General features: G+C 43.1%; 1 protein-coding gene and 1 pseudogene across 1 annotated transcript; one reads left to right on the forward strand and one right to left on the reverse strand.

Annotated features, from left to right (window-relative positions):
- Positions 1-16,208: 16,208 nt before the first annotated feature.
- Positions 16,209-16,313, reverse strand: LOC143986323 (U2 spliceosomal RNA; annotated as a pseudogene).
- A 25,174-nt stretch (positions 16,314-41,487) lies between these two features.
- Positions 41,488-98,278, forward strand: PDX1 (pancreatic and duodenal homeobox 1). The gene is made up of 2 exons (XM_077484071.1): positions 41,488-41,935; positions 96,218-98,278. Exons 1-2 carry the CDS (start codon positions 41,542-41,544, stop codon positions 96,628-96,630), a joined length of 807 nt encoding a protein of 268 aa, XP_077340197.1. The 5' UTR covers positions 41,488-41,541; the 3' UTR covers positions 96,631-98,278.
- The last annotated feature ends 45,901 nt before the right edge of the window (positions 98,279-144,179 follow it).

Raw genomic sequence — 144,179 nt, forward strand, 5'->3', positions numbered from 1 at the left:
TTTTTATCATTTTGTTCCCACAAATAGAGCTTTCTTTTGGTGGTACTTGATAACCTCTGGGATTTTTATTTTCTGCTAAACAAATAAAAAAAAGGCCTGAAAATGTTGAAAAAAAAATGTTTTTTTTTTGTTTCTTTTAATAAGAAAGATAGGTGGCAGTGACATGCAGCACTGATGGATACACATAAGTGGCACTGGTGGGCACTGAAAAGTGGCATGGATGGGCACTGATAGGGGGCATTGATGTTCACTGATAGGCGGCACAGATGGGCACTGATTGGTGCAATGGATGGGCACTGATAGGGGGCATGGATGTACACTAATTGATGGTATGGATGCCAAAACAATAATGCCTGCCAATCAGTGATGCCCATTGTGGGCACTGATTGGCATCCATTGTGGGCACTGATTGGCATCCTTGGTGGTCTAGGGTGGCATACCTGGTGGTGACATCCCTGGTGGTCCTAGTGGCGTCCCTGGTGGTCCAGTGTGGGCATCCTCTGTTAGAGACTATTTAGCTAGATCGGTGTTGCAGTGTGTCAGACTGATACAACGATCACCGCAAAGCGCGCAGTGGCTGGACTTCCTGACGACGTAATATGACGTTCGGTCAGGATATTGAAGCCACTTTGCTGACGTCATTTTGCTATATGGCGGGTGGCAAGTGGTTAAGGAGGCTTTAAGATTCCAATAATCCCTCCTCAACACCCACTGATCCAGAGATGTAGATGTGGGGATGAGGCCCTTGTCCTTATCAACATAGCATACGGTGCCTTGAAGAGGGGGAGCTAGGAACCCTTCTAATGTTGGGGGGATATGATCTGGTATGGTTTGGGTATTGGGTGGGCACACACTCACTACCCCCTTTCCTGGCCAGCCAGAATGCATGCTTGGCTAAGCATCTGGTATGGAATTTGGATGGGGGCTTACATTTTGTTTCTTTTTTTTTTTTTATAAACAATATATACTGTACCATAAAAATAAAAACTACATGGGGTCCCTCTCTTTATCCATATCAGATCCTTATCCAGTAGAGTATAGATATGAAAATAAAGGGGGGTGCCATGATTTTTTTTTAAAAACAGAAGCAGGAGGGACAGGAACTGTCATTTAGTGGCAATAGTTTTTTTTTCTTCTAAATGCCCCTTTTGCAGGAGTATATCATACAGGTGCTCCGCTTCACTTGCAGGTTTAAGGAATCCCTCAAGCATGTTATTTAAGAGAATTGTGTATTTGTAATATTACAGTTTACGCTGAACTGCATTTACATTTTTTTTTTAACGTGTTTTCAATGGCAAGTCCCATAGACTTCAGTGGGGTTGCGGACTTCGTTATTTCAAGCTGTGTATGTGCACCCTCCTGTGAACCGAACTCAGACCAGTTCACTCATAACTAATCTCTGTAAATGAACGGACCTCTGAGTCATATTGCAAGTAAGCACAACTTTGGAAATTAGCAAAAAAAAAAATAGTTAATTTCCAGACATTTTTATTTTTTCCAAGCATAACCAAGCCAAATGTCTAACTCTGAGAAAGAACAGGTTTTAAGGGCAGGAGTTGAGGAAGGAGGGTCAGTGAGCATAATCAGTAATTCTCACTAATAAAATACTTTTTCTGTATCCAGCCAGTAATTAGTTTACAGCCCCTTTCTGTTTATTTATCCCTAAGAGCTGCTGTTAAATGGCTTGGGAGGGCAATTGCTTAATGGAACAACACTACATATCCATTTCCCAGTGGAAACAAGTTGTGCAGCTAATGGAGTTAGAGATTTTATGACATCCCTTGTATACACATACTGCACATATTAGACGGGACGTCAATCTGAACAGTTTACAGGAAGGTTTAAAAAGTGGCTTCATTCTCCAGTCTATATTTTATTTGTTTATTACAGGAATATATATAGTGCCAACAATTTACAGTGTTTTACATATATTGTACATGTATAAAAAAATGTATGCTTACTCCTAGCAACCAACTAAAGAGAGTTCAGCTTTTTCCAGTGCACGTTTTAAAGTAAAATGTAAAATCTTGTTGGTCACTATACGCAACACAGAAGCAAAGATGGCTCTTATTTCAGATACCTTGATTATAGAGATTGTGCATCATTACAGGTAATTTCCCACTTTGATCTAGTACTTTGACTTTCAACATTTAAAGGATAACTGTACTTTAGTATGGTTATCCTTTAATATATGCACACACATACAGGGGTAGATTTACTAAAACTGGTACACTTAGAATCTGGTGCAGCTGTGCATGGTAGCCAATCGGCTACTAACTTCAGCTTGTTCAATTAAAGCGGAGGTCCACCCTAAAGTGGACCTTCCGCTCATTGGAACCCTTCCCCCCTCCGGCGCCACAATTGGCACCTTTCAGGGGGGAGGGGGGTGCAGGTACCTGTACAGTACAGGTATCTGCACCCACTTCCGGCGTAGATTCTGCAGAAGGTACGCCGCTTTCCGCAGAATCTACGCCCCTTTCCGAAGGTCCCCCGCTGCCTGCTGGGAAACACACGGATCCCAGCGACAGCGGGGACCATCCTTATTGCGCAGCGCGACTCGCGCATGCGCAGTAGAGAACTGGGAAATTAAGCCGAAAGGCTCCACTTCCTGATTCCCATACCCAAGATGGCGGCGGCAGCACCCGAGAGACGATCGAGAGATCGGCTTCGGGTGCCGACATCGCGGGCGCGCTGGGCGGGTAAGTGTCATTATTTTAAAAGTCAGCAGCTGCAGTATTTGTAGCTGCTGGCTTTAAAAAAAAAAAAAAGGCGGACTCCCGCTTTAAGCTTTGGCAATAAAACCTGGAAGCTGATTGGTTTCTCTGCAGAGCTGCACCAGATTTTGCATTCTCTAGAAAATCAACCCCGCAGTCTTGCTCATGTGTCCACACTCCTAACAGATCCCAAGACCAGTGGTGCCACATGGCCACCGCTGTAACCCTTGTGTGTGTGTGTGTGAAAATATCATGTTTTCTTTTGGAGAGGTCATCTATCATTGGGCCCCTCCTGAGGAATGAATGGAAATTTTCTGTGCATGTGAGGGACTGGCCAAGAGAGTTTGCAACTGCCACTTTATGACTCCCCAGGGGCAACACAGTGTGGACCGGTGAGGATATGAATTTGCGGATTCATGCTGGAGGAGAGCTATTGAAAGCATAGTCTTTCTTTAATTGATTTGATAAAAATGAGACACCCAGTTTCTACCTACCCTAATTTAGTTTGCAAGGCTTTGAAACAATCAGGCTAATGCCCTGTACACAAGATAGGATTTTCCGACAACAAAACCATGGATTTTTTTACGAAGGATGTTGGCTCAAACTTGTCTTGATACCGAGCATGCGTGGACTTTTGTGCGTCGGACTTATGTACACATACTCGGAATTTGAGAACCTGCTCTCAAACATTTTTTGGCGGAAATTCCGCCAACAAATGTTCTATGAAGCATATACACGGTTGGACTTTCCGACAACAAGCTCACATCCAACATTTGTTACCAGAAAATCCTATTGTGTGTACAGGGCATAATAGTGTACCATACAAAAACAGGCCAGAGCCATTAACTCCTGAAATCATACAGCTATCTGGTTAAAAAAAACAAAAAAAAAACGTAAATTTAAATTGAAAGCTGAACTCCAGGCAAGCAACTACATACACAAAATGTACACAGGAACTATAAACGGTTTGGCAATTCCGTTCACACAGTCTTGTGATATAGGCAACCCTGTTAGGTAACTATCTTAAGGCGGGAGTCCACGAACCTGGAAGGAAGACCGGGTGAAGATGGACGCCATCTCACGTGATGACACATAATGTTCTAGTATGCAATGCAGTTTGCAACCACTTTAAAGATGAACTCCAAACATGGTATATTTTTACATAATTGTATCGTTCCAGCTTGGACCATTGTAACTGTATATACCATACCCAGCCAATGCCCTGGAAACTGGAAATCACCGCTACGTCAGTGACCTTCACTTACTTCCACAGACCTGCTCCGAGCTGCTGACCTCCTGTGTTCTTTTCATTTAAAATTCTAAATTTTAACGTTTTAGTACCAAAGCAAAATGTTACAATCTAAAATGGTAAACAAAGATGTAGGTAGGTTTATACTCGTAATGATAAATAGGTTGGATAGCCAACAGCACATTACATGCAACAACCAAGAATAGACCAAAAACATAATTAAGACATTGAGGCACATAAGAGGGAGGGAGATGGGGAAATGAGAAAAAAAGGCAAAAAGGGTATGAAAGTGGACAATTCGAGAAATGTTTGAAGAACCAACAAGAGCTAAAAATCAGAACAGTTTATTGGGAGATTAGGGCTTAGATGGTGGCTGAATCATTGCATATTGGCATATTTGAGGCCAGTCTTTCCAAGAGAGAAATATTACAGGGAGAGGGGTTATCAAAAATAGATGTTATATGGCCTGGTCACAGGGATAACGTATTGGATATTTTAGATCTGTTCCAAAGGGTAAGAAATTATTGAACTGAAAAGGGGAGGGAGGATAGTGGCGGGCACAGGAAAAGAGCTTTCCAGGGCAAAGCCCACCGGTCTACAGGGGAGAGGGCTCCCTCTAATTGCACCACTCTCTTGTCTGATAAAACCAATATGATAGTCTAATCTAGTTAGTATGGCTGCTCTCTGGTAGAGAACAAAGTCAGGCAAGCCCAGGCCTCCAGCTGACTTGGGTTTAGTGAGAACTGCAAATTTCAATTCAGGGTGATTAGGTCCCCAAATAAATTCTATAGTTTGCGACCTTATGTGAAAAAATAAACTTTTTCGTGAGGAAATGAAGAAAGTGGGGGAGAATGTCCATTTTTAATGTGTTAATGTAACCAAACCATGAAATACAAGCGGATCTCTGCCACATCAAATCTTTGGACCTCCGATAACAGTCTATGATAGTTTAGATTGTGGTTTAGAGGGATTGTCTATAATGTGTGTTCTCAGCTAGGTAATAAAATCATTCTGGACCTTGAAGGAGAACTGCTTGAACCTTGAAGGATTCACCCGCCAAAGAAGAGGTGAGGGTGATATTTTGTATTTCGGATTTAGAAGCATTGATTTTAAAATTGCTTAAGGTACCAAAGCATTGGAATTCAGACATTAGGGAGGTTAATGGATGTCTGGGTTAGAAAAAGAAAAGTACCCACTTGAACCCCTTTTATAGCATCATTAGCTCTTAGCCCTTGTACTCACGGTCGGACATTCCGACAACAAAATCCGTCTGATTTTGTCTGACGAATTTTGTCCGAAACTGGTGTTGCATACACACGGTCAGACAAAGTTGGCAGAAAATCCGATCGTTCGTAATGTAATGACGTAATTTAGTTACGACGGGACTACGTTCAGGCTAGTAGCCAATAGCTTTGGTCTAGGAATTTGATCTGAGCATGCGTGGCACTTTGTCCGATCGGAATTCTCTACAAACGATCGGACAAAGTCAGATCGGATCATGTTGTCGGAAAATTTTATAGCTCAGCTCTAAAACTTTGTCGGTCAAATATTCCGACAGAAACAGTCCGATGGAGCCCACACACGGTCGGATTATCCGACAACGCGGTCCGATCGCACATTTTCCACAGGAATGTCCGACCGCGTGTACAAGGGCTTAGGGTGACTGCCAGGTATCTTAAGCACCCTGTTAGATCTCAACCTCAATTCCAATGACAGCACAGCTTCTAACCTACTGGTTGGAAAAATAGATATAAAACAGCAGTACCAAATGATGAGGCAACACCCTTCCATCATGTGCAATGCAGCCTCAGCTAGGTCTGATTGGATTCTAATGCTGGTGCTCTCCCAGTCTGAGTGCTGCTGTACAGCTGATTACAGAAGACTGATACCAAGACAATGCCAACAATAATTACCAATAGTTGCATTTAAAATACATTTCATGAATTATTTTATGAATACATAACTGCATTATTTTCATGATTTTCTGTATTAGGACATTGTATTAAAGTAATACTAATGGCTATATTTTATTTTTTGTTTAAAATAAAAAAGAAGTATTACTTACCCGCTCTGTGCAACTATATTGCACAGAAAGGTCTCCTACTTCTTAATTCCTCCACTAGCATTGTCAGCTTCTCACTTCTCCAGGTGCCAAAGTCTCCTGTGAAAGCTAGAAGTGAAAGGAGTGGTGCTGGAGCAGAGAGAGTGCTGAAGTGGTAAAAGGAGCCGCAGGGGTTAAGGTACGGGGGGGGGTAAGACAGGTAGTAGGACATTTTTTTACCTTAATGGAGAATATGCATTAAGGTAAAAAACTGTTATGCCACGTACACACGAGCGGAATTTCCGACAGAAAAAGTCAGACGGGAGCTTTTCAACGTATATTCTGACCGTGTGTATGCCCCATCTGACTTTTTACATCTAAAATTCTGATGGACCTAGAAATGGAACATGTTCTAAATATTTCCAACGGAACCAATTCCTATCAGGAAAACCGCTCGTCTGTATGCTGTTCAGACAGACCAAAAACGTTGCATGCTCTGAAGCAAGTACTACTGGCTATTGAACTTCCTTTTTCTAGTCCCATCGAACGTGCTGCACGTCACCGCATTCTTGACGATCAGACTTTTGTGTGATCGTGTGTACGCAAGACAGTTTCAGCGGAATTCTGTCGGAGCTCCATCGGAAAAACCTTCAGAGTTTATTCCGACGTGTGTACAGGGCATCAGACTTTAGTACCACTTTAATATTTATATAGTAGAACAGAAATCAACATACCACAAATAGAAAAGGGAGGTACAATGTAAAAAGGTTAGGTATTTACATATAATTGCTGATTTTCATATGTTCATGGAATTAAGTTTTAAAGCAGATCTAGCCTTGGGAATATTTTTTGTGTTAATTGCTTACTTAATTAAAAAGTAATGTGTAAAAGGTAAAGTTGTGCTGATGTCAATCACCCAATCAAGTACAGGCAGAATTCTTTTTCTTTTTTTTTTTCCTTTGCGCATAATTGCGTACAGTGGCGACTGGTGCTCCAAATTTTTGGAGGGCACAAACAAACTGAAAAACGGCCGTGCACCACCTATGGATGGGCCGCCACTGATTGGGTATTCACATCGCATAATAGCCCATTATATGACACTTACCTGCAAACGCTGTCCCCTCTGCAGGCCACATCCATCTTTGCCCCTCTTCATTCCGGGGCCACAGACTCCAGCTCTGTGACTGGCCGGAGTCGCGTGACGTCACTCCAGCGCATGCGTATGGGAGCCATCAGTCATGGCACACGCTGGGGGAAGAAACGGCACGGTGGTCTGTTTCTTCACAGTGCATGCGCCAATGACAACATTAACGCACTACAAGTGATATATCTCTTAACGGCGCATTTAGGAGATATTTCCACTACCTATAGGTAAGTCTTACACGTAGCCGACTATCCAGCGGACTTAGTCTGGCGGACTTCCCGCCGGACTATCCGTCCGACTTTCCGAACGCTATCTTCTTCTAGCTCTTTTACTATCGGAGGAGCCCGGCTTTCTTCCTCACCGCCGCCCTCTTCTTCCGACTTCGGGGGTCTTGTCCACCTCTTCGGTTCTTCTGCCGGGCCACTGCGCCTTCCTTATAGCTCTTTTACAGGCAGTGGCCCGGTCTTCTGTCGCCGATGTCATCGTCGCCGCCTTCTGTTCTGTTCTTCTCTTCTTCTCTTCAGATGTTGACTCGTCGCATCCTCCGCTCACAATGGCTCCGACACGACGCACGCCGACTTATATAGGGACATCACCGGATGATGTCCCCTCCCATTATGGTGTCACAGTCCCAGAGGATGCTGGGACTGTGACATCATGATAGGCGGGGACATCATCCGGTGATGTCCCTATATAAGTCACCGCGCGCCCGGTCCCCGTCATTGTGAGCGGAGGGAGCGACGAGTCAACATCTGAAGAGAAGAACAGAAGAACAGAAGGCGGCGACAGCGGCGACAGAAGAACGGGCCACCGCCTGTAAAAGAGCTATAAGAAGTCGCGGTGGCCCGGCAGAAGAACCGAAGAGGGGGACAAGACCCCTGAAGTCGGAAGAAGAGGGCGGCGGCAAGGAAGAAAGCCGGGCTCCTCCGCTAGTAAAAGAGCTAGAAGAAGATTGTGTTGTGTTTTTTTTTGTACTTTTTTTCACAGGTGAATGGGTAGGGGTACATTGTACCCCATACTCATTCACATAGGGTGGGGGGCCGGTATCCGCAACAAAGCACCCCCATGTTGATGGCACGTGGCCTGGTACGGCTCATGAGGGGGGGGCTCGCTCGTCCCCCCCCTTTCCTGGTCGGCCGGGTAGCGTGCTCGGACAAGGGTCTGATGTGGATCTGGGGGGACCCCCACGCCGATTTTTTTTCGGCGTTGGGGTTCCCCTTTAAGTCCATACCTGGTGGCGGGTCAGCGACGTCTCCTTAGCGGGCCCCGCCTACCTGGAGACCCACTCAAAATGAGCGGACTTTTCTCCGGACGGGAAAAGTCTGTTCATTTCAAAAGTACGGCGGACTGGCATACGCACGGCCGGATTGTCTGCCGAAATGCAAGTCCGGCGGGAAGATTGGAGTGCAAAACTACTTTCTAAGTCCGCCGTACTTTTGGGTCAAAAAAGTCTGCTGGAGGCTACACACGGGGGGATTGTCTGGCGGACTTGAGTTTGCCGGACTTTTCCACCCGATTGTTTGATCGTGTGTACGCGGCATTATTCCATGCTTCCCTATAGGTAAAAGTCACTTAAAAGGGTTTACAACCACTTTAAAAGAGAGTAATGGCAATGAGCCCATGAGGGCTCCCTCTAGCGGCTAATCTACATAGTTACATAGTAGGTGAGGTTGAAAAAAGACACAAGTCTATCAAGTCTAACCTATAAACTATCTACAACTATCTATTATCTATACATAAACAAAAATATGTTTATGTCCATGTAAAAAGTACTGAATATAATAAAATAAAATTACTTTAGGGTGAACATTGCAATATTAATATCTGCTCACTGAAAATACACTATACTCTCTCCTTTAAAAGAACAGTCAAAGACATCCATTAGACTTCTTATAAGAAAATGAGGGAGCCAGTGAGGATTCCCTGTAATTAGACTTGGGTAGCACATAATCTTCTAATGTAGACAAGTTCCTTATTGACTTAGTGGTTAGAACTTCTACCTTGCAACACTAGGGTTCAAGTCCCAGTCAGGACAGCAACTTTGAGCAGTTTGCATGTTCCCCCTGTGCTTGCGTGGGTTTCCTCTGGGTACTCTGGTTTTCTTCCACACTCCAAAGACATGCTGGTAGGTTAAGTGGCTCCTGTCTATAAAAATGGGCCTAGTATGATATTCTACTGATTGTACCCAATATAGCTGCCTCATCATCAACCCCAACAGCAGATAAAGTGCTTTGAGCCCCCAGAGAGAGAGAAGCACTATAGATGTGTAAATTACTAATAAATACATGACATCACACGTTACTGGTTGGTCTATTATACAGGACATTCCCCTATAGCAGGGTTTCTCCACCAGGGTTCCATGGAACACTATGGATCCTTCAGAGGTTGCTAGGGGTTCCTTGAGCAACAAGTAATCTCTGCCTCTCAGATAAGTTCCCACTAACATTGATCTTTTTAGATGTAAAGGGGTAATTCTTCCCAATGACCACAAGTGTAAGAAGCATTATTCTCACTGACCATCAGGCATGCAGAGCCCTCTCTGTGGGCATACAAGCTATACTACCTCAAAATCCTATATGAGGTGTATCTCGTCCACACTGCACCCCCCCCCCCCCCCTCCCAGAACTACATCTCCCACATGGCTCTGGGGCCAGTGGTGACATGTCCATTGTGAGCGTGGATGAGGCGTACTGGTGCTGCCGGGTTGGATGATGTTTGACAGGCAGAACACGGTGTGGATTGAGCCAATGGGAAGCTGTGATGAGGATTGTGGGCACAGATGGTGAGGCGAGGCAGAAGTAGGAAGAGGGTGGTCACAGTCACCAACAAAAAAGAGAATCTGCTGCCAGGCACACTGACACTGGACGCCGGAGCTGGGTGAGTGCTAAACTGACTGCAATCCCTCCTGGGGTGGGTGATCATCACCTGTATACCACGTGTATGGTGCCTGGGCCCATAAGTGTGTTTTTTAGGATAACAATGTTTTCTATGCTTTTTATATGGTGTTTTAAAGATTGTCATAAGGCTTATGACAAGCCATTCCACTGTCAAACATGCACAGCATAGCCAAAGATGGTTACAAAACAACATGGCATAAGCTTACCTCCAAACTTTTTGAGATGGGAATGAAGGACACCTATAAGCAAATATATAGTCATAGGACACACACCTTGCCATGCCCCCTTTAACCACTTGGGTACCGCGCTATTGCCGAATGACGGCATTAGCGCGGACCTAGATTTCCGGGACTACGTCTATTGACGCCGTCCCGGTTACGAGCGGCCTGCGCGCCCCCTGAGGGGCGCACGCGGCGCGCTCTGTGATCGGCGAGTCCGTGAGACTCGCCTGATCACCGATCCGTGTAAGGGGTCGATCCCGACCCCTTATCACGTGATCAGCTGTCAGCCAATGACAGCTGATCATGTGATAGAACGGAGCCGGTAATCGGCTATTATTCCTCCTCGCGCTGACAGCGCGAGGAGAAAAAAAAAAAGCCGATCACCGGCGGCCGTGATCGGGACATCAGTCCCGATCACGGCCAGCAATGCAAGGCACCACATGCCACCTGCCAGTGCCCACCTGCCTCCCGCAGTGCCATCCTGAAGTATAACTAAAAGTAAAAGTAAGTGCCCCCCGTCTGTGCCCATAGTGCCCACAGTGCCACCCACAGTGCCACCCACAGTGCCACCCCACAGTGCCACCCACAGTGCCACCCACAGTGCCACCCACAGTGCCACCCAATCTGCCTCAAAGGTGCTGCACCCCAGTGCCGCCCATCAGTGCCCAGCAGTGCCGCCCATCAGTGCCCAGCAGTGCCGCCCATCAGTGCCCAGCAGTGCCACCTATCAGAGCCACCTATCAGTGCCACCTATCAGTGCCCATCAGTCCCATCTATCTGTGGTACCTATCAGTGCCCATCCGTGCCACCCATCCGTGCCACTTATCCGTGCCACCCATCCGTGCCATCTTATCTGTGCCCATCTTTGCCCATCAGTGCCACCTTATCTGTGCCCATCGGTGCCGCCTTATCTGTGCCTATTAGTGCCGCCTTAACTATGCCTATCAGTGCCCACCAGTGCAGCCTATCAGTGCCCACCAATGCAGCCTATCAGTGCCCACCAATGCAGCCCATCAGTGCCCACCAATGCAGCCTATCAGTGCCGCCTTATCAGCGCACTTCAATGAAGGAGAAAAATGACCCGTTTGCAAAATTTTATAACAAACTATTAAAACATGATTTTTTTTTTTGCATCTTTTTTTGTTTGTTTAGCAAAAAATAAAACTCCGAGCTGTAACTAAATACCACCAAAAGAAAGCTCTATTTGTGGGAAAAAAATGATTTTCCCACAAATTTCATTTGGGTACAGTGTTGTATGCCCGCGCAATTGTCATTCAAAGTGCATCAGCGCTGAAAGCTGAAAATTGGTCTGGGACTGAGGGGGGTTTAAGTGCCCAGGAGGCAAGTGGTTAAAGGAGAATTATACAAAAAAAATGATTAGCTAAAGCCACGAGTGCATTTTTTTACCACTACTATTCCTTATATTGGCTTTTGATATTTACAAATGCAGCAATTTAGAAACTGGATGAAAGGTTTAGCACTGGGAAACACGTTTTAAAAGTGCTTTTTATATACAGCTATATAGATCAGACCAAAATTAGGGACAAAAGAGGAGGAAAGACGGACAGAGAGACATTGCTCCAAACCAGGGACAGTCCCTTGAAATCAGGGACAGTTGGGAACTATGCATAAGCTTGACAAAAAAATATATACCCAAAGAGCAAAGAATGGAGTTTTAAGGTGCAAGAAAATCAATCAAAATCAAATCTATAAAAAATAGAAAACATTTTTATTACATAGATAGTATAAAACTATTTGTAAAATTAGGGCCAAAACAGCCCAATGGTCAAAATACAAAAGAATGGTTGCTTCTACATCAGGGGACTCAAACTGGTGGCCCTCCAGCTGTTGCAAAACTACTAATCCGATCATGATGCCACCCCCATCAAATCATTCTCTGCAGCTATTACCTTTTGTACCACCACCCCCTCCCTTTAGAATGTAAGCTCTACGAGCAGGGCCCTCCTGTACCTTTTGTATTGTACTGTAATTGTGTTGTCCCCACTATACATTGTAAAGCACTGTGTAAACTGTTGGCGCTATATAATTTGTGAATAATAATAATAATAATAATAATAATAATAATGCCTCTGACTGTGGGAGTCATGCTTGTAACTGTCAGCCTTGCAATGCATCATGGGACTTGTAGTTTTGCCACAGCTGGAGGGCCACCAGTTTGAGACCCCTGCTCTACATGTTTCACCACAAACATGGCTTCTTCTGGAGCTTTTGTAGGACCTTTTTTAATACATTAACACCTTTCAAAATGATTACGGTTCCAAATTATCCCCACCAAGAGGTCCAATGGGGGACGTCTGTGCCACAAAGAGTGTGCGAAGAACAATTGCCCTACTGTCACACCTGTTATCTCAATAAGTTTAGCAAATTACTCAATAAATATTCACATCCTTTTCCCAAATGCAAACTTCCTCTAGTGACAGCACATTTTAAGGTACTTGTGTCATTTGAACACTCCCTGCTTTCAATTTGCCACTGTTCCTTATCTTAGTATCAATTTAACACATTTTAACCAGGGAATATCAAAACTTTTATTTAATCTATCCCAAGGGATTGACCCTTTTAAACAGGTTTTGGAGCCTCGCTAGTAACAGGGTGAATGGCATAAGCTTGCCATAAGTGTTGGCACTTTGAAAAAAAAAAGTTCGTTTTGTGTTGCGGTTTGGGCACTCAGGCTCAAAAGGTTCGCCATTACTGCCTTAGACTGACATTCATAAGAATTGCAGTAGGCACAGAGAAGCCATTCTATTTGTATTATCTTTACTGGTATGGTCCCACCACCTTGAAAGTACATCCTCCCTTGTGAAGTGACAGCCAGGTGCACAGCTTTGACCAACTGGACTATCTCCCTGGTTTATATTCACAGTTGTTCCTGCTGATATGTGCTTCTCAAGTGACATTTGTTAGCAATACAAATATTACCTTTGCTACAACACATTAGATATGTTTTTGACATCAGGAAACTTCAGGATACCAGCTCTGCACTTGTTGTGCTAAATAGGGCTAAATGAAGCATTAAAATGGATCCCGATTTAGAGAAATGTGCAATTAGTGGAGAAGTGCAGAGTAAATACGGAGCTTGTGTACTACTGTGAGAATGACAGACTCAAGCAGGCGCGCGGTGATCTTTGTCCTGTTTTGGAGCACTCCGCCTCCTCATATCCTTGTCACCAAGTCAACCAGCAGCACTTTATCTGCAAGGGTCAACACATTTCAGCCAAACCTGCAGAAGATACCCCTTCAATAATCAATAGGCTTGCTATCATGCCCTGTATTGATAGCATTGTCATCTCCTGCCAGCTAATATCAAACAATGCTCCAACTCAATGGTAAACAACTCATAGAAGGTCAGTTTGCTGCCTCTGGCTGGTGATTGCCAGAGAATCGCATGACAGCTGCTGTTTTTCCCAAAAGCCAGGAGACAAAGTAAATCCAAACTATTTTGGAAGTCAAGAGAAAGTTAGAAATGATTGGGGGAGGAAGACGTGATCCGACCATGTTTCTGGGGTTCTGCAAGCACAAAGTTAATGAGAAACTATTTTTTATTTAACATTATTACTGATCAAACACCCTGTTGTTGTATGTGTAATAGTTTCTCTGTGATGCATGATATCATCACTACCTCTTGTAGAGGAGGGGGAAGGGGTTGTGTGTGTGTGCGTGTGGGGGGGGGGGGTGATATGTTATATACCCAGTGGGCCAATCTTAAAGGCCAGCACTAAAAAGGTGGGAATGCAGAACACATTAACCGCTTAAGCCTTGGAAGGATTTACCCCCTTCCCGACCAGGCCATTTTTTGTGATACGGTACTGCATCGCTTTATCTGACAAAATGTGCGGTCGTGCGATACTGTACCCAAACAAAACTGACGTTCTTTTTTTTTTTGCACAAATAGAGCTTTCTTTAAATGGTATTTGATCACCTCTGCTGTTTTTATTTTTTGCACTATAAATACAGACAAAAGAGCGGCAAATTTGAAAAAAATAACTATATTTTTTACTTGTTGCTATAATAAATACCAAAAAAAAAGTAAAAAAAAAAACAAATGTCTTTCTCAGTTTAGGTCAATATGTATTCTGCTACATATTTTTGGTAAAAAAAATCCCAATAAGCGTATATTGATTGGTTTGCACAAAAGTTAACACGTCTATAAAATAGGGGATAGATTTATGGCATTTTAGTTTTTTTTTTTACTATTAATGACGGTGATCTGCGACATTGCGGCAGACAGATCAGACACATTTAACACTTTTGTGGGATCAGTGATATTTATACAGCGATCAGTCCGATAAAAATTCACTGATTACTGTATAAATAACACTGGCAGGGAAGGGGTTAACACTAGTGGTGATTAAGGGGTTAAATTTGTTCCCTGGGAGGTGTTTCTAACTGTATGGGGGCTGGGCTGACTGGAGGAGGAGAGAGATAACTGTTCCTAATTACTAAAAACCAACAATCTCACTGTACTCCCCTGACAGAATGGGGATCTACTTGTTTATACTGGCAGATCCCTGTTCTGCCTCCCTCTGGAGCGATTGTGGGTGGCCAGCGGACCCGCTGTATGGCTCCCCCGCAAGCAAATGGGCACGCGTTTACATACAATGATGGCGATTCACGCAGCCGAGCCAACCTGCCACAGTACAATTGTGGTGGCTGGTCGGCAAGCAGTTAAACATGCTCGTTCAGCATCTATAAACAAAACAAAGAGCTTATTGAAGACTATTCAATTATTATTTGCTCACATCTTATTTGAAAAGATGGAAACTTACATAGATAACTTATTTTGTTCATGAAGTTTAGCAGAGGTAGCAAATAACCATCATCTGGATTTAGATATACACAACTATGAATTAAAGTAGAATTTTTTTTTCTTTTTTTTTAAAGCCCGTGGCGTGTGAAACACACCCAAAAAACTCCACCCAGTGGCAAAAAAAAGTGCACACACACGAAGAATGACACAAAATATGCAACGGGTGTTACATTAGTCCTCCCAAGGAAGGACCTTACCCTGATCCCCCGGGGCATTAGGCTCCAGATGGGGACTTAGGTGCTTCACTTGGGTCCATCTGGCCGAAACCAGATAGACCCACTTTCTCTGGAAGGTCTGCCGAAACAGACCCACCTAAGTACTCGGTGGGACTCCCCTGAAGGGAGACCTCATGAGAAAGGGCAAACCAAGCCAAAAGGCCTATGTCCACCCCCATCCCAAGACATTCAGGGTAGGCACGAGGACCAATGCCCTACTAATCACACAGTGACATATGTGAACACCAAACAAAAAAGTGACAAACACGGGGTGAAATAATTAGGAAAGTGGGGAGAAGGAAGTGGGAGAAGTGAAAGAGTGACCTTTGTGCAATACAATGGCCAGGCCCTTCGGCCAGGAATAAAAATTTCCACTGGTCCTAGCCAAAAGGCTCGGCCCTAGAGGCAGGTGTGATAAAAGGTGTGTATGGTGAGGTACCATGGTGCCATAAATCAATGTGACCCTCACTCACAGTGATTGTCTGGCACCCTTGAACTGCCACTTCAAGGGCACATTCACCACAGGCTTTTTGTCACAACCCTGACCAACAACCCAGACTAGCGCAGCCCCCATCCCACACAGGAAGGCCTGAAGTCCTGGGAGCTTAGGGAGAGCCCTAGATGAAGACTCAACCCCTCCCATACCTCTTACCAAATTACATTCAGGAGATACTAACCACTCCCCCCCCTTAAAGGAGGAGCCGATGTTCTCTCCCGAATAACTGTCCAGAGCTAGGACTACACCAATCTAGGCCAGAAGGCTAGGGACCTGGCCCTCTGGCCAGACCCAATGTAGCACCCATCCTCATCAGGAGCACCCTTCCAGACGGCCCCCAGTAATCTGTCTAGCAGCTCGACATAATCCCTGCTGAATCTGCCCTTCTAGGTACAATTACACCATTGGATTTGCCAGCCCTCCCCTATGGGAGTAGCACAGCACCTCCTCTGGAAACTGATAAGAACAGATACTACACTTGATCTTAGCCAAAAGGCTGAGAAGCGATGACTTAAAGTAGAATTATAGGCAAAAAAAATGTTCATTTTGGACAGAGCAAGGGAGGGTTATAACCCCTGTAAGATTTTTTTTTTCCCACCATCTGTGTCCCATTGGGGAGGTTTACCTTCACTTCCTGTCACATAGTCAAACAGGAAGTGAGAAGTATTACCTGCAAATTAAGGAAATTCTTTGGAGACCCCCAGGTCACTGGAAGTAGTATACTCATTAGAAAAGTTCCCTTCTATTACTTTTCTGAGGACAACCCAGTGCTCCAGTTTTAGTTAATCTAACCCTAGTTGTGTGTGCATAATTTAAAGAATAACCATACTAAATTACAGTTAGCCTTTAACCTCCCTGGCGGTATGATTATGTCAAATTTTTGATGCTCAAATGGGTACATTGTTTTGCATGGAAATTTGGCGTTTTATATTGTAGGCCTGTAATTCTTAAGCCTCATACACACGGTCGGACTTTGTACAAACTTTTCCGTGGACTTTTGTACAAAGGGCGTGGTCCACAAGTTTGTATTGCATACACACGGTGAGACTTTTGACAACAAACACGAACGTAGTGACGTCACAACGTACTGACGCCACTTCAAAAGAGGACGTTCAATGACTCCAGCGCCACCTTTGGTCAACTTCTGTATTGTAGTCTGATCTTTTGCATTGGTTCTGAGCATGCGTGTTTGTACCTTGTACAAAAGTCCGATGCTTTTGCGTACACACGGTCGGACTTTGCTAAATCGGACTTTTGTTGCCAGAAAGTTTGTCCGTTCGCACAGCCAACAAAAGTCCGATAAAACAGAAAAAGTTTGTCCGATGGAGCGTACACACAGTCGGATGTTGCTCCAAAACAGCTAATTTGCATGTTTGTTGTCAAAAAGTCCGACCTTGTGTACGGGCCTTTAGGAATAACTCACTTAAATCTGTCCAAACAAGAGTCTAGTAGACATCCTGGGCATGATAAAGTTTGAAACACGAAATCATAAATTATAACAAATAAATAATAATATAATAATAATAAAATGTATTCAATGTTGTAATCAAATCAAAAACACTGAAATTTGCATAGTTGCAGAATTGTAGCTGTCATTACTTTCAGTGTTTGATGATGAATTCCCCCCCCCCCCCCCGAATCACTATCGCTCAATTCTACAAGTGTTCTAATTTATTATCGCTGCTTTCTAGCTGGTCTAAAACCACTTTTGATGTAAAGGAACACTTTTTGGTTGCCATGGACAATCTCAAGTTTCCAGGCAGAAAGAACTTTATATATAATATAAAACTGCATGCAGGGCACTGGACAAAGCACTAGGGTCAAAAGGGATGTGAAATAATTTGATACAGTAATGTAATCTGTAAGATTACAATGTACTCTATGAGTTTTGTGTTTTTCACTTTTTGAATTTGGCGCCGTGCTCCATCCCCATGCGTTGCGATGCTTGCAGGGAATGAAGCTCATCACTGTGATAGATCGAGCAGAGGACACAGCACGCAGACACAGCGGGGAGACATCACAGGATCCTGGGGACAAGGTAAGTAACTTTCCCAGGATACTGTGATGCAATTCCGAGTGTGGCTCGGGGTTACCACTTTTGGTAATGAAAATTCCCCCCGAGTCACAATTGTGAATACCGTTAGGGAGGTTCAATGTTAAATGCACCAGTTTTAGTAAATTGCCCCCTATTTGTACGTAAAATTGTGACATGTCTCTCTGTTCTCTCTTTTCCTAAAGTCAGCCTACTTGGTATAAATATATTAAAGTGCAGAGGATGCATTCACAATAATTTACCATACTTGTATACTGTTAGCCCCTGTACACACGGTCGGACATTCTGCCAACCAAATCCGTTGGATTTTGTCCGACGGATTGTGTTCGAAACTGTTGCATACACACGGTTGGACCAAGTTGTCGGAAAATCCGATCGTTCAGAACGTGATGACGTTATTTCGTTACGACGGGACTACGTTCAGGCTAGTAGCCAATAGCTTTGGTGTAGGAATTTGATCTGAGCATGCGTGGCACTTTGTCCGATCGGAATTCTCTACACATGATCGGAGCATGTCCGATCGGACCAGTTTGTCGGAAAATATTTCCAACAAGTTGGAAAATTGGGTCCGACGGCTATTCCGACGGAATCAGTCCGATGCATACCACACACAGTCGGATTATCCGACAACACGGTCTGATAGGACACATTCCAATGGATTCTCCGACCGTGTGTACAAGGGCTTATGCACACAAAGTATACCTAATGAAGACACCTGATACACACACACAATGAGTTATTTTCTGTTTGAAAAAAAAAACAAAAAACTGCCAGCTCCGGTTGGAGCTACTGTACTAACAATCCGACGTTAGGTAAAGCAAAATCTCATTCAATTACAAAACTACTTACAGTAAGTAAAGAGAAACTAAAAAAATCTGGAATCCCTGGCTTCTTGCTGACTAGATACTTTGAATAATTCGATTAGGTTACATTATCTTTTTTTTTCAGTTTATATCTTTGTTTTTGCATACCCATAAAGGAAATTCAGCAAATATATATATGCTTTACAAAAGGCCACATATCATAGCCACTTTATAATTTACAAAATGCAATAACTCTTTCTGTGAAATCATTTCATTTTTTATGTCATCTTGACTCCTCCAAAGCATGTCATCCAGTGCAATAGACTCTTCAGCACCTCACTAAATCAGGCCATAGAAGAGTCGAAAACCAAACAAAAATTCTTGTAGATAATTGAATCGTTCGCTTTTCACATCATTAGTGGGCCAATCAATCAAAAGTGCCTGATCCAATATGTTAAAGACAACAAATGATGGCACAATCATATGAGCTATATTCATTCTTCAATCGACAGCACATTTTTCAACTCATCTATGGCCGCCTTTAGTCAGTATACCAGGCTTTTCTGCAGGTTATTAGAATAGGACACCAGACTCCTGCATTTTACTGACTTAGGACCCCGGGGTCTCCTGCATTTCTTGGACCTATTCCCTCGGCCCTTTTACACCATACTGATCCAGGACATGAGCCCCCCCCAGGCTCTTTTCCACCATACTGATCTTGGACATAAGGCTCCTCTGCACCTCACTAACAAGGACACCACACTTTCCTGCTCTTTACTGGCCCAGGACATCAAGCTATCTTGATAGCTATGGATCCAGGGCACAAGGTTCTCCTACACCTCACTGACCCAATCAACCACCCTATTCTGTGCCTCATTGTGTCCACTAGGCTTTTCTGTATCTCACTAAGCCCAAGACACAAAGCTCTTCAGTGCCTTACTGACTGAGGACACCAGGTCCTTCAGTACCTTCATGACCCCAGACACCAGGCTCTTTAGAGCCTCACTAACCCAGGACACCAGGCTCATCTCCTCACTTACCCCAGATAGCAGGCTTTTCTGCCCCTTGCTGATTCAGGACACCAGAATTTTCTGTGCCTTACTGACCCTGAACATCAGGCTTCTGCCACTCATTGTTCCAGGATACCAGGTCCTTCTTCACTTTATTGGCCAAGAATACCAGACTCTTCTGCCCCACATTGTCTCCAGAATACCAGACTCTTCTGCCCCACATTGTCTCCAGAATACCAGGCTCTTCTGCCCCTCATAGTCTCCAGAATATCAGGTTCTTCTGCCCCTCATTGTTCCCAGGGATACCATGCCCTTCTGCCCCTCATTGTCCCCAGGGATACCAGCCTCCCCTACCCCTTATTGTCCCCAGGGATACCAGGCTCTTCTGCACGTCATTGTCCCCAAGGATACAAGGCTCTTCTGCACGTCATTGTACCCAGGATACCAGACTCTTATGCCCCTCATTATCCCCAGGGATACCAGGATCTTCTACACGTCATTGTCCCCAGGGATACCAGGCTCTTCTGCACGTCATTGTCCCCAGGGATACCAGGCACTTCTGCATGTCGTTGTCCCCAGAATACCAGACTCTTCTGCTCCTCATTGTCCCCGGGATACCACGATCATATGCCCCTCATTGTCCCCAGGGATACCAGGCACTTATACACGTCGTTGTTCCCAGGATACTAGACTCTTCTGCCCCTCATTGTCCCCAGGGATACTAGGCTCTTCTGCGCATAATTGTCCCCAGGGATACCAGGCTCTTCTGCCCCTCATTGTCCCCAGGATACCAGACTCTTCTGCCCCTCATTGTCCCCAGGGATACGAGACTCTTCTGCCCCTCATTGTCCCCAGGATACCAGACTCTTCTGCCCCTCATTGTCCCCAGGATACCAGACTCTTCTGCCCCTCATTGTCCCCAGGATACCAGACTCTTCTGCCCCTCATTGTCCCCAGGATACCAGACTCTTCTGCCCTCCTCATTAACCCAGGAAACCAGGCTCTACATTTCACTGTAAAGGAATGTTTATCTCTGTTTTCATTGTAAATAAATGTTTTGAATACGTTGAATAAATCCCTTTATTTATTTATTGTGTCAAATTATTATTTCCAAGTGATCTATCAATGATTGGTCAGTTGTTATTATTATATGTATGGTCAGATTCGGAAGGGCAAAGTTAACAACATATGTTTTTATGTGGCTTACAGATGCAGAATGAATTAATTTTTATAGAGATGCAATGTTGTTCTGGAGTGTGGGGTTTGGGGAGATTTTCATGCCCAACTTCCATGGTTTGTGGGAGTGAAAAGAGGATGAGATTTTTTTTTCGTAAAAATATAACCTTTCAACTTTTGGCCAAAGGATAGCCTGGAAATCCAGTATTTTGCATCCACTAATAAATAAAAAAAACACTTTTAAAAGTTTCACACAGTTCAATAATGTTACAAAAAAATATCCTATAATTGTGCATGTGGCACACGCAGGCACTATGGGGCCCGCAGCCAAGTAGGGCCCGGTGAGTGGGCAGCGGGTGAGCCACCGAGCTGCCCATCTGCCCAGCGCTTGTACAGTCACACTGACTGTACGAGTGAACACAACTGGGTGGCTTGGTGGGTGGACTGGCCATTAAGTGGGTGGTGGAGCAGAGAGATGACATCATCTCTCACTGCCCGGCGCCTGCCCTGCATCCTGGCAGTTCTGCCCTCACTCACTGTGCAGGCAGCAGAGAAATAACATCATCTCTCTGCTGCCTGACTCCGACTGAGACACAGGAAGTGCCAATCCCCATTCTCCGCCTTAGCAGGAAAGTGGCAATCTGCAACTTGTGGCAGGTGATGTGGCAAGTGGACAGTCCACAATGTGTGGCAGGTGACGTGGCAAGTGGACAATTTGTAACTTGTGGCAAGTGAGAATGTGCAACTTGTGGCAGGTGACGTGGCAAGTAGACAATCCGCAATGTGTGGCTGGTGACGTGGCAAGTGGACAATTTACAACTTGCGGCAAGTGACAATCCCCATCTTGTAGCAGGTGATGTGGCAAGTGGACAATTCGCATTGGTGGCAGGTGATAGTGGACAATTTGAAATGTGCAGCAGGTGACGTGACAAGTGACAATCCGCAATGTGTGGCATATGATGTGGCAAGTGATAATCCGCAACATTGGCAGGTGACGTGGCAAGTAGACAATCTGCAATGTGTGACAGGTGACGTGGCATGTGACAATCCGCAACTTGTGGCAGGTGACGTGGCAATTGGACAATTTGCAATGTGTGGCAGGTGATAGTGGACAATTTTCAACGTGTGGCAGGTGACGTGGCAAGTGAAAATCTGCAACGTGTGCCAGGTGACGTAGCAAGTGACAATTTGCATCTGGTGGCAGGTGACAGTGGCAAGTGACACACTGATTCTGCACTATGGTGAGCTGAACTATTTAATTTTCTATAACAATGTAATAATATAAATAATGTTTTTCAATCATCCTGACACCATAACAACCATGGTGCCGGGATGATTGAAGTGCCAACATCAGCCTTTGCACCGGTAAATTGCCTCCAAAAAAATGTATTTTCTGGCAGTGCCCCTCCCGAGACTAGACTCTGGATCTGCCCCTAGGTGAGGGTGGGGGGGGGGCCCATACAACATTTTGCTATGGGGCCCTGTGATTTCTAGTTACCTGCGTAGAATAATGTTATATTAGCAGACACTCGCTCGGACGCAGTAGGTAGAATGGTCTCTAACAAACCCAATAAACAAACAGACATTAAGTAAGGAACAGGGGTGATAGAGTTCAATAAATCCACCACTTCCTTCCAAAAAATAACTATATATGGACAATCTAAAGAGCACACAGGATTTATCTTTTTAAGTCTGTATGGCCTAATATATGCTCTATGTATAAATTTATATTGAACCATACAATCTCTCAAAGATATCAAAGATCGCAGAGGGAAATCCCACACACCCCTCCAGTCCTCCATGTCTAAATCTGGTATATCTCACACCCACCTAGCTCTAAGAGCCTCTAATGGCAAGATAGAGATTAATATAAGATGTGAATACAATCTCGAGGTAGGCCTATCCAGACACTCAGACCTAAGCGCTAGTTCTAAAGCAAATTGTTTAATCTTTTAACTGTCCTGTTGAAATTGTGTATAAAAGGTATGATGAAGCTGAAAATATCTAAATAGATGGGAATTTGGAACATTAAAAATCAAAGTTAGTATAGCAAAAGTGGATAATTTCTGTTCGGTAATCACCTGAGACAGTATTTTTATGTTATATTTAGTCCATGTAATAGGCTCTGGTGTCTTAAAAAATTGAGGAAGGGTAGGATTAAGCCATAAAGGTGCGTTTGGAGAAAAAGCCCCTTTAGGGTAATGCTCACATCTAAGACCAGCCTTCCAGGTTTGCATAGTAGTAAGCATTGAAGGAGTCAACAATTATGGTGCCCTATGCCCCCTAAATAGCAGAGCCTTAAGAGCATCCATGGAGCCTACTACTGCCGCTTCCAGCCGGGTAGAGGAGTTATATAAATTAGGATTTAGCCACTATGTGGCCGTAACCAGCTGGGTGGCCCAAAAAATATTTATACAAATCCAGAAAGGCTAAACCTCCCTGTTTACAAGGGCACATCAAAGTGGTTAATTTATACCTGGGGTTCTTTGTTCCCCATAGAAACAATGAAAAAAGTTGATTTCATTTTGTAAAAAAGGACATAGGGAGCCACTGGGGAGAGTGTCTAAATAAGTAATTGAATTTTGGTATAATTTTCATTTTTAAAAGATTAATATGTCCCGGTAAAGAAAATGGTAAAGACCAATATCGGAGTCAAAACTCAAAGAGGTAAATTCTGAAGCTTGGTGGGAAATTACAACTCCTACAACTCTTTCATTTTTATCTTACATTGAATGGGTTTTACAAAGTAAGGGTTCACATATACTTTCAAGTGGTTTTAAACCTTTACATATTTCCAGTAAAGTGACTGGTCTCAGGTAATATATGGAGATGATAAAAAACTTCCTACATACAATGAACCTGTGTATGTGCAGCCCATTCTCCTCTACAGTAATTCAAAGTGGAGAATTCATACATCTTGTCTGAAATTTCAGAAAGCAGGGGGTGGGGAGCTGAAATTACATACTGCAGAGCTCAGTGAGGAGAGCTCTGAGAGCTGATTGGAGGTAAGGCCCCCCTCCCCCCGCCCTTCACACAGCGCACAGGAACAAAGCTGAGGCTGTCAATCATTGGTTGTACGGTGGAGCTTCCTCCCTTTTTACCTTTTTATCTCTTGGTGTCAGATAAACTTATCAGAAGTGACTCATGTAGATTGCAGAGGAATCAGGCAAAAGAAAGCAATGACGTGCCCTGGATTGAGACAAGTATACAATATAGAGGGATATGCTTTGTTCATATTTAATGTCTGAGGTATACAACCACTTTTTCCTGCCACTTTTATTTTTAATTCTGTTTAGTCAGTCTTGTGATCCAGACACCCCTGTTAGGTGGCATAGTCAGGTCCTACTGGAACAGCAGCAAAACTTAGCCAAGAAAACACTCTCAGCTAGCTGAATGGACAATGGAGAAGCAGCAACATGCCCATAACGTCGCCCTATGTTCTTTCCTCCTTCCGGCATGTTTTCTGTCAGCATATGCACTGCGGCAGAGCTCCAAATGGCTCTTAGTGGCCATCTCCTCTGTCTCTGTCTGAGTATTGTTGAGCAGGGTCTTGCAGAACACTGCATTTTATAATACATTTAATGATATTTGATTAATAGACAAATGCATCTATTGGTAGGATTTTATATATATATATATCCACAGGTTACGGTAGGTTTAGAGTATATGTAAACAATAGGTGTTCCCACAGGGTGTGCCAGGTGTGCCTGGGCTCACTCTAATCACCCCATGAGGTGATGATTCTTCTTGCTTCCTGATGCTCCCTGCCTCCCTCATGCAGTACTGCCAGCTCTCCTCTCCCGCCGGCTGCTGCGGGCGATGTTTCATGATGGAGAGCGGGGGAAGGGACTGGTAAATATTTAATTATATAATTTTAATTTATCGACCCGTTCCTTTTCTGAATGAACACAGTGAGTGATCTGTACTGTAAGTTCATTCTTAACTGAAGCACAGTAAACCAGGGACTTCGGAATTTCTGTCCTCGCTGCCTTTGCTCTGTCTCAAAAATTAGATATTGGGGGTCTGTTTAGACTCTTGATATTTCACCAAAGCCCCCTCCCCACACCCCTAACAGGGCTGTTAAAAAAAAAATCTAAAAAAATGATAAAAAATTATATTGTAAAAGACAATAAAAATAAGAAATCTACTGACACCGTCCACTGCCCTACTGACACCAATCTCTGCTCTTCTGACACCATCCACTGCTCTGCTCATATACACGCATGTGTGTTTGTGTCCTGTGGTGTACACCCCAGTGGCGGCCCATCCATAGGGGGCCCCAGGCAGTCAAAAAAAAAGTAAAACAAAAAAAATCTTTATTTAAACATATTCCTTTAAAAAAAATGTTTTTTTAAATTTCCTTATGCGCACTGTGTCCCGGCGCCGGAGAGAGCATTGTGTCAAGATCGAAAGGAACAAGAAGAAGAGAAGAATGAAGAAGAAGAAGGTGGCAGCAGTAACAGGGACAACGCTAGTAGCCAACGCTAGTAAAAGAGTTGGAAGAAGATAGCGGAGGCCCGGCAGAAGAACCGCAGAGCGGGACAAAACCCCAGAAGTCAGAAGAAGACCCTCAGACAGCGGCGACGAAGGAGAAAGCCAGGCTCCTTTGCTAGAAAAAGAGCGGCAAAAGAGCAGAAGATAGCGGAGGAGCCCGGCGAGAAGACCCCTAAAGTTGGAAGAAGACCCCCAGAGCTGTCTAATAAACTACTTTAAAAACCTGTGTTGTGTTTTTTTTATTGACACTTTTTTTCCTCAGGTGAATGGGTAGGGGTACTACTCATTCACATAGGGTGGGGGGCCTGGATCTGGGGGCCCCTGGATTCTTATAAGCCCCCCGCCTGCAGACCCTGACAAACAATGGCCAGGGTTGTCAGAAAGAGGTCCTTGTCCTCATCAACATGGGAACAAGGTGCTTTGAGGTGGGGGTGCCGCAGGCCCCCCCTTCCCCAAAGCCCACCCATGTTGAGGGCACGCGGCCTGGTGCTGTTCAGGGGGGGCGCTCACTCGTCCCCACCCCCTTTCCATACCAGAGGACTGGGCTCGCGAGGTGTTACATACAGGAGAATCTCCTGTTTACTTGGCAGCCTCTTTAATACAAAGTCCCGCCTCCTATGATAGACAGAACAGTCATCCAATGCCAGCCCAGGAGACAGGACTAGTCCTAGACCTAGAGGCCACCAAGTAAACAGGAGATTCTCCTGTATGTAATCTGATGGCACTCATCCTGCCCCTCCCTGTCCCCTCTGAGGTTTCCAGAACTGAATGATAAATATGATATATATATATATATATATATATATATATATATATATATATATATATATATATATATATATTTTGTGGCCCCCCCAATGAATCACAGAGCACTGCGCGATGCTCGGAGATTTGTTGGGGGCCACAGAAGATATATATATCCAATTTACCAATAGGAAAGCATTAAACCGGAACACGGCCATAATTGGCCCATGGGCCCGGACTTTGGACATGCCTGCTTTAGTTGATTTAAAGTCTAAGTGTAGCTAAAATAAATAAAAAAAAACAAACAAAAAAAAAAACAAATCAAAACAAAAGAACTTGAATTATCAGCACAAGGGACTTACACTCAGTATTATCCCTTGTGCTGATTTATTTTCTTTTAGATCAAATCCTCCTCTATCAGGCATAGTCAGGCTCACTTCTCTCTTGATGAGCCTATGACAGCCTCTTATGCCGCGTACACATGATCAGACTATCCGGCGGACAATTCGCCCATGTGTGGGCTCCGGCTGACTTTTTCTTCCCAAAAGTCCGGCAGACTTAGAAAGAAGTTTTGACTCAAAATAGGTCCAGGTAGACGGGACTATAGAAGGAAGTCAATATCGCTGAGCACAGTATACACCTGTAGCTACCCTTTATTGCTGGTGTTCTATAATACAGGCATCTGCATGAGTTAAAATGGGTGTTGTGTGCCTCCAGCACAGTATACAGCTGTAGCTACCCTTTATTGCTGGTGTTCTCTAATACAGGCATCTGCAGGAGTTAAAGTGGGTGTTGTGTGCCTCCAGCACAATGTACACCTGTAGCTACCCTTTATTGCTGGTGTTCTATAACATAGGCATCTGCACAACTTAAAATGGGTGTTGTGTGCCTCCAGCACAGTATACACCTGTATCTACCCTTTATTGCTGGTGTTCTCTAATACAGGCATCTGCAGGAGTTAAAGTGGGTGTTGTGTGCCTCCAGCACAGTATACAGCTGTAGCTACCCTTTATTGCTGGTGTTCTATAATACAGGCATCTGCATAAGTTAAAATGGGTGTTGTGTGCCTCTAGCACAGTATACACCTGTAGCTACCCTTTATTGCTGGTGTTCTCTAATACAGGCATCTGCAGGAGTTAAAGTGGGTGTTGTGTGCCTCCAGCACAGTATACACCTGTAGCTACCCTTTATTGCTGGTGTTCTCTAACACAGGCATCTGCAGGAGTTAAAGTGGGTGTTGTGTGCCTCCAGCACAGTATACACCTGTATCTACCCTTTATTGCTGGTGTTCTCTAATACAGGCATCTGCAGGAGTTAAAGTGTGTGTTGTGTGCCTCCAGCACAGTATACACTACTCAATTGCTGGTGTTCCCATTTCCCTGCAGGCCATTACTATGTCTGGATGGCCAACAAGGAGAGGCAGACAGTCACGAGCCAATAAAAGAGGGCAAGCAGGCTCTGTGTCTAGAGACAACAGTGCTGGTCGTGGACGTGGTGCATCGTCATCAGCACATGGCCATGGGACACGCTTGTCCTTATTTTTGGCAGCTGGACGTGTTGAGCCAAATCATGACTTGGTAGACTTGGTAGAGTGGATGACCAAGCCCTCCTCATCCTCCTCATTCTCTCTATCCCAGGCTCAGGGTACTAGCAAAGCAGCTGCCAACGCGTCCTCTTCCCTCGTCTCAATGTCATCAGTCACTTCTTCCCTAGACCCACCATGTACTCTTGAGGAGTCCCCCGAACTGTTTGAGCACAGTGTTGGATACATGCTCCAGGAGGATGCCCAGCGTTTTGAAGGCTCTGATGATGATACCCAGCTAGAGGAAAGCAGTAGCGTGAGCACAGAGAGAGGGGATGCTCAAGAAGGACAGCAATCTGGCAGTCATGTTCCACCAGCTGCAGCATACTCCCAAGTTTGCTCCAGTGATGAAGAGGGAGGGGATGATGAGGTCACTGACTACACGTGGGGGCCTGATAGGAGAGAGGAGGAGGAGAAGGCACATCTCCAATGAGGCAGGATGCCCTCCAGGGGCCAGCTTAGGGGCAGCACACTGACTGAATCACACTGCAGAGCTCCGCCTGTGCAGGGCGCTGCCTCTGCGCGTTATTCCAAAAGTTCTTTGGTGTTGGCATTTTTTGAGACGAGTGCATCAGATCGCACTGCTGCTATTTGCAACATATGTCTCAAGCGCATCTCGCAGGGCCAAAACATCAGCCGCTTGGGCACCACATGCATGACCAGACATATGTTGACCTGCCATGCAGCTCGTTGGCAAGCGTACCTTAAAGACCCACACCAAAGAACAAAGCGGACCTCTCCTTGCTCCTCATCAGCTGGGATCTCCAAACCCACTAGACCTTCAGTCCTCTCTGAAACCTGCATTGAGAGGAATGAAGGTGTAGAATTAGGTGTGTCACAGCCAAGTACTTGCAGACACTCTGCTAGCAGTACACCCACGTCCGATTGTAGCAGGCAAATTTCCCTGCACCAGCTGCTGGACCGTCTAAAGAAGTTCACTCCCAGCCATCCACATGCCCAGCGGTTGAATGCTAGCTTGGCTAAATTGCTAGCACTTCAACTGCTGCCTTTTCAGTTGGTAGACTCGGCCCCCTCCGTGAGTTTGTGCAATGTGCGGTTCCTCAGTGGCAAGTCCCCAAACGCGACTTTTTCTCACGGAAGGCGATTCCGGCCCTCTACCGGCATGTGGAAGGCAATGTCCATGCCTCGCTGGACAGGGCGGTCAGCGGTAAGGTGCATATTACCGCTGACTCATGGTCCAGCAGGCATGGACAGGGACATTACCTATCCTTCACAGCCCATTGGTTCACTCTTCTGGCAGCTGGGAGGATGCAGGACAATGTGCAATAGTGTTTGAGGTTGTTCCGCCACCTCGCCTCCAAAATGCTACTACTGGTTGTGACACACCTCTCTCCTCCACCTCCTCCTCTTCTTCTTCCTCCATGGCCTCTTCCAGTGCTTTGTCCTCGGAACCAGCAGTGCTCCGTAGGCGTTCAAGGGGCTACGCAAGTACGCAGGCAAAAATATGCCATGCCGTGCTTGCGCTGGTTTGTTTGGGGGACAGGAGCCACACTGAGGCAGATATTTTGTCAGCTCTGCAGGGGAAGGCCAAGAGGTGGTTGATGCCATGCCAGCTTAAGCCAGAAATGGTGGTTTGCGACAATGACACCAACCTCCTCTCCGCCCTCCGACAGGGACAACTGACCTATGTGCCCTATGTGGCTCACGTCCTTAACCTGGTGGTGCAGCGGTTCTTAGGGCAGGTACCCGGGCTTACAGGATGTCCTGAAGCAGGCCAGGAAAGTCTGTGTGCATTTCCGACGATCATTTAATGCCAGTGCTCGGCTGGCTGAGCTCCAAAAGGAGTTGAACCTGCCAAAGAACCACCTTATATGTGACATGCCCACCAGGTGGAACTCAACATTGGCCATGCTGCAGCAGCTGCACACGCAGCAGAGGGCCATCAATAAGTACCTGTGTGACTACGGCACCAGGGCAGGGTCAGGCGAGTTTGTTTTTTTCACCACGCCAGTGGGGCATGATTAGGGATGCATGCACTGTCCTGTCACCATTTGAGGAGGCCACAAGGATGGTGAGCAGTGACAGTGCATACATCAGTGACACTGTACCTCTTGTCCACCTGTTGGAGCAACACGCTGCGTGGAATAATGGACAGGGCACTTGAGGCAGAACAGAGGCAGGAAGAGGAGGACTTCCTTGCCTCTCAAGGCCCCCTTTATCCAGAAAGTGTTCCTGCTGTCCCACCCATCACGCGGGAAGAGGAGGAGGAGGCTTGTGTCAGCATGGAGGTGGAGCCTGGCACACAGCATCAGCAGCAGTCTTTTAGGGATGATTTACAGTCCCAAGAAACCCATGGACTTGTACGTGGCTGGGAGGAGGTGGCTGCGGATCATGTTGTCCTTAGTGACCCAGAGGACTCCAGACCGAATGCCTCAGCTAACCTACGCTGCATGGCATCCCTGATCCTGCAAAGCCTGCGGAAGGATCCTCATATTCTTCGGATCAAGGAGAGGGACCATTACTGGCTGGCCACTCTCCTTGATCCACGGTACAAGGGTAAGGTTGCGGACCTTATCTTGCTGCCGCAGAGGGAGCAGAGGATGAGACATCTCTGGGAGGCCTTGCAGATAGGTCTGTGCAACGCGTTCCCAGAGACTAGGAGGTTACAAACTCCTGGTCCTGGACAACATGTTGCTGAGGCTTTCGGTCAGTCACAGAAGGAGCGGTGGAGAAGGTGGCCGTCTGAAGGATGCGTTCAGACAATTTTTTAGTCTGCAGCCCCAAGGTATGATCGGTTCCAGCAACCATCGCCAGCGTCTGATTTACATGGTGCAGGAATACCCAGGGGCAAGGTCAGACTTGGACACCTTTCCACCGAAAATCCTCTGGCTTACTGAGTCTTGAGGGTGGATCACTGGCTAGAGCTTGCACAGTATGCAATTGAGCTACTGGCCTGTCCTGCATCCAGTGTTCTTTCGGAACACACCTTCATTGCTGCTGGAGGCTTTGTAACCAATCACAGGGTGCGCCTGTCCACCGACTCAGTTGATCGACTGACCTTCATAAAGATGAATCAGTCTTGGATCATCTTCAGCTACCAAGCACCTGAAGGTGATGTAACCGAATATTTTTTTTTTTAAATGTCACATCCCTTCAAGACTGCCTATGCTGATGCTGAGTGACTGTTCTGTTATGTTGACTGACTATCCTCTTCCTCCTCAATGATCCTGCTGATAGCTTGGAAGAACATTTTTGGTTCTGGGTGACGCCACCAGCCCAATTTTTCTGCCCCTGTTTAACAGGGGCGTGCAATTACAATTTTGAATGCAATGCTTTGCAGCAGGGTCATTCCTGCACTCCAACTAGAGTATATAGGAGAGGTTGCAGTGTCGTGGCACCAGCACCAGTGCCTAAGGCCCAATTTTTCAGCCCCCGTTTAACAGGGGCATGTAATACAATTTTTGATGCAATGCTTTGCAGCAGGGCTCATTCCTGCACTCCAACTAGAGTATATGGGAGAGGTTGTAGTGTCAGGGCACCAGAACCAGTGCCTAAGGCCCAATTTTTCAGCCCCTGTTTAACAGGGGCATGTAATACAATTGTTGATGCAATGCTTTGCAGCAGGGCTCATTCCTGCACTCCAAATAGAGTATATGGGAGAGGTGGCAGTGTCATGGCATCAGCACCAGTGCCTAATTCCCAATTTTTCAGCCCCTGTTTAACAGGGGCGTGTAATTACAATTTTTGATGCAATGATTTGCAGCAGGGCTCATTCCTGCACTCCACCTAGAGTATATGGGAGAGGTTGCAGTGTCCTGGCACCAGCAAGCAGTGCCTAAGGCCCAATTTTTCAGCCCCTGTTTAACAGCGGCATGTAATTACAATTCTTGATATAATATTTCACAGCAGGGCCCGTTTCTTGGCCCACCGAGAGTAACTGTGAGGACTTATAGTGTTGTGGCACCAGCACCATCAACACAACCACCAAAGGTCCAATTTTTCTACCACTGTTCAACAATGACATGTAATTACAATTCTTGATATAATCGTTCACAGCAGGGCGCTCCAGCGCCCACCAAGAGTCACTTTGAGGGCTTACAGTGTTGTGGCAACACCAACACCTTAGGCCCCCATTTCTGCAGAGCATATAGGGCAGGCCCCTACTTTCAAACATCCAACTTACAAACATCTTCTACTTGCAAATGGAAGGAGACAACAGGAAGTGAGATGAAAAAAGACGGACGGCCAAAAAAATTATACAGGGGTGATAACCCTTCCCTATGTTTTACAAAAAGCTTAAAAATAGATTTTTTGACTGGAGCTACACTTTAAAAATGTACCAGTTCAAAATTACAAACAGATTCTACTTAACACACCCAACCTACACAGTCCCTGTCTTGTTTGCACCTCCTGTATACTGCTGTCCTGAGTATATAGGGCCTGGGGGCCCCACGCCTTTCCTTTTTTTAATTTAGGTACGGGGTTCCCCTTAATATCCGTACAAGACCCAAAGGGGCTGGTAATGGGCAGGGGGGCTACCCATGCCATTTTTTTTTCAATGATTTTCATCCATATTGTCGGAATCAGACATGACATTAAGACTGCAAGCAGTTTTAAATGACTTTTTTCCGTTAAATGCCATTTTGTGCAGGGACTGTTATAAACACGGGAAACACGTGCCACTTCACAGGCATACTATAGAAGCCCCCCAGGCACGATATTTAAAGGAATATTTCTCTTTTTTTTCACTTTAATCGTCATTAAAATCAGCGCTCCCGAAAAAACTTCAGTTTTTAAAAAAAAATTAGGCATTGACCCATGTCCCCTAGGGCAGGAGGCGGGTCCCCAAACCCTTTTTAGGACAATATCTTGCATATTAGCCATTAAAATTAGCACTTTTTATTTAGAACGTTCGAGTCCCATAGACTTCAATGGGGTTCTAAAGTTCGCACAAATTTGGGGTCCGTTCCAAAGTTCTGGTGCGAACCGAACCGGGGGGGTGTTCGGCTCGTCCCTACTGATAATCTTCCATCCTGGCAAAATTCCATCTTGATAATCTTCCATATGCCCAGTCTTCTAACCAGATAATCTTCCATCCTAATAAAATTCCAACCTCATAACCTTCCATCCTGACAATCTCCGATCCTGATAATTTTCCATCCTTATAATCTTCCTTCCTGACAATATTTAATTCTGATAATCTTTTAGTTCCATCCTGACATTCTTCCATGCTGACATCCTTCCTTCCTGACAATCTTCCATGCTGAAAATATATTATTTTGCCAATCTTCCATTCTGATATTTTTAATCCTAGCAACCTTGCTTCATGATTATTTTCCAGCCTGACAATTTTCAATCCTGAAGATTATCTGAGTGCAAGATTAATATTGCACTCAGATAATCTTCCATCCTGACAAACTTCCATATTGATAATATTCTATTTTGACAATCTTTCCTCTTGATAATCTTCCATCTGAACAGACTTCCATCCAGATAATCCTCCATCCTAATAATCTTCCAACCTGATAATCTTCCATCCTAACAATCTTCCAACACGATAATCTCCCATCCTAACAATCTTCCAACATGATAATCTTCCATCTTGACAAACTTCCATCCTTATAATCTTCCAATCGGAACACCTTCCATCCTCATAATCTTCCATCTTGACATTCTTCCATCCTGACAACCTTCCTTCCAGACAAACATCATTAGTTCTGATAATCTTCCAGGTCCATCCTGACATTCCTTCATGTTGACATCTGATCCTTCCTTCCTGACAATTGTCAGGATGGAAGAATGTGAGAATGGAAGACTATCAGGAAGGAAAATTGTCAGGATAGAACATTATCAGGTTGGAAGATTATTAGAATAGAAGATTATCAGGATGGAAGATTGTCAGGAAGGAAGGATCAAATGTCAACATGAAGGAATGTCAGGATGGACCTGGAAGATTATCAGAACTAATGATGTCTGTCTGGAAGGAAGGTTGTCAGGATGGAAGAATGTCAAAATGGAAGGTTACAAGGATTGAAGGTTTTCCGATTAGAAGATTATAAGGATGGAAGATTATCAGGTTGGTAAACTGTCAAGATGGAAGTTTGTCAAGATGGAAGATTATCATGTTGGAAGATTGTTAGAATGGAAGATTATCATGTTGGAAGATTGTTAGGATGGAAGATTATCAGGTTGGAAGATTATTAGGATGGAGGATTATCTGGATGGAAGTCTGTTCAGATGGAAGATTATCAAGAGGAAAGATTGTCAAAATAGAAGATTATCAATATGGAAGTTTGTCAGGATGGAAGATTAACTGAATGCAATATTATCAGGAAGTAAGATTTTCAGGATTGAAAATTGCCAGGCTGGAAAATAATCATGAAGGAAGATTGTTAGGATTAAAAATATCAGGATGGAAGGTTGTCAAAATAAAATATTTTCAGGATGCATATGTGTGTGTGTGTGTGTGTATATATATATATATATATATATATATATATATATATATAGCAGTAGGGCAATGGACAGTGTCAGTAGAGCAATGGATGATGTCAGTAGGGCAGAGATTGGTGTCAGTATTGTTATTATTTTTTATTATTACTTTTTTACAATTGTATTTTTTTTTTTTACAATAATTATTATTGTTTTTTTTTACATTTTTTTAGGAGCCCCATTGGAACTTTGGTAAAATATCAGGGGTCAAAACAACACTTTTGAGACAGAGAAAAGGACTGAGGACAGAGTCCCTTTCTCTGCAGCCAAGCAGTAGGGGAAATATGCACAGCACAGGGTGATTAGGGTGTGCCCAGGCACACCTGGCACACCCCGTGCACACGCCTATGATGCTGACAACTTTCCTTGCTGATAATCTTCCTTCTTGACATTCTTACATCCTGACAACCTTCCTTCCTAACAAGCTTTAATTCTGATACTCTTCTATTTACATCCTGGAAAACTTCCTTCCTCACAATCTTTATTCTAATAATCTTCCAGTTCAATCCTGACATTCCTTCATGCTGACTTCCTATCATTCTGATAATCTTTCATCTTGACAACCTTCCATCCTGATCATTTTTTAACCGGATAATTTTCCATCCTGATAATCTTCCATCCTGACAACATTCCTTCCTGACAAACATCATTAGGTGTGATAATCTTCCAGGTCCATCCTGACATTCCTTCATGTTGATATCCTTCCTTCCTGACAATCTTCCATCCTGATAATTAGTGATGGACGAACTTCCGACGGGACGTTTCGCGAACGCGGCCGATAGTTCGCGAACCGTAGCGTTCGCGGCGGGCCCCATTGACTTCAATGGAAGGCGAACTTTGCAAACCTACAGGTCAAATTTGCAGCCACAAAATAATTACTAGCTGTGCAAACATAGTCCCACCACATGGCCAATGACATAACACATGTATGAGGTGAATCTGGGATCGACAACTACAAGCATTCTTTTTTTATATGTGAAATTGTTGTGACAATTCAGGACTGTGGAGCGCATGAAGGCAATGGAGGAGAGGGAAGGTCAGGGTAGGCAAAGAAGAGGGTGCAGGAGATGATCACCAGCAGTGTGACATACAGCAATGACACCTGCACCGTGATAGAGTGATCTGACACCAGCACCGTGATAGAGAGCACTGACATCAGCAGCGTGACATACAGCAATGACACCTGCACCGTGGTAGAGTGATCTGACACCAGCACCGTGATAGAGAGCACTGACATCAGCAGCGTGACATACAGCAATGACACCTGCACTGTGATAGAGTGATCTGACACCAGCACTGTGATAGAGAGCACTGACATCAGCAGCGTGACATAAAGCACTCACACCAGCACCGTGATATACAGCACTGACACCAGCACCGTGATATACAGCACTGACACCTGCACCGTAAGAAGCCCCAGGAGGAAGTCAGCATAGCACAGGGATGGTGGGAGCCCCTCATAATTAACATAGCACAGGGATGGTGGGAGCCCCTCATAATATGCACAGCAGAGGTACAGACCCAGGAGGAAATCAGCACAACACAGGGATGGTGGGAGCCCCTCATAATAAGCAGCCCCAGGAGGAAGGCAGCACAGCACAGGGATGGTGGGAGCCCCTCATAATGAGCATAGCACAGGGATGGTGGGAGCCCCTCATAATATGCACAGCAGAGGTACAGACCCAGGAGGAAGTCAGCACAGCACAGGGATGGTGGGAGCCCCTCATAATAAGCAGCCCCAGGAGGAAGTCAGCATAGCACAGGGATGGTGAGAGCCCCTCATAATGAGCATAGCACAGGGATGGTGGGAGCCCCTCATAATATGCACAGTAGAGGTACAGCCCCAGGAGGAAGTCAGCACAGCACAGGGATGGTGGGAGCCCCTCATAATAAGCAGCCCCAGGAGGAAGGCAGCACAGCACAGGGATGGTGGGAGCCCATCATAATGAGCATAGCACAGGGATGGTGGGAGTCCCTCATAATATGCACAGCAGAGGTACAGACCCAGGAGGAAGTCAGCACAGCACAGGGATGGTGGGAGCCCCTCATAATAAGCAGCCCCAGTAGAAATATGACACCGCTCAACCTCTTCAAACAGGAGAGTACGGGCATATAGTACGGTGTGCTTTTTTTGGACAAGGAAGTGAGCCAAATGAAGAAAGAAGGTCTGTGTGCTCGATTAAAAAAATCGCTTATAGACACATACATGGTCTACTGGTCACATGTGTTGAATTCCTCCGAGATCCATGCCTCATTCATTTTTAGAAATGTGAGGTAGTTAACACTGTCATGAGCTAGGCAAGTACGCTTATCGGTCACGATCCCCCCTGCTGCGCTGAACGTCCTTTCTGACAGGACACTGAACGAGGGGCAAGCCAACAGTTCAATTGCAAATTGGGCAAGCTCTGGCCAGAGGTCAAGCCTGCCCACCCAGTAGTCCAGGGGTTCATCACTCCTCAGAGCGTCCACATTGGCCGTTAACCCGATGTAGTCGGACACCTGATGGTCTAGGCGTTCCCTGATGCTGGATCCGGATGACACCTGTCGATGGGTCGGCTGAAAGAATGACCTCATATCCGAAGTCACCAACACATCTTCAAACCGGCCTCTTCTTGCAGGCGCTGTTGGATTGGTACCCGCAACTCCTTCTCTGGGAGTGGGAATTGCTCCTCTGCCAGCGCACGCAAAAGCAGAATGCAGCATTTCTCGAAGCAAGGCCTGGAAGTGCTCCATTCCGACAGCCCTCTGTGACGGCGGTAACATTTTCACCATTTTGTGTTTGTACCGGGGGTCTAAGTACTGGTCCTTGACCCTTATGCTTTTTATACGGGGGTCCCTATTAAAACACTGGAGCATGAAGGCCCCCATTTGCACTAAACTGGAAGCGGTGTGGTGGCCTGGCTCCTGCTCATCATCCAGGATAATGTCATCCTCTTCATTCTCCTCTCCCCATCCACGCACAACAACAGGGATCCCAGAAAGGTTTAAAGCATGCTCTTCTTGCTCCTCCTCATCCGCCCCGGAACCATCCTCCTCTGACTCCTCTTCAGACTCCTGTTGTTCACTTGTCTCAGATAGAGTAGCCCCCCCCCTGGGAATTCATCCAGCATTGCGACTTTCTCATCTTCCTGCTCCTCCACAGCTTGATCAATGACATGACGCAATGCACGCTCCATAAAGAAGGCATAAGGTAAAATGTCACTGATGGCGCCATGGCTGCGACTGACCAGTTTGGTGATCTCCTCAAATGGCCACAGAAGTCTGCATGCATCGCGCATGAGCAGCCACTGGCGCAGTGAAAAAACCCCCAGCTCCCCAGACCCTGTTCTGCCGCAGAGTTCATACAGGTAGACGTTAACTGCACGTTTCTGCTGGAGCAGCCTATCAAGCATATAGAAGGTTGAGTTCCATCGCGTTGGGCAATCGCAAATAAGACGTCTGACCAGCAGATTGTGTCGCCGCTGAATGTCAGCAAGGCGAGCCATGGCCGTGTAAGATCTTCTGAAATGGGCCGAGATTTTCCTTGCCTGCCGCAAGATGTCCTGGACCCCAGGGTATTTGACAACGAATTGCTGCACGACCAAGTTTAAGACGTGTGCCATGTATGGCACGTGCGTCATTTTGCCCTGTTTCAATGTGCTAAGCAGATTGGCACCATCGTCACACACCACTTTACCAACTGTAAAATTGAGCGGTGTTAGCCACTGATCTGCCTGTGAACGCAAAGCTAAAAGGAGTGCCGGGCCAGTGTGGCTCTTGGCTTCCAGGCACAACAGACGCAGCACGGCATGACAACGTCTCACCTGGCATGTCGAATAGGTTCTGGGGAGCTTGGGCAGCGCAGCGAAAGAGACGCTAGCAGCGGAAAAGGAGGAGTCAGCCGAGGAGGAGAGGGAGGCGGATGGAGTAGGAGGAGGAGGAGAAGAAGAGCCAGGCCTGCATGCAATCCGTGGTGGTAAAACCAAATCTACACGGTGCCACGGGTTACATGCTTGACGGTCGTCAGAAGGTTCACCCAGTGGGCAGTAAAAGTGATATACCTTCCCTGCCCGTGTTTGCTAGACCATGTGTGTGTGGTCAGATGTATCTTGGCACCGACACTGTCACTGTGTGTACATTCACTTGCCGCTGAACATGGCCATATAGCTCTGGGATGCCCTTCTCTGAGAAATACTTCCTTCCTGGGACCTTCCATTGTGGTGTTCCAATGGCCACAAATTTGCGAAAGGCCTCAGAGTCCACCAGTTTATATGGCAGTAGTTGGCGGGCTATGAGTTCTGACAAGCCAGCCGTCAACCGTTGGGCAAGAGGGTTATCCGGTGTCATCATTTTTTTACGCTCGAACATTAGGCCCACGGAAGCCTGCCTTTTTGCAGAAAAACGTGAGCTTGGCGTGATGGAAGGTGGAGTGGAGGACAATTGTGAGGAGAGAGGAGAAGGAGAAGTAGAAGACGAGGCTGGACGGCGAGAGCCTGGAGTGTGGCTTTGTGTGTTCCGTTGCTCCTACTGGGCTCAGTGATGGCTGCTCATGTGCCTTCTTAAGGCGGTCGTCCCTAGGTGAGTGTTGGGCTTACCGCGACTAATGCGTTGACTGAAAAGATTGGAGATGGCAACGCTATTGTCAGCAGCGGACACGTTAAAAAAAGCCCACACTGCGGAGCCATGTGCCGGTGTCCTGGGAGCGCCAGATGTGACCGTACATGGTCGATGACTCGCTCCTGATACATTTGCAGTCTGCTTTGTCCCTCCTGTGCAATGTAAGTTATTCCTGCTTCTCCTCCCTATCTGCTGGTCCATATCTCCCTCTGAACTCCCCTCCTCTTCCTCTCTTATGGGCACCCAAGTGACATCACTAGACACGTCATCATCGATGTCACCTTCCCCACCGCTATAAGTAGAGATCTCGGAGTAGGCAGCAACAGCGGGGACCAGCCTCCTCCTTGGGCTGATCTGGGTACTGTCGTCAGACTGCTGAGTGGCGGTTGTTGCTACCTCCTCTTCCTGATCCAATACCAAGAGTGGCTGCGCATCAGAAATGTCTTGATATGGATCGGAAAATAATTCCTGTGACTCAAGCGGAAGGTATGTGGTGGTGGTGGTGTTGTTGGTGGTAGTGTCTATGGGGGTGCACATAGCAGAGAGTGAAGAAGAGGGTGCAGATCGAGAGGATGAGGAGGGTGCAGAAGAGTAAGGCTGAGTGAGCCACTCAACCAAGTCTGGAGCGTCCTTTAAAGTAATTGAACGCACCTTCTGCAACCTCCCACTTTGGCTCAAGCCTGTTGCTCCTGCCCTACCCCTACCACCCCTGCGGAAGGGCCTGCCTTTTCCTCTGCCTGTAATTTTTTAAATGACCCTGTGACAAAACTCTCAGTCCCTAGACTGATAAAGGACTGCTGCAGTATAGGGCAGCAGTCAGCAGTAGTGCACCTCAACCCTATGTATTGTGGACCTATACCAGTCCTTAAGGAATAGCAGACTGTACCTCACTCAACCCTATGTACTGTATTACCCTATACCTTACCAGTCCTTATAAGGACCTTTGTGGAACAAGTAGGTTGTGGATGATTAGCAGACTGTACCTCAGTCCCTATACTGATAAAGGACTACTGCAGCAGAAGGGCAGCAGTCAGCAGTAGTGCACCTCAACCCTATGTATTGTGGACCTATACCAGTCCTTAAGGAATAGCAGACTGTACCTCACTCAACCCTATGTACTGTAGTACCCTATACCTTACCAGTCCTTATAAGGACCTTTGTGGAACAAGTAGGTTGTGAATGATTAGCAGACTGTACCTCAGTCCCTATACTGATAAAGGACTACTGCAGCAGAAGGGCAGCAGTCAAGTATAATATTCTTTCTATATTTGGAAGAAAGAATATTATACGTGTACAAGCCTATTACCATACCAGTCCTGAAAAGAACCTTTGTGGACCTAATAGTAACAGCTACTGATTAAACTGACTGTCCCTCACTGCCTAACACATAGCTTCCTGCCTGTCCCTATTTAAACTGACAAAACAGAGGCTGCTGGAACAATAGCTAGAATAGCACTTTTGTGGACCTAATAGTAACAGCTGATGATTAAACTGACTGTCCCTGCAGCACACACCGTCCTGTCCCTCTCTCTACACTGACAAAAGACAGGCTGCTGCAACAATCAGTAGCACAGCAGTGCCTCAAACCTATATCCTGAACTACACCTAACACCTATACCAGTCCTGAAAATAACTTTTGTGGACCAAATAGCTAGCGATTTGGGTCACTGTAATCTCTCCCTTCTCCACACAGCAACCTCTCCCTATAGTGACAGAAGAAAGAATGTAAAATGGCCGTCGGATTGGGTCTATTTATAAGTTAGGGGGAATGTTCAAGTGTCCATGTGCTGTAATGTCTCAATTGGCTGTCCTGTACCCCATGATGGATGTGTCATCATAGGTCAAAGTTCTTTTACACAGTAAACACAGAAGTCCGCCGAGCGAACGGCGGCAATAGTCCGCCGATCGGGCGGACGGCGAACAGCCGAAATTCGCCGCGAAACGACCGCTGGGCGAACCGTTCGGCCATCCCTACTGATAATCTTCCATTCTAATAATCTCCCATCATTACAACTTTCCTCCCTGATAATCTTTAATTTTGCCAATCTGCTATTTCCCTGCTGACAACTTTCCTTCCTGACAACCTGTATTCTGATAATCTTCCAGTTCAATCCTGACATTCCTTCATGCTTGCTGACATCCTATCTTCCTGACAATCTTCCACCCTGATAATCTTCCATCCTAATAATCTTCCCTCCTAATAATCTTCCCTCCTGACAATCTTCCATCCTGATAATCTTCCATCCTGACAATCTTCCATTCATAATCTTCCATCCTGGCAATCTTCCATTCATAATCTTCCATCCTGGCAATCTTCCATCCTAATAATATTCCATCCTGGCAATCTTCCATCCTAATAATCTTCCATCCTGACAATCTTCCCTCCTAATAATCTTCCCTCCTGACAGTCTTCCGTGCTAATAATCTTCCCTTCTGACAGTCTTCCATCCTGATAATCTTCCATCCTAATAATCTTCCCTCCTGACAGTCTTCCCACCCACCTAATAATCTTCCCTGCTGACAGTCTTCCATCCTGATAGCTCTCCACAGAGTGCTGGGTGTCATGAAGAAGTCCCCTCTCCCTGGTACCCACCCCCCCCCCCCCCCCCGTGATCGGAACACAGTTCTGTTCCCTGCTCCCAGCAGAGAATCCTGTAGAATGGAGGGAGGAGGCGATGAGTGTGACTTCTCTCCACCTAGACACGCCTCCCTGATGCTCATCGCCAAATCACATGAGGCTGAGGGTGACCAATGTGACATGAGGGCCATTCCTTGCAGGTGAGCTTACCTGTCACCTAAGCAGTGCCGAGCTCATTATCGGAGCCATGAACGCCGAGGATCAGTACTACCCTCCAGCCCAGCTGTACAAGGACTCCTGTGCCTTCCAGAGGGCTCAGGACTACAGCCCCAGCCCCCCCGCCTGCCTCTACATGGGACGACAGCAAGCTGCCACCTACACCAACCCTATGATTGCCCTGGATCCAGGGAGCCCCCCAGACATCTCCCCCTATGAGGTGCCCTCGATACCAGAGGAACCGGGGGTGCCCCATCTTCATCACCACCATCATCACCACCCAGGAATGCATCACCCCCACCAACAAGCCATACCCTACCCTGAGGACACAGACCCTGGACTCCTAGATGAGCGGAGCCGGACCATCCTACCCTTTCCTTGGATGAAATCCACCAAATCACATGCATGGAAGGGCCAGTGGGCAGGTAAGTGCCAGCTTTAGTCTTGTCTGTGTGTCCTGGGCATGGGGTATTGAGTGTGGGGAATGGAGAGGGCAGCTAGTGCATAGGACAGCATTGGGGGGGGGGGGGCACTTTGGCAAGGATCATAGTCCAGAATATATCCCAGAAAACTCTTCAGCCGAACACTGAGATTGGCAACTAAACAGGACAGTGGCGTTGGCACCCCTTATATACAGAGCAATGAGAATGATCTGTCTTATATAGGAAGCAGTGAGATTGGCACCCCTTATATACAGAACAGTGAGAATAATAGGTCTTATATAGAGAGCAGTGAGATTGGCACCCCTTACAGAACAGTGAGAATAATAGGTCTTATATAGAGAGCAGTGAGATTGGCACCCCTTACAGAACAGTGAGAATAATTGGTTTTATATAGAGAGCAGTGAGATTGGCACCCCTTATAGAACAGTGAGAATAATAGTTCTTATATATGCATAGCAGTTAGAATGGCACCTCTTATATACAGAGCAGTGGGACTGGCACCTCTTATATACAAAACAGTTAGAATGGCGCCTCTTATATACAGAGAAGTGAGATTGGCTTCTCTTATATACAAACCAGTGAGAGTAGCACCCCTTATACACAGAACAGTGAGAATGAAACCCGTTATATAAAGAGTAGTGAGACTGGCAAATCTTATGTGCAGATTGGCAGCACCTCTTATATGCAGAGCAGTGAAATTAGCACCTCCTATATACCAAGCAGACACTGGCACTTATACAAAAAATTAGGAGAGTGGCACCCCTTGTCTACAGAGCAGTGAGAAGAGAATGGCACGTTTTATATACAGGACAGTTAGAATGACACCTCTTATATACAGAGAAGTGAGATTGGCTTCTATTATATACAGAGCAGTGAGGTTGGTACGTCTTATATACAGGACAGTGAGAATGTCACCTCTTATATACAGAGCAGCGAGACTGGCAAATTGTATGTGCGGGTTGGTACCTCTTATATGCAGATCAGGGGAAATCTACTCTTATACAGAGAATGGCACCTTTATACAGAGCAGTGAGATGGGCAAAGGTGTTGAACGTCGTGCCTCTCAAATAAATAGCAATGGACTGATACCCCTTATCTGCAGAGCAATCAGACTGGTATCTCCTATATACAGAGCTGTGACAATGGTACCTCTTTTATACAGGACAATGGACGTCAATGAGCCTAGTTATCCAAACTTACAAAACAAAATATTATATTATTGATAGTGTTGTTGTTCTTATTAAATAATAATATAATTGTATTATTAATAGTAGTAGTAGTAGTAGTATAGTATAAGTATGTGAAATAATAATACTAATATTAGTGTGATGTAATGATTCAGTTTTTCCAACATGTATCATGGGGTTCAGAATATTCCCATCTCTGTTAGTAAATCAGCAGTAGCACATAGATCTCTCAGCCCCATAAGTACAGAATAATTCATACATGTCCCCAGATGTCACCAATGATGTGAGATTCAGACAAACCCATTCTACAAACCATATATTGAAGTATATAGAGGGCTGTGATGTCATCTCGTTGTATAAATCAAGTGTGCTACATACAATATGTTATACAGTGACCCCCATCACAATCAGCTATACACCCCTAGTCTGCTAAACACTGTATAACACACACTGACGAACTGGATCTCTGATCATTGCTCATGGCAGCCTGGAGCTTCCAGGAAATGCCTGTGTGACTGGCACCCCAGGGCCATATTCTGTCCATAGAGAGGGCTCAGCTCCACAACAATATTTCTCTATCTGCTCGCACAATGTTATCGCTCAGCCCATTATGCACTTTTTGTCACACCTGTAAAGTAAATATTTTTTTAATCACATTGTTCAAACAGGACTGTTGAAATTGTATATTCTAGTAATATTCCTGGTAGATATATGAAATGTCCCCTGCCCTGCAGTATGGCCTGCTTTGTTCAGGGTGCAGGTCTACACTTCCTGATGGACGTGTGCAGTCAGAGTGTTATGGAGGATATATATATATATATATATATATATATATATATATATATATATATATATATATATATATATATATATACTGTAGATATAGGGGTATATAATTATAGAGGAGATATATAATTATATGGGATGTATATAGATCTAAAGATATAGGAAATATATATATAGATAGATAGATAGATCGATAGATAGATAGATAGATAGATAGATAGATAGATAGATAGATAGATAGATAGATAGATAGATAGATAGATAGATAGATAGATAGATACTGTAGATAGAGAGATAGAGGAGCTGCCTGCCACTACATCCCCTCTATTGCACACATATCAGCACATGTGAATGAAAAGAAATGAGCACAGAATTGCCAAAAGCAGCCATTCAGGTTTTTATGTAAAATTCTGATTGCACCGGTTTGGGATATTTATTACTCCATTGTTTTGTTATATTGATGAAAAATTTTCAATAAAAATATTGATTCAGAGTACAATGTACAATATTTATGCTAATTCAAAATTGTTCATATTTGGAAGGAAAATGCCTCCCCTTTTCAAGATTTCCTCTTTGAACCCTGTTGTCTATTTAGGGATATGGCTATTCTCCTTGCTTTGCTTTGTATTCTTTTATTTTAAGACTTTGTACTGTAAACAGTAAAAACTACAATAAAAATTGATTTAAAAAAAAAAAATATTGAACAAAAAAAAATTCTGATTGCACAGAATGGGCAACATCTCCATTTTTTGTGCTCATTTATTTTTTCGGTGAGCCAAAAATACCCTATCCATCTATCTGTCTATCTATCTATCTATCTATCTATCTATCTATCTATCTATCTATCTATCTATCTAGCTATCTAGCTATATATCTGAACTGAAGTAAAGTCAAGCAAAGTGAAATTAGTTATGCCCGACCTGGTTGGTAATTTTTTAGCAAACTTTAACATGTCACTTAATTAATGCGATTATAAAATTAACACACACACACATATACGTGACATATATATGTATATGTCAGCATTTGACGTCTGAGCCCATCCATACTTACAAAACTCAAACATTATAGGTATTAGTAATAGTGTTATTATTATTATCAGTAGTATTCATTGTGATTATTATTATCGTTATCAACAATAATAATAATTAATATTATTAGTATTGATATTACTATTATAATTAAATAATAATACTAACTATAATAATTATGATGCAATGTTTCGATTTTCCAGCATAGAGTTCAGGATATTGTTGGTGACTATTTAGAAGTCATGTCCCTGGAAATTGGGACATGGGTATTACCTGACATGACAAAATGTATCACTGCAGTGTGTACAAACACAAACCCTCCTGCATTTCACACACACACACATATATATATATATATATATATATATATATATATATATATATATATATATATATATATTTATATATATAAAATAAAAAAAATAAAAAAACGACATTATTGTAATCATTTTTTTTTTCATATATCATGAATGAAAAAATCCGGGTTCCGGTGGAATTCCAGAAAAATGCAGAAATTTATTTTATTCCCATTTTTTGTATGTAGCAGATAGTTCATTTTCTGTGGCTGTATTGTATTCCTGGTGCACACATCGGGACTGATTTACTGATTTACATTCTCCAGTTTTAGTAAATCAGCATTGCCTACTTGTTTTGACCCATATTTCTTATGTTGGGAGTGTAAATAATTTCTGAACTAGCCCGGTCATTGCAGTCACCCATCATCTGAACACATCTCGGTTTCAGCAATTAAAGCACACTATACATTTCTTGTATGAAGGAAGAATAATGATATATGACAGAAGAGGGATATTAGAGCTATATTACTTCCTAAAGAAAAACGTTTTTTTTTTCCTCTGAGGCCCCTGGAATAAGAGAGTGTTGGGTGGGTGTTGTGTTTTCAGGAGCAAAGTAAACATTTGTAGGAAGAAGAAATATATATATATATATATATATATATATATATATATATATATATATATTACCAACTAAATACCCACAAACATAAAACTACAAGCTGCATGTATGCAATGAACAAAGGTCACACAGGGTAGACAGGGCACGCAAGGTAGGCAAGGTACACAGGGCAGACAGGGTAGACAGGCCACACAGGGCACACAGGGTAGACAGGGCAGACAGGGCACACAGTGCAGACAGTACAGACAGGCACACAGGGTAGACAGGGCAGATAGGGTAGACAGGGCAGACAGTACAGACAGGGCAGACAAGGCACACAGGACAGTCACTGGCAAGGGGACACAAAGCAGGGCAGCCAGAACAATCTGCTGCCTGAGATTTGCATCTAAAGCATGAATAGATAGGTCATAATGAATACTGGATACCTTACCATACACCGGATCAAAGAAAAACAATGATACCTTGAGGTTGTTATTGCTTTGGTTACAATAAATTTGTATCATTTGTATATCATACACTAGTTAGTTACATTATTGCAGCTATAGTTCAAAACAAATTCCAGAATAGGTTCTTCCAGAGTATATAATCCTGGAGCTGCACAGTATTTCTCGTTTCTTTTGTCGAGATAATTAAATTAAAAAAACTTGAACGGGCACCTACACACACATACACACGTACTATGATGATGATGATTATTAATAATAATTAATACTAAAAATAATAATCATTGTAATTGTAATATAATAAATGCAATGCAATTTCAATATAATAAATGCAATATATTTTTAAATAATAATAATAAATAACATGTATGTGTTTGTCAGTGCATGCTCAAAAATGTTTAATTCAATTAAATAGAGCAGGAATGAAGCTCCAGGATAATTCCAGGATTATATTTTATAGACATACACTTTTAGCTCCATATGTAAGAAGGCCAATCGATCCCATAGGAAGCAATGTCACAGTACTATTATATACACTGAAACTATCAGGACATTGCTCTCACTTGCAATCACTAAAAAGAAAAAAAAAAAAGTTTTAAAGTCTCCTATTTAAATATCTGTCTGGTTCATATTTATCATTATTTGGGGAACTTTTACAATTGTGAGTTACCAGAGTCCACCTGTGTTTCATGTGTACCTTCCTCTGTATTTATGAAGTAGAGGACAGTTCCCAGTATTCTATTATTATCACGAACCGAAAATAACACATTCTCTGCAAATTTCGTTGGTCTAGTTGCTATTGCTCCATTGGGTCCATTAATTAATTGCATTTTTTAACATTTTAATTTACTATTCAGAGCTACGTTATTATTTACCGTATTTATGAATAAATTGCCCACCTCCAAATCAATGTATTACAATTTAATGCACGTCAATAGTCCCTTTATTTAGGAGGTTTCTTGCCTTTTTGCCTTTGTAATCATAATTTGTAGTTTTTTTTTTCTATTTTAACGAAAGTCCTTAAAGCAAAACCAATAGTATTTTAACTAAGAAAGGTTAAAGTCGCATTTGGGTTAAAGTATTCACTAAAATAAAATAATAATAATAATAAAAAAATAAAAACAATGGAGTTGATTTACTGAAACTGAAGAGTGCAAAATCTTATGCAGCTGTGGATGGTAGCCAATCAGCTTCTAACCTCAGTTTGTTAAAAACAAACAAACAAAAAAAACTGGAAGCTCATTGGTTTCTATACAGAGCTGCACCAGATTTTGCACTCTTCACGAAAACCCTGAAAGCAAAACCAATAGTATTTTAGCTAAGAAAGGTTAAAGTCGCATACTTGAGCATTTGGGTTAAAATATTCAGTAAAATAATAAAAAAAAATATAATAAAAACAATTAAAAACAATGGGGTTGATTTACTAAAACTGGAGAGTGCAAAATCTGGTGCAGCTGTCGATGGTAGCCAATCAGCTTCTAACCTCAGCTTGTTAAAAACAAAAAAAACAAAACAAAAAACTGGAAGCTCATTGGTTTCTCTACAGAGCTGCACCAGGTTTTGCACGCTCCAGTTTTAGTAAATCAACACAAATGTCTCCTTAGGACTCCATAGATTTTAGGTGGTTTACTAATAATGTAGGTAATACTGAATGAATAATAGCCGTTATTAACATTGATTACTTAATAATTATCACTCTCTTTTTCACCTGTAGCAGAAAACGTTTTAACTTTCTTGACCCTAGTAAAGTGTAGAGTGATATTTTTTTATTTTATTTTTTTATAAAATTGGTTTTACCATAAAATTACAGATTTTGCTAATAGCAAAATATCACCAGTGAAAACATATTATTCATGTGAAGTAATTTGTTAAAAAAACAAAACAAACAAACAAAAAAAGCATTTCTATTTTTTTCTTTATTGGGAATGTGTTTTTTTTTTATTTTTTTTTTGGAGGGGGATTTAGGGTAATTTATTTATTTGTGTTTTTTTTTGTGGGCTTTTTGTATATTTACTATCAATCTTATTTTTTTTTCTGTGAAAAACATGTATAATAAAGTAACTGAGGGGCCCGGATTGTTGAAAGGTGGGTCCATAACCCTCACAAGCTATTTAAAGCCCATTGCACCCTAATGGGCCATACACACGATACGAAAATTGGACGAAAAATACTGCTTTTTGAAGTACGATAATCGGATTGTTAGTACATAGCTTTCGAGAGCCGATCACGACAGTTCATCTGATATTATTCGATCAGACAAACACGAAAAAAAATCATACGATACCAGATCATGCGATTTTCGTTTAATCAGTACAGTTGTCATCTGAAAATACAACAGAAATACATTATAATGCAGGACCACACTTCCGATTTTTTATTCTGTTGTACAAGAATTTTCGTCACTTTAGTAACCTCTCCATTTTTGAAATGCGACTAGCATGCAAAAAAATAAAAAGATGATCTATCGTCTGATTTTTGGATCGTGTGTACATGCCATTAAAAACCACCTTCATTTAGCCTTCACCATTATATTCTGCCATTTTTTCAGGATCCTGCTGATTTTCACTGAAAGTTTGGAGAAATTTGAATCTTGCTTATCCCTTCTTGACACCATATGCATAAAATATACTTAGCTTTACAGCCTGTAATGGTGTGTACTTACTTACTTGTCCATTACTCTGCACTTTGAGGTTGATTGACGAAAGGCAAATAGCAGTGCAGGTGCAGTTGCTCCAGAGCTTAGTAAATGAGGTAAGACTTCACTTTGCAGAGTACCCAATCACTTGTAAAAAATTATAATTTTTGCTGACACATTATTGAATGATGGACATCAGCCAAGCTTCTCCTCATTTACTAAGTTCTAGAGTCAAATACATTTTTTCTCAAAAATATAGATGTGCGTCGAGTATATGTTTTTTCATGACTTATATCTTCATTTTTATCACATTTTGTTTTTACAATATTCCCTTTTTTGGAAGATGGACCACAGATCTGATAAAGTTGGTCAAATAGCCTACCACTGTGTTCTTGTCTATTATTCCTTTTCACCTATATGGAGTGTAAAGCTACATCTTAATGGTTCCTTCCATTATGTCTTTAAGGATTGGCTCTTTAACTCAAATATAAAGCTCTCTATCTCTCTAGTTGAAGGCGTGTTTCTATCCTTGCTTAAAGTGGTTCTTTAGTCTGTTTGAAAAAATTAAAAGTCAGCAGCTACAAATGCTGTAGCTGCTGAATTTTAAATCCACTTTTAAATCCAAGGAATAAATCCAAGGACTTTTATATCCAAGGATCCAGCACCATCCTCACCTGGACTGGTTCTTCGCCAGTCATTGGGTCCCCGGTGCTGGCATATTTAGTGTGGGAAGCTGGCTGTGACTCGTTGCGGCTTCACAATCACCTTGCTACTGCCCATACGCAAGACACGCTGCTCTGTGTGAATGGTCCTGCAGCCTTTTGGGACCTGTAAAGTGTCCCATAGGGCTGTGGACACGGAGGAGGGTGCCGAACTTACAGTGGAATCGCCTAGGTGATCCCACCGGAAGTGGGAGCGGGTACCTACCAAAACGAAGTACCTGTTGCCCCCTAAAAAAAGTTCCAAAAAAAGAAGAGGGAGGGGACGACATAAAGAGGAATTTCCCTTTAAGGGTGAAGTTCTGCTTTAAATACTCCAAAAGAGACTACCAATCACAATCTTTAAAAATTGCTAGTAATCCCCCTTTAAAAAAAATAGAGGCTTAAAAGCCAAAAAACAAAACAAAAGGATACCCTAACCCTCCAACATGTTTCACCATATCGTTCATGGCTTCATCAGGAAAGTTCAAAATAATGGTGCCCAAAACAGTTTAGTGCCCAATAAAGGAATTAAAATAGCCCTTCTTAAACAAAATTATAATTTTTGGACCACTGCTTGTGGAGCATTTGAGGAACAACAGATGCCATAGGTGCAATGGATTTGCAGAGAAGATTGTGGATGAAGCTGAGGAGCTGCAGAGGGTGTGGGTGCAAGTGAGACTAGGCTGAGGTTCAGTGGTGACACAGGCTGCAGGTGCAGTAAGTACAAGGGTGGGGTGCAACAGTGACCGGGCTGAGGTAGGAATGAGGACCAGGCTGGGGAAAAGTGGAGCTAGTTCGCACCAACAGCTGCATTAAAATGCAAAGGCTGGTGTGTGGTGAAGTGCAGTGCAGATGTGCTTGTACATGTGTTGTACTGTTCACTTTTTTTTTAAACCAACTTTCTTGACTGTGACATTTCATTAAGTTGTATCGCCCATTGCACTGGGAGAGGTGGATGTACTTTTTTCTTTCACTGCACAATGCCCACACATGACCACAACACCATGGTGTGACCTGGGCATATAGGAGACAAGTCATTTTGTCCTGTCTTGTGGTGTACTGGAATAGACACCTAGTGCAGTCCCAACACATTATTTTCGGATGCATTTCTGCATGCACGTTTTTAACGAGTTTTTGGCGCATTGTGGTGCACATTTGATACCTTTTGGATGCATTCCAGATGCTTTTATTCCTGTTTTTTTTTTCACTGTACCAGGGTTTCCGGTGCATTTTTGATGCGTTTCAGTGCATTCCGGTGCATTTTTGATGTGATTTACTGTGTTCCAGTACAGTCCAGTGCAGGAAAAAAGCAGCATGTTCTACTTTTTTTTTCTAGAGCTGGAAAGCCCTGGAACAGGCAGTTCCAGGGCTTTCCAGCTCTAGAAAAAAAAAGTTCTAATGTACTAAAGTACTAATGTGAATTATGCCATTGGAAAGCATATAACCTACTTTCCATGCATTTTTGATGCAGAAAAAGAAAAAAGCACTGGACTACATGTGGTAGAACTGGCCCTAAAATGCATCAAAATGTACCAGAATGCGCTGGAAACACGCTGGAAACACGCTGGAAACATACTGGACCCCAATACAGTGAAAAAAAACAAAAACGCATCAAAAATGCACCGGAATGCGGTGGTGGAAACACATCAAAAACATACCAGACCCCAATACAGTGAAAAAACAGAATAGTTTCTGAATGCGCATTTAACGTGTTTTTGGAGAATTCCGGGGTGTTTTTGAAGCATTTCCAGATGCATTCCAGACTCCTTTTTTCTTCTTTGTTTCTGTTTTTTTTTTTCACACCACATGCAGTCCAGTGCTTTTTTTCTGCATCAAAAATGCATAGAAAGTAGATTATATGGTTCCCAATGGAATAGTTCACACCAGTTCCAGACAAAAAAGTAGAACATGCTGCATTTTTCCTGCACTGGACTGTACTGTATAAAAACACAACGCAGTGCACTGGAAGGCATCAAAAACGCATCAGAAACATGTCCAGAATGGACCTGGAGTGCGCTTTTGTGGTTTGAACCACCCCTTACTGGGTCCAGTGAAGTCCAGTGCAGGAAATATGCAACACGTTCTACTTTTTTTTCTGTAACTGGAAAGCCCTGGAACTGCCTGCACTGGTGTGAACTATGCCATTGGAAACTTTTCATGCTGGACTGCATGTGGTGTGAACTGGCCCTTAAGCTGTGGATGCAACAATGACTGGGCTGTGAGTACAGACTCAGGGTTCAGGCTTTAAACAAACATTTCTGTAGCCCAGGGGCTGTTTGATGCTCTGCTCAATTGGTGACAGCAGTTCCCACTGGAGTTTAAATAGATGAAGCAGTCAGGTGATGCGTCACGTGATGCAGATACGTCAGTAAGGGTAAAACTTGAAAATGCCCATGGTTAGAAGGGATTGGGGAGGCACCGGTGCTGGAATGCAGCAGGCGTGTGTAGCGAGGGGTTTCTAAGTGATAACTGGTCTGGTCCCCACTATGGCAGAATGCTTTCCCCTCTGCGCTGGTTGGACACTATGGGAATTGATTTATTAAAGAACAAGAGAATGTTCACTTAGCAAAGTTAATGTTCACTGAGCTTAGTCAGTAAGATAAGATCAGCCAATCAAGCTAGAAAAAAAAATCAATTTTTTTGCACACGATTGGGTATTCAATAGGCACATCTGTTAATGTATGCAACATTTAAGCGGTATTAAACCCAAAAGCAAACATTTATTATATTGCAGCTTACCAATTCTTAGATGTGATGGCTGCATTCGTTTTATTTTTTAGGCTTTCTTTCTTTTATTTCTATTTCATTTATTTTCATTTAGTGATCTGGCCATAAGTCTGTTGTTTTTCAAAAGAACAAGCTGACTTGATGTAGCAGTTATAGGAATGAGACAAACCATTTAACACTGACACCCTCCAGCTGCTGCAGAACTACAAGTCCCATCATGCCTCTAGGAGTAATTGTAACTGCCAGCCTTGCAATGCCTCATGGGAAATGTAGTTCCACAACAGCTGGAGGGCCCTAGGTTGCCTACCCCTGATGTAAGGTGATGTTTGGCTTTAATTTTTTTAGTGTATCTAAATTTGCTAGTACATCTAATGCTAAATCTAATGCTCCCCTTCCCCCAGATTGAGAATGCTGCTGTCCAAATGTGCCCCCTGTGTTCCTTCATCCAGAGAGGCCAGTGTGTTACTGGCAGGATCACCAGGTGAAAAGAAAAAAAAGTCTAAAAATAGAAAACGAATTCAGCCACCACAGCTAATGATTAGTAAGCTGAAACATATTACATTTTTGGCTTTGGGTTTAATACCACCTTAAGACAACCAATTTCAATTGGCATAGGCTGCCAATGCACAAGAATAGACTAAAAACAATCATGTAGTATTTTCTCAGATGCCGAGCATAGAAACACATGGCAATACATTGCTGTGCATTGTGGTGTGCAGTAATGCATGTGTTGGAGCCTCTCTGTCTCAAGGAAGGACCCCAGAGGGAATTTATGCATTATGTCAATAGCAAGCCTGGAGTGTTAACTATTAATTGTCTCCACTGATTGCTTTAGGAAGATGCAGGAACCTGTGGACCTTTTCTAACCCTTGATATAGCATGGCTCTCCATAGCTTTATTAAGGATGTGAAAAGAAAGACCACAGCCATACAAGGCATGCCTTGAAAACACAATGCAGCCAGTGCACCTTCCACATCCGAGGATAATGGATTGCTAGGTATTGTCTGTCAAAGGGGTGCACCCACGTTCTTACATCATTAGCATGTAAAGTATGAGGCCCCTCCATCTGGTTAGCACAGATTTGCTTTTTTTTTTTGTTTTGTTAATATGTTCCATACAGTTTCTTAAAGTTCATTGTCATAGTCCAGACCAGTCAGGCCTTTTATATCTGACCAATGACCAGGTGGATAATAATGAGAAGAAAAGAAACCAATGACCATGTGGAGGTAGGGTGAGCCAAGGCCTGTCCTATCTGGCCACATCTCTCCATAGGTTTTCACTTGTGGAGCAACTTGGTCCTGGGCACAGATGTTATAAGGAGATTCTTCTTTGGTAGGTTGCACATACCCCCCTAAGTAACCCCTGTCTCTTTCTCCACCTGAAATCATACCTTTTTATATTTACAGGCCTGGTCATACGGGCCCTTCTCCAGATTGTAAGCTCTAATGACCAGGGTCCCTCTGATTCTTCCTGTGTATTGAATGTGGTGAGTTCTGGTAACCCTTTCCCTGAAGATTCCCAAGGAACCAATATTATACTCATAGCCAAAGAGGGCACAGACCCCCTCCAACTACAGACCAATATCATTATTAAACACAAACCTCAAACTATTCACCAAAATCCTGGTGCTCAAACTGATGACACTACACACACAGCTCTGGGATAATGTCATCAGAGTCCTACATGTTATCCATAATGTCCAGTCTTAATCTTTCCGCCTACTTCAATCCAGAGATGCTTATGTTTATGGAACGGACACTCAAACATTTAGGGCAAGGTGAGAGGATTCTGACCTGGATCAAAGCTATCTATTCAAGCCCTGCCTCCCAAGTCAAAGTAAATGGCCATCTCTCTCTCATCTTCTTTCAATAGTTCTAACAACACGTGCCAAAGATGCCCACTTATTTTCACAATCATGTTGAGACCAAACCTTAATGAAAAATCATAGGCTCTGAATGTCTCACTTGCAACCGGAACCCTCCAATACATATGAGCTATCTTCCCTTTCAAATGGTCTGAATCCCACATCATATATCTCAGCACCATAATCTCTCAAGGCGTATCCATCACTTTTTCTTTAAAGTGTTTGTTACCTTAAAAGAAAATAAGAAAAATGGATCCTGTTCCTTTAAAGCATGCGATACAGCACAGTGCTTGTGCTATGTAATTTGGTCCTCTCTATCACCTGAAATACTTTGCTGATCCTGCTTGGTTCTGCCCTCCTCCTGTAAACTGACCACAGTTTATTATGGCTGCTGAGCCTTGACAATGTGGTCCGTCATCTAAAACTCTCCTCTCTGCTCTCCTGTGTCTTCCTCCCCCTTCCTCCCTGCCTGCCAGCTTTATATGTGTGTATGTGAGCTGCCACTCCCCTCTCCTCCTGCCACTATTAGTAGGCATTTAAACTCAAACTTAAAAAATACTGCCAGACCCTCTCTTGTATCCAGATATAACAGACAGTGTATGTGTATTGGAAAACAGAGCTCATATATACCTTTTTTTGCAGATTTCTTCAGGCCGCTCTTGTGACTCCCGGCCACTCTCCCCCTATCTAAGAGCTACAGGGGGAGGAGCCGAGTGGCCAGCACAGTGGTCATGTGACCTCCCGACTGACATCAGCGGGAGACTTTGGCTCCTCCCGCTGTAGCCCTGGATCGGAGTAGAAGAGGGACCAGGAGTCACATGACTGGCCTAAAGATATCTGCACAAAAGGTAAATTGAAGCTTTGTTTTCTACATACACTTACACTTCCTGTTATATCTGGATACAAGAGAGGTTTTGGCAGAGTAATAAACATTAAGTTTACAAACACTTTAAACCACCACCCCATTTTACACAACATTTAAAAAGGCCTTGATCAGTGGCACTCGGGACTCTTCTCGTGGTTCAGGAGATGCAGTGTCCTTAAAATAAAAATATTTCCCCAACTTCCCTATCTATTACAGGCTCTCCCTGCCCTCATCCCAATGTCCTTTCTGAAAACAGTCAATAGCACATTTCCGCAATTAATATAGGCCCATAAATCCCCAAGACTTAAACACTTTGTTCTTCAATTAAACAAGACCCATGGTGGCATTGCGCTACCTGATATCTTCCAGTACCAAGCAGCCAGCCATCCGACCAAAGTGATAGAGTGTTGATGACTTGGTCTTGTGAAACAGTGGGTTGCTATAAAGCAGGCGACAACCAGCAATCCCACTGTCAACGCTACCCTGATGCTCTCACAATATTCCACCTGAGCCCCAAGCACACCTTACTATTGGTATAGAGTTGGACTGTGTGCAAATTACTCTTTCAAAGAAAAGATATATCCGCTTCTTCATCCTCCTGTCTCCCATCTTTAGAAACCCATCATTTGGTCCAGTTTTAGAAGACCTGAGATTTCAGGAACTAATGCCCTCCTGGATATTTGTAGCCATTCAGTTTTAAGCAATAATAGCCTTCCCTGGAACAAATTTCAACTGAATCCAGACTGGAAAGCCTTGGTTTCTGGCAGATGGTCCAACTTTCTCACTTTCTTAGAATGCTTTCTAAAGCATCAGAATTTACATGCCCCTCCAGGGTACTAAAAATGGATGCCTGCAACAAGAGTCACTTAGGCAAATAGTCTCCCTAAGGCACTCATTGGTGAACTTCCCACCACCTGATAATACACCTACATACTTTACCATGTGGGAAAGTGACTTATACACACAAACCCTCCCTGTGTACTAAGTACCAGGAGTCTGGCTTTATTATCCTTACGCCTAATCCTCACCCAGTAGTACAGAACACCATAACTTGTTCACCACCCCTCAGACTTGCTGGAGATGTGGTCTAACATAAAGTTACATACTCCACATCCTCTGGTCATAGAGCATTCTTAAACCATTCTGGACTGAAGTTCAGTGAATAACACAAAAATTCACTGACTTCACGGCCCCTTCAAACGCTGTCTTTTTTCTTATGAACTACATCCCTGCACCATGGAAAACATACTGTATAAAAACTCTGTCCTTCCTCACATGGTCAGTGCTGCCAAAAGCTGCATAGCAAATCATGGAAACAATTGGGTGTTCCCCTGATCTCAATGTGGTTGGCCACAATTAATGAAATACAGCCCATAGACAATCTCATTTCCTCACCAAGCCAAGGCTTGACTTTACATCCACCACCAAGTATGAAGATCTCATTTGCAATGACCCTCATGGCACTCATAGTGCTCTGTTGCTGGCCCAACAGCAATTGGCACACAATGGACCAGGGTTGGAGGAACCCTTGAATACTCACCTCCTCTTTCCCCCTACCCCTAAGATCCCCACTCACCTCCCCCACCCCTTTGCCACTAGCATCATATCTTCTTTTAAGCCCCTTCCTACTGCCTTTACCCCCCCCCCCCCCTCACCGCCTTGTCCACTTTGGACCCCTATATCTCTGAGTAGATGTCCTTACCCTTCTTTTACCTAGCTAACTCTTTTAGATCCATGCACTGGATTGTGTGCTCTTTCTATTCACCTCCTTAGCATTCACAACCACTGGTCTCTGTGCTACATATTAGAATTATTGGATTACCTATATCCAGTTTAAAACCTGTCTCTGTACTCATCCTGGTGACTTATTTGACTGCTGTGTTGCTTGGACATATTTGGGGTTGATTTACTAAAGGCAAATAGACTGTGCACTTTGCGAGTGTAGTTGCACTTTTGCAAGGGCATTTGCTCCAAAGCATAGCAAATTATGTAAAGCTTCACTTTGCAAACAATACCCAATCACATGCTAGGAAAATTGAAAAGAAAACTGCTTTTTTTTTTTTTTTGCACACGATTGGATGATGGAAGTCAGTAGAGCTTTCCCTCATTTACTAAGCTCTGGAACAGATGCCCTTGCGGAATGCAACTGAACTTGGGAAGTGAACATTCTATTTACCTTTAGTAAATCAACCCCATCGTTTGTGTTATTTCACATTCCCTGTGTATGCATTTCTATGGCAAAATAAAGAATATATTAAAAAAATTGAATGATGCCATAATGCCCCAAATGCCTGTACAGGCATGCCCCACTTTTAAGTACGCAATGGGGTTTATTTACTAAAGCTGGAAAGTGCAAAATCAGGCTCTCTTCTGCATAGAAACCAATGAGGTACCAGGTTTTATTATCAAAGCTTAATTGAACAATCTGGGGTTAGAAGCTGATTGGTTTCTGTGCAAAAGTGAGCCGGATTTAGCACTTTACAGCTTTAGTAAATAAACTCCATTGTGTACTTAAAAGTGGGGTATGTACCACGCTGGGGATAATACACACGTTAGCTAAACGAAATAAGATCACTACCTCGCCGAGCCCACTGACCCCACTGAAAGACAACCCTGCCTTTATCTCAGGCAAACATAACATAACACTCCAATCGACTGGACAGAATACCCCGCTATTGGCAGGTGACTGCTATATAGATGACAGAGAATGGTCATCTCTCAAATCTGAAAAGAACCTGCCACACTTGCAGCTCTGGACCTACTTTCAGATCCATAGCTACCTCTCTAAACTCGATAGCCCCCAAAATGTACACAGACCTCTGACTGAACTAGAGACGATATGCCATGACAAAACTTCTTTAGAAAAGGCCACGTCAGTCACTTATGCGTGGCTACAGCATTCTAGACCTGTGGAGACCGGTGAACTCAGGAGGAGGTGGTCGGCAGATCTGGGGGAGGAGATCTCGGAGAAGAACTGGAGGTATGCTTGTATTCTAGAACATAAAGGCTCGATTAGCGTGAACATGCAGGAAATAAATTACAAGCTGTTGACACACTGGTATAACACCCCTGATAAACTTCACAAATGGAATGTGCTTAAACCAGAGGTTTGCTGGAGATGCAAATCTGCACGGGGCACCCTGATCCACATTTGGTGGCACTGTCCCTTGATTACCCCCTTCTGGATAGCACTACAGAGATTAATACAAAAAATCACCGAAACCAACTTAGATTTAAATGCCGCCTGTTGCTTATTGCACGTAGCCAACTTCTCCTTTAAAAAATACAAGTATTCCTTGACAAAACATCTTTTTAATGCTGCCAAGTCACTGATCCCCCTGCACTGGATCTCATCCCGGGTCCCTTCCATCCCTGAGTGACTGAACAGAGTGGGGGACATTTACGAAATGGAAGACACCCTGGCACAAGACAAGACAAGGGCACTGTGGAGAGATTCCACAAAACTTGGCAGCCATGGCTGATCTTTAAATACTCTCAAGACTTTGAAGCCGCTAGACTCTCCCCTTGACTCCTTCCTCCAAGGGTCTCTTAGTTTGCAGATTCTTGTCATAACACTCTAGAAGCAAATTACCTGACCTCTTTACTTTAACCTTTCTTATACACCTCTACCTCACCCTCTTTCTTTCCTTCTAACTGATCGCAGCATTAACTGTGATAGTGGATGCCATTGATTATATGCTTATGTCAATAGTTATGTTTCAGACCAAATTGAATAATTTCGATCCAATCGCGCTTTCATGCGGAAAATTCTTTATTCAAATATACTAAGCTTGATTTACATGCATATGGATTGCAATGAACATAGCCAAAATACATGACTTAAATGTAATATGCATATACATGACGCAATAACAAAATACTTATGCAGTTGCATCTGCTTGTTGCAAGTTGTGCACCATGTTCTTTTTCTCTTTAACTCTGAATAAAATCTTGAATGGAAAAAAAAAAAAAGTTGGGTATGCCTGTAACGTGTGCTTTCATGGTTTCATCGTTTGTAAGGTTGAATAAAGACTCCAGTCCAACCAGAGAGAGTGTCTACAATTGTCCCTATCCCTGTATATTGCACACTCACATTAGCCCCTACCCTCAAGGAGCCCACATCCCAAGGTCCCCATTCATATACTAGGGTCAATTTTGGACAGAAGCCAATTAACCTACCTGCATGTCTTTGGAGTGTGGGAGGAAATCAGAGTACCCGGAGGAAACCCACACAGGCACAGGGAGAACATGCAAACTCCAGGCGGATAGTGTCGTGGTTGAGGATTTGAACCAGTGACCCTTCTTACTGCTAGGTGAGAGTGCTAACCACTACGCCACTGTGCTGCCGACACAGTTTTTTGGTTACATGTTATTTGATATGCATGTAAGCATAGAATACCAGGTTGTGTTGAAGCTGTGTTCACTGTGAATACCAAATTATGTGCAAGGAAAAGCAAAAAAATAAAATAAAAAAAATAAGATCTTGATTGGATGATCGAGATAAGCGCAGCTTTACATTTATATTATATTTATTAAGCTAAAGATGGCCATACATTAGTAGAGTTTTATTTACATGTCTTTGCTTTTGGTACGTGCCTTCTATTTTCTAATAGTTAGTGGGGTCAAATCGATGGTTGTTTTTTGACCGTAGTGAAGAGAAAATTCAAAGGAGCAGGATGGAACATATTACTTGAAGAGACAAATTTTTAACAATGTATGTGGTTTTAATTCAGGAAGAAATATTCATTACAATATTGAACATTAAAAGCAAATGACCTTAACTACTTTTGAACGACATTCATAAAGCTTTGTAGGCATTAATCACATATCGCCTGCCGCACACTGATTTATGTTGGCAGAATGGCACAGGCAGGCAAAATGGCATACCTGTGCTTCTCTTCTAAATTCCTGCCTAGCAGTTGCGCACGTGTCCGCCGTGTGCCGCAGGAGCGTGCCCGTGAGTCCCTCTAACTCGATTGCAGTGAGGAGAGGCAGAACGGGGAGATGGCTATGTAAACAAGGAAACAAGGCATTTCCCTGTTCTACCTAGCAACATGACAGGCTGTCATCAGGAGCAGTGATCTCTGTCATGTTGTAGTGAGCCCCCCCCCCGCACAGTTGGAACACACTGAGGGAACAAACTTAATGCCTTGATCGTCCCCTAGTGTTTAACCCCTTCCCTGCCAGTGACATTTTTACAGTAATCAGTGGCTATTTTTATCCTGTTCCCTTGCAAATGCTACGTTCACCCTCTGGCTCTATGCTACACTCTCTAACCCCCATCTTCAATCTCTCCCTCTCCTCTGGCATCTTCCCCAACTCTCTAAAACATGCACTTGTCAGACCCATACTTAAAAAGCCCTCATTGGACCCATCCAATCTTAACAACCTATGCCCCATCTCCTTGCTCCCCTTCTTATCCAAACTCCTTGAACGTCTGGTCTACAACCAACTGAGCACCCACCTCGCTGATAATATCCTTCTTGATCCCCTTCTGGATTTCATCCTCAACACTCCACAGAAACTGCTCTCCTAAAACTAACAAACAATCTACTAATGACCAAAAACAATCGACACTATTCTGTACTCCTACTTCTGGACCTCTCTGCTGCCTTTGATACAGTTGACCACCCCCTCCTCCTTAAAAAGCTCCACGCCTTTGGTATCCGTGACTGTACTCTTTGCTGGTTCTCTTCCTACTTATCCAACCGCACCTTTAGCGTTTCTTACAACTCTACTTCCTCCTCTACTCTTCCTTTCTCTGTTGGGGTCCTCCAAGGTTCTGTTCTTGGACCACTCCTATTTTCAATCTACACCTCCTCCCTGGGTCAGCTAATAGCCTCCCATGGCTTTCTAACACCACCTCGCTGACGACACCCAAATCTATATCTCTACCTCTCAGTTCACTCCCTCTGTTTCCTCACTTATCACTAATTTACTATCAGATATATCAGTCTGGATGTCACACCACTTCCTCAAACTCAGTCTATCCAAAACCAAATTTATAACTTTTCCCTGCCCATATGCCCCTTCCCCTTATCTGTTCTCTCTGCCAAAATGCATGCTAAGGTTCTAGGTGTAGTCCTGGACTCTGAACTCTCCTTTAAGCACCATGTCCAATCACTGTCCAAATCTTGCTGCCTCAACCTCCGCAACATCTACAAAATATGCCCCTTTCTAACCAATGACACAAGAAAGCTCCTAATTCACTCGCTAGTCATCTCTCGTCTCGACTACTGCAACTCCCTTCTTATTGGTTTACCTCTGCATAGTCTATCACCTCTTCAATCCATCATGAATGCCGCTGCCAGACTCATCCACCTTACCAATCACTCTGTGTCTGCTACTCCTCTCTGTCAATCCCTCCACTGGCTTTTGCACACCTAACAAATTAAATTCAAAATACTAACAACTACATACAAAACCATCCACAATTTCACCCCCAGCTACATCACTAGCCTAGTCTCTAAATACCAACCTATGCGTTCTCTACATTCCTCTCAAGACCTTCTGCTCTCTAGCTCCCTCGTCACCTCCTCCCATTCTCGCCTCCAGGACTTTTCCAAAGCCTCTTCAATCCTATGGAATGCCCTACCCCAATCTGTCCACTTATCTCCTACTGTATTCGTTTTTAGACAATCCCTGAAAACCCTTCTCTTCAGAGAAGCCTACCCCACCCACACCTAACAACTGTATTTTCATTTTCTCCATCAGCTCATCCCCACAGTTATTACCGTTTGCTCCAATTGACCGTCCCTTCTAGATTGTAAGCTCTAACGAACAAGGCCCTCTGATCCCTCCTGTATTGAACTGTAATGTAAGTGTACTGTCTGCCCTCATGTTGTAAAGCGCTGTGCAAACTGTTGGCACTATATAAATCCTGTATAATAATAATAATTTTTAGCTCTGATCGCAGTATAAATGTCACTGGTCCCAAAATAGTGTCAAAAGTGTCCGATCTGTCTGCCGCAATGTCGCAGTCACGATAAAAATCGCAGATCACCGCCATTACTAGAAATAAAAATGCCATAAATCTATGCCCTATTTTGTAGACATTATAACTTTTGAGCAAACCAATCAATATACACTTATTGCAATTTTTTCTTTTACCAAAAATATGTGGAAGAATACATATCGACCTAAACTGTGGAAGAAATTAATTTTTTTATATATTTTTGGGGGATATTTATTATAGCAAAAAGTAAAAAATATTGCTTTTTTTTTTCAAAATTTACTCTCTATTTTTGTTTATAGCGCAAAAAATAAAAACTGCAGAGGTGATCAAATACCACCAAAAGAAAGCTCTATTTGTGAGAAAAAAGGATGTAAATTTTGTTTGGGTACAACGTTGCACGACCACGCAATTGTCAGCTAAATTGACGCAGTGCCGAATTGCAAAAAATGCTCTGGTCAGGAAGGGGGTAAATCCTTCTGGGGCTGAAGTGGTTGATTAAAGCAGAGTCCCACCCAAAAATTTAACTTCCGCTTTAATTGAAGGCGACCCCCTCACATGCCACATTTGGCATGTCATTTTCTTGGGGGGGAGAGTGCAAACCCTCTTTTTAGGGGATTCCAACTCCCACTTCCTCCGAGGGCACCGTGGCGCCAGAAGCTCACCCCTCCCTCTCGGCAATCATCTGAGATACGTCACAGGTCCCAGATGATTGCCGGCCAGTCACAGCGCGCAGCACACACCGCACAGCGTGCAGCGCGGCTTGTGCATGTGCAGTGCGGGCCCGGCCGAGAAGCCACATCCAGGCGCACACAGTGACAATGCCGGCACCTCGTTTCCCTGCATTGCTGGAATATTTGTAGCTGCTGACATTTATTTATTTTTTATTTTTTCACAACTCGGCTTTAAGGAATGTACTAATGAGATCTTTTGTATGGACATTTGTATGAAAATCTACCAGTGTATTACTAGCTTAATTGTAAATGAAATCAGCCAAATTTGCCCACCCCTGGTATAACCTATTAGTAAAAGCTATGTAAACTTTGATGATGTGTGTGGCTGCTGTAATATTAGGGGACCTCTGCAGTTTTCATTTGTAGTAATGAGTTTTGAGTTTGAACTTGATTAATATTTTTTTAAACTTATCTGTGTGGCAATGTAACTAATGGTGTGACCTTCACGTTTCCTGCTTAATTCATGTCAAATCCATCTCTGTGACAAACAACACTGCTGATAAATGTTTCCCATTGTCGGAGTATACAAAGCGCTATTTATTTTCTAAGCTTATTTAAGAGATGTGGAGGTAATATGGTCACATATATAGGCCATATTCACATAGAGATGTTTTTCTGCAGCAGTGCATCACCTAAAAAACATACATTTGAGGAATGAGACATTTTATTCACATATATGCAGAGCATATAAAAATTGTAGCGGTACCCCCATAGGGGCTGCTGAGTGTTGTGGTCCGTCTCTCATCCTGCACAGCGAGGCACACAGTTCTCATATACCCTCAGGCAGAAAAACAGTCCTCAAACTTTGTTTTGTATTTTTTATTGGGGAAAATAAACTTGTATGGGGATGGGGGTGGATATGGGATGCCCACTTGATTGAAGATATAAAGAATTGGAACTTCAAACTATATGCTATCTCTGTGTATACACCTCTTTACTTCCAACACTGAAATGCAGGCCTGACACTGGCTTAGCCAGGCTCAGAGCAAATGCCCTTTGCAGGCAGGGAACACGGTAGGGTTGCCACATCCTCCCTTTAATCCAGGACACACATTAATTACACAGGTTCTATGGCTGATTAATGTGGTAATTCATCTCAATTGGTGCCTTATCTGCATTAAATCAGCCTCAGAACCTGTGTAATTCATATGTGTCCTGGATTAAAGGGATGATGTGGTCACCCTAGACCACGGGCCTCTTTGGTGTAGCAAAAAATGTAGGTAGTCCTAGTTCTAGATGTCCATGTGGCTACTGACTGGCTGAAGCTATCTCTCTCCACTGCCCGTGACACCACAGTCCACTCCACGGGCTCGGCACCCATCCCAGACTGCAGTCTCCCAGTCCTCTCAGGTGTGCCTCCCCAGTCCCCCTGACTGTGTCACTCACCAGCCCTCCTGGCTGCGACTTGTTGTTGCTCCCCGGAGACTTGCCTGGCAGTGCTCTCATGCTGTCCTCTCCTTGCTGCTTCCGTGCTACTTGTCCAGTACACCTCTGTGTGATGTAGAAGTTCCTGTTCACAAGCCCTGGCCCAATGTCAACCCCCCCCCCCCCCCCGGCCCTGACAGCCTACTAACACTCCATCTACAGCTTCCACCCGAACAACTCCTCCCCAGCTGGGCTGACCCTGAGTATTTGAGTAGGCCTTCCCCCCTGCCAATCCAGACTGGGATTGGTCAGGGCTCCTCAGAATACTGCAGGCAGCTCCACTTCTGCTCTCCTCCTTCCTTTCCTGAAGATTCCAGCATGTTCTGTAAAGAAGTGGGAGGTCACAGTGATGTGCCTGTGAGTCACCCAGCTCTGCCTGAGTCACTCCCAACCCAGCTCAAAACACACACTGCCTGCCAAGCCTGCTTAATTTTTCCTAACCATAAAAAAATATCTCTACACATCTAGCAACCTAAAGGGTGCTTCAAAATCATATAAAAGAGTTTAAACACGGAGGCAAAAAGTCTGCCGAAATTAATACTACTGCAGGTTAAAAAGTATTTTTTTTAAAAAAAAGCTCAATAGTATAATTTTAACAATTGTTTTTCAATAAAAAACATTTGAACAATATCTTTAAAAAAAAGGTTAATTTTATCACAACCACTGATAACTGGTAAAGTGAATAACATTGATTATCTCATTATAATGACTTCTGATAGTGGGTGGGATATATTAGGCAGCAAGTAAACATGTTGTCCTTGAAGTTGATGTGTTGAAAGCATAAAAAATGGGCAAGCATAAGGATTTTAGTGACATTTTCAAGGGCCAAATTGTAATGGATAGATGGGGTCAGAGGAACTTCAAAACTGCAGTTCTGGGATGTTCCTGGTCTTCAGTGGTCTGACAGAAAGGTGTCAGGATACACAGAGCCTTGTAGTTTGTTGAGTATGAGGCTGCATAGCCGCAAAACAGTCAGGGTGCCCAAGCTGACCAGTGTCCGCAGCCAAAAGGGCCTGCAATGGGCATGTGAACAACTGGACTACAGAGCAATGGCAAAAGGTGGCCTGGTCTGATGAATTCTAAAAATGGTTTGAGTAACACAACTGTGAGTTGGAGTTGTTGACTTACCCTCCAAATTCTCCAGATCTCAATCCATCGAACATATGTGGGAGGTACTGAAAAAACAAGTGTGATCCATGAAGGCCCTACCTCGCAACTTACAGAACTTAAAGGATCTACTGGAATCCATGCCTCAATGGGTAATGATGGGTGAGCATAATGATATGGCTGATCAGTGTAGCGAGGAGCAAAAAAGTTGAAAATGGTGAAAACAGAATTTAATGAAAAAAACATGGACATTTTTTTGATAGCTTTAATTAAACTTTTTAAGATTTAGACCTAGTTGAACCCAGCTATGTACAGTACACTCTGAATAGTATTATTATAATACTGGATTAATATGACACTAACAGTTTGTGCTACACTTTACAAAATGGTAGACAGTACAGTTATAATTCAATTCAAAACAAGAGGATAAGGAGGGGCTTGTCATGAGAGTTTACACTCAATGAAGGTCAAGTGATACAAAAGGTAGTAAATGTGTGGGAATATGTTTTTAAAATTGCAGTTGTTAGGTAGAAAACCCATACAAGAGAAATAAGAAAAAATGAATTTTTGGCTCCAAATCCAGTATTAGTGACCAAGCTCCACACTGAGCATTCTTTAGTCCCCGATATACATAAAAGTAGGTGTGTGTGTGTAGTGGAACAATAATGAAACTTTTTTTAGTTGGAAGAGCTGAGAACCTCTATTAGGTTTATAATAAAGCAGATCTATACTCACCTTCTACTGGCCGCTGTCATCTTTGGCCGGTTGACTTCAGGGTACCAATCTTCAGCCATTATCATTGGCCCAGCAGAGATGACATCACTCATTCATCCCAGTATTGCCAATATTGTACACTGAGCTGCACCTATGCAACTCAGTGTACAGTGTAGTGGTGACAAGCAGCTAAGTAACTTTAATGCAGAAGAGATGTAGGGGCGATTTACTAGAACTGGCACACAGAATCTGGTGCAGCTGTGCATAGTAATCAATCAGTAGGGATGAGCCAAACACCCCCCCGGTTCGGTTCGCACCAGAACTTTCAAATGGACCGGAAATTCATACAAACTTTAGAACCCCATTGAAGTCTATGGGACTCAAATGTTCAAAATAAAAAGTTCTAATTTTAATGGCTAATATTCAAGATATTGTCCTAAAAAGGGTTTGGGGACCTGACTCCTGCCCAGGGGACATGGATCAATGCCAATTTTTTTTTTAAAAACTGCTGTTTTTTCAGGAGCACTGATTTTAATGACGATTAAAGTGAAAAAAAGTGAAATATTCCTTTAAATATCGTGCCTGGGGGGTGTCTATAGTATGTCTGTGAAGTGCCATGTGTTTCCCGTGTTTAGAACAGTCCCTGCACAAAATTACATTTAACGGGGAAAAAAAAGTCACTGCTTGCTGTTTTAATATAATGTTTGGTTTCGGCAATACGCATCAAAATCATTGGCAACACCCACTTTAACTGCTGCAGATGCCTGTATTACAGAGCACCAGTAATAAAGGGTAGCTTCAGGTGTATACTGTGCTGGAGGCACACAACACCCACTTTAACTGCCGCAGATGCCTGTATTAGAGAACACCAGCAATAAGGGGTATCTTCAGTTGTATACTGTGCTGGAGGCACACAACACCCACTGCAACAACGCCAGGTTTTCAAGCCACAAAGACACTGTTCCTGCCTATCCTGCTCTTTACCTGACCACTGCAACACATTACACAAGGCCACCGTGCTGGTGGCCTTATATAGTGTGGGGCGTGTACTTAACCCCCCTGAGCTATAATTGGCCACAGGCATCCTGCCTGTGGCCAATTATGGCTCTCCTCGCTGCGGGCACTGTGATTGGCCAAGCATGCGGAGTCACAGTGCATGCTTGGCCAATCATGAGCCAGCAATGCACTGCGATGGCGTAGTGCATTGTGGGCTGTTCGCACCACACGAATATGGTGCGAACGGTCCACAAAGTTCTGAATTCGCCGAACAGGTGAATGACCAGTGTTCGAGTCAAACATGCACTCGACTCAAATACCAAGCTCATCCCTACCAATCAGCTTCTAGGTTTTATTGTAAAAGCTTCATTGAACAAACTGAAGTTATTTTTGCGTTGTCGTTATTTTGCTTATTTGTAATTTCGGAATTTTCGCATTTTGGGTTCTTTCATCAATTCGGGTGTTCAAATTGATCCGAATACTAACAAATTTGTACGGAAATCTATTCGTTACAAACTGAATTGCACATGTCTAGTCACAGCAGTGCAAAATGAACTGCATGCCTGTGATCCATGGGAGAAGTACAGCCAAACGAGCTTTGGTTGTACTTCTCCTTTAATACATAAGTCTCTAAGCTTTTTTCAATAATACAACCACCAATATCATCACTTTTTATTTTAGAGGACCCTCCGGGATTTTTAGGCCTTAGAAATAATGTGTTAAACTGGCTATACACAGTGGGATCAAAAAATAAAAATAAAAAATCGAACAGATTCCTCAATCCACACAGATTGGACTGGATGCAGGGCCAGATTTACATCTCAGGAGCCTATAGGCTGAGAATTCTGTTCTGAATTGCCTCCCCAAAAGAAAGTTCAGTAAGACCGACTTTTTTTTCTTGATAAATTACAGTAAAGGTAACATTTCAGTAAAAAAAAAAAAAAAACACAAAAAAACGAAAAAAAACTAAATAAAAAAAACAAATTCAATGTGAATTTTAAGACAAACAAATGTGATAAACTACCCAAATTTGTGTTTACATTTAAAAAATGAGTAAATAGAAACCCAACATGTCAAGCCTTAAATTTGTGTGCACATGTGAAATGGCGACATACTTCAGTACCCTATATTTTCTACAGATGATGCTTCAAAAGCCCCCTATAGGTCATCACTTTAGTGTTATGGAGGAGGTCTTGTGCTTGATTTATTGCTGTCTCTCTGGCGTGCGTGGTGATATATAATATATATGTAATATATGCAATCAACGTTTTCATGTGTAGGCTTTGGGGCTTGGGGGTTTTATGTGCTTCAGTGTAACGTTATTTTTTTGCTAAATATTTCTTTTTACTTACCTCTTTTTTTCATCACATAGGGGACAAAAAAATCCCCTATGTGATGATTTTTAGGTGACAGGTTTTCTTTAATGAGGCATGCAGGGTCTAAAAAAGACTCCTCTGAGCTCCACTGAATGTTTTGCAATGTGCATCGCATTGCAATACATCCCTTCCCGGCTATGCTGGCTGGGGAAAATGACAGGGTGACCCGGAAGTGACATCATACACGTCGATTTCCGGGTCACCGACAAGAAGGGGAGGAGAGTGGACATGTGTCCGCTGGTCTTCCTCCCCTCCACCCATTGGCACTTGCCATGTCAGTCCTAGGCTCACAGATGGGCAAGTGAAAACTGGAATACATGACGGGGGTGCAAGCGGAGAGGGGTAGTACCAGCAATTTGGGGAAGCAATCAGTCAGCATGCCCAAATGTGATCCTGGTGGCTGCAGTACAACATACAAATCTGGCAACGAAAGGGTTAAAAAAAGAAAGAAAACTCATACTGACAGGCACCCCATTAAGAAGGGCACCTGTAGGCACATGCCTACAGTTTCTAATGGAAAATCATCACCAGATGCAAAACATGTGAATACCTCCTAAATGGTGCACATTTAGGAGATATTCATGTTACCTACAGGTAAGCCTTATTATAATATATATCTGTAGGTAAAAGTGACAAAGCCGATTTTCCAACAACCTTATGATGGTCCGCACTGTATGACAATGGAAAGGATTTGATCCTATAAATTTCAGAACACTGTTCACCCTGGCAGCATTTGAAAAGTGAAGATCTCACAGAAGGGATTTAGAGTATACTAAAGGCAAAACTTTTTTTATTTTAGTTTTGGATGAGAGAGGGATTAGAATGCAAGTCAAGTTTTATTGCTGCCTGTGTCCCCATTAGCCCTTGTACACACAGTCAGACATTCCAACAACAAAATCCATCGGATTTTGTCTGACGAATTTTGTCTGAAACCGGTGTTGCATGCACACGCTCGGACGAAGTTATCGGAAAATCCGATCGTTCGTAACGTGATGATGTTATTTTGTTACGACGGGACTACGTTCAGGCTAGTAGCCAATAGCTTTGGTCTAGGAATTTGATCTGAGCATGTGTGGCACTTTGTCCAATTGGAACTCTCTACAAACGATCGGACAAAGTCCGATCGGATCATGTTGTCAGAAAATTTTATAGCCCAGCTCTAAAACTTTGTCAGCCGGATATTCCGACGGAAACAGTCTGATGGAGCCCACAAACGGTCGGATTATCCGACAACACGGTCCAATCAGACATTTTCCGTCAGAATGTCTGACCGTGTGTACAAGGGCTTAGGGAGATTCACCCTCTTTATTTGTCCTGTTACCATTATCATCAAAGGTAAACGTGAAAACCAATCCCAAATTTTGGGTTGTCCCCAGTACAGGATGAGAGAGGAAATCTTCCAATGCAGACACTAGTACTGGAGACACCCAGGGATTCCCTCATTTGGAATTTCCCCTCTCCTCCTGTTTTGTCTACGGGATAAGAAGTGAAGGGAAATCTCCCCAATGGGACACAGATGTAAAAAACAAAAAAAAAAAACTGTAGGGATTATAACCCTCCCTTACGCTATCTAAAATGAAAAAAAAAATGCCTTTACTTGTATTTTAACTTGCATCAAAGGAGGAAGACCGCACAGGCTGCAGGCACTGCTGTGATGTACAATCTGATCTTCATTTTTACGGCCATATTTGACAAGTGCGGTAAAGTCTTTCTGCAGCATGCACATGCCACAAACCACAATGTACACACAATGTAAAAGAGTCATTTTTTATACTAGCAGTTACAATCATCAAGTCATTTCAGGGTAAATAAAATCTTGACACAATTAACAAGTGGGTACCTGCTGTTTCATTTATCTAAAATCTTTTCCATCTTATACATAGATACCAACTGTGCCAGATACGCATATCCAGCAGGCAATCTACCCTTTCTCCCTCCACTACAGAAAAGTAATTTTTGGACACTTGCATACAGGTTATTTATAACTACATGTTATAAATTGAGTTGTAGTTTAGTGAGTAAAATAAATATTTGATCCCCTACCAACCAACAATAATTCTGGCTCCCACAGACTGGCTACAGTATGTGCTCATGTGGTGCACAGATTAGTCTTGTCATTTTAAGAAGGTACTCCTAATGACAATTCATTATGTGTATAAAAGATATCTGTTTACAGAATATTTCTTCAATTCAAACCTTGCTATTATGGGCAAGACCAAAGAACTGTCAAAGGACTTCAGGCACAGGTTGGAGACCTGCACAAGGCTGGAATGGGCTACAAGACCATCAGCAAGAAGCTTGGTGAGGAGTAGGGATGAGCTTCGTGTTCGAGTCGAACGTACGTTCGACTCGAACATTGGCTGTTCGGCCGTTCGGCGAATTCCGAACGTTTGGGCCGTTCGCGTCAAAATTCGAGTGACGCGCGCGCGGACCACAATGCACTGCGGTGGCGCAGTGCATTGCTGCCCCATGATTGGCCAAGCATGCACTGTGACCCCGCATGCTTGGCCAATCGCAGCGCCGGCAGCGAGGAGAGCCATGATTGGCCACAGGCATCCTGCCTGTGGCCAATCATAGCTCAGGCTGTGTAGTGCACGCCCCACACTATATAAGGCCGCCTTTGAGGCGGCTTCGTGTAGTGTGTTACTTAGCATCTGAAGCAGTGGGTGTTCTGTGTACCTTCAACACAGTACACACCAATCGTTTTTGGCTGATTTCCTATCTTGCTGCTATGTAGTGGTTGTTGTCTGTGCCCTGACTGCAGTATACACCACTATATTCACCTCACCTATATAGCTAGTGATCTAGCTTTAACCACTTAACAACTGCCCATTGCCGATTAACGGCTTCAGGGCGGTTGTTTAACTCTGAGAGGCCGTTAATTAACGGCCTCCCAGAATTCTGCTCTCGCGTGCCCCGAGGTGTGCGCACTCGAGAGCATCCGTGACCGCCGGGTCGCATCACGGATCACGGTAAACGGCCGCTCATAGCGGCCGTTTACCACGTGATTGCTCCGTCAAATGACGGAGTGATCACTTGGAAACAAACCGGCGTCATGTTATGACGCCTGTTCCTCCCTCCCCTCTCTGTACCGATCGGTACAGCGGAGGGGAAAGAGATCGGTGTCAGCAGCGATGTGGGCTGCATCTGCAGTGCCCACATCGCTGCTCACCGAATTTAACCCCTCAATTCCCTGCCAATACTCTGCAATACCAGTGCATACTCTGCAGTACCCTGCCATTACTCTGCAGTACCCCGCCATTACTCTGCAGTGCAGTACCCTGCCATTACTCTGCAGTGCAGTACCCTGCCATTACTCTGCAGTACCCCCCATTACTCTGCAGTAACCCCCATTACTCTGCAGTACCCGCCATTACTCTGCAGTACCCGCCATTACTCTGCAGTACCCGCCATTACTCTGCAATACCCTGCCATTACTCTGCAGTGCAGTACCCTGCCATTACTCTGCAGTACCCCCAATACTCTGCAGTACCCTGCCATTACTCTGTAGTACCCCCCAATACTCTGCAGTACCCTGCTATTACTCTGTAGTACCCCGCCAATACTCTGTAATACCCTGCCATAAATTGCCATACCCAGCCATACTCAGAGATACCCAGCCATACTCGGTGATACCCTGAAATACCCAGCCATAGACGCCCCCCACCCCTCACCGCCCTCTGGTGCTTCTACCAACTCGCCAGTACGATCAAAGCCAGAATCTTTTTTTAATTTTTTATTTCAGGCTTCCCAGCCTAGAGGTGAGATGTGGGGTCATATTGACCCCCCAGATTTCACTGTAAAGAGGACCTGTCACCCCATATTCCTATTACAAGGGATGTTTACATTTCTTGTAATAGGAATAAAAGTGATCAAAAATATATTTTTGGGGAAAAAAATGTCAAACTAACATAAATAAAGTAAAATGAACAATAAAAAAATAAAATTTAAATTAAAGCGCCCATGTCCCCATGTGCTCGCATGTGCCACACATGTGAGGTATCGCCGAGAATGTTAGAGCGAGAGCAATAATTCTAGTCCTCGACCTCCTCTGCAACTCAAAACATGAAACCAGTAAAAAAAAAATTAAAGCGTCGCCTATGGGGATTTTTTAAGTAGAGACGTTTGGCGCCATTCCACGGGCATGTGCAATTTTGAAGAGTGACATGTTTGATATCTATTTACTCAGCATAACTTCATCTTTCACTTTATGCAAACATTGGGCTAACAAGTGGTTAATAATAGAGCTTGCAGTCAGTAGTGTTAGGAGATAGTGCGTGCTGTCTGCGTGCTCTGTACCCAGTACATACCGCTATAATATAGGGCAGGCCCCTACTTTCAAACATCCAACTTACAAACATCTCCTACTTGCAAACGCAAGGAGACAGCAGCAAGTGAGATGAAAAAAGATGGACGACAAAACAAATTATACAGGGGTGATAACCCTTCCCTATGTTTTCCAAAAAGCTTAAAGATTTTTTGACTGGAGCTACACTTTAAAAATGTACCGGTTGAAAATGACAAACAGATTCAACTTAACACAACAAACCTACACAGTCCCTGTCTTGTTTGCACCGCCTGTATACTGCTGTTCTGAGTATATAGGGCCTGGGGGCCACACGCATTTCCTTTTTTTAATATGGGTACGGGGTTCCCCTTAATATGCGTGCAAGACCCAAATAGGCTGGTAATGGGCAGGGAGGGCTACCCATGCCATGTTTCTCAATGATTTTCAACCATATTGCAGGAACCAGATATAACATTAAAACCGCAAGCAGTTTTAAATGGTGTTATTTCCGTTTAATGTCATTTTGTGCAGGGACTGTTCTAAACACGGGAAACACGTGGCACTTCACAGGCATACTACAGACACCCCGCAGGCACCATATTTAAAGGAATATTTCACTTTTTTTTTTTCACTTTAATCGTCATTAAAATCAGTGCTCCGGCAGTTTTTAAAACTTTTTTTTGACCCATGTCCCCTGAGGCAGGAGGCAGGTCCCCAAACCCTTTTTAGGACACTATCTTGCATATTAGCCGTTAAAATTAGCACTTTCCAATTCGAACGTTCGAGTCCCATAGACTTCAATGGGGTTCTAACGTTCGTACCGAACGCGGGGGTCGTTCGCAAGTTCTGGTGCGAACCGAACCGGGGGGTGTTCGGCTCATCCCTAGTGAGGAGACAACTGTCGGAGTGATTTTTCGCAAATGGAAGAAATACAAAATAACAATCAATCACCCTCGGTCTCGAGCTGCATGCAAGATTTTGCCTTATGGGGTAAGGAAGATCATGAGAAAAGTGAGGGATCAGCCCAGAACTACACGGGAGGAGTTTGTGAATGATCTCATGGCAGTTGGGACCACCGTCACCAAGCAAACCATTGGTAACACAATACACCGCCATGGATTGAAATCCTGTAGTGCTCACAAGGTCCCCCTCCTTAAGAAGGCCCATGTACAGACCCGTCTGAAGTTTTCCAATCAATATCTAAATGATTCAGAGAAAAATTGGGAGAAAATGCTGTGGTCAGATGAGACCAAAATTGAGCTCATTGTTTGGAGGAAGAAAAATGCTGATATTGACCCTAAGAACACCATCCTTACAGTCAAGCACAGAGGTGGAAACATTATGCTTTAGGGCTGTTTCTCTGCTAAAGGTACATGCCAACTTAATTATTAGATTGAGGGGCCAATAAACGGGGCCATGTATTGTAATATCTTGGATGAAGAACCTTCTTCCCTCAGCCAGAAAACTGAAGATGGGTCGTGAATGGGTCTTCCAGCATGACAATGACCCAAAACATACCACCGGGGCAACAAAGGAGTGGCTCAACCAGAAGCACATTAAGGTCATAGAGTGGCCTTGCCAGTCCCCAGACCTTAATCCTATGGAAAATTTATGGAGGGAACTGAAACTTCAAGTTGCCAAGTGACATCCAAGAAACCTTAAAGATTTAGAGAAGATCTGTAAAGAAGAGTGGACCAAAACCCCTTCTGAGATGTGTGCAAACCTGGTAACCAACTACAAGAAACCTCTTACCACTATGCTTGCCAACAAGGGTCTCTCCACCAAGTACTAAGTCTTGTGTTGCTTGGGGATCAAATACTTATTTTACTCAGTGAATGGCAACTCAATTTATAACATTTGTATCGTGTTTTTTCTGGGTTTTTTGGTTGACATTCTGTCTGTATCGTTTAAAATACACCTATGATAAAAAATGATAGACCCTTCATTTTTGTTTGTAAGTGGGCAAACTTACAAAATCTGCAGGGGATCAAATAATTATTTTCCTCACTGTATAGAGACAGCAGTAAAAACTTGCCAGGAGTCCCAATCCTTGCCCACTTTGTCCACAAATAAGAAAGAAGATTGTAGCTGACAAACACTTGAAAGATATGTGTTATAAAGTGGCAATTTTCATGTGTTCATATTTCTGCCCATATTGGATCTAGAAGTAGTTAGTGCAGAGACTGGAAGAATTCAGCACTAAATATTTTTGATGCCTAAGGTAATTATGTAATTTTAGGGGGTTTTAGGGATTGAGGTTATGGTAGGACTGAATAAAGGGAACGAGTAGGTTAAGTGATAGGCCAGTGGCCTAAAGTATTTAAAGCGGAGGGCCACCCTGAAAAAAATAAATTAGAAAAAAATCAGAAAAAAAATGATTTTTTTTTATTTTAACTTACCAGAAATGCCTGTTGCTAGGCACATCATCCTAATCTGCCTCTTCCTCCTCCGTGGAGATCTTCTATCTTCTCTCCTCAGTGTGGCGTCTTCTGGGTAATGGGTCGTGCTGTGTTCTGGGAACTGTGTGTCCCAGAACACAGCGTGCCCCATTCACAAAGCGCTGAGCGACTCGCGCATGCGCAGTAGGAAACGTGCAGTGAAGCCGCAAGGCTCCACTGCCTGTTTCCCTTAGCCAAAATGGCGGCACCGGGACCCGAGAGCCGAGGGACGGGTCAGCCTCGGGCGGCCGACATCACGGGCACCCTGGACAGGTTAGTGTGCTTATTAAAAGTCAGCAGCTACAGTGTTTGCAGCTGCTGACTTTTTTTAAAACCGGCCCTCCTCTTTAACCACTTGCCGCCCGCCCTATTACAAATAGACGGCGGCAAAGTGGTTTCATAATCCTAACCGGACGTCATATGACGTGATCAGGATTATGAGCCGCTGCGCGCCCCCGGGGGCGCGCATCGCGGCGATCGTTGTTGCGGGGTGTCAGTCTGACACCCGGCAACTACGATCTCGGTAAAGAGTCTCCGACGGAGACTCTTTACCACGTGATCAGCCGTGTCCAATCACGGCTGATCACAGTGTAAATGGGAAGAGCCGGTGATCGGCTTTTCCTCACTCGCGTCTGTCAGACGCGAGTAGAGGAGAGCCGATCGGCTGCTCCTCTGACAGGGGGGGGTCTGTGCTGATCGATTATCAGCACAGCCCCCCCGAGGATGCCCACACTGGACCACCAGGGATGCCACCAGACCACCAGGGATGCCCAGCAGAGGTAATCCTCCCTAGACCACCAGGGATGCCAGTCAGGCACAATGGATGCCAATCAGTGCCCATAATGGATGGCAATCAGTGCCCACAATGGGCATCACTGATTGGCATGCATTATTGTTTGGCACTGATTGGCATCCATTAGTACAGTATAACACCTGTGTTGCTAATGAGTGCCCACCTGTGCTGCTAATGAGTGCCCACCTGTGCTGCTAATGAGTGCCCACCTGTGCCGCTAATGAGTGCCCACCTGTGCCACCTATCAGTGCCCACCTGTGCCGCCTATCAGTGCCCACCCATGCCCATCTGTGCCGCCTACCCATGCCCATCTGTGCCGCCCATCCATGCCAATCCGTGCCAGCTATCAGTGCCAATTTGTGCCACCTATCAGTGTCCATCCGTGTCGCCCATCCGTGTCGCCTATCCGTGTCGCCTATCCGTGTCGCCTATCCGTGTCGCCTATCCGTGTCGCCTATCAGTGCCGCCTATCAGTGCCGCCTATCAGTGTCCATCAATGCCACCTCATCAGTGCCACTTCATTGGTGCCCATCAGTGCCGCCTTATCAGTGCCCATCAGTGTAGCCCCATCAGTGCCCATCCGTGAAGGAGAAAACGTACTTATTTACAAAGTTTTGAAACTGAAACAAAAAAAAAACATTTTTTTTTTCAAAATTTTCGGTATTTTTTTATTTGTAGCACAAAAAATAAAAACCGCAGAGGTGATCAAATACCACCAAAAGAAAGCTCTATTTGTGGGAAAAAAATACAGTGTAGCATGACCGCGCAATTGTCATTCAAAGTGCGACAGCGCTGAAAGCTCAAAATTGGTCTGGGCAGGAAGGTGTTTAAGTGCCCTGTATTGAAGTGGTTAAACTAGGGAGGATGATTTTACAGTCGGCCAAGTAGCAGTAGACCTTAGCAAAGTCATTCTCTATGGATTTCTTGTGACAGGTTTGCGGTCCTATATGGTGAGCCCAGTTCACATAATATGAATAGACTTCCCACTAGACACAGAACAAGTGTCTATACTGTAAACATATTAATGTATAGGCAAACCCAATGACCATGTCACAAGGCTGTAACACAGCCGTAAAAAAATGTACTGGTCATTAAGGCAAGGGACAAACGTTCCTGTGTAATGATCAGTAAGTAGATCAGTTTTTGTAATGCATAAAGATTGTCCAGCTCTTTTTTGTCAATGGTATACGTGTATGAGCATGTCCTCAGATTTGCATTATGGTATTGAAAAAAAAAAAAAATAACAGGAGGGCAATTTTTCTTACAGAAAAATCTTGCCTTATGATCAGTAAAATGTTTAGGGCCATGTGAATGTAGCCTTAGAAACAATTTTATGAAAACGAGATTAGAAACCCATTAAGTAGGGGTATGGATTATCTTTGAAAAATAAGGATTTCATTTAGTGGCACTTTAAGGCCCTAAAGGCATTTACAGCAGTTTTTTTTATTTACAGATCTGAATGCAGCTGCATTGTTTTAAATGGGGACATTCACACAGGTGCGTAAAAATGCATTGTGTTCAGATCCATAACACAACATCCAAAAATATGTATCTGAGGACATATATATGTGTACATGTATACCATTGAAAAAAAGAACAGGACAATTATTACACATTAAAAAAAAAAAGATCTATTAACTGATCATTTCTGCAGAGACTTTTTCCTTCTATAATGATCTGTAACATTTTTTGGCCATGTTACAGCCTTGGGACTGAGGCCTTAATGGTTAGATAAATAGAAATGAACAAAAAACGTCAGCAGGAAATATAAAGTAGAATTTCTTTCCTACATTTAGTCTGGCCCAGTTATCCAGGGTCCACTCTTGTACTGAAATTGCTTACTCTGATCTTAGTGCACACTGTAAGCTTTTCACGGTGTGCATTAGAAGCTGCAGCAGGTCAGGCATAGCCTGCCTTATTTTCTAGCTGGAGGACCCCCATCATCATTTTACTGTCCCTCACCTGCCCCTTTCATTCACTGGATTTTAGTTCTTTCAATCATAGATGGATGCTCAATATCACATGTGGAAATTCTTACAGCTTCCTCTCAGGGCCGGTGCTACCACTAGGCAAACTAGGCAGCCACCTAGGGCGTACTGCTGTCTAGGGCGCCCGGCCATTGGTGTTCCTACTCTCTTCACTTTTCAGCAAGCAACTAAGTCTCAGCATCAGCAGGCAGCTGCTGCTCTATCCACCCATAGTGTCAAAGGCGTAGCGGACTGTGTCTGTGTCCCGACTATCGAATGAATGGAAGAAAGCAAACATTCATTGATTGGTACTGGTAGGCTGCGTTCATGGGCACTGGTAGGCTGTATTGATGGGCACTGGTGAGGCTGAATTTGATGGGTGCTGGTAAGCTGCGTTGATGGGCACTGGTAGGCAGCATTTGATGGGTGCTGGTGAGGCTGCATTTGATGGGCGCTTGTGAGGCTGCATTTGATGGGCGCTTCATTAAAAAGGTGGGGTATACATGGGAAGGGCAAAGGGGGTGGACTCAGGGGTGAAGCCGGGGGGGGCGGCAAAATAAGGTTTCACCTCAGGCCGCGTACACACGCGCGGACTGTTCGCCCAACTTTGTCCGTCAAACAGTTTCGGCAAACAGTCCGCTCAAAATTAGCATGGACGGACATGGCCACACACGACGGACGAACAGTTTGCTGAAACCGTGCGCGATGACGTGAACGGCACGTACGACGGGACGAAAAATACGACGTCCTATACACTGCATTATAACTTTCGGCGTGTAAATCCTTTCTGAGCATGCGCGGAACTTAGTTTGACGAACAAGCCTACACACGAGGGAACTTTGTTTCAGCGGACAGTTTTTCGGAATTTCCGAAAAACCTTGTTCAGCGGACTGTTCGCTGAAACTGTCCGCTGAAAGCCCACACACGAGCGGACTGTTTGCCGAAACACTGTTCAGCGGACAAAGTTGGGCGAACAGTCCCCGCGTGTGTACGCGGCCTAAGGTGTCAAAATTCCTTGCACCAGCCCTGCTTCCTCTACTCAGGACGTTATGTACAGCACACTCCTTGGCCCCTCCCACCAGTTGTGACCTGCCTGCATTGCACAGAGAAGTTCAGACACCCAGTAATGATGTCATTGGGTCTAAAATAAGGTATGCGACAAAAAACATGTTAAAGCAGAATTAAACCAAAAAGCTAACATTTATCATATTGTAGCTTATTCGTTTTTAGATATGATGGCTGCATTTGTTTTCTTTTTTTAGGCTTCCTTTTTAGTTGGTGATCCAGCCAGTAAGTCTGTTACCTTTCAACAGAACAAGTTTTCTTGAAGTTACAGAGACGAGACAAACCATTTACCACTTGGTTTGGGTTTCATCCCAAAAGAAAACAAAAACAGTTTGTTATAACTGAATATAAACTAGAGTTCAGCTTCGATTTGTTAGTATATTTAAATCTGCTAGTCCATCTAAGTCCTCATGTACACTACAGCTGCTAAACTGAAATTTGAAAGCAGTTGGGTGTTTCTTTCAGCTGCCCCTGAACTCTCCCCTATGTTATCTTATGTGTACACTGAGTCATTTATAGTAGTTTAGAGGCAGTTGAGGTTACAGACCTTTTTTTGAAAGCAGAAAAATCGAAATCAAGTCCAGTAGCAACAAACTCTGTCTGGTTCTCTCACACAACTTTCTGTCTTCGGAGCCTCAGCAACATCAGGATCATTTCCTCACACATGTTCATGATGCGATCCATAGTGAAAACACAAATAATAAGACAGCAGTGGCAGCCCGTCCATAGAGGGCGCACGGGCTCCACCTCCCCATACCAATACTTCAGCCCCCTGATCTATATATACCTATGGATTCCAATGCAGAGGAGGTGTTTTATTTGAAGTACCAGAGGCTCTAATAGGCTTCAAAAAAGGGTGGCCTCGGAGTGCAGAGCATTGTGCTCCGAGCCCACCCAGTTCTGTGTCCATAGCAAATGAATTTTTGTTATTATCACACTAAAGTTCCTCCCCGCCAATCAGGAGGCAGGTCATGAAACCTGGTTCCCAATTAGCCAAAGCGTCAGGTGATCCTACTGGATGCCTAGCACTTTGGCGGAAGAGGAGACACACGGCGGAGGTAGCTGGAGGAGCGTACACCTGAGCCGCGGCTGCCCACACCCCAGGAGAGGACACCACAGACCCGCTACACAAGAAGGTAAGTGGCGGACCACCCGCTGGGGTGGGGGGAGGGGTGCGTTCAGTGCTGCGCTGCCGGGCAGGGGGGCTTTCAGAGCCGAACCACGCTACGAGGGGTGCTGTCAGAGCCGAGCCGCACCACGCGGGGGACCAGATTAACATAGGGGCTATTGGAGTTGCAGCTGCAGGCCCCTTACCTTAAGGCCCATTTTAAAAAAAAATCACAAAAAAAAAGATTGACTTCAAGGGTCATGGCATGGCGACAAGGGGTCCCATAGAGCCCAAATTTAGGGGGTAGGAAGCTGAAGGTCTACCCCACTACTGGTCAATATCCTCCTATCACCTATGGTCCTGGAGATACGGGGCTCCTTGTGCAGCCTGTCAGAAGCTACAATGTGGAGCAGCCAGTTTAAATACAAGCTGGCACACTCTGTTTGCAGCAGACTGAGAGGATGAGTCTGCAGAGTATCAACTATCATACCCTCCACACTCCTCTCCTGTACGTACTGCCAACTATACCACCCTCATAATACCTTCCACACTCCTCTCCTGTACATACTGCCCCTATCATACCCTCCACACTCCTCTCCTGTACATACTGCCCACTGGCATACCCTCCACACTCCTCTCCTGTACATAGTGCCCACTGTTATACCCTCCGCATTCTTCTCCCTATCCTGCACATACTTCCCACTTTTATACCATCCATACTCCCTATGCCTCTTACACATAAAAACAGTTCTTTAAAATTATATTGAATATCCTCAATGTTACCAGCTCTAGAATGGGCACACTTTTGTTCCATCTTTACCTTGTCTTCCTTCTGGGTTCAGTCACTTGCCTTAGCTGGGCTGTGTTGCTGTCACTTCCACGCATGCTCATTCGCATCCTCTCACTCTCTTTCTAATCCCCCCCTCTATCTCTCATCCTTCCTCCCTTAACCCTCACCCCTCTCTCAGTAAAATTACAGGTCCCAACGATCATTTGCACACATATGTCTGTGATCACCTGCGCACATCTGTACATGATCATTTGCGTACATATGTCTGTGATCACGCGAACCAATTATTATACACTTAACTGGATTTTTTTTCCAAAAACATGTAGCAGAATACATTTTGGCTTAAATTTATGCAAAAATTAGATTTTATTGGATTTCTTTTCAAATAGAATAAAGAAAATATAGTTTTTTTTCCAAATTTCCTCTCTTTTTTTCGCTTATATCGCAAAAAATAAAAACCGGAGTCGTTAATAAATACCACCAATAGAAATCTCTATTTGTGTAAACAAAATGATAAAAATTTAATTTGGGTACAGCATTGCATGACCGCGCAATTCTTATTGAAAGTATGAGAGCTCTGAAAGCTGAAAATTGGTCTGGGAAGGAAGGGGGTGGTATTAAAGTGGTTTAACCCTTTCATGACTAAGCCTATTTTTGGAATTTGGTGTTTACAAGTTAAAATCCATATTTTTTGCTAGAAAATTACTTGGAACCCCCAAACATTATATATATATTTTTAGCAGAGACTCTAGAGAATAAAACGGCGATTGTTGCAATATTTTATGTCACACGGTATTTGTGCAGTGGTGTTTTAAACGCAACTTTTTGGGAAAAGGGACACTTTCATGAATAAAAAAAAAAAAAAAACAGTAAAATTAGCCCAATTTTTTTGCGTAATGTGAAAGATAATGTTACGCCGAGTAAATAGATACCAAACATGTCACACTTTATAATTGCGCGCACTTGTAGATTGATGACAAAGTACGGTACCTAAAAATCTCAATAGGCGACGCTTTAAATTTTTTTTACGGTTACCAGGTTAGCGTTACAGAGGAGGTCTAGTGCTAGAATTATTGCTCTCGCTCTGACGATCGTGGCGATACCTCACATGTGTAATTTGAACACCGTTTACATACGCGGGCGCGACTTCCGTATGCGTTTTCTTTGCTTCGCGAGCTCGCGGGGACGGCGGGCGCTTTAAAAAATTTAATTTTTTTTTTTATTTATTTTAAAATGACTAAATTGTTTAAAAAAAAAAAAAATTGATCACTTTTATTGCTGTCACAAGGAATGTAAACATCCCTTGTGACAGTAATAGGTGGTGACAGGTCCTTTTTATGGAGGGATCAGGGGTCTAAAAGACCCCCCACCCCTCCTTTAGACTTCAGTGTATTCAGATCGCCGAAAACGGCGATTCTGAATACCGGATATTTTTTTAAAACCGGCGCCATTGGCAGCCGAGTAAAAGGGAAGTGACGTCATGACGTCGCTTCCGTGTTTACGATGAGGAGACTGGAACGAAGCCGATTACACTGGAACGAAGCCGCAACAGCCGGAGGCATCGGATCTCTGATCGGTGCTCCCAATCGAGCGGGAGCACCGGTAACAGCGGCGAGAGGCGGCGGGAGGGGGGGACGTCCCCTCCCGCTCCTCCGGCATAACAGCCGAGCGGCTTTTAGCTTGGATAGCCAATCGCCTGCTGCAAAAAACGGTACCGGGATGATGCCTGCAGGTGCGGTATAACCCCCGGAAGCCGAGTACGCATATCTGCGTACGCTCTGCGGGAAAGGGTTAAGAATAAAAGTGAACTGATGGTGATTGATAGATGGCAGTATAGCCAATTGAAACATTTTATAGAAGCATTGCCCTAGCCCATTGGATCGGCAGAGAACCTACTTCCCCTGGAGAAACTATGTGTAGAGAAAGGAAGGAAGAGGGTGATCTCCAGGATCTATAAAATACTGATTGACATGAAAGGGCCGGAGAAGCCGCCATACATGGAGAAATGGGAAAAGGAACTGGGAACACAGGTGAAAGACTAGGAGATTAGGCAACTGTTGAGGAGGGTTCACTCCACGTCAGTAAACAGTAATATGATAGAATTAAACTATAAGTGTTTGGCCCAATGGTATATCACCCCCCGATAAGGCACACAAATGTCAAAGTAAAATATCGCATTTGTGCTGGTGGGGGGTGCAAATAAATAGGGACTATGGCCCATATATGGTGGTCATGCCCCAAAATTAAACAATATTGTGGGGAGATCAGGCAAACAATTAGATAACAAATATAGATGTCCCAGGCGACCCGTGGGGGTGTTTATTCCATGGGATTAGAATGTCAACTAAGCAATATGAGAGAACTTTCCTCCCACAGCTCAAAAACGCTGCTAAAAGCCTAATACCTAGACACTGGCAAGAACCGCATTGAAGAACTGGTGCAACAAAATAAACTAAATCCAATACCTAGAATATCTAAGGTTTAGTGATGAAGAGGGAATAGAGGCGTACGAAGAGAAATGGAGGGAATGGGTAGACTACAAGCATTCAACAACATTTGTGATGGGTGATGGGAGAAGTGATGGGAGCATAACTCAAAAATAGAATAGAATATAATAAACTAGATAAAAGGAAGGAGAAGAGGCAAAAAAACTAAAAAGGACAGAGGCAGGGCAAGAAAGGGAGATGGGGGGGTTGTAGGGATGACAGGGAAGGGGGGGCAGAGTTGGGCAGGGTTGGGTGGGGGGGAGGGGAGAGGTAGGGGGTGGGGTATTAGGAACGTATAATGAATTGTTATTCTCGTCCACTTTAACGTGTTTTAACCACTTGCCAACTGGGCACTTAAACACCCCTCCTGCCCAGACCAATTTTCAGCTTTTGGTGCTCACACACTTTGAATGACAATTACTCAGTCATGCAGCACTCTACCCAAATGAATTTTTTGTCCTTTTTTTCCCACAAATAGAGCTTTCTTTTGGTGGTATTTGATCACCTCTGGGGTTTTAATTTTTTGTGCTATAAATGAAAAAAGACGCATTTTCTTTGTTTCTGTGATAAAATTATGCAAATTATTAATTTTTCTTCAGAAATTTTGGCCACAATTTATACTGCTACATATCTTTGGTAAAAATAACCCAAATTAGTGGATATTATTTGGTCTTTGTGAAAGTTAGAGAGTCTACAAGCTGTGGTGCGAATCATACAAAATTGATCACATCTGATATACTGGTGGCCTATCTCATTTCTTGCGACCCGAACAAGCCAGGAAAGTACAAATACCCCCCAAATGACCCCTTTTTAGAAAGCAGACATTCCAAGGTATTTAGTAAGAGGCATAGTGAGGTTTTTGGTGTTGTCATTTTTTCCCACAATTCTTTGCAAAATGAAGATTTTTTGGTTTTTTATTTTTTTGCCCACAAAATTGTCATTGTAATAGGTTATTTCTCTCACATGGCATGTGTATACCACAAATGACACCCCAAATTAAATTCTGCTACACCTCCTGTGTATTACGATACCACATGTGTGGGACTTTTTCACAGCCTGGACACTTAGAGAGGCCCAACATGCAGGGAGCGCCATCACCTGTTCTAGGAGCATAAATTACACATCTAAATTGTTGACTACCTATTACACTTTTGAAGGCCCTGGAGCACCAGGACAATGACACGTGACACTGACGTGGCACTGATGGCAGATGGCATTGATACATGGCACTGATGGCACGTGACACTGATGTGACACTGACAACAGATGGCACTAATACATGGCACTGATGACACTTGACACCGATGACAGATGGAACTAATCTGTGCCACTGATGATACGTGACACTGATGTGGCACTGATGACAGATGTCACTAATATGTGGCACTGATGACAGATAGCACTAATACGTGGCACTGATGACAGAGGACACTAATACGTGGCACTGATGACACCTGACACTGATGACAGATTACACTGATACGTGGCACTGATGACATGTGACACTGACAGGTGGCATTGGGGATACATGGCACTAGGGACAGGTGACACTGGGGACATGTGACACTAGGGACGGGCGGCACTGGGGACACGTGGCACTGGAGACAGGTGGCACGTGGCACTGGGGACAGGTGGCATGGATAGGTGGCACTGGGGACAGGTGGTACTGGGAACAGATGACACTGTTAGGTGGCACTGGGGACAGGTGGCATTGATAGGTGGCACTGGGGACACATGGCACTGACAGGTGGCACTGGGGACAGATGGCACTGATAGGTGGCACAGGGGACAGATGGCACTGATAGGTGGCACTGGGGACAGGTGGGCATGTGTGTGTGTATTTCACTGTGTGTTTTACTGTGTGTGTGTGTTTTACTGTGTGTGTATGTACACTCACAGTCACAGGCGCTGCAACTGCAGCACGGAAGCTCTTCCTCCTCACACGCTGTCTCTGTGTGAGGAGGGGAGCCGGCGATGAGAGATGATCTCATATGTTTACATATGAGATCACCTCTCATTGGATAGCCGGATTGGATGGCCATTTAGCACGATCTGTGATTGGCTGTGTCTGAGGGACACGGCCAACACAGAACTTCCCCGATGCGCACCCACAGCGGCGCACATTAGGGAAGTAAACAGGAGGACGTCCAGGGACGGCCTCCCGGCAGTTAGCATCCGCACTGTAGCCGCCTTTTGCCTATAGGGCGGGCGCGAATCGGTTAATATACGGAAAAAGAAATAGTAAAGGAATTGAAAAAAAAACTGATATCATATGCAGATCGAAGCACATAACTTTGATCTGCAGATGAAAGAAACAGTGTTAATAGAAAAGTTACATTGTATCTCTCTCTTGTCTGAGCAGTGTTTACAAATGCTATGGGGGAGATTTACTAAACTGGGGAGTTCTGCAAAAAAAATCAGCTTCCAAGTTTAATTGTCAAAGCTTAATTGAACTCCCCCAGCTGGAAACCTTGGGAAGGGAGTATGAAAAAAAAATGGATAAAACATAGGCAACTTCAAGAGTACATCATGGCTCTCAAGAAAAAGGGCATACTAGATAGAGCGCCGACCATACTTGAAACATTGTTTTTGCAAGAACAGAAACCAACAGATAATCTATCCAATGTATATAAATATTTAATATCAAATAACAAGGCGTTAGAACCGAGTTGCATAGAATTAATTCAGAGAATGATGATGCCTGTTGGAGATGTCATAGAGAAATACTGCCAGAAAGTACAAGAGAGGGGGAGCAGCAGTGGGGCAGAAGGACAGGGTGTACTACATATGCTTTCAGTGTTTCCACAAATGTTTTGGGGATATGTGTAGCATTCCAAGTTTCTACAACAGTTAAACATCTACTGTAAAGCTGAAACCCAGCTTGGTCATATGCAGAAAGAATATAGCCTAAAAAACAGAAATGCAGCTCTGGTTGCTGTATTCACCTTTTCTCCAGTACTGTCTCCTGCGGGGCTCATCCATTCACCAATCCAGCAATGCTTGCCATCCCGGTTGATTGACACTTAGGGGTTGATTTACTAAAACTGAAGAGTGCAAAATCTGGTGAAGCTGTGCATAGAAACCAATCAACTTCCTTTTTTTTGTCAAAGCTTAATTGAACAAGCTGAAGTTAGAAGCTGATTGGCTACCATGCACAGCTGCACCAAATTTTGCGCTCTCCATTTTTAGTACATCAACCCCTTAGCATCACTTAACCCACTACCTGTGAGTTCCCCAGCCCTTGACTCACAGTCAAAGGCTGCAGAGAAGCCACAACATTATCCACTGCTGCTCTCTGCATATTTTAGGATATGTCCATCACCAAAGGAAGAAGAGAATGAAGAGGACCTGTGATGTCACCAGACTGGATTAAAGACACTTGGAAAAAAAGTAACTACCGTATATACTCGAGTATAGGCCGACCCGAATATAAGCCGAGGCCCCCAATTTACCCCCCAAAAAACTGGCAAACTTATTGACTCGTGTATAAGCCGAGGGTGAGACATGCCTGTCCATCCCTGTGTGTGTGTCCGTCCCTGTGTGTCCGTCCATCCCTGTGTGTCCGTCCATCCCTGTGTGTGTGTGTGTCCATCCATCCATCCATCCCTGTGTGTGTGTGTGTCCATCCATCCATCCATCCCTGTGTGTGTGTGTCTCCATCCATCCATCCATCCCTGTGTGTGTGTGTCTCCATCCATCCATCCATCCCTGTGTGTGTGTGTCTCCATCCATCCATCCATCCCTGTGTGTGTGTGTCTCCATCCATCCATCCCTGTGTGTGTGTGTCCATGTGTGTGTGTGTGTGTGTGTGTGTGTGTGTGTGTGTGTCCAGCCTACCTGTGTCCCGAGCCTGTGTCCCGAGCCTCCATCCCGTGCCTTGCCTCCTTGCCTCCGTCCCGTGCCGTGCCTTGCCTCCTTGCCTCCGTCCCGTGTCGTGCCTTGCCTCCGTCCCGTCCCGTGCCGTGCCTTGCCTTGCCTCCGTCCCGTGCCTTGCCAGGATCGCCGCTCTTCGTCGGCGCCTCGGCGGCCATTCTAAAATTCAAAAGCCGCGCCTCCGCCTTCGCCTGTGATAGGCGGAACACTGAATTTCCCAGCAGCCTGTGTTCCGCCTATCACGGACATCGTCTCATCCTCGTACTACGGACGAGGATGAGACGATGTCCGTGATAGGCGGAACACAGGCTGCTGGGAAATTCAGTGTTCCGCCTATCACAGGCGGAGGCGAAGGCGGAGGCGCGGCTTTCGAATTGTAGTATGTCCGCCGTCTGTCTGCTCGATACGCTGATCGAGCAGTCAGACGGCGATGACTCGAGTATAAACCGAGGGGGGCACTTTCAGCCTCAAAAAAGAGGCTGAAAATCTCGGCTTATACTCGAGTATATACGGTATGTGGATTTTGTTTTAATGTTGCATTGTGCTCCAAAGGTGGGTAGCATGGCCAGCCTGGATTTGGACTTTGAGGTTCATTGTTTAGTTATGGGTTAAGTTTAAATGTGAATGGTTAGATTTTGGAGTTAATGGCTATGGATTCAAAGTCCAGACATATTTTTTTCAACTATCAATAGAATGGGGAAGAGTTAGGAGCCTTTCTGGTTCTAGGACTCCAATAGGGGATTTCTCCACACTGTGTTCTGCTGACAATGGTTTCCCCAGAAAGGAAGTGAAGGAAACTCTTAAATGGCAGCACAGACATTAATAAAATTGAGGGGTCAGGCCCAGTTCAGACTGCAGCGAAATGGGATCCGATTTGTGATCCCATGACATGTCAAATTCAATGTTTCCCTATGAGATCCTTCTTAACCTCCCTGGCGGTATGATTATTTCAGATTTTTGGTGAAAGCGGTACAATTATTTTGCATGGAAATTTGGCATTTTATATTGTAGGCATGTAATTCTTAGGAATAACACACTAAAATCTGTCCAAACCAGAGTCTAGTAGACATCATGCGTATGATAAAGTTTGAAAAACAAAATCATAAATTATAATATAATAAATAACTATAAATAATTATATCAAATAATAATATAATAATAATAAACATTATTCAATAATGTAATCAAATCAAAAACACTGAAATTTGCTCAGTTGCAGAATTGTTGCTGTCATTACTTTTCAATATTTGATGACGGATCTCCCTACAAATCACTATCACTCAATTCTGCGAGTGATTCTAATTTATTATCAATGTTTTCTAGCTGGTCCAAAGCCACTTTTGATGTAAACGGACAGTTTTGGTTGCTATGGACAATCTCCATTTTCCAGGCAGAAAGAACAGTTTTTATAATATAAAACTGCATGCAGGGCACCGGAGAAACCACTAGGGACAAAGGGGATGTGAAACAATGACATACAGTGTACAGTGTACTGTATGTATAGTGTGTGTTTCACTTTTTGAATTTGGTGGCATTCTCCATCCCAGTGTGTCGCAACGCTCGCAGGGAACGGAGCTCGGCTCTGTGATGAATCAGCGTGAGGGGCCGCTCACACTGCGGGGAGGACATTGCAGGATCCAGGGGACAATGTAAGTAAGCTCTTCCTGGATCGTGCGATGCGATCCCGAGTCTGGCTCGGGGTTACCGCATTTAGTTCTGAAATTCCACCCCGAGTCAGACTTGGGAATACCGCTAAGGAGGTTAACTGATGCTACACAAGTCGCCCCGACTTTAAATAAGGCTCCTGCCAGTGGTGGTGCATCCATGAGTACTAGCCGCCACTGGTTCCTGCGCTACTTTGGTCCAACTTAGGTGTGATTTCAGCCTTTGTACAGGTTCCTAAATAGCATCCAAGTCGGCAGGAGGTCACAGGGCAACGTCACAGGCAAAGTCATATAACTTTGCCGTTGCAGCAGGGTGAACCGAGCCTAAAGCAGCGCAAACTCCTGCTTCTTGCAGAATCAGCTTAAATCTGTTCCTTGGGTGACCCTATTGACACCATCAGGTGGGGCTGAATGGGAGAGATCTTAAAGCAGAACTAAAGTTAAATGTCAAAAAATTGTAAATCGACAGGGTCTTTATTGCAGAAGAGAAGTACAATGCTCTTCTACAGTAAAGTATACTTACCTGCCTGTATCCAATCCTCCGAGGAATGTACACTGGGCTTCGCATGCACAGCTCAGTTTACATTCTGGCACACTGTCAGGAGTGATGTCATCCCATGCTGGCCAGTCAAAATGTTCAGCCCTCAGACAAACCTGGGAAGAAGATGCTGGCAAAAGAAACTCACAGACATCAGATTTGTCTAATCAAGGTGCCTTTAGTTTCCATTTATGGTCAGCTTAGGTTAAATTAAACCTGACACTTTACTGAATCCTGGCTTTTTTGGTAAGACATCTCCTTTGTCAACTGATAATGGACATATCCAGTACTGTCACATGGATGTGGCAGGGAGGTCATTAGACCTGTGTAAGCTCCAACACAGGCCAACACTGAGCGTACACAGGACTTCCTACTCATGGCTCCAACGGGCAATTAGGGGAAGAGGAAGTGTGTGGTGGAGGAGAATTAATGGAAAGGGGGGAATAAAGAGTTAGCAAGAGAACCTGTCTTTTTAGGCTGAATGGGCAAAAAGACAGATTTAAGAATTAGGTCATTATATGGTGAAGTTCAGGGTTTTTAGATTTTTTTTCCCTTACTACCTGTCTCAAGACACAAAAGAGCATAAAGGATCACTCCAAAGTAAAGAAAATTCTCTCTTAGACAGCTGTCATTTGAACAAGTACCTCCATTGAAAGCTTAACCCTTTATTCCAGTGACAGGGCATAAATTGTAGCGCACTTCCAGTCCTGGGGACAGAGGGGGTTAATCACTCCAGCGGGTGACACAATTAGTATTTGTCAGACAGAGGTTCTAAGGCCCCTTTCACACGGACGGCTATTCTGCCGCAGCTTAGCATGTTTATTTTTTTCTGTGAAATTCAAGACTCCAGGCACAGCGATCAGCTGCATTTGTACAGTGCAATTACCTGCGTTTATGCACGTTTCTGTGCAGTTGCATTCAGCTGCAGTTATCTAATATAGTCGTTCCCATAGCAACCCTTTTTTTAATTTATTTTTTTGGTCCCTTGAATCCCTTCTCACGCTGCTATCCGCAGTTGACACAAAAGACTGCGATTACATGCGGTTATGTGCATATAGCTGCTCTGCATTGCACCTGGATGCATTCAATTCTATCTTCTCTATTCTCACCGAACCGCGTGTAACGAAATCGCAGCTAAACGCTGTGTGTGAATGGGGCCATAGGAAAGCATTGTGTGCTTTTAGCTGAGGTAGAAAAATTGAAAATCCGCAGCTAAAAGCACCATTCTATCCGTCCGTGTGAAAGGGACCTAACTCTTCTATACTTTATCTAAAACAAAACAATAAGGTCATGTGAGATTCCAAAAGCAATTCATACAGTACAATAAAAACTATGAAATGGTGGATACACCCTACGCAGTTTTCAGCATTCAATAGCGGTCCTTTCACAACTTTACAAACAGAATCCAATACTGTTTTCACTTTATTTGTAAAAGTCATAGTGCGGGTGCTTTTTTCTGTAGAAATACAGGATAAAGTTTAAACACTTCCTTCTGTCATTGTTAATCTTATCCCTCAGCTTGTACTTTCACCTGAATCATGGACTTCCCACCAGATCAGACGGTCTAGATCGATTAGTGCAGGCTTGGCAAGGTTGTGATTGCTTAAAATCTGATGCCAGTGTATTTAATAAGAATAAGTTCACCTACAGGGGTTACTGTCCTCTAGTTGCCAAATGCCAATGCAGAATGTCAACCAGAGCCCAAAAACATCTCAATATAATACCTGATAGCAGTGCTACAACAGTAAGGTAGCAGAAGAAGCAACCACTACCACCCAAGGGGGCAACACCAAAGCAGTTTTATGCACCAAAAAAAAAGGAAAAAATAGGACTATAGCGTGGCAGCTTCTTTTTCTTCTCAGCATATCACAGATTCGAAAATCGAAATCAGGTAAAAAAAAAAACACAAACCAGTAGAATTCCTCATGTGGCAGTCACTGTAATGTCATTTTGGGGCCACAGACACAGCATGGCATCAACTGGCTTATTCTGAGTATCTGATTTATTTGATTCACACTTCTGTGTTCTTTAAACTAATAATAGGACAACTGAGCTAGAGCTAATTGTTAGAAATTGTGTCGTTTCCTAGTTTAGCCATGAGGTGCCACCGTAGTTAGCCTTGAGAGTAGAGTTAGAGACCCCTTGTAGTGAGCAGATTGTATAGCATTCCAAGAAACCTCTAGAGGCCATCAGAGTAGGACTGGGTTGTAACCATAGTGAGGTAGAGCCAATCCTCCCCATGCCACTGTGGGGCATCTTGGCAGGTAGAGCTCTGTTATAAATAGTTTGTTGGAAATCCACCATCATAGGTAGTGTCTGGAGGACCAAGCTACAGCAAAGATGGAGCTTTCCCCTAGGGGGGAAGCAGATGAAGAAGATGCAGGGCCAATTGGGGTAATTTGATCCCCTTTGCATAGGATGCAAGATATGGGCACTTTGACTTAGTTTACCTCTTGTTATTGCTTTCTCTTTATTGTTTGCAATCACATGTGCCAACACCACTGGGATGCCTGAAGTGTGTCAATATGTAAGTATATCAACTGCATTCAGTAAATAGTTATAAGGCTTTCTTTGTTTGGGTTTTTCCTTCTCTTGACTTTAAGATGGGGATGTCCTTTGGAAAAAGATGGTACTGGGTGAAACTGCTACTGGGGTCCTTTGCCTGAAAGGTCTAAGCAAGGTATGGGAGAGACTGCTTATGAGTACTAGTTGGGCCAAACAAGGAACCTCTCAAAATGTGTTTTTGTATTGATTCCTAGGGATTCCCTAAAGAGCATCCTATGTCCAAAGTGTCCCAATAGATCTAGGGACTAGGGCCGGGACAAGGGGTGGGCAGGAGGGGTGACTGCGCTGGGCACTATGGTATCATGTGAGGTGGGGGGGCACCTCGAGGAGATTAGGGGGAGGGGGTTGTGTTGAGAAGGGGAATTTGGGGAGTGGCAGAGGGTAAGAATTGTTCTAAGGGGGCAAATTTAGGGAGGTATGCTAGGATTGGTGATTGGGGGATTTATGTTGGGAAGGGGATGGGGAAAAGGATTTGTCAGCTAATCGAGGGGAAAAGTGGGGTTTGTGCTATAAAAGTAATATGGTAGAGGGGATTTTTGTTGGGCGGGGGTGTGTATTTGTGCAAGTGGGGGGGGCAAAGATTTGCGCTGGGAGGAGGGATTTCAGCAGGTTGCAGATTTGTAATGGGAGGAAGAGGAGTTTAGATTTAGCGAGTGAGCATGCAGATTAGTGCTCAATTATTTTGGGGAGGATTTTAGCTGACACACAATGCTCATACATCTTGGGGGGAGCGCAATTTGGCATGGTCTCTAGATGACCTTGACCCGGTGTTCTATCGAATAGTGCCCTCCGTCAAAAACTGACGGATTTACAGATTGTGCCCCACAACAGCGAGGCCCAATCTGACAACTACGGTCTCCCTCCGCTGTTTGCATAGCTTTCAATTGTGCCCATGAAATGGTATCTCCTGTGGAAAGTTGCCTCCTACGATGTGCACATGCACCATAGTGATGTAATGGCAGCTGATCGGGAAATCAGGTGGAGTGCCCTTCCATACTGCTCATGCCTGGGCACTTTTTGATAGAACATCGGCACTGCTAGAGGCTATCTTAAGTCTGGGCAGGAATGCGTTAAAGAGTGCACATGCACTTGGCTAGTTGTACACGTGGAGGACATTCAGCTCAGTACACAGCTCCTGTTACACAACACTATGTTATTTCAGCCTATTCATTTTGAATGAGTCACCAGCACAGCTAAAAATCATTCTTGTACATTTGCAGTGCAGCATGTCAATAGAGATGTGTTATAAAGATGCATTGAAGTGCCAATACCGTGCATTATGCACTGTGATGGTGTGAATGAGCTTTCAAAGTTTTTGTGCTTAAAACTGTAAAAGTAATTGTGGATTCTATGGGGTTGATTTACTAAAGGCAAATAGACTGCAGTTGTCCTCACCAAGTGCAGTTTCTCCAGAGCTTAGCAAATGAGGTAAGGCTTCGCTTTGCAAAGAGTACCCAATCACCTGCAAGGAAAATAAAAATAAAAACAGCATTTTGCTTGCATATGATTGGATGATGGAAGTCAGCAGAGTTTCTTCTCATTTACTAAACTTTGGAGCAACTGAACTTTGCAAAGTGTACAGCCTTTTTCCTATGTGTTTTTTTTCTTGACATCCACAGCAGCCAGTGACAGCTAAGGCACCAAGAGGCAATGTAAGAATGCCCCATCCTGCCTCATGGATGGAGCAACTTTGAACACTTGTATCCTTGTTATTTTGTACATGTTAGGTCTTACATCTTAGAGAGCCATTTGTTCCATCTCTTTGGTGATCAACTACTACTCCTATTGATTCATCTCTAGTAAAGTAACAGCACAATTGAGCCATCAAAACTCTCCTATGTAGCAATTAGCCCAATAAGGTGACTGCCAGCAAATGGTTAATTCTTAGTAGCAAGACATTATAATTGCTCCCATAGATTAGCCCTATGTGTAGTAGAATGGCACAGATGTGGGAATTATCATAGAGGATGGAGATAGTCAAGCGGTTGTGTAGTGCTGGTGCTATGGGGTCTCAGCTTCTAATTAAAAGCCCTATATCTCTTCATATTTGCAACAGAATATATTGAACTGTAATGCTAAATGCTTATTTGCATGCAGACAATGCAGCCAAGAATACTTTGTTATATCAAAGAATACCTTTCTCCACTTATCCCATTGGAGTGGAACTAAAAACATGACAGGCGGGGGCCTAAGAACCTCCAATTCTCCCCTTTATAACAGTTACTGGAGATCACTATATTTACAGTCTGTACCTGTATAACAACAGTGGGCATGGAAAGGTATTTAGTCATCATTCTGTACATTTTCATTAATGGGACCTATGGGGACAGATAGGGCTGCAAAACATTCCCTTTATTTCTTGGCCTGGTTTCACAGGGGAGTCACTAAACACATGGTGCTTTCAAATGTAACCAAAATAACCACATACAGCAATAAGACCCACTACAGGAACAAGCATTTACCCCACTTGTTAAAAGAAAAAAAAATCTTGTTTGAATTTTAAAATCGAATTATTACTAATTAGTCTTTTAACATACAGTATTTACTTGGCCTACTGCACCATCTACAGGTAATTGTTGGTACTACAGGCAGCCCCTCTGCCAAGCTCCAGCTAATTCACTAATCAATTGCAGATATTTACAGAGCATCAACAATGTGCACAGTGCTTTACACGCTGTATACTTACATCAGTCCCTGGCCTCAATGAGCTTAAAATCTAAGTTCCCTATCTCACATACATATATACTGTACATGCACACACATATTATAAAGGACAATTTAGACAGGATACAATTTACCTACAAGCATATCCTTGGAGTGTGGAAGGGAACCAGAACACCTGGAGAAAACCCATGCAAGCGCAAATAGTACATGCAAACTCCATGCAGAAAGTCGGCCGACTAGGATACTAGTATTCTATGTTTATCAGTTAAATTTCAGCCCTTAAAATGCACATGCCTTTTTAAGGATAGCCAGTGACTCCACATTGAAGCTGAACTCCAGGCTGCAGTAAAATGCACAGTTAAATAATATGTAAATATTTTAGATGCCAACAGACCCAGTATTCTGATCAGTCCATCAGTATTGTAATCTAGGCACCCTGATAGATGACACAGTCAAGTCCCAGACATTTCTATAGGCTGCACTACAGCTAAGCAAAAAATGTGGTCTGTGACCCAACCAGCCTGTCAGTGGACAATGAAGATTTAAAACATGATACACATTGGGGTTGATTTACTAAAGGCAAATAGACTGTACATAGTTCCCAACTGTCCCTGATTTTGAGGGACTGTCCCTGATTTGCAGCAATGTCCCTATGTCCCTCTTTCCTTCCTCATTTGTCTCTCATTTTGGTCTGATCTATACAGTTGTATATAAAATACACTTTTTAACTTTCAAAAAGTGTTTCCCAGTGCTAAACCTTTCATTCAATTTCTGAATGTCTGCATTTGTACATTTTAAAAGTCAATATAAAGGAATAGTAGTGGATTTAATTAATCTTTTTTTTGTTAATTTTCCTTTAAGGGGGTGTGACAGGGGGTGTGACCTATGCCTACATATATTTGTTAGTAGGTGTCCCTCATTCCCATCTCAAAATGCTGGAAGTTATGAACTGTGCACTTTGCAAAGTGCAGTTGCACTCTGCAAGTTCCGTTGCTCCAGAGCTTAGTAAATGAGGTAAAGCTTCACTTTGCAAAGAATATCCAATCACATGCAAGGAAAAAAAAACAGTATTTTGCTTTCACATGATTGGATGATGGAATCCAGCAGCGCTCTCCCTCATTTACTAAGCTCTAGGGCAACTGCACTTTGCAAAGGGCACAGTCTATTTGCCTTTCGTAAATGAACCCCATAGGATAACATGCTGGGGAGTTTACTGGCTGTAGAAAAAAAGGCCAGAAGCCAAAAACTGCTGCTATAAAACTGTCCAGTTTGCATGAGGCCTAAGTCTGGTCATGTAAATTTATGATCAGTTTGTAAAATTGGTCATTTTTGCATCTGTCTGTGAATGTTCGCTACGAACATGCAAACTGCATGTCTGTGATGGGCATTCCTGGACAGATGCAAAAATTTCAGATTTTAGAAACTGTTCGTACATTTGCTGACAGTTGGCCACTGACACAAAACGTTATGGCAACCATTAGGATGTCATGTCTCAATTATTCAGGTTATAAAACGTTCAGATTGCTGAGCCCTCTTGATTTATATAATGTTGATCTTGTTATTGCAGGAGGCTCTTATATGATGGAACAAGAGGAGAATAAGAGGACAAGGACAGCATACACAAGGGCTCAGCTCCTAGAGCTGGAAAAGGAGTTCCTTTTTAACAAGTACATCTCTAGACCTCGAAGAGTTGAGTTGGCCGTCATGCTAAACCTGACCGAAAGACACATAAAGATCTGGTTCCAGAATCGCAGAATGAAGTGGAAGAAGGAAGAAGACAAGAAGAAAGGACGAGGAAGTGACCCAGAACAAGACTCTGTGGTGTCTTCTGGAGATATTATAAAAGATGATTCTCAGTGCAGGGGCAACACACAGCCCTCCCGGGACTTGGTGCTTTCACCTCCTTTGCCAACCTCATCGTCCCCGCACGTTCATTCTATGTCTTCTACTGGATCCATCAGACAAGCTGAAAAACGATAGATGTAATGCATTTCAATGAAATGTAACTGAAGTATTATTGTTGGGTATGGAATGAACCCACTGGACTTGTCCACAAGATCTACACGTGAACTAAGCTAGTAGTTATTGAAAGGACATTGTATTTGATGTGTGTTTTGCAAATGCAATACGTGTGTCAGTATGCTTATGTAAGAAAAACTAGGTTATGTGTCACATGATCCATTATGAAAGTGTTCTACAGCAGGAAATAGAAAATAGATCTCTTGAATTTAGGAAAAGTGTACATATAAACTTACCATGATTTTCACCCCTCCTAGAAATCTTGGAACTGATTGATAAAATAGATTGATATATTTACACATAGGGGCACCAGCAGACTTCCCCTCTTTTTCAGTTGTACTGTACTGGTGGCTTATTTTATTGGTTGAATTTTTTTTCCTGGGATAAAGCCAGCACTGACAACATTTGCACATTTATAACCAATGCATAAACATGCACTGGCCAGTAATACAAGTGCACAAATAAATGCAATGATCATTTGCGGAAAGATTTGTTTGGTGGTTGGAAAATACTTAAACATCTGACTGCCATCAAATGTCAGCTAAAAAGCATTCTGAGGTTTAATAATCAATCAGCAATGCTATTTTAAGGTTCTGATAAACTCTGATTGGTTGATAAAGCTTTCTGTACACTGCACATCCTCATTGCTCTTTGATCTGCCTTGTGTATTAGACATTTCACATCAGGAAGCTTTGGCCAATCTATCTTGTTTGCAAGGTTTCTGATTTACTTGGGCCCTCACAGTAGGGCACCTGAGCCATATCAACCCCATTGCACCATAGAAAAGTCCTTTGAGTATTCTGGAATGTGTTTCTGTCCTCACAGTGTCATCTGAAGGCCTTATATACACAGCTATGATGTCATCACATTTTACCAACAAGGATGCTAGTGGTGCGTTAGCGAAGGTAAAAGTAGTAGTACTTTCTTGTATCTCCGTATGTGGGAACACATTTTTTTGCTGTATTTGTGTATTTATCTAATTATCCTGAATTTCACTACATGAAATGGTTGGTCCATCCAAAAGTGATGTTTTAGTCATAGGTGGGCTACCATAGCCCCTGGTTCCTATACTCAAACAGCAAAATCTTTTAGCCATAACTCTTTGTTCTTGCCCATCTGGAAAATCTCAGTGTTTCTGCCTACCATTATACGGTATGTTCCAGCTTCCCTCGTTGAGTTCTCCATAATATAAAATACATAAAAAACCCAACCGGGAGAGTAGAAACTCCACATAATGGCCACAGCAGCTGTGCTCCTGAATTAATACACAGAGACCTCACCAATATGTTTCATGTGATGTATAAGAAACTGTCAGGTGGTTTAAAGCTGAATTGTGGGCAAACAATACATGTAAAATACATATATTAGATTTCTTATGGGACAAATAGATTTGTATTTCTGTTCATCTGAGAAATACAAAGCTGTGGCAGACAGCACAGCTAAGATAAGCGACCTGACTTTCTTCTGCTGGTGTTAGACAATACTGCCTGGTCACCTTCCAGCCTGTGATTGGACGGTGGACGGTGTAATTGGAAGTTAAATTCAGTTATTTATACCAGTTGCATTTAAAATAAATGTAATTTGTTTTAAATAAATACATACATGCATTTATTGGTGTTTGAATATTCACCTGTAGTTCAGCCTTAAAGTGTTACTAAACCCACAGCAGTAAAATCAGTCTGTATATGCAGTAAAGCATGCTTGTTATACTCGCTGTGGAACCTAAGGAGTTAATCTTCCGCATTGTGTAAAATGACTGTTTGATCCAGGTTCTCCCCTTCTTCCACCGTCCCCAATCCATCTTCTGATAGTACAGAGCCTTGGAGGCACTATGCACATGCTCAGTTTAGTGTGTATTGCTAGAGAGTTTACTTGTTGTTTTGTTTTTTTTGTTGTTGTTTTTTTGGGAAGGGGGTGCATATGATCAGCATAGGCCCAATCAGCACTGTCCAGACAAAGAATCAGGGGTTCTGAAGACTCCTATACATTTTAACCAGACACTGACAGAATTTGCAAGACCGCTATATACTACTTACTAATGGGAAAAGGTATTTAGCAGTTTATTTTTACTAAAACTTGCATTTCCATGTTCCGTGTACTGTGGGAGACCGGATATATTGAATGCAGGGTCCTGGGTTTAGTAACACTTTAAGTCTCCAACATGAAATATCAGTTTTGGGTGGGCTGATTCTTTAAAGAAGCAATATATCGTTCACGTTCATAACTTCTCAGCTTTATTTTTCACCCAACACAGCCTGCCATTAAAAACTCTTTACTATATAGAGATAAAAAACCACGCTTGTGTGTTATCAAAAGGAAATATAGCAGCTGTGCGCTAAAACCTAAATACCAGATCAATCAAAAATGTATGTCCTAAAAGTGCAGAGCTAAATAAAATCACCATGTGCAAAACACCATATAGGACATAGGGCAAAACCTTTGAAGTGAACAGAAAATCCAATCAAAATATTATTCAATATAAAAATGTCCTTATGCAAAAGTGCAAAATATATTCATGAAGTGCAAAGTTCATAAATTGATCACTAAAGTGCTCCTGTGCATTCATGCATGCCAGTGTGCCACACTGGATAGATCGATCCTGACTGCGCAGTGCTCAGACATTCACAGTTGTGACACCTTCACCATAAATCAGATGGGGGCTTACCAGATCACCAGCGATCTTCCTTACTTGGGAAGATCATTCAGTGCTTATTGGGATCTCTGATCCTCAGATGGAAATCCAGAAATGTTCCGCCACCAACCTCACTGTAGTGACAAGATGATCCAGCTCACCGTCTCAGATGGGATGGATGGATGAATCCTCAGAGTTAAAATGGGTAAAAAAACAGGGAGATTCCTCATAGTATAATATGGTCTCAACCGTTTTATTTTAAAATCAGTGCACTTACATATAAAATAAAAAGTGCTATCCTTTAAACAGTCATAAATTCAAAAAAGCATCTGTGCGTGTGTGCATCGACCCTACGATCGGTTCGTTATATGTAAAGTCATCAGTTACATATAACGAAGCAATCGTAGAGACGATGCACACAGGAGCTGGATCATCTTGTCACCATAAGGGGAACACTGGCTGGGGGAACATTCCCGGATTTCCATCTGAGGATCAGAGATCCCAATAAGCGTTGAATGATCTTCCCGAGTAAGGAGGATCACTGGTGATCTGGTAAACCCCCATATGATTCATGGTGAAGGTGTCGCAACGGTGAACGTCTGAGCACTGCGCCGTCAATATCGATCTATCCAGTGTGGCACACTGGCATGCATGAATTGTTTGCACAGGAGCACTTTAGTGATCAATTTATGAACTTTGCACTTTATGAATATAATATACGTTGCACTTTTGCATAAGGACATTTTTGGACTGAATAATATTTTAATTGGATTTTCTGTTCACGTCAAAGATTTTGCACTATGTCCTATATGGTGATTTTCACATGGTCATTTTATTTAGAGCTGCACTTTTACAATATTAAAAACTCTGTAGTGGGTTTCCAAGTTTGTGTGCCATGCACCCATTTATGATGAGCTACAGACCTCCATAACCTATATGTTACTGAAGAATACCAAACAGTTCTCTGAACCCTCCATTAGAAAATGTTGCCTCTACTTCCCGGACAATCAAATACAACGTACAATGACAAAAACTTAGAAACAAAACTACATTTGATGAATAGCTGGGTGGCTCTGATGAATGTTGTGCCATATCTGTGCTTGCTCTTGGTTGTCCACATTAAAATTTCAAAGTACACATTCAAGAAGGTGAAAGAAGAACAGACAATACTGTGACTTTCAAATGGTACCAAAACCATCACAATGTAAAATATATTGTATGTTGCTAAGTAAAAAATGAAGTTGTGCTATGGTGTCAGATGAATTACATTGTTGATTTGTTAGTGTTATCTGCAGATTGGGATTCTCTAGTTAGCTCCTTCCCACATCACAAGTTGACTTTATTGGGACATGAGATGGTATAAAACTGGTTCTGGAGACATCCTATGGAAGTGTAATAAAAGTGATATGTCTTGCAACCTTCCGAAGCAGAGGAGGCAGATCTCCAGATAGTCAAAATCAGTGATATTCTTATGAGGCGCACACACGATTGGAATTCCGGCCAGAAAAAGACAGATGAGAGCTTTTCATAGGAAAATGCGACCGTATGTATGCTCCATCGGAATTTAGCTGTCCGAATTTCCGCCAGCAAAAATTGATAGCATGTTCTCAATTTTCCAGACGGAAAAACTTTCTATTGGAAATTCTGATCGTATGTATGCAATTCCGACACGCCAAAACTCACGCATGCTCACATTCAACTACGAGACGGAAGCTATTGGCTACTGGCTATTGAATTTCTTTTTTCTAGTGCCGTCGTACGTGTTGTACGTCACCGCGTTCTAAACGATCGGAATTTGGTGTGACCGCGTGTAGGCAAGACAGCTTGAGCAGAATTCCATCAGAATTCCATCAGGAAAACCATCAGAGCTTCTTCCGACGAGAAATCCGATCGTGTGTACGCGGCATTACACTACACTACTAGCAGTAAGGCCCCACTTACACGTGCTATGTTTATTCTGTGGGTTTTATGTGCGTTTTTATGCACAACTTGTAGTACAAGACCAGAATCAAACATTTTTGGCCCTATAGACTTTGAAATGAGAACGCCCAAATGCACACAAAACCACATGTTTTTTAGGTGCTTCAGATAAAGTTTATGGGGTCCAAAATGCGTGATTCCACCCCAAAAGGAGCTCACAAATTCTGAACTTCATGTGTCAGGCAATAAGCGGCTCTCGGGTATGAATAAACCCATTCAAGATAATGAACAACTTAGGAAGCCTGTAGATGATTCAATCTGATGATTCGATTTTCTTTCCTTTCACCATGTGTAAAAGGAAAGAAAATTGCTCAATTCCCCCATCAACACAGTCAGTGTTGCCATCTGCGGTGCTATTGGGTTCTGCAAGCGGGGGGGAGGGGGGTGTGGGGAGCCCAGACTACACACTCAGGTGTCCTTTTATGAAGGAGTGAAATCTATTCACTGCTTCATTCTCCGGCATTCACATAGGAGATCTTTCTCCTCTGTGTGCCAGTTTATAAAGCGGAGTAGATCGCTTCACCCTTGGAGGAGTGAAGTGATCTACAAACGCTTCTAACACTGGAGAACGGCTCCTAATACTGGATTATCATGAGACTTTACGAGATTACAGTACTAGAAATTCACTGATACACAGAGATGTCAATTTATTAAGCAGTGATAAATTATCACAGCTCAATACACTGACACATGGTGTGATTAATGTTAGTAAAATAAAGCGCTCCCTACATAATATATACATGTATACACACACAGACATTATATATACATGTATATACACACACATTATATATATATATATATATATATATATATATATATATATATATATATACATATACACATTATATATAATATATATATATATATATATATATATATATATATATATATATATATATGTATACACATAAATATGACAGGGGGACATGGTTACAGTGTTGGGGGGTCTGAACGAGGCATAAGGAAGTTAATTATCTTCCTCTTTCCTCCTCAGATCCCCCCACATTCTCTCTTCACTCCCCGATTCTCCACCTCTGAGCCGGTGAATCGGGGAGCGTGAATTCTGACACCGATCCCCAGTGAAGTGCTGAGATCCCAGCTTCATAAACTGGCCGTTACTGTGTCATTCAGGTGTCCGTTTATGAAGCAGTGATCAGTGGAGATCCAGAGGATCGCCGCTGATCACAGCCCATAAACAGTTTATAAACCAGAGATAATCAGGGTGAGAAGTGTTTGAACTTGTTCTCCCGCGATTATCTCCTCACATGGAGATCTCCTCATAGAATGACACAGTAACGGTCAGTTTATGAAGCTGCAATCTCAGCGCTTCACTGGCGATCTGTGTCAGAATTCACACTCCCTGATTCACAAGCTCAGAAGTGGAGAATCGGGGAGTGAAGAGGGAACATGGGGGGATCTGAGGAGGAAAGAGGAAGATAATTAACTTCCTTATGCCTCGTTCAGACCCCCCAACACTGTAACCATGTCCCCCTGTCATATTTATGTGTATAAAAAACAAAAGAAATAAAGTGCAGCGCTTGGCCAATAAATGTGAATGTGGCCTAATAAATATAAATGTAAAACAAAAAAAAAACTGTGAAATCAAATACACAAATATTGTGAAAAAACCTTGTTATAAGATGCTTCTGAAACTCAAGTGTCCAATAGAATCAAAAACAAACTGTGAATCCAAATAACCATAAATAAATTGATGCAGCAAAATAATGTAAATAATGTCCCATGTGAATATAAAGCAGAAGTAGTTAATCTTGTTTTGTTCAAAAATACTTGACCACGTGGACCCTTCACCTTTATACACCACTAATAGATGGAGGCTTACCAGATCCTCAGTGACCCCGTTAGGGGAGGTCAAACTGTGCAGATTCGATCATGAACCACATAGACGTCTCGATACAGGATGCCGGAGAACGTCCCAATCGTTGGGATGTCACGTGATCTTCAAATCCACTCGGATACTCTCAGCAGGCCTCCAAACGACGTATCACCATAAGAAAACAAAAATGCGCCAAATCGTGTAATAAAGTTTCAACAGGATTTATTTAAACCAAATAATCGAGCGCTTAAAATGACTCCACCGAGTCATAAGAGGATACAAGTAACGTTTAAAAACGAACAAAATGCTAGCAAGGTAAAAAACTCATCAACATGAGTTAAAAATGCGAACGCAGATGCACAATGGGTGTGAGCGTGGCTACCCGCCGATCGTTTCGTCAAAGGTCGATCGTTTCGTCAAAGGTCTGACGTCATCAGGGTTACCCCTGATGACATCAGACCTTTGACGAAACGATCGGCGGGTAGCCACGCTCACACCCATTGTGCATCTGCGTTCGCATTTTTAACTCATGTTGATGAGTTTTTTACCTTGCTAGCATTTTGTTCGTATTTAAACGTTACTTGTATCCTCTTATGACTCGGTGGAGTCATTTTAAGCGCTCGATTATTCGGTTTAAATAAATCCTGTTGAAACTTTATTACACGATTTGGCGCATTTTTGTTTTCTTATGGTGATACGTCATTTGGAGGCCTGCTGAGAATATCCGAGCAGATTTGAAGATCACGTGACATCCGAACGATTGGGACGTTCTCCGGCATCCGGTATCGAGACGTCTATGTGGTTCATGATCGAATTTGCGCAGTTTGACCTCCCCTAACAGGGGGTCACTGAGGATCTGGTAAGCCTCCATCTATTAGTGGTGTATAAAGGTGAAGGGTCCACGTGGTCAAGTATTTTTGAACAAACAAGATTAACTACTTCTGCTTTATATTCACATGGGACATTATTTACATTATTTTGCTGCATCAATTTATTTATGGTTATTTGGATTCACAGTTTGTTTTTGATTCTATTGGACACTTGAGTTTCAGAAGCATCTTATAACAAGGTTTTTTCACAATATTTGTGTATTTGATTTCAGTTTTTTTTTTGTTTTACATTTATATTTATTGGGCCACATTCACATTTATTGAACAAGCGCTGCACTTTATTTCTTTTGTTTTCTCTGTGCCCAATATCCTGGTTATGGTGTTTAGCTGCTGATTTATTTGTTTTTACTAAGCGCAGATTTTTTTTATTTTTCCCATATTTATGTGTATACATATATATACATATATATATGTATATATATATATATATATATATATATATATATATATATATATATATATATATATATATATATATATATATATATAATGTGTATATGTATATATAATTAAGGTGTGTGTATATACATGTATATATAATGTCTGTGTGTATACATGTATATATTATGTAGGGGGACGCTTTATTTTACTAACATTAATCGCACCATGTGTCAGCGTATTGAGCTGTGATAATTTATCACTGCTTAATAAATTGACATCTCTGTGTATTGGTGAATTTCTAGTACTGTAATCTCATAAAGTCTCACGAGATTCCAGTATTAGGGGCCGTTCTCCAGTGTTAGAAGCGTTTGTAGATCGCTTCACACCTCCAAGGTTGAAGCGATCTACTCCGCTTTATAAACTGGCATACAGAGGAGAAAGATCTCCTCTTTGAATGCCGGAGAATGAAGCAGTGAATAGATTTCACTGCTTCATAAAAGGACACCTCAATGAGTATTCTCAGTGTGTGGAGATAATCGGAGGGAGAACCAGTTCAAACACTTCTCCCCCTAATTATCTCTGGTTTATAAACTGTTTATGGGTTGTGATCAGCGGCGATCCTCTGGATCTCCACTGATCACTGCTTCATAAACAGACACCTCAGTGCTAAACAGGAAGAAAACATCTCTAACACAATCTGAACTTTATAAAGCATATATAAAGCTGAAGACAGCAGATATACAGGTAAAACTTATGTAGGGAGTTTTGTTTCATCTCTGTGTATCATCTGAGGCTGTTCACTTCACTGGGTATAGGAGAGGGTTTAACCTCCCTGGCGGTAATCCCGAGTCTGGCTCGGGTTGGGATTTTACTAACAGGAGCGGTAACCCCGAGCCAGACTCGGGATCGCATCGCTGGATGCAGGGAGGACACAGGGAGAGTTACCTTGTCCCCTGGATCCAGCGATGTCCTCCGCGCTGTGTGATCGAGCTGTCCTCCGCTCGATTCACAGTGCCGAATGCAGCCAAGCTCCGTTCCCTGCAACGTTACGGCGCACGGGAGCGGAGAACGGCGGCAAATTCAAAAAAGTAAAAAGACACAAAACACACACAGCACTGTAATCTTACAGATTACAGTGCTGTATTAAAAAATACACACCCCCTTTGTCCCTAGTGGTCTGTGCAATGCCCTGTATGCACTTTTATATTATAAATACTGTTTTTTCTGCCTGAAATTTGTAGATTGTCCATAGCAACCAGAAAGTGTCCCTTTTTCAGTGTTTTAGGATTTGATTACATTATTGAATAATTTTTATTATTATTTATTATATTATAAACTTTATGATACCCGGGATGTCTGCTAGACTCTGGTTTGAACAGATTTAAGAGAGTTATTCCTAAGAATTACAGGACTACAATATAAAATGCCAGATTTCCATGCAAAATAATTGTACCGCTTTCAGCACCTAAAACCAAACTGAATCATACCGCCAGGGAGGTTAAATCCACTTTATCAACTTTTTTAAATAATGTGCTGCCACCCACAGTGACAAATCCTGGTTCAGCTTTCTTTAGAGATTTTGGCTCAGATTCAGCTGGAGTCCAGGAAAAGGATAATAAATGGAGCAAACAGTAATAATTCTGTGAATGAAAAGACGCTATCCAGGGCTCACTGACATTGCCCACCAAGGCACATACTATGTACTAATGAAAGAATAAGGTCCGGTTCACACTGAGGCAGCACGACTTACAGCGCGACTGCCTCAGGGGACCTGGACGCGACCACTGCGGCGACTTACAAAACGACTTCTGTATAGAAGTCAATGCAAGTCGCCCCAAAAGTCATACAGGAACCTTTTTCTAAGTCGGAGCTACTTGAGTCGCTCCGATTAGAACGGTTCCATTGCACAGAGCGGGACGTGACTTGTCAGGCGGCTAAGTCGCCTGACGAGTCACCCCTGTGTGAACCAGCTCTAAAAACCTGGAGACACTGTGCTAGTGCTGTCTTTCAGACTGCTGGCGGTTACTGAATATCACTTTACTGTGATATGTTAGTGCAATACAATAGATGCAATAGATACAACCTGGATACATCAAATTTCCTTGCAAATGGTCATCTCAATTCAATATGCAAACTTCAGATTATACAAAGTATTTAACATTTTTTGATGACTTTACAGATTTGCTAGAACTAGAATGTTACCTTGCAATGCCTGTATATCAAACCTTTCCGATTGTTTCAATTTTAAAAAAATGCAAAAATATATGTTAGTTTTACTGTACATTAGAATATTACCATAACATATCTGATGGGCAAAAGTGTACATTGTAACACAATTTATTTCATTATATTATGTTTTAATTCTGCTGAAATTAGACTTCAAAGTGTACCTGTAGCAAATGTAAACTAAGTGTGAATGTGAACTATGTGCACCTAGATGTTCCTGTATATTTTCTGATCTGCTTTCCAGAATGCTGCAAAGCTCCGAAAACTTTAGCTTTATAGTTACCTGATCTCACCTCAGTAACAAAGGCAGTATGTATGTATGTATGTGTGTGTGTGTATATATATATATATATATATATATATATATATATATATATATATATACACAGTATCTCACAAAAGTGAGTACACCCCTCACATTTTTGTAAATATTTTATTCTATCTTTTCATGTGACAACACTGAAGAAATTACACTTTGCTACAATGTAAAGTAGTGAGTGTACAGCTTGTATGACAGTGTAAATTTACTGTCCCCTCAAAATAACTTAACACACAGCTATTGATGACTAAACTACTGGTAAGGAAAGTGTGTACACCCCTAAGTGAAAATGTCCAAATTTGCCCAATGACCATTTTCCCTCCCCGGTGCCATGTGACTCGTTAGTGTTATAAGGTCTCAGGTGTGAATGGGGAGCAGGTGTGTCAAATTTGGTGTTATCACTCTCGCTCTTTCATACTGGTCACTGGAAGTTCAAAATGGCACCTCGTGGCAAAGAATCTGGGGATCTGAAAAAAGATTTGTTGCTCTACATAAAGATGGCCTAGATTATAAGAAGATTGCCAAGACCTGAAACTGAGCTGCAGCACGGTGGCCGAGACCATACAGTGGTTTAACAGGACAGGTTCCACTCAGAACAGGCCTCACCATGGTCGACCAAAGAAGCTGAGTGCACGTGCTCACCGTCATATCAAAAGGTTGTCTTTGGGAAATGTGTGGCAGCAACCAGGTGAGGAGTACAAAGACAAGTGTGTTTTGCCTACAGTCAAGCATGGTGGTGGGATGTCATGGTCTGGGGCTGCATGAGTGCTGCCGGCACTGGGGAGCTACAGTTCATTGAGGGAACTATGAATGCCCTTTGGAGACTGGGCCAAAAGGCAGTATGTAAATGTATTGTTTGGGAGGACGATGACTGCAAACATACAGTCAATGTCCTTAAGAACTATCTTCAGTGTAAAGAAGAACAATGAGTCCTGGAAGTGATGGTTTGGCCCCCACAGAGCCATGATCTCAACATCATCAAGTCTGTCTGGGATTCCATGAAGAGACAGAAGGATTTGAGGTAGCCTACATCCACAGAAGATCTGTGGTTAGCTCTAGATGTTTGGAACAACCTACCTGATGAGTTCCTTCAAAAACTGTGTGCAGGTGTACCCAGAGGAATTGGTGCTGTTATGAACACAAAGAGTGGTCAAACCAAAAAATATTTTGATTTGGATTTCTCTTCTGTTTATTTACTGTCCATTGTGTTAATTGATACAATTAAACTAATAACACTTCTATTTCTGAAAAGTCTTCTTAACTTACAGCGTTTTTTTACACCTGTATATGTACAGGGCATTCGGAAAATATTCTCAGCGCTTCACTTTTTCCACATTTTGTTATGTTACAGCCTTATTCCATTATGGATTCAATTCATTATTTGCCTCAAACTTCTACAAACAATTCTCCATAACGACAACATGTAAAAAGTTTGTTTGAAATCTAATAAAAATTAAAAATGAAAAACAAATCACATGTACATACAGTTAGTGATGGATGAACTTCCAACAGGACATTTCGCGAATGTCAACGCAGCCAAAAGTTTGCAAAGTTTGTGGCGGGCCCCATTGACTTTAATGGCAGGCGAACCTTAAAAACCTCCAGGTCATATTTTCAGCCACAAAATACTTACTAGCTGTGCACACATAGTCCCACAACATGGATACTGACATAACAAAAGTATTAAGTGAATCTGGGATCGACAACGACAAGCATTCTTTTTTTATCTGTGAAATTTTGACAATTCAGGAGCGCATGAAGGCCATGGAGGAGAGGCAAGGTCAGGCCAGGCTATGAAGGGGGTGCAGAAGATGATCAGTGCCACAGTCAGGGCAGCGCAGTCCTGTGCCAGTGTCCCAGTGTGCCAACCTGTGCTTGAGCCCCTCCCTCTGCCGGCCCTTACCCCCACCTATGCAGGGCTCCACTGCGGTGGTCAAGAGGTGTCAGTGATCTGATCCTCAGCCATGGTGCTGGCACTGCCTGCTGATTGGCTTCTCCGCTGCTATCTCCCTCACTGTCTGAAACCAGCATCGCGATAGAGACTGAGCACTGACACCAGCACCGTGATAGAGAGCACTGACACCAGCACCGAGATAGAGAGCACTGACACCAGCACCGAGATAGAGAGCACTGACACCAGCACCGAGATAGAGAGCACTGACACCACACCAGCACCGAGATAGAGAGAGAGCACTGACACCAGCACCGAGATAGAAAGCATTGACAGCACACCAGCACTGAGATAGAGAGAGAGCACTGACATCAGCACCGTGATAGAGAGCACTGACACCAGCACTAAGATAGAGAGCACTGACACCACACCAGCACCAAGATAGAGAGAAAGCACTGACACCAGCACCGAGATAGAGAGAGAGCACTGACACCAGCAGCGAAATAGAGAGCACTGACACCACACCAGCAACGAGATAGAGAGCACTGACACCAGCACCGAGATAGAGAGCACTGACACCAGCACCGAGATAGAGAGCACTGATACCAGCACCGTGATAGAGAGCACTGACACCAGCACCGTGATAGAGAGCACTGACACCAGCACCGAGATAGAGCGCACTGACACCAGCACCGTGATAGAGAGCACTGACACCAGCACCGTGATAGAGAGCACTGACACCAACACCGAGATAGAGAGCACTGACACCACACCAGCACCGAGACAGACAGAGAGCACTGACACCAGCACCGAGATAGAGAGCACTGACACCAGCACCCAGAGAGAGAGCACTGACACCAGCACTGTGATAGAGAGCACTAACACCAGCACCGGGATAGAGCACACTGACACCAGCACCATGATAGAAAGCACTGACACCAGCACCCTGATAGAGAGCACTGACACCAGCACCCTGATAGAGAGCACTGACACCAGCACCGAGATAGAGAGCACTGACACCACACCAGCACCGAGATAGAGAGAGAGCACTGACACCAGCACTGAGATAGAGAGCACTTACATCACACCAGCACCGAGATAGAGAGAGAGAGCACTGACACCAGCACCGAGATAGAGCACACTGACACCAGCACCGTGATAGAGAGCACTGACACCAGCACAGAGATAAAGAGCACTGACACCAGCACCATTATAGAGAGCACTGACACCAGCACCGAGATAGAGAGCACTGACACCAGCACTGAGATAGAGAGCACTGACACCAACACCGTGATAGAGAGCACTGACACCAGCACTGTGATAGAGAGCACTGACACAAGCACCGAGATAGAGAGCACTGACACCACACCAGCACCGAGATAGAGAGAGAGAGCACTGACACCAGCACCAAGATAGAGCGCACTGACACCAGCACCGTGATAGAGAGCACTGACACCAGCACCGAGATAGAGAGCACTGACACCAGCACCATGATAGACAGCACTGACACCAGCACCGAGATAGAGAGCACTGACACCAGCACCGAAATAGAGAGCACTGACTCCAGCACCGTGATAGAGAGCACTGACACCAGCACCATGATAGAGAGCACTGACACCAGCACCGTGATATATAATATGCTTTCTATATGTGAAAGAAAGTATATTATACGTGTACAACCCTATATACTGTAAACCTATAAAAGGACCTTTTTGGACCTAGTAGCTAGTGATTTGTAGACTTTCCCTGCTCCAAACACCAAACAGTCCCTACACTGATAAAAGACAGCTGCAGAATCGGGCAGCAATCAGCTCAGCAGCACAGCAGTCAAGTATAATATGCTTTCTATATTTGAAAGAAAGTATATTATACGTGTGCAACCCTATATACTGTCCACCTATACCAGTCCTTAAAAGGACCTTTGTGAACCTAGTAGCTAATGATTTGCAGACTGTCCCTCAGTCCCTACACTGATAAAAGACAGCTGCAGAATCGGTCAGCACTCAGTTCAGCAGTCAAGTATAATAGGCTTTCTATATTTGAAAGAAAGTATATTATACGTGTACAACCCTATATACTGTACACCTATACCAGTCCTTAAAAGGACCTTTGCAGACCTAGTAGCTAGTGATTTGCAGACTGTCCCTCAGTCCCTACACTGATAAAAGACAGCTGCAGAATCGGTCAGCACTCAGCTCATCAGTCAAGTATAATAGGCTTTCTATATTTGAAAGAAAGTATATTATACGTGTACAACCTTATATACTGTACACCTATACCAGTCCTTAAAAGGACCTCTGTGGACCTAATAGTAATAGCTAGTGATTAAACTGACTGTCCCTGCTCCACACAGCGTCCTGTCCCTACACTGACAAAAGACAGCTTCAGAATCGTTCAGCAGTGCACTCAGCAATCAGCAGCACAGCAGTCAGCAGCAGTGCACCAGAACCCTATATACTGTACACCTATACCAGTCCTTAAAAGGACTTTTGTGGACCTAATAGCTAGCGATTTGTGTCACTACAGTCTCTCCCTGCTCCACACAGCAACCTCTCCCTACACTGACAAAAGACAGAATGTAAAATGGCCGCCAGATCAGGTCTATTTATAAGGTAGGGGGAATGTCCAATTGTCCATGTGCTGAAATGTCTCAATTGGCTGTCCTGTACTCCATGGTGGATGTGTCATCATAGGTCAAAGTTCTTTCACAATGTAATAGGATATGTCCGCCGCGTGAACAGTGCCAGAAGTCCGCCGGTTTGACGAATCGCGATCACGCAAAATTCGCCGCGAACCAACCGCCGGGCGAACCGCAAGGCCATCGCTACATACAGTATCTCACAAAAAGGAGTACCTCCCTCACATTTTTGTAAATATTTTATTATATCTTTTCATGTGACAACACTGAAGAAATGACACATTGCTACAATGTAAAGTAGTGAGTGTACAGCTTGTATAACAGTGTAAATTTGCTGTCTCCTCCAAATAACTCAACACACAGCCAATAATGTCTAACCCACTGGCAGAAAAAGTAAGTACACCCCTAAGTAAAAATGTCCAAATTGGCCCCAAAGTGTCAAAATCTTGTGTGGCCACCATTATTTTCCAGTACTGCCTTAACACTCTAGGGCATGGAGTTCCCCAGAGCTTCACAGGTTGCCACTGGAGTCCTCTTCCACTCCTCAATGATGACATCACGGAGCTGGTGAATGTTAGAGACCTTGCGCTCCTCCACCTTCCAATTGAGGATGCCCCACAGATGCTCAATAGGGTTTAAAGGTCTGGAGACATGCTGGGCCAGTCCATCACCTTTACCCTCAGCTTCTTTAGCAAGGTTGTCTTGGAGGTGTGTTTGGGGTTGTCATCATGTTGGAATACTGCCCTGCAGTCCGGTCTCTGAAGGGAGGAGACCATGTTCTGCTTCAGTATGTCACAGTACATGTTGACATTCATGGTTCCCTCAATGAACTGTAGCTAACCAGTGCTGGCAGCACTCATGCAGCCTCAGACCATAACACCCCCACAACCATGCTTAACTGTAGGCAAGACACACTTGTCTTTGTACTTCTCACCTGGTTGCTGCTACACATTTGACACCATCTGAAACTAAAAAGTTTATCTTCGTCTCATCAGATCACAGGACATGGTCCCAATAATCCATGTTCTTAGTCTGTTTGTCTTCAGCAAACTGTTTGCGGGCTTTCTTGTGCATTATCTTTAGAAGAGGCTTCCTTCTGGGACGACAGTCATGCAGACCAATTTCATGCAGTGTGCGGTGTATGGTCTGAGCACTGACAGGCTGACCCTCTACTCCTTCAACCTCTGCAGCAATGCTGGCAGCACTCATATGTCTATTTCCCAAAGGCAACCTCTGGATATGACGCTGATCACATTCACTCAACGTCTTTGGTCGACCACGGCGAGGCCTGCTCTGAGTGGAACCTGTCCTGTTAAACCACTGTATGGTCTTGGCCACCGTGCTGCAGTTCAGTTTCAGGGTCTTGGCAATCTTCTTATAGCCTAGGCCATCTTTTTTTTTTAAATCTCTTTATTAATTTTTCCATATCCAAATATACATTTCACAACTTACATTTATCTGCTCTCTCAGCAGCTTCCATAAAATGTCATTAATAATCATTTCATCACAAACACAGAAACACTTATACATTTATTCCCTTCCTTAACCCTTTCTTCCAGTGGTGTGGTTTGCCCTATTTCCGTACCCCCTTACCCTGAAGCCGTCATAGAATTCTCTATCCAGTTTGCCCATACTCTTACATATTTCTCCCCATTTCCTCTATTACAGTATGTCTCCCTCTACAATGGTAGAATACTATTCACTAAGTTTTTCCAATATACCAATGAGGGGGCCTCAGCCTTCTTCCAGTTTAACACTATTGCCTTCCTTGCATAGAAAAGCAATAAGCCCACCTGTATTTTCCTTTCTATAGAAGCCATATTTTCCCTTACTAATCCTAATAGGCAGATCTCTGCCTCTTGATTCAGAGAAACTGATGTTACTATAGCGATTACTCTCAAGACCTCTCTCCAGATTACCACTATCTTCGGAAAGGACCAAAATATATGAATAAAATTTCCTGGAATATCAGCACATCTCCAGCTATTTTAAGGATTTGGTGGGAATATTTTATACAGTTTATATGATGTATAATAACTCCTATGTGTTATTTTAAATTGGATTAATTGATCTCGAAGTGATACTAAAATCTGAAATGGGAATCCATATATCTCCTCCTGGTTTTCTGCTACTAATTCTGGGACATCTCTTATCCAACATTCACATAATTTGTTTGTATCTGGCGATGCTGTCTTTGATGGGTAGGTGTAAAGAACTTGAAATTATCTTTTTTCCCTTCTTTTTCTTACTATTTGCTCTAATCTTGATTCTACTAATTGTGGAATACCCTCTGGGAACTGGGCTGATAAAGCGTGTACCAACTGCATATATCTGAAAGTATAACTCCTGAGCGTTGCCTCATTTCTACAAATGAAGATAGCCTAGGCCATCTTTATGTAGAGCAACAATTCTTTTTTTCAGATCCTCAGATTCTTTGCCATTAGGTGCCATGTTGAACTTCTAGTGACCAGTATGAGAGAGTGAGAGTGATAACACCAAATTTAACATATCTGCTCCCCATTCACACATGAGACCTTGTAACACTAACAAGTCACATGGCACCGGGAAGGGAAAATGGCTAATTGGGCAAATTTGGACATTTTCACATAGGGGTGTACTGACTTTTGTTGCCAGTGGTTTAGACATCAATGGCTGTGTGTTGAGTTATTTTGAGGGGACAGCAAATTGACACTGTTATACAAGCTGTACACTCACTACTTTACATTGTAGTAAAGTGTAATTTCTTCAGGGTCCGTTCACACAGGGGCAACTCCGATCCGACTTCAGGTCGCCCCTAGTCGCCTCAGGTCGGACAACATTTAAAAAGCAATGTAAGTGAATGAGAGCCGTCTTAATGCACACTACTGAAGTCGCTCCGACTTCAGAAAAGGTTCCTGTACTACTTGAATCCGACTTGTAGGCGACCGGTACCCATTGATTTCAATGGAGGTCGCCTCCAAGTCGGATCTCCGTTTATACGGAGGCGACTCTGACAGAATTATCAGCTCTCAAGAGGGCACTCCACGCCAAATTTATGAAAAAAATTTGGCGTGGGTTCCCCCTCCGAGAGCATACCAGGCCCTTAGGTCTGGTATGAATTCCAAGGGCAACTCCCTACGCCGAAAAAACGGCGTGGGGGTCCCCCCAGATTCATACCAGACCCTTATCCGAGCACGCTACCTGGCCGGCCAGGAAAGGGGGTGGGGACGAGCGTGCGCCCCCCCCCTCCTGAGCCGTACCAGGCCGCGTGCCCTCAACATGGGGGGGTGCCTTGGGGAAGGGGGGGCCGCGCGCCCCCCCCACCCCAAAGCACCTTGTCCCCATGTTGATGAGGACAAGGGCCTCTTCCCGACAACCCTGGCCGTTGGTTGTCGGGGTCTGCGGGCGGGGGGCTTATCGGAATCCGGGAGCCCCCTTTAATAAGGGGGCCCCCGGATACCGGCCCCCCACCCTATGTGAATGAGTATGGGGTACAATGTACCCCTACCCATTCACCTGTAAAATAAAAGTACCAAAAAAACACACAACACAGGGTTAAAATATTTTATTGCACAGCTCCGGGGGTCTTCCGTCTTCGGGGGTCTTCTCGCCGGACTCCTCCGCTATCTTCTTGTAGCTCTTTTGCTAGCGGAGGAGTCCGGCTTTCTTCCTCGCCGCCGGCCTCTTCTCCCGACTTCGGGGGTCTTGTCCCCCTCTTCGGTTCTTCTGCCGGGCCACCGCGCCTTCTTATAGCTCTTTTACAGGCGGTGGCCCGGTCTTCTGTCGTCGCCGTCGCCGCCGCCTTCCGTTCTTCTTCTTCTTCTTCTTCTTCTTCTTCTTCTTCTTCTTCTCCAGGAGATGTTGCCTCGACGCTCTCTCCGGCCGGAATGCCAGGGACGCGCTCCGCTGCCACTTATATAGGGACAATGGGGCGGTGTCACATGGCTTTATGTCACATGGGTTGGTCACATGGGTTGATGTCACATGGGGACTATGACATCGTAAGGGGGCGGGGTCACCATGTGACCAACCCATGTGACATAAAGCCATGTGACACCGCCCCATTGTCCCTATATAAGTGGCAGCGGAGCGCATCCCTGGCATTCCGGCCGGAGAGAGCGTCGAGGCAACATCTCCTGGAGAAGAAGAAGAAGAAGAAGAAGAACGGAAGGCGGCGGCGGCGACAGAAGACCGGGCCACCGCCTGTAAAAGAGCTATAAGAAGGCGCGGTGGCCCGGCAGAAGAACCGAAGAGGGGGACAAGACCCCCGAAGTCGGGACAAGAGGCCGGCGGCGAGGAAGAAAGCCGGACTCCTCCGCTAGCAAAAGAGCTACAAGAAGATAGCGGAGGAGTCCGGCGAGAAGACCCCCGAAGACGGAAGACCCCCGGAGCTGTGCAATAAAATATTTTAACCCTGTGTTGTGTGTTTTTTTGGTACTTTTATTTTACAGGTGAATGGGTAGGGGTACATTGTACCCCATACTCATTCACATAGGGTGGGGGGCCGGTATCCGGGGGCCCCCTTATTAAAGGGGGCTCCCGGATTCCGATAAGCCCCCCGCCCGCAGACCCCGACAACCAACGGCCAGGGTTGTCGGGAAGAGGCCCTTGTCCTCATCAACATGGGGACAAGGTGCTTTGGGGTGGGGGGGCCGCGCGGCCCCCCCTTCCCCAAGGCACCCCCCATGTTGAGGGCACGCAGCCTGGTACGGCTCAGGAGGGGGGGGCGCACGCTCGTCCCCACCCCCTTTCCTGGGGGCCGGGTAGCGTGCTCGGATAAGGGTCTGGTATGAATCTGGGGGGGACCCCCACGCCGTCTTTTCGGCGTAGGGAGTTCCCCTTGGAATCCATACCAGACCTAAGGGCCTGGTATGCTCTCGGAGGGGGAACCCATGCCAAATTTTTTTCATAATTTGACGTGGAGTTCCCTCTTGAGAGCTCATTCTCTGATTGGCCGCGGCAAAAGTCGCCTGGCTGGGGCGACTTAAAGTCGTGTTGTAAGTCGTGTTCAGGTCGTGTCCAAGTTGCGTCCAAGTTGCCTCCAAAAGTCGTGTTGAAAGTCGTGTTGCCCCTGTGTGAACGGACCCTCAGTGTTGCCACATAAAAAGATATAACAAAATATTTACAAAAATGTAAGGGGTGTATTCACTTTGTGAGATACTGTAAGTATTCACAGCCTTTGCTCAATACTTTGTTGAAGCACCATTGCATTGTATGATGATACAAGCTTGGCACGCCTATTTTTACGCAATTTCTCCCATTCTTCTTTGCAGGACCTCTCAAGCTCCATCAAGTTGGATTTTTATATCTCTAGAGAAGTTCAATCGGGTTCAAGTCTGGGCTTTGGCTGGGCCACTTAAGGACATTCACAGAGTTGTTCTGTAGCCACTCCTTTGTTATCTTGGCTGTGTGCTTAGGGTCGTTGTCCTGTTGAAAGATGTCCAGAGCACTCTGGAGCAGGTTTTTATCAAGGATGTCTCTGTACATTGCTGCATTCATCTTTCCCTCGATCCTGACAAGTCTCCCAGTTCCTGCTGCATGATGCTGCCACCACCATGCTTCACTTTAGGGATGGTATTGGGCAGGTGATGAGTGGTGCTTGGTTTCCTCCAACCATGACGCTTGCCATTCAGGCCAAAGAGTTCAATCTTTGTTTCATCAGACCAGAGAATTTTGTTTCTCATGGTCTGAGAGTCCTTCAGGTGCCTTTTGGAAAACTCCAGGCGAGCTGATATGTGCAATTTACTGAGGAGAGGCTTCTGTCTGGCCACTCTACCATATAGGCCTGATTGGTGGAGTGCTGCAGAGATGGTTGTTCTTCTGGAAGGTTCTCCTCTCTCTACAGAGAAATGCTGGAACTCTGTCAGAGTGACCATCAGGGTCTTGGTTGCCTCCCTGACTAAGGTCCTTCTCTCCTGGATGGTCAGTTCGGATGAGCGGCCTGCTTTTGAAGAGTCCTGGTGGTTCTAAACTTCTTCCATTTATGGATGATGGAGGTGGATTTATGGATGATGTGCTCATTGAGACCTTCAATGCTGCAGAAATGTTTCTGTACCCTTCCTCAGATCTGTGCCTCAATACAATCCTGTCTCAGAGGTCTACAAACAATTCCTTGGACTTCATGGCCTGGTTTGTGCTCTGACATAAATTGTTAACTGTGGGACCTTATATCATATGGATGGTGTCAGTAGGGCAGTGGATTTTGTCAGCGGGGCAAAGGACAGTGTCAGTAGAGCAGCGGATGGTGTCAGTACAGCAACAGAAGGGCAGAGAAGGGTGTCAGTAGGACAGTGGATATTGTCAGTCAGTGAAGCAGTGCATGGTTTCAGTAGGGCAGAGGATGATGTCAGTAGGGCTCTGAGGAAGAGGTATAACCTCGAAACGCATAAGCCTATTGGGTCTCCACCTCCTGCCTGAGATTTTGATGCACTATGGACTGAACGATGCTGTACCATGTGATGAACTTTGATGCTGAACCATGTGATGAGCTCTAACTTAATTGTGGCTGGGGCCACCTGGAGCTGTGTGGAGGCAGCCTATGTTACGCTGTGGGGAAGTAGTAGCTATACAAACACAGCCGTAGGTCCTAATATGACAGGTGTGCAGATGTGGGTGAGTAACTGAGCATGCACAATGTCAGCGTTCAGAGCCATACACCTGATCCACACACCTGTCAAATTAGTACCTGCGGGTGTGTTCGTACAGCTACTGCTTCCCACAACGTAACATAGGCTGCCTGCAAACAGCTGCAGGTGGCCCCAGCCATGAAAACAAACCACTGACTCACACTGTACAGGCCACACCACCCATGCGAATGAGCCCCAAGAGCTCAATTACTCACAGAGCTTTATTTATTAACCCCGTTCAGTTGTATCCTTTATCCTTAAGATTTTGCAGGAATTATGTTGCATTTGTGTCCACTAATAATGATTTTACTGCATTTTTTGTCAAAATTTTGTTTCAGAGCTGAAAATTGCCAAGAGATCCCTAACCTTCTAATGAAACACAGATAAGCCATCATTTGATACTGACCTCAGTGCCCTGCTATTCGTCTTTTTCTACATTTTGGCCTAAATTTATGAATACCTTCGATTTTTTTATTTCTTTTTTATTGGATATATTTTATAGCAGCAAGTAAAAAAAATATTGTTTTATTTTCAGGTTTTCAATCTTTTTTTAATTTATAGGAGAAAAAACAGGTGTAGCACTCAGAGCAGTGCAGATTTATAATGAAATCCACTGGTGGGTGCTCAGGCTCAGATGTCCTCTCAAACTTCGAATTAAAACGTTTTTTCAGGCATTTTTCAGGTGCTTTAGCTTTAAAAAAAAGCGCCTGTAAAGCGCCTGAAAGAAGTCGAAACTGCAATCCCAATGTAAAAGCCCGAGTGCTTTCACACTGAGGCGCTGCGCTGCCAGGGCATCAAAAAAAGTCCTGAAAGCAGCTTCTTTGCAGCGCTTTTGGAGCGGCTCCTAAAGCGCCCCTTCCCATTGAAATCAATATGAAGCGCCTGCAAAACGCCTGAAAAGCACCTGAAAAGCGCGTGAAAAGTGCTTTTGGCAGCATCGTCTTGTGGGCACTTTTAACCCTTTATTTGGCCACTAGCAGGGGTTAAAAGCTCCCCAATAGCTCTCGAAAAATGCTGGTAAAGCGCTGCTAGTTTAAGCGGTGCTTTACAAGTGTTTTTCGGGTGCTGACATTGTGAAAGGGCTCTTAAAGCACTTGGGCTTTCACATTGGGATTGCAGATGAGGCTTCTTTCAAGCGCTTTTTTTAGCGAGGGCCAGAACGGGGATCTGTCTGTGTAAACAGACAGATCCCCGTTCTGACAGGGGAGTTAGAAAGAGATCTACTGTTCATAGTAATTAGGAACAGCAATCTTTCTCCTCCTTCAGTCAGCCCAGCCCCATACAGTTAGAAACACTCCCAGGGAACACACTTTACCCCTTGATGGCCCACTAGTGTTAACCCCTTCCCTGCCAATGTCATTTATACAGTAATCAGTGGCTATTTTTAGCTCTGATCGCAGTGTAAATGTCAATGGTCCCACAAAAGTGTCAAAAGTTTTCGATCTGTCCACCGCAATGTCTCAGTCCCACTAAAAATAGTAGATAACCGCCATTACTAGTAAAAAAAAAAAATAATAATAATAATAAAAATGGCATAAACCTATCCCCTATTTTATAGACGCTATAACTTTTGCGCAAACCATTTAGTATACGCTTATTGCGATTTTTTTACCAAAATATGCAGAAGAATACATATTGGCCTAAACTGATGAAGAAATGTATTTTTTTACATTTTTTGGGGGGTATTTATTGTAGCAAAAAGTAAAAAATATTGTTTTCTTTTTCAAAATTGTTGCTCTTTTTTTATTAATGCAGAGGTGATCAAATACCACCAAAAGAAAGTTCTATTTGTGGGGAAAAAAAGATGTCAATTTTGTTTGGGTGCAGTGTCGCACGACCGCGCAATTGTCACTTAATGAGATGCAGTGCCGTATTGCAAAAAATGGCTTGGTCTTTGAGGTGGAAAATCTTCCGGTCTGTAAGTGTTTAAAGTCGAGCAGTGCCAAACTGCAAAAAATGCCCTGGTAATGAAGGGAACAAAACCTTCTGGAGCTTAAGTGGTCAAGTGTTTAGAGGCATAAAATAATTTCCTTTCAATGTTAGAAAAATATTTTATGAATCTGAGTCCGAATATAAAAAAAAAAAGCACCAAAGATGAGCGTGCAGACTAGCTTATGAGCAGAATTTATGCAATGAGCTAATTTGAAAAACAACTGAATAGCCATACACATCTCGGAGGAGATCAATTGAACAAGAAATTGATCATTTATTGAAGCGTGTGTTGCTGCCATACACCTTACAATCTGACTTTACAATTTTTGTACAATCATCTTTAGATCTACCATAACTATGTAGTATGAGAGTTTAGCTAAACTTTCCAATTATTGTGTATACAGTCACTACACAGTTGTTGGAAGAGCTAAAGGAGATTGTACAATCAGATTTGATTGTGCGTGATGAGTTTAATGTCTAGCTGACATCTGTAGGTAGTTCTACTTTAATAGCTCACTATTTCTCCTTTCATATCACATATTTTGCCATGTTTCTATAGCTTGTGCATTATCTAAATGGAGTATATATTGAAGGTGGGACTCTAAACTCTTCCAGTGTGAAACAAATGTCCTCATCTGATTTTCCCAGGAGTGATGGAGACTTTCGGTCTCCAGTAGTATCAGTGTCCATGCAGGTGACAGGGCCATCACCATCCTGCCACCATCCTGCCATCACCATCCTGCCATCACACCTTCTCTGCTCCCATTGTACAGGCTCGTGCAGAGGTGACAACTCAGCAGGAGGTGTCCCCAGGATGTCCCCTGGCTGCCCCAAGTCTTCTCACACCTCCATATCAATGGCCCTGATTTCACACTCACACCTTCCCTTTGAATACAGTAGCGGAGTCTTTGTCGGACTAGGAAATTACAAAGACATGTTACTGCCCCATACAAAACCCATCCATCTCCAGCCTGACAGCTCCATTCACTTCTATGCTACGATTCAACACTGCCATCTACTGGGCGCAAACGGAACCTCTGCTTGTGAATTGCCTACACGCTAATATAGACACTTTTGCAGCCAAATTGGGAGAGCATCCACTTTATTCACTTGACCTCTGGAAGATTTACACCCCCCCCCCCCCCCATTCATGACCAGATCATTTTTTGCTTTTTGGCACTGCATTACTTTAACCACTTCAGCCCCAGAAGGTTTTACCTTCTTAATGACCAGGCCATTGTTTGCGATACGACACTGCGTTACTTTAACCACTTCAGCCGCGGAAGGTTTTACCCCCTTAATGACCAGGCCATTGTTTGCGATACGACACTGCCTTACTTTAACCACTTCAGCCCTGGAAGGTTTTACCCCTTTACAGACCAGGCCATTGTTTGCGATACGACACTGCGTTACTTTAACCACTTCAGCCCCGGAAGGTTTTACCCCCTTACAGACCAGGCCATTTTTAATTTTTTTTGCGATGCGGCACTGCGTTATTTTAACTGACAATTAACTGACTATAGCCAGTGCTGCTCTTCTGCTTGATTCCGAGCATGCATGGCACTTTGTGCGTCAGAATTGTGTACACACGATTGGAATTTGCGCAAGCGGATTTTGTGCAACGGAAATTCCGATGGAAACTGCCCAATGGAGCCTACACATGGTCGGAATTTCCAATATAAGGCTTCCATCAAAAATTTTCCATCGGAAAATCCGACCACGTGTATGAGGCATTACAGTGATCAGTGCTAAAAATATGCACTGTTACTGTACTATTGACACTGGCAGGGAAGGGGTTAGCATCAGGGGCGAACAAAGGGTTAACTGTGTGCCTAGCTGGTGCTTGCTAACTGTGTGGGTGTTGTTCTGACTGGATGAAGACAGAGATGAATGCTCCTGCTTAGGGCAAAATTGCGCCTCCGGTGGCATGTGTGTGCCCTCTAGTGTCTATTGCACGAAATAACACACAGGTACATCATTTTGCACGATAGAGGCGACCTGCCGCAGTACAAGTATGTTAGGCGGTCAGCAAGTGGTTAATTGGAAGGTCATGCAACGATGTACTCATATTAAAATTATATAACTTTTTTCCCACAAATAGAGCTTTCCATTGTTGGTATTTGATTTACCATTGCATTTTTTATTTTTTGCACTATAAACAAAAAAAGACTGAACATTTTAGGGAAAAAAACAATATTTTTTACTTTTCTGCTATAAAATACATCCAATAAAAAAAATGTAAATATCACATTTCTTTATAACTTTAGGCTATGTCTTCTATTACATATTTTTGGGAAAAAAAAAAAAATACCAATAAGCATATATTGATCGGTTAGCCCAAAAGTTATAGCATCTACAAACTATGGGATATATACTAGAATTTTTATTTATTTATTTATTTATTTTTATACTACTAATAGTACTAATAGCGACGATCAGTGACTTATAGCTGTACTGAGATTGTATGGAGGGCAATTGGACACTAATTGACACTTTGTGGGAACCAGTGGCACTAATATAGTGATCAGTGCTAAAGATATACACTGTCACTGTACTGCTGATTGGTTTGTACTGTGACTAATCACAGGCTTAATGGGTTATGGGGGGGGGGGGGGTCATAATTTTATGGCTGATCTGTGTATGTTTCCACTTACATAGCATAACCTAAAAAAAATATGAAGATGGTTGCTTTCCTTTTTACTTATTTTTTGTTTTCTTAAACATCCTACTTAAAGTGGAAGAAAAGCCTAACACTATTCCTGCCTAAATTTTTTTCCTCCTCCCTCCTCCTACCTATGTTGCCTAACATGTATAAATAAGATGTGTGTGCTCGCATATATTTAATCCACTCCTATCCAGTCACATGATTCCCTCCTACCCTCTGTCAGTGAGCAGCTGCTGCAGGGGAGAGGAAGAAGCATTAACAACAGCTGGGCTGTGGGTATTTTCATGGCTCCTGGAATTCCCAGACGCTGTCAAGCCAGAGCCAGAGCTGCAGGATCAAAAGACCGGACCATGGTGATTTAAAAATAGGTAAGTATACAGACCTTTTTTTTAAACGTTAAGGCAGTACATTTCTGTGGTGTCAGAAACGCGATTGTGCATGCATTCCACAGGGTAAAATGTCTCAGTTATATTGGTGGTGTGTTTTTTTATGTAAAATCCCATATTACATTGGTTGCCAGTGTAAATTATGTATTACATTGGTGATCAGTGTAAATCACCCTTTTGTCAGGGCTGGGCTCAGCCCTTCCTTCTCAGAGCTAGCCGCTCAGCCGTCGGCTAATTGCCAGCTCCTATCTCTTCACAATTACTCAGCTGTTGATGATATCCTGCTCGTCAGTCCTGCCTACTTAAGCTATTCAGCCCAGTGGATCTCTGCCTTCACCTTGGTCAACATTACAGAAAATATCTCCTGCGATCCTGTTCAAGACTTGCTTTGCTGACATCCCTTCTGGCTCCAGATCCTGCTTACTGTTCGACTACATTAATCCCTGACTTCTGTCTTGGCTGACTATCCATTCCGGTTACTGAACTTTGGCTATGTTTTGACTATATTTGTTATTTGTGATTAAACTGTACTTCTGACTCAGCCTGATTTAATGGTTTCTGACAGTAGGCGAAGGCCATGATTTCAGAAGATGTAGTCAACCCACTTGGTAATATTTTTTCCAGATTGAATGAACTGGATTACCGCATGGATCAGTATTACCTCCTAACTAATCCCATCACCCCACCACTGACACTGATCCCATCAACCCCCCCAGCATTGCCACTGATCACTCACCCCCCCCCCCCCCGCCATTGCCATTGATCCCAGGAGTCCAAGGATCCCTAGAATTTTTCTGTCTATTGATGGGTCCCCTCACCTCCCCAGTCCATGGGGTGCAGCCAGCAAGGAGATAATGTGCTGTAATCTTTAGCAACCAATCAGTGAGCAATAATGATATGCACTAACCTCTTTTAATCAATCATTGAGGAGTAAGGATAGGCAGTAACCTCTAGCAGCCAATCAGTGAGCAGTAATAATGTGCAGTAATCTCTAGCGACCAGTTAGTGAGCAGTAAGGATGTCCAGTAACCTCTAGCAACCAATCATTGAACAGTAATGATGTACAGTAATCTCTAGCAACCATCAACAAGCAGAAGCTAAAATCAATTCTTGAGACAGACAGATCTTCCAAAACCAGGGTCAAGGCATAAAGTTGCAACCATAGGGAGAGAGAACTTCTTTAAAACTATATGAAGGAAGTATTTTAAATATTGTTAGGAGAATGTCACACAATTTGTGGAATAAGACCATATGTCTACTAATGGGCGTTTCCATCTTTGACTGAAACTAAAGAAACATGATCCCGTATACAGTTAAAAAAGGGCCTTTTCATCTTTCCCACTTAAAATGCTCCACAGTCGCATAGCATAATCTATACCACTCCTATTGACTGACAATTGGCTGAGAATTTTGGTTTTGAATACATGTCCATTGGGTAATGTGAGTTCCTGGGCTTCATAAATAAACACTTCCCACAGCAAAATGTTCCCTTTGGTTTGTTCTTATTTATTGTTTTAGATTGATAATGGCTGTGAACCAAACCATCCCTTATTGACCTAGATCTTCTAAAGATTATCTCAGGGTAGCTTTTAAGATATTTTGATACTGTCTCATCAGCCATTAAAAGATATCAATATTTTTTCATTATTTCAAAAATTTGTTTATGTTGATCTGAGAAGCGGGTAATCAATCTTACTCCCACCTCAGATTTCTTTGATTTTTTTACCATGAATCAGATGTGCCCTGTTTTGATTTTTAGGTCGATTGTAGGCACATTTTTTGCTGTACCCTCTTTGTTGAAGGCGCGGCTGTAGTGCCCCAGCCTCGTTTTCCAAGTCTATATCTCTAATGCAGTTCCTCCTTATTGTAAAATATTGACTATAAGGGATGGGAAAACAAAGAAGATACCAAATAGGTATCAACAGGTCGGACTTTTAAGGAATGGAAACAAATAAGAAAGTAACAAAATAGTTTATTAATAGAAAATACACAATATCATAACAGTGTTCAAAAAAGAATATAAAAATCATATAAAATAATACAATTTGTACATTGAGCCCTTGTGCGTCGCGTCTACGCCTTTCGCCGTAAAGGCTTCCTCGGGACATGGAAAAGACATAGCAAGAGAGAGCAAAATAAATCTCACTATCTTCAAATGGGCTGTGCCTCAAGTACAAATGTCATAGCAACCAGGACACATCCAAATATATGGAGAAGGTCAACCACGCTGTGATAGGGTAGACAGCACATGGCACGTTCTGGTGAATACAGACAAAGATTAATACTTGCTTATAGCAGGGGCAAAAAAGTCTTATTCCACATTCAACCATCAATGGGGACAACCAATGAAGGATAGACTACCATCCAACTGAATCTTAGTAGACGCTGATAGCAAATAGTGTACCCCAAGCAGCATAATTAGCAGCTAAAGTAAAAATATTTAAGTGGAACAAAGACTAGGGATTCATCACCAACAGAGTGGGGTCAGAACTATCTGCAGGCAGGATAGAATTTCCAGCAGATGACTTACAGAATAGTGTATGCAACTACCAGCCTTCTTGGCGGCACTCAATGACAGCACTTTTAATTTATCATTTACTATGAGTTGGGATAAAGAATCCCGTAATCCCGTAATGACATACTTTACAACCTCTGATTCTCTGACCAACACATAGCTATCAAAAAAGCCGTGACAAAATACTGGCACATGTTGACTATGGATCCCGCCATTGGCCAATTTGACAGAGAGAAAATATTCGACATAGAAAAGATTCGACAGAGAGAAAATATTCTGGAATTGGGTGGGGGAAGTAAAATAAAAATAATGATGATGATGATGAATGTTATTGGCTGATTGCAACCAAAGAGGAGGAGCAGTAAAATAGCTAGAACTAATTACACTCGTACAGCCAACTTACTTTCACTCACGATTGCTAGCAGAGAGAGACACAGACACTGAATCATTTGAGAAGACAGTCAGTCTTAGCTGGTCCATTTGAATTGTGACTTGTCAGAGAACCCAAATTATTAAGCATAAGCACAGCAGCAGAACAATAGTGAAGCAAGCTACAGTTCAACTTAGCTTTTTCCTAATAATCTGCTGCTATTGTGTTAGTGTGAGAACCTTTTTGTGATATTAGTGTTGCTGCTAGTGTTGTTGTGATAGTCTCAGAGGCTGCCTGTGTTGTGGGGGGGGATTTATTATTATAGAATCTTGTTACCTGTCTGATCAGTGATCGCTATCACCAGTCCACAAGTTTCTGTTTGAACGAGTATATAATATATATACAGAAACACTTGTAGATGGCCCAGGAACATCCTCCAATGCTTCCATGTCGCTCTCACAATAGGTTGCCGCCATATTCGTTATTATCAGTCACTCACTATCTGACACCTGACACTGTGAGACTTAGCCCATTCATTCAACATGAACGACGGAGATTCGACAAAGCAACGAAAAACACAGACGTTTATAATATTATTCGACGGAGCATCGAAACTGTACAACGCTGCAATCGTACATTTCCAGAGTCAAATGCTCCGCCTATAGGCTATATAGAGTTTAGCAGCTCCGTCTAATCTTCTTTATACATTCGACAGACATCATAAGCCCTCAAAGACAGATTCGACAGCAATTCATGTGGATTTTCGGACGAATGCAATTTTTGAACGAAAAACTAAATAAATAAAAACGAATTTCGGGAGTAACAAAATAAATTTATTTTTCGGACAAAAACGAAATTCCGAAAGGAAATATTTCACTCTGCACATGTCTAGTGAATTCAGAGAGGGTGGTAAACGTGACCCCTGTAAGAACCCAGGTACATTCACCTGTGGTGGCTGCAACTTTTGCAGGTACCTGAACATCTCCAAGAATGTCCTCCTACCGAATGGGAAATGCTTTATAGCAAGACACTTTGCAAACTGTAAAACAAGCGGGGTGGTATATTTGCTTACTTGTGAACGCACCAGCTTTTATATTGGCAAAACCATTCAGGAGTTTTGGCATAGAGCCTCAAAACACATTGCAGCCATAAAAACATGCAACCTTAACTTACCGTCAGGTCGTCATATCACAAATGTACATGAGGGTATCTGTCCTAAATTTTCGTTTGTCATCCTGGATCGCGTGCATGCTGGCATTCATGGGGGGGACCTAAGCAAAATTCTGCTCCGATCTGAACAAAGGTGGATTTTTAGACTCAATGCCACCCAACCCCCAGGTCTCAACACTGTGATTTCATATAGATCTTTTTTGGAAAAAATTTTCATCAGGTGGTTCGGAATGGGAACCCCCTGATATGCCTTTGTAGCCTTTTCATCCACATCCCTAATTTACAAAAAACGGAGTAAATATGTCGATAGTTCTTCCTGTACAATATGTGCACTTTTTACTTGTATATATTCATTTGTATATATGTATTTAGTTAATTTATTGATGCCTTTGTACATTCCAGCTCTGTTCCTTCTTTTTTTTTTGTCTGACACTCCTCCTATATTGATCCCTGTTATGAGTGCTTTTCCGGCTTTTTTGCCGGCCAGGTCTTGGGGGGTTCTAGTCTGGCCGGGGGTCTTTCATCTTTTTCCCCCCCCGGGGGGTACCTGCTCCCCCACTCAACGCAGGGGGCCACCGGTGGTAATGTTGTCGCTGCCAGCGGCATCAGTATTGCAGAGGTGCGGGTCACTTTCCGTATGGCCCACTCACTCTGCTTGTTTTTCCTTTGTCGCGTGCCTCTGACGCAGGCGTGGGTCCCCGCCCTGCCCCTTCCTGTGCCTGACGTCATCCCGCCGGGAGGCGGGCTTAGCCGCACTCAACGTCGTTTACACACGTCGGCCGCAGTTGTCATGGGGGCCAGTGCGCGCGTCACCGCTTCCCCCCCACACACCTGATGACAATTGCAGCTGATTACAGTGCAATTGGCCACCCCCCTTACTCCTTCATATATACTGGTCTCTGCCTTCACTATTCCAGCATCCAGGCATGCTGAGCGGTCATCCCTCTATTTACTTCCATACTCCATCGACATCACCAGAGGTAACTTCAACCTATGCAACATCACCATATATTACCCCAGGTATGTATCCTGCCATCCAACACGTTGATGGCCATTGTCTTTTTTTTCTCCCACCTTTTGTCTCTTTGGGGATTGGTTTGGCCCACTGAAGTCAATCTTATGTCTTTTCCACCTTTTTTGACACCTCGCTCTTCCCCTTTCTCCCTTTATTTTTCCTATAGGGCACAGAGGCCAATTTTGACGTACCTTCACTACTTCTGCTGTGTGGTTTTCTTTGGGCGCCCTCTGGTGGGGGGGCTGTATGCCTCTCTCCTTGGGCCTGGACGTAGAGGGTTCTCTCCCTCGTTCCCTCCCCCCTATCCCACTGTAGCAGTCTCTGGGATCATCAGCACCTGGCTGTCCCTGGTGTTTTTTTCATTGTTTTAATGTAACATTCATATGGATGCAGCAAGCTATCATGCTTCCCAGCAATGCTTTATGGTCAGTAGTGACGCTTATACCTTTGTTGTTACCATAAAATACTTTGTTTATAATACATATGCACTCCTCCCTTGTTTTTGTTCCCTTATATATCTTTTGATGTTTGTATATTTCTTCATCAATTGTTCATGAAGTATTCCCTTATTTGCAGACACACTTATATCGTGCTGTTTCCAATCAGTACCCCTGAAGAAGAGTGATTACTCGAAACGCGTCGTTCCTTTTTCCCATACATGTAGCTTACATGTGTTGTGGAGTTTATGATTGTGATTGTCTCATATTGTATTGCATTCTAGTTTATGTACACTGCATCCCATGTACTGTTGTTTGTAGATTTGTGTTAATGTATATTTTACATTTGTACTTTCTACGGTAATTTTTCTTATATGGTTTATCCTAAAAAAAAATCATATACGCATTTATACTCCAAGTAGCCCTTTTTTCCCATTTAAAGTCCCATTCAAGAGGGACATTTATTTTCCTTATTGTCTATTTAATAGGGATGCAGGAAAATCCTACCTTGCAGACCCACTGGACACCACCCTTTTTCTAATTACGGAATAGTGTTGATCCAAGGCTGCCATCTTGAGTCACAAAAATCGTAATATATCCAAAAAGTTCATGGTTTCCTGATGGAAATCCAATGTAAATTTTAGATTAAATTAATTTTGTTTATGGGTTTGAAAGAATATGAGCAGTTCTTCTTGTGTCCCTGTCCATATAAAGAAAATGTCATCAATGAAACAACACCTAATTAGTATCTTGTTAAGGAACTCCTCCCTATAAAAGAGGTTTCGCTTCCACCCCCCAGGTACACTTGGTCCCCATCGCCCTCCCCCCTGCACCTGGAGGTAGAGGGAGCCATCGGTCTGTCCCCTATGTGTCATATGGGCAGAGGACTTTCCAAGATGGCGGTGTGTGTCTTCACGCTGTGCGTATGATGTTACATCACAGTGGAATGATCAATATGTCCACGCCCTAACGATGACATCAGGCGCTGACAGGATAGGGAGAGTTAAAGTGTATGGCACTTTGTCACCGTTCCTGATGAAGGATTTGTGAGGGAGAGGTTGTTAGCCTCTTCTCTCCCTCCTTATCATCTTTTGAAACCCCTTTTTTGCTTCCAGACTTGTAAGTATAAAACATTTAAGAAATTCATTGCTTTACTATGGGGACCAAATATGGACAAACAGGCCACTGTTATCAGTTGGAGGGGTCTGCAACTGTCAGCACCGGACAGAGTTTCTGTTGTTACTGGGGGGGAGGATGGATTGTTGGTTTGACTCCTTCTTGAATAATTTGTGGCTTGCTTGTGCCTCATGAAAGGATTACAGTGCCTTGCGAAAGTATTCACCCCTCTTGAACTTTTCAACCTTTTGCCACATTTCAGGCTTCAAACATAAAGATATAAATTTTTTATTTTTTGTGAAGAATCACCAACAAGTGGGACACAATTGTGAAGTGGAACGAAATCTATTGGATTTTTGAAACTTTTTTAACTAATAAAAAAATGAAAAGTGGGGCGTGCAAAATTATTCGGCCCCCTTGCGTTAATACTTTGTAGAGCCACCTTTTGCTGTGATTACAGCTGCAAGTCGCTTGGGGTATGTCTCTATCAGTTTTGCACATCAAGAGACTGAAATTCTTGCCCATTCTTCCATGCAAAACAGCTCGAGCTCAGTGAGGTTGGATGGAGAGCGTTTGTGAACAGCAGTTTTCAGCTCTTTCCACAGATTCTCGATTGGATTCAGGTCTGGACTTTGACTTGGCCATTCTAACACCTGGATACGTTTATTTGTGAACCATTCCTTTGTAGATTTTGCTGTATGTTTGGGATCATTGTCTTGTTGGAAGATAAATCTCCATCCCAGTTTCAGGTCTTTTGCAGACTCCAACAGGTTTTCATCCAGAATGGTCCTGTATTTGGCTGCATCCATCTTCCCCTCAATTTTTACCATCTTCCCTGTCCCTGCTGAAGAAAAGCAGTCCCAAACCACGATGCTGCCACCACCATGTTTGACAGTGGGGATGGTGTGTTGAGGGTGATGAGCTGTGTTGCTTTTACGCCAAACATATCGTTTTGCATTGTGGGCAAAAAGTTCAATTTTGGTTTCATCTGACCAGAGCACCTTCTTCCACATGTTTGGTGTATCTCCCAGGTGGCTTGTGGCAAACTTTAGACAAGACGTTTTATGGATATCTTTGAGAAATGGCTTTCTTCTTGCCACTCTTCCATAAAGGCCAGATTTGTGCAGTGTACGACTGATTGTTGTCCTATGGACAGACTCTGCCACCTCAGCTGTAGTTCTCTGCAGTTCATCCAGAGTGATCATGGGCCTCTTGGCTGCATCTCTGATCAGTCTTCTCCTTGTCTGACCTGAAAGTTTAGAGGGACGGCCAGGTCTTGGTAGATTTGCAGTGGTCTGATACTCCTTCCATTTCAAAATGATCGCTTGCACAGTGCTCCTTGGGATGTTTAAAGCTTGGGAAATCTTTTTGTATCCAAATAGGGCTTTAAACTTCTCCACAACAGTATTACGGACCTGCCTGGTGTGTTCCTTGGTCTTCATGATGCTCTCTGCACTTTCAACAGAACCCTGAGACTATCACAGAGCAGGTGCATTTATACAGAGGCTTGATTACACACAGGTGGATTCTATTTATCACCATCAGTCATTTAGGACAACATTGGATCATTCAGAGATCCTCGCTGAACTTCTGGAGTGAGTTTGCTGCACTGAAAGTAAAGGGGCCGAATAATTTTGCACGCACCACTTTTCAGTTTTTTATTTGCTAAAAAAGTTTAAATTATCCAATAGATTTCGTTCCACTTCACAATTGTGTCCCACTTGTTGGTGATTCTTCACAAAAAATTAAAATTTTATATCTTTATGTTTGAAGCCTGAAATGTGGCAAAAGGTTGAAAAGTTCAAGGGGGCTGAATACTTTCGGAAGGCACTGTATCTCTATGAGAATACTATACAATAAATAGATTATATACAATCTTTTTATGCTTCTCCTTTGTAGGACTATTTGCCGAAAGGCTGTCTTTTTAGCCATTAAATTTATACAACACTGGGATTTCCCACTGCTGTATACTTTTCCTGCTACCTGAAACTCAGGAAAATCCAACTGCTGATTGGTTCTCACGAATTCCAGCTCTGACTTGTTTCTATTGAAATGAGGAAATATATTGGTCAAATTCAAATATCCAAATGAATAAGATAAAACCTAACATTTGGACAAATTAGATATGAGTATATTAGGTACTTGTGACATTTCAACTAGCGATATTTAAAATACTTCCTTCATAGAGTTTTAAAGAAGTTCTCTCTCCCTATGGTTGCAACGTTATGCCTTGACCCTGGTTTTTAAAGATCTGTCTGATCGTCTCAAGAATTGATTTTAGATTAATTGGTAGGTTTTCCTCTTGGCCTTGATAACAATTTGCATGTGATGATTTTTTTTGAAAAGTAAAAACAACAACTATTGTAACAAAACTGTAATAATATTTTATCAATTCTGTTAATATCATGTATTGTCTTTGCAGTATTAAGCTTCATGCAGCACTATAAATCTACTGAAGACGTTCTTTCAGAGTGAAACATGTTCGAGTACAAGTGGCTGCAATGGTGTATGAAATTTATACAATTGATTATTGAATGTATTTTTTTTTTAATATTCAAATAAAATGTATATATTTTTAAATATATTGTTTATTTAATTGGCACCTTATTTCCTATATCCTTGAAATTCTTTATGCCCAGGGATGTGGTGCCTTTTTTCGGTTTTTCACTACCCAAAATCGTCTCTCCTGATTCAGTAAACTGATTTTGAGTCTAGCTTCTATTTATTGTATGTCTCAGAGTGAAATTGTATAGAAGGGGGGTGGGGTCAAAAAAATGTTTGCCCAGGTTCCAATCAATATTAAAGACGGCCCTGGGGTTAGTCCCTTTAAAATCAGGGACAGCTGGTAGCTATGCAGAACATCCCACAAGCTGCCATTTTGGAGTTGCACTTACCCAGTCTGGCTCTTGTCAAAGTAACTCAAATCCTTACACTTGCCTATTATTTTCTTCTTTCAACACATCAACTTCAGGGACAACGTGTTCACTTACTGCCTAATATATCCCGTCAGCTTTCAGATACCTTTATAGCAAGATAATCAATGCTACTCACTTCCCCTGTCAGTGGTCATAAGGTTATGGCTGATCGGGGTTTATACAGTATATACATTAAAAGGTTGTGCAGTGAAAAGTCAGGTTATATCTATTAGCTAGCATTGATAGTATGCTGAGTGTCTACTATTTTACAGTGACAAAAAATGCAAAGAAAGATGGAGCCATACTTTGCAATGAGTTTCCTTTATAAAATACTGGACAATACACTTCTGAAATGCCAGCAACACATCAATATATACAGAAGCACAATGTTTCCTAACCATTTAGGTAAATGTGCTGCTTCATTGATCTGACACCTGTTGGTTGGTGTTTACTCACCTGGTGGAGTAATAAATATCAAAACTGCATTTGTGTTATCTTGCTGCTGAGCATTGTAGTGTTACGGGGGCGGTTTAAGTGTGCGATAGTAAGCGTATTGCTAGTCATCAACAACAGTCACTCTGCTCTAGCTCTGGGTAATTCCATTATGACAAAATCCACATGGTTTCCCAGTCATTTATTTATTATCCTCACTGAATTACGTGTTTTTTTTATTTTTTATTTTGGTCAATATTAAGGCTGTGAGTTTAAGTGGTTGTAAACCCTTACATATACCCAGTGAAGGGACTATCCTTAGGTGATACACAAAGATGAAACAAATCTTCCAACATAAGTTGTACCTGTTTATCTGCCGTCTTCTCTTCTCTACATCCGTTTACAATCCAGAATTTATAAAGCTTGTCTGAGAGCTCAGAAAAAAAGGGGGCAGAGAGCTGAGGTTACACTCCACAGAACTCAGTAAGGAAGAGCTCTAAGAGCTGATTGGAGGGAACAGTCACACTCTCTCCACACAGCACACAGGAACAGAGCCAAGACTGTCAATCAGCTGGATGTCCCTGCCCTGTCACCTTTTTTCCCTTGGTGTCAAGGAAACTTGTCAGAAGTGATTCATGCCGATAAGCAGAGGAACGAAGCAGCAGGCAGAAATTAAACGTAGTGCTTTTAATTGAGACAAGTACACACTATAGCAGCATATGCCTTGTTGATATTTCGTGTCTGAGGTTTACAACCACTTTAAAGGTATGGCTGACATCCCTTGATTCAAGTTAGTACAGGAGACACTTCACGCTCTTAACTTTTACTGGATAAATTAGCACGGAACCTAGAACAATATGGAGGCTGCCATTGCTGATCACCTTCTGAAGATGTTACTGTAGTTAACTGTTTTTTATGTTGATCAAATAGCATCCATACTTTCTGGTTTACTGGCCTAGAGCTGGCATTGTCATTTACTGGAAGACTGGATCATCTAATGTAAATCTTGATTTTATTGGATAAGACTTAAGCTGATTTAGCCAAATATAACACATCTATGTATAATTCTACATTAAAGCCAAACTTTCAGTGATGAAATAATACAAGTGTATTTTCTTTTCGGACATACATGGTAAAGATTTGCTTATGCCTATGTGACCTCACAAATCCAAGTCTTCTTGTCTGGTATCTCCCATCTTCCATTGGCTAGTCACTTCTGCTGGCCCTACATGAGAAAATATCTCATCAATCCACTACTGTATGTAGGAGCCAGGACTGGCAGAGATGGATTAAGCAAAAATGGGGCTCTAGGCAAGATAGCAGTTTTGACCCTCTATTCCCTTGATTGGCATTGATAGGGAATGGGCTGCCTTGTAGATGGTGAAGTCATAGGACTGTCACAGGCTAAAGCTGCTGAGAATCTCTGAATGACCTGGCCTATTCTTCTCTCTTCTCAAGTAGATGAAGTATAAAATCGCAATAGACAAACCTGGTGTGATTTAGGATGGACAGATATCTCTCTATGATCCCATGAGCCATTCCTGAGGAAGCATCTGCCCTTTCTTTAGACAGCTTAATGTCTACACTATACTGCACTTTGACATGTATCTGCAAGATGCCTGAGGACTAGCTCTGGCAGGTCCCTAAGGAGTGGGGTCCTCCTGGCTTTGGGCTATATAGATCATAGAGTGCCTTGCATATGCCAGGTACCTTGTGCCCTGGGAGGGTCAGGGTTTGAGGCCTCTCCTCTTTAGAGGTTGGGCCATTTCTTTAACATTTGCGCACTTTTTATTACAGGGGAATCGACAAGCACTGCACTGCTGAGCTCCATAAAAAGTCAAAAACAAAAATGGCTGCTGATGTCATGACTTGAATGTTTGTGCCTGTGAGGGAGAAGAGGGAGCCCTACAGTCTGTTGTGCTAAAAATGGAAACCAGTAAGGAATATAGAAAGAGAAATACATTTTTTATCAAGGAATGAGGGGTCTCATTAAAAGGCACCACCTCCAAATAATAGAAACATTAGAAATGAAGTGTGAAAATTGAGTTTTAAGGTGCCAAATTATTAAATTGAAACAAAATCAAAAATTAACAAAATTTTATTAAATAAACCCAAAAAAATTTAAATTGACATATGAACATTCATACGGCCGTAGTACATGGTATTTTCAGCTCTACATGTTTCGCCATCAGCCTGGATTCCTCAGGAGCTTACTATAAACCATGTGTACAATATCACTATAAACAAATAGAGAGAAAACCATTAAGAATATTCAACATAGAGTATAAGGACCATAAAGGTCTATTAAAGATATACAGAAAACACACACACATATATATACACAATTAATTATAATAGAATTATAATATTTGACAAATGAACTCTCACCCATACTACAAACACCACTCCAAAGAACTACCAGAACCCCAAGTGGACAGTCTCTCCCAGAGTATCAGTGTGTCACAGAAGGGACAAATACCCCTTAATTGAACCTGCAAGGAAACATCTCTAGGTTTGAGCAAACTAAATTGTCTCTAAAGGTGTAAGATTGATCTGTCTCTACCTACCCAGGATTTGTGGAAAACTCAGGGGAGGCAGAAAGGGACCTCAGTAAGCAAACCGCCTCATCAAAAAACCATGTCAAAAGAGCCACATCAAAAGATGGGTGTACCCTGTTTCCCCGAAAATAAGACCTAGAGTGATTGCCGTGATGGCTACAATATAAGCCCTACCCCCCAAATAAGCCCTAGTTAAAGTCCTTGTAGGTCTTATTTTCAGGGTAGGGCTTATTTCCGTGGGAAACAGGGTAGGGCTTATTTGTGGGGTAGGGCTTATATTGCAACCATCGCCTACAATCACACTAGGTCTTATTTTCGGGGAAACAGGGAAGCTTGGGGGAACTGTGTGAACTAAAAGGACATACTATATGATAATACATATCTACCTCTATAAGCCCAATCATTCAAAGCAATCTCAGAAGTCAAATTTGTCTTACCTACACATTGCAATCTGTAGGTGCCACAAGAGCAACATCTTTTTATCTGTAGCATTGACAGACCAATAAGACAAGGTGAATCCCAATCACTAGCAAGACAGTGAACAGGAATCAACGCTCCTGAGAATATCAATAAAGTTTATTCTTAGTCTCATAAAAGAGCAACCTGTCATAGATGGACTTAACTTGTAAAGAAAAAAGGTTCTCATGCAGGATTTAAAATATGGCGGATGGCTGCATCAGCACTACCATCGCCATGAGGGTTTTTAAATATCCCCTCCATCCCTGAGGTGTCTGACGTCACCGCAGGGATGCGGCCATTCATTGGCTGTCCTCCCCTAACTCCACCCAGCCTCAATCCAAGCAGGGAACAGGATCTCGCGATAACACGTGATCACAACACGTCGGCCGTGGTGCACCGCGCATGCGCAAGACAACAGCGGCCATTTTAGAAGATCCTCATTCCCTTAACCACATATCACCGCTAATCGCACATGTGTGAAACAGCAGCGATCGTGACATAGATCCCCCACTGCAAGTGTGATGTTTGGGGAGACAAGGGTGAAGAATGGACGGGAGCAAATGAAAGGGAAGCAACCGACCAACCACAAGGCTCCATCAACCCACCTCACCACGCCAATCATAATGATGGCAAGAGGAAAAACCTGTAATCTTATCCATCCATATAGGTACCTAGGCATCAAATTCATCTATAATTTTCAACAAACAGGCAATTCATATATATGGGGAGAAGAGACAAACTAGAAGGAAGGGGGAACAGACTTGGCGCCATTCCGAGTGCAAGGAGAAACCTAAGGGGTCACACCCACGGTGACGCCCTGGGCATCCGTGTGACCACCCACTTTGCATGACTGACCGGGGGCCCCAAAAGTACACAAGGAACCAGGATATGCAGTCAGAGACAAGTTTCAACCATCAAAAAGCCTTCACATTGTTTTAGTTCATAGATAAAATAATTACATTTTAAAGACACAAGCCTCATACACACTATCAGATTTTCTGCTGATTGTTTCCTTCAGATTTACCAAAACCATGTAGTACAAGGGCCTGCCTAATTGCATACAAAGTGAAACTCCTAAGGTTTGACCTCATATTATATGGTTTTGGTAAAAATGAAGGAAAAAATCAGCAGAAAATCTGATAGTGTGTATGGGGTTACAGATAACCAACCATGGAAAAAAATGTGCTCACTCCTCCCACCCAAAGAAATATTATCCCACATTAACTAGTGAAAAAATGAACAACTAAATAGCCGACTCCATAGAATCAACAAGATCAAACTCATAAAAATGATTTAAAACTGAGAGAATCGTTCAGCCCTGGATGCTTAGTGGCAGATAAATTGAAAATCCACTTAGTTTCTCGTTGCAAAAGCAAGTTATCTACATCCCCTCCCCTTTTGTTGATAGGGATATACTCCAAAGCAAACAAAATGTCATCTTTGTGCTGTCAAATTGATGATAAAGCCCCATGTGACTTATGGGGCCTTCGGATTTCTTGGCATTGACCAGCCCTACATGGTCTCTGATTCTATGGAAAAATGGCCTCTTCATTTTCCCAATGTAAAACGTGCCACATTGGCATTGCATATAGTACACAATGCCAATCGACTGACAATTGGCAAAAATATTAGGTTTATACATCTTACCATTTGGCAATGTAATTTGTTGCGCCTTCCAAACATATTGACAAAAAATTACATTTGTTGCAAGGGGCCGTGCCTGTAGTTTTTGAACTGTCTTTTTTAGCTAAATTGGAGTGATGACTATGGGCTAGCTTATCCCTCAGGGATTCAGATCTCCTGAAAGTGATTTCTGGATAATCTTTAATATATTTGGCAACAGTATCATCAGCCTTCAGAAGGTACCAAAATTTACTCATAATTTTTCTAACTTGACCATGCTGTCCAGAATATCGTGTAATCAATCTTACATTCAAGTTTGCTTTAGATTTATGTATTAGAGAATTCCCAATAGTCTTACTATATCCCCTTTTTAACAAACGTTGTAATGCTTTTGACTCAGCTTTAAAATCTTCCTGCTTGGAACAATTACGTTTTAAACCCCAGTATTGGCTGTATGGTATACTTGATACCAAGGGCGCTGGGTGAGAGCTTGTGGCATTAAGAATTGTATTACCTGATGATGGGATCATTAACATAGATCTGAACATCGAGGAAGCTTCAAGTTTTTTGAAGATAGGTCACTGTAAACTTCAGATTGTAATCATTATTTTTTAAAGCCTGCACAAAGCTCATCAAGTCTTCCAAAGGGCCCTGCCAGATTAGGAAGATTTAATCAATGAATATTTTCCATATGGCAATTTGGCTCAGATACTTCAGTAAATTTTCACTTGAGAACAAGTCACGCTTCCACCCCCCAGGTACAGGTTTGCACATGAGGGTGCACAACGTGTCCCCATTGCAACACCCTGCACCTGGAGGTAGTGGGAGCGCTTGAATAAAAATATATTGTTCATCAAGATAAATTGCAGTAATGCAAGAATAAATTTATTAAACGGGCCAGCCCTAGTGCCCCGTTCCAGTATGAAGCTCTCCACAACCCCCACACCCCACTCATGGGGTATGGAGCTGTAAAGTGCCTCCACATCTAAGGCCACCAGCCAGGCTCCCTCTGGGATATCAATGCCTTCTAAGGTTTGGATAAGATCTCCTGTATCCTGGATGTAGGAAGTAAGTTCTTTTACAAGAGGTCTCAAATAGTCATCAATCAGTTCACCTTCAAGTTCTGTAGGGCACCCGTTTCCATATACTATTGGCCTACCTGGTGGTAGGATTAAACTCTTGAGGATTTTCGGTAGTGCATACGGAGTCAGGGTTATTGGGGTTTTAATATTGAGAATTTTTTTTGACAATAATTCATTTTAAATGGGCTTCAGTAATAAGGTTCCTATATTTTTAATTTTTTTTGTCATTCTTTCAAGGAATATTCCTGGTTATCTAATATTTCCAGAACCATATGTTCATACTGAGTGACATCCATAACCATGTTATGGATGAACATCCACGAAGGATGTTCCCTCCTTTGTCCGAAGGTTTTATAACTAAGTGAGGATTTTGTCTTAAACTTTCAAGGGCTGATTTCTGAGCAGGACTAAGATTAGAAACAACTGGATCCTTCCATCTGGCAGTTTTAATCTCATTAACCACCTGTTGGGTGAAAGCCCAGATTTTCGGGTTGGCCTGAAAGAGGGGGAAGGCCCTAGATTTAGGTTGGTATAATTGTGGTGGTGGAAAGCAAGGATCGATAGAGGGAACACTTGAAGCTGAGCCAAGAGACCCAAGACTCCCTATACTCAGCTGGGGGGACCCATCATCTGTGTTCCCCTCCTCCCACTGATCCATTAGATCATTAATTGCTTTTAAATTTTCCAATGAAAAATGCTCCTATAGTTCATTTGGGGGGTCGTAGTTACTGAATACTGTTTTTTATCAAATATCGTCTTGTACCTTATTTACGAGTAAATAAATGAACATCTTTAATCAAGTCGAACTGATCAATTTTCTGCACTGGGCAAAAAGTTAGTCCTAAGGGCAAGAAATCATTCTGGTCACTAGTTAGAATTTGAGACAAAGGTTTTATTACTTCTAGTTGATCGGATTGGGGGACATATTGAGTTGATGTAGTCCCAAGTTGGGGCCCTTTTTGCGATCCAACTGTGGTGGTGGTAAAAAAATTGGTGCAGTAGGTAAATGATTTTCTGCTATCATAGTGGTACTGGGTTGATTCACCTCTGATGAAACAGGTGTTTGAAAGGAAATAGAAGGTGCTACAGCCAGAAGGAGCAGACAAGGATTGAGAGGATGCAGTGTTAGAAGTAAGGGAACAAGTAGCTTCCGTGATTGTGCCAAACGAGATGTGAGTTTAGAAACCGAACTCTGAAGACTGTCACGCTCTTGTTTAAGTTTTTGTGATCCCTATCCTTTGAACAAATGATGATGAGTTGTTTCCTGTACAGAAGATACGAAAGAGAGAGAAGAACCATCAGAAACATTGGGATCAGTGGTAACTGCAACTTGATGCGCTAAATTCATATTAGAATTGCGACGCCTACTCTCCCGTTCCTGTTGCCATCTGTAAGCTTCATTTGACTCATATGCTAATTTGTCAGCAAATTTTTTCTCTTTTGTTTTTAGTAAATCCCCTACAAAGGCTTTTATGTGTGTTTTTAGATCTTACTCTCTTTTACTAAAGGTGGTGTCTGAAATCAAATTGACTTCCTTGGCATAATGCTAGCATAACAAATCCATCATCTTGAGGCTGCATTCACACCTGAGCGTAGCGTTTTCAAGCAGAAAACTGCGTGAATTTACAGTGATTTTGCTGCGTTTTTTACCGCGATTCTCTGTGTTTTTTACCGAGTTTTGCCGCGATTTTGTGCAGGGCAAAAGGTCACCAATGTAAAAAGAAGAAAAACACCCAAATCTGCTCGATTCGAGCAACAAAAAAGCTTGTTTGAGCTTCAGGCGTTCAGCTTCAGGCGACATGGAGTGGAGATGTAAACCATTTCCATTGAGAATAATAGATTTTTTCCCCTCTAGCGTTTTGTAGCTTCAGGTGGGGCCTGAATGAGCAACTTTGCAAGTTGTTTTCCCATTAAATTTTTAATTCAGACTCCATCTTCTTCACACTAGGGAAGATTTGTACTCAAAGGCCCCAAGGGCACATTTTTTCTTCTAGATCTCTTACAAAATACTTTTTTTTTTCCAATAAATGATGGTCTTTTTCTCTAACAAACTCTGTAATCTCAGAAAAAAAACCATCCAAGGTAATGCCCCCTATGAAGGAGCTTTGGGCCTTTGAGGAGTGGGCCATGATGGTTTAGGCTGGAAAGAAAATTTCTTCAATCCCAATGTAAATGACCAGACCTTCCAAATATTTTGTAAGATCTATATCTATACATATATATATATATATATATATATATATATATATATATATATATATATATATATATATATATATATATATATATATACATATATATATATATATATATATATATATATATATATATATATATTTCTCAAAGGCTGAGGGTTTGTTTCTACACTTCTGTAGTGTAGCTCATCAAGCTCTACAGTAACCCTATTTATTTTAAGAGCAAAAGATTCTCCTTAACATATTTTCCTGGAGCACATCACATGGCAGAACGAATGAATACCGCAGATGGGTCACAGACGGGTCTCTGGGGGAAATGCTGGGTAAATGTGTACATTGCTGCAGCACACAAAAGCCAAGTACATTTGCCTGTGAATACCAGTGTGTGAAATGCTGATTCCGAGGAAGGAAGGAGAAGGGAGACTGAGCAATGCACATAAATCATAAATTCATTCATGAATCAAAATTAGATCCTTTCACACTTACGAGGGACATTGCTGACATTCCATTTCACCTTCAGAATGGAGCAGACATTAGAACACTCGTTACCTTATTTATGTACAAACTAGAGCAAGAATTCTCTGTGGGAGGCAGTATGCAGGTTTCTGCATAGGCACATCTGCTGTGTAATAAATCAGGATAAAATAAAGATAAAATCACTGCAAGTGCTGCGATTTGTAGTTTGGTAATTCCCCATCTAATGTGTGCATGTGCGGCAACTTCTGATCTGGTTTCCAATAGGAGTGAAGGGAAAGAGAAAAATGAGCAGAGTCATCTTTCAGGATAACAGATATTGTGTGGGAAGGTGTTTACGTAGCATACAGAATTCAGGTAAGATTCAGTAGGTGAGGTTAAGCGTTAAAGTAGAAGGAAAAGCTAAATAATTAACCAACATTTAAATGTTCCCTCCTTTTTTGTCCTCTTGGCATTGTACATTTCATAATTAACCTCAATTTAAATAGCTCTATATACTCAGAGAGTGGAGGAACATATACTAAAGATCTCAGATGATGTCCTGGGGCTATCGCCCCATATAGTAAAGTTAAGCAAGAAAATCCTTGTGTGAGTGGGACTTTATTGATGCCCAGAAGGAATTCAAATATATAAATATATATAAAAAAAAAAAATATATATATATATATATATATATATATATATATATATATATATATATATATATATATATATAAAATAATAATATAAAATATATATTAAAAGTATTCCTTATTTATTTAATCAAACATCAAATATTACATAAAAACTGGGATACATAAGTCATTACAATATGTTCAATTAAAAACAACTTGAAATAAATGAGATTGGTAGCAACAGATAACTGAGGTCTAAGCCCTTCTACACACGGTCGGACATTCCGAGGGAAAATGTCCGATCGGACCGTGTTGTCGGATAATCCGACTGTGTGTGGGCTCCATCGGACTGTTTCCATCGGAATATCCGACGGACAAAGTTTTAGAGTTGGGCTATAAAACTTTCCGACAACATGATCCGATTGTCTGATTGTGTGTAGAGAATTCCGATCAGACAAAGTGCCACGCATGCTCAGATCAAATTCCTAGACCAAAGCCATTGGTTACTAGCCTGAACGTAGTCCCGTCATAACAAAATAACGTCATCACGTTACGTACGATCAGATTTTGCAACAACTTTGTCCGACCGTGTGTATGCAACACAAGTTTCGGACGTAATCCATCGGACAAAATCCAACGCATTTTGTTGTCAGAATGTCCGACCGTGTGTACAAGGGCTCAGTGTTTCACATACAAAGCTGCTTCTTCAAGACCTTGGACACTATTGTATCAGACTTGACCATAAAAGAAGTGAATACTTTACAAAACTAAAAATACCGTATATACAGTGCCTTGAAAAAGTATTCATACTCCTTGACATTTTCCGCATTTTGTCATGTTACAACGATAATATAGTAAATGTATTTTATTGGGATTTTATGTGATAGACCAACACAAAGTGACACATAATTATGACATGGAAGGAAAATGATAAATGGTTTTCAGCCCCTTTTACTTTGATACCCCTAACTAAAATCTAGTGGAAACAATTTCCTTAAGAAGTCACCTAATTAGTAAATAGAGCCTATCTGCGTGTAATTTAATCTCAGTATAAATATAGCTGTTCTGTGAATCCCTGAGAGGTTTGTTAGGGAACCATAGTGAACAAACAGCATCATGAAGGCCAAGGAACACACCAGACAGGTCAGGAATAAAGTTATGGAGAAGTTTAAAGGAGGGTTAGGTTATAAAGAAATAAGCTTTGAACATCTCACAGAGCACTGTTCAATCCATCATCCGAAAATGGAAAGAGTATGTATGACATGGCCATCCACCTAAACTGACAGGCCGGGCAAAGAGAGTATTTTTTATTTATTTCAGGTACTTATATGGCGCCGTCAATTTATGCATTGCTTTACATATACATTCACATCAGTCCCTACCCTGAAGGAGCCTACAACCTAAGGTCCCTAACACACATTCATACATATTAGAGCCAATTTAGACAGGATCCAATTAACCTACCAGCATGTCTTTAGAGTGCGGGAGGAAACCCATGCAGGCACAGGGAGAACATGCAAACTCCAGGCAGATGGTGGCGCAGTCAGGATTTGAACCAGTAACCCTTTTTTGCTGCTAGGTGAAAGTGCTAACCACTACACCACTGTGCTGCCCAATTAACCAGAGAAGCAACCAAGAGGCCCATAGTAACTCTGGAGGAGCTGTAGAGATCCACAGCTCAGATGGGAGAATCTGTCCACAGGACAACTATTAGACATGCCCTCCACAAATCTGGCCTTTATGGAAAATTGGCAAGAAGAAAACCATTGTTGAAAGAAAGCCATAAGAAGTTCTGTTTGCAGTTTGCAAGAAGCCATGTGGGGGACACGGCAAACACGTGAAAGAAGATGCTCTGGTCAGATGAGACCAAAGTTTAACTTTTTGGCCTAAAACCAAATGCTATGTGTGGCGGAAAACTAACACTGCACATCTAACTGAACACACCAACCCCACCGTGAAACATGGTGGTGGCAGTATCATGTTGTGGGGATGCTTTCTTCAGCAGGCACAGAGAAGCAGATCAGATTTGATGGGAAGATGGATGGAACCAAAAACAGGGCAATCTTAGAAGAAAACCAGTTAGAATCTGCAAAAGACTTGAGACTGGGGTGGAGGTTCACCTTCCAGCAGGTCAACGACCCTAAACATACAGC

This window comes from Lithobates pipiens, unplaced genomic scaffold (genome assembly GCF_037356315.1).
Source record: "Lithobates pipiens isolate NorthernLeopardFrog02 unplaced genomic scaffold, aLitPip1_a1.2 Scaffold_16, whole genome shotgun sequence".
Classification (NCBI taxonomy): domain Eukaryota; kingdom Metazoa; phylum Chordata; class Amphibia; order Anura; family Ranidae; genus Lithobates; species Lithobates pipiens.

Coding starts and splice junctions, on each gene's coding strand:
- PDX1 (XM_077484071.1), top strand. CDS start 41,542: ATGAACGCCGAGGATCAGTACTACCCTCCAGCCCAGCTGTACAAGGAC. Junction 41,936..96,217: donor ATGGAAGGGCCAGTGGGCAG/GTAAGTGCCAGC, acceptor TTGTTATTGCAG/GAGGCTCTTATATGATGGAA.